At 42.5% G+C, this 144179-nt stretch overlaps 1 protein-coding gene across 1 annotated transcript; it reads left to right on the top strand.

The window, feature by feature from the left end:
* The first annotated feature begins 43142 nt into the window (after positions 1–43142).
* Positions 43143–94410, top strand: PTCHD1 (patched domain containing 1). The gene is made up of 3 exons (XM_027607444.1): positions 43143–43493; positions 80504–81164; positions 92756–94410. The coding sequence occupies exons 1-3, from the start codon at positions 43143–43145 to the stop codon at positions 94408–94410; spliced, it is 2667 nt and encodes an 888-aa protein (XP_027463245.1).
* Positions 94411–144179: the final 49769 nt, after the last annotated feature.

The following is a 144179-nucleotide window of genomic DNA, read 5'->3' as shown; positions in this document are numbered from 1 at the left end:
GAGGCAGCCAGGAACGAAGGAATGAGGTCTTTCTGTAAACTTTCAGGTCCCTTTAACAAAGGGTTCCGAGCTAATCTCTCAAGCAGTGTGGCTACTCTTTTGGAGTTCTTACATGTTAAAGAGCTTCCAGATTTCTCTCTTATAGGCATCTAAGTATAAATCTGGTAAAATTTTGCAATCTGTTCAACCACAAGAATGTTACTGATTGCAACTTAAGAACAAGCAGTTATTCTTAAAGCTAATAGTTGCTTCCACCAAGACAAACCCACACCCCTGCTTATAAGCGAGGGACCTCCAAACTATTCGGATCAAGCAAGCATCCTACCCAAATAAGAGATTTCTGCATACCCCTGAATATATGTACATTTGCTTATAAAGCACATGCATGTTCTATTACACTACTATGTTATCACACTACAAAACATGCTCCCAAAATTGAAATATTAAAAACATTAAAAATGAAAATGCAATATTTTTGAAATTATGCTTAATTTTGTTTCATTTATTAGAGGTACAAAAGTTACTCTTGCTCTCACTGGCAAAATATGAAATTTTTGAGAGCAGTGTGATCAAACATTTCTTCTTTTCTTAATTTAGTTTAGTTCAAAAGTTGGGCTAAGTTCCATTAATGCTGATTCTTGGTTTTCCAAGTTATGTCAGCTCACAGAGAGAGAGAGAGCCTACAGAAATACATAGATCCAAATGGAAGAAGTAAGGGTCATTTAAGAACCCAGTAATACCTGCTGTAAAAATCTAATCTTTAAAACTTAATATCTATCATGATACTATGTTTTAAAAATAGACAATATTTATAACTCCTTAACAAGGTACATGTAAACTTTAGTAAGTGGCAACTCCCTGAAAACCCATACATGAGCTATGGGACCACTGTCAATACCTCTTCTCCCTCAGGATGTATGATAGGAGACCAAGTAACATAGAGACTGAGGGTGGGCATTGGTGTCCATCTGGATATTAAATACTAGCAGAGTCACCATATTGTGAAAATAAAAGTACTGGATGCCTAATTAAATTTGAATTTCAAATACATGACAAATACTACGTTATGCCAATGGGGCATACTTATACTTCAAAACTGTTGTTTATGTGAAACTCAAATTTAAGTATGTATCCTGTATTTTATCTGGCGACACTAAATATTAGAAAAGCTTAATTTGTTTCTTCTCTTTTTTCCTTTTTTTAAAACCAAAAGTAAATATAGATTGAAGTTCTAATATTTCCTTCCTGCATGCTCAGCAGTGGAGACCCCTTCTAGAAAGCTATCACCAGCGTCCCTGGACAAACCAGTACCCTTCTCAAATAGCTAACACAGCCAATGCTGATTAAAAACACACCCCCTATCACTTCAATTCCTTAAACTATCCCCCCCCCAAACCTCTCACTATGCTTTAGTGGCATCCCAAGTCAATGCTATGAATGACTGATACCAAACCTTTCTTTTTCTGGCCAAGAAGTGTATTCAGGGGCAGAGGGAAACTTACAAGTAAAGCAGAAAGAGGTTTGGGCCACAGGTATGGGTGTGGGTGTGAACTCACCCATCCCTGCTCCACCTCTGGTTTCCAGGGATAGCAGTGGGCACACTTTACGCTTCCCACCACCACCAATGACACCCAGTACGCCGCTGATCGACATTCAGAAATGCAGTGATTATGGCCTAAGGAGTTCAAGAGGACACATGGTTGGAAGACGTGTCTTTGTGCATGAACACTATAAAATTCTGAGAGGTAAATTTAACAGGACCCCTAAAATGACTTATCATTCACACTCTCCTGCATACTTTGTCCAGCATCAACAAAGCACGGGAAACAAGCTCTGGGAAAATCCGTGGCAGCCCGTCTTCGTGGCAGCGTGACGGCTGAGGCAGTATCACGGGTAATGAAATAGCCAGCATTAAATACAGGGTTCCAGGGAAATGTAGGGCAAGAAGATCTAGGTTGTTCCAATATAAACAGGTTCCAGAGTCATGGCATTGTGAGTCTATCTCTCTCTCCTGAAGGAAGCAAGGGGTGCTAGGTGACATTAGCCAGGAATGGTGCACTTGACAATAAAGAACACTAATTAAGTGGTACCCGGATCTGAACGAGAAGAGATGATGGCTAGACACAACAAAGAACCTTCACGTGTAGTGACCTGACAATAAACAAATACATAAACGGCACATCTCTGCTCATCCACTACCGTAAATCTTCATCAGTAAAATGCTATACCTCACATGCATCCATGAATTTTTATAATACATTTTTTTATTGAACTGCTTACATAGAGGCCACACACAAAATATTTGTCAGGTGCCCCCACACATTTTAGGGGCAATCCCAAAGTTCTCCCGTGCAGCTGTAATATGCAATTTCAAAATGGTGCATAGCCTCAGGATATTTTCACGCTCAAGGTCATTCTCTACATTATAAGGGACAACAATTACTGAGTTCCAGCTCTGTGCCTGATACCGTGTGCGGGGCTATGCACACATTATCTCATTTTATACTCACAGTAGGCCATGAGAAATAGTAAGCTGCTTTGTTTTAAGCCACCGCATCTGAGGATACTGTGTTAAGCACCAATATATCATTGAAAGAGGTTAATCTGAGCTTTCTGTTTTATTCATTTGCCCCGAGCTGCTGTGGAACAAGCAGATCTCAAATCTTTTCATCTCCCGTTTACAATGGCAGAACTTAAGTCCCAGGAAGGAACAGGAAAGACACTGGCAAGAGAAGGCCGGCAGATTTCCCATAAGAAGGGATGAAGACTGTAGAGCCAGAACAAGAGGCCTTGGACCCCAGACTAGATCCAGACCCTGCCTTTGGATGACCATCTTGTCTCACTAACAAACAGGGGAAGTTCTGCAGTGACCTGACTGCCCAGGGCCCCGCAGCCCCTTAAATGTGCCCTTAAATGTGCCCAGACCAGGAAAGCAGGTCTTCCTTGCCCTACAGCTGGACATGTAATGTCCCGGCCAGGATCATCTGTCAACTCTATGATGCCCCCTGTATCATCGAGCAAACGTTCATTCTTGTTTTTTCATGCCATATAGAGGCAAGAAAATAACAGAGTGAGTCTGGGCACTGCAAAAGCATCTAGGCCAACTAACATGGAACCGGGTGCAGGTGACGTGAACAGCGAGATCCTTGCAAGCTTCTTCGTGCATTCCCCCCAAGATCTCAATGCTACTTACTGCCAGCTCCCTGTGGCTAAGAATGCTGCATGGAGCCTTTCTCCCCTCTCATGTGACCTCAACTGAGACAATCCGAGAAGGTCATCATTGGTGCCTGGTGCCGGAAAATGGGGACTGCTTCCCAACAAGTTCACATCACACAAAAAGCTCCAGCATGACAAGAGACAGGAGAATATTAGGAGCTTTGTTCTTTCTCCTCCTTGCCAATAAGTGTTTGACCTTTATTTCTAAGGTGTGTTTTTGATTCAGTAAGACACAGGCCAAAGAGAATGGAAGCCAACTTATATATAACAATGTACATGTATAGTGTGTGTGTGTGTGTGTGTGTGTGTGTGTGTGTGTGAGAGAGAGAGAGAGAGAGAGAGAGAGAATGAATATAGGCTAAAGGAGGAAAAGAAGTATCAGTCACTATTGGTTTCCCTGTTCATTTTCTACAAACTGAATTGTTTAGGAGGAATCAGAAGATCAGAGGATACAGCAGGGAATGAAACAGACAAAAATCCTCACAGAGCTTACCTTAGAATTGTGGGGAGAAGTGCAGGAGATACACAACAGATAAAACACAGAAATCATATGGTATGTTAGACACGGATAAGTGACTTGGAGAAAAATAAAGCAGGAAGCGAGGAGTGAGGACTACAGGTGGGGGATGTATTTTTAAATAGGGCGGTTAAGGAAGGACTTAGTGAGGACAGAGCATGCAGCATGTACCCAAGTTCTTTGCCCAAGGAAACTGGCGCAGAGTAGCTCACAGAAATTAGGAGACGCCCCTTTGAAAAGTAGTTTCAGCTGGGGAGAAGTGTACCAATTAGAAATTGTATTTGGCTGCTAGAAAGTAAAATATCAGTGGTTTCAATAAGACAAGAGCTTTTTCTTTCGCATAGAAGAAGCATGAGGATAGGCACCTCAGAGACATGGGATGTCTCCATGTTGTCATACGGGACTTGGGTCCTTGTACCTTTCTGCCTCACCCTCCTGAGTTCCTGGCTGCCATTTCTTTCTTTCTTTCTTTAGATTTTATTTATTTATTTGAGAGAGAGAGAGAGCTAGTGCACAACGGGGAGCAGCAGGCAGAGGGAGAGGGAGAAGCAGGCTCCCCGATGATGAGCAGGGAGCCTGACAAGGTGCTCGAACCCAGGACCCCGGGATCATGACCTGAGCCGAAGGCAGACGCTTAGCTGACTGAGCCACCCAGGGGCCCCTGGCTGCCCTTTTCAAGCAGGCTTCAGGCCAAATCAGTTGCTTTATCACCAACCATCACACCTGTGTTCCAAGCAGACCTGAGTCTCTTACACTGTCTTCCCGTAAGTCCCATCCAGCATGTTTGGCCTACGTGTCACTGGCCACCCCAAGTTAGAAGGGAAGCTGAGAATGTATTTTAGCCAGAATGTAACTTCTCATAATAAGATTAAGCTTTTTTTTTAACTAAGGAAAAAGAATGGCTGTTAGCCTTATGACTCAGGAAAGGAGGGTAGGGTGGAAGGAGTGTTACAATCTACAAAACAACGGCTTTCTAGTCTAACACAGCGGATAGCACCACCTCCCAAAGACCAGGCCTGTAGCTGCAGAGCCCACGGTACCTGCGGGAGCCTGTGCTTAAGGCTTCGTGGCACAAAGCCTCCAGGAACAAAATCACCACACCCCCATCCCCTGGGCCGGCGCCCCACCCAGCTCCTGTTTTGTCCCGCATCAAATCACTGGCCTTTAAGTTTTAAAGAACTGGAAAGCTCACCTGGATCAACCCCCCACACTTAAATCTTCCCTCAGCATTCCACAAACACTTACTCCCAGCAGTTCATACCAAAAACCTAGGAGTAATCGGGATTCCTCTTCTCTAACAACACCCTCCTAGGGTACCCAATCTCCATCAAAGATCCATCACCCTTTTTGACCGTCTTACCCCAGCCAGTTTCTATAAGCAGCAGCATCCTTCCCCTGGTGGCCAGCAGCCCAGCCCTGGTCTCTCTGGCTCCACCCTTGCATCCCTACATTCCATGCCCCACACAGCGGCCAGGATGCCATTTTAATCATGGTAACCTGGCCATGTCATTTTCCTCCTTAAAACTCTCTACGGGCTTCTCACGACTCTGAGAGCAAAATCCAAACACCATGACCTGGACGCTCCCTATCTCTTCCCCTCTTTGCCAACACCCACCCCAACCCCTGCTCTGCTCAGGTGCTTAAGCCACACTGGCCTTCTTGTTACTTGAACACACCAAAGTCCTTCCCATCTTGGGGTTTTTACTGGAATGTTCTTCCCCACAAGGCTGGATCCTTCTCACCATTCAGATCTCCACTAAAACATCCCACCTCCTCAGAAAGACCTTCCCTGACTTACTCTAATGACATTCCATCCCTACTAGACACTCCCTAGCACTTCACTTTATTTTCTTCAAGAATATACACTAGTTAAACTTAACATGCTCATACATTTGTTTTCTTGTTCATTATCACCATTACTAAGTTCCATGAAGGCAGAAACACTGGTTCTTTTGTTCTCCTCCTATCTCTAGCACCATAGTGAATGGCTCATGGTAGGCCCTCAACAGTGCTGAAGGAATAATGTCATTTAAAATGCCCTCACTCTCCTAGTCACTCTTCCCTGGACACTCCGCAGTTTACCATAAGCCCTCAAACAGGCTCCAAGAAATACAGCTCAATTCTTAGAATTGTACCAGGAGTGAAGAACAGCAAAGCACTTTTGGGCATTACATAATGTCCCCTGCCCTGGTTCACTGGTTGATTTAGAAAATGAGTTTTTGATGAGGTGCCTGGGTGGCTCAGTCGGTTAAGTGTCTGCCTTTGGCTCAGGTCATGATTTTGGGGTCCTGGGATCGAGCCCCATGTTGGGGTCCCTGCTCAGTGGGGAACCTGATTCTCCCTCTCCCTCTGCCCCTCCCCCTGGCTCGTTCTCTCTCTCTCTCAAATAAGTAAATAAAATCTTTAAAAAAAATGAATTTTTTCATATGGATTCATGGATCCATTTTGAGAATTTTCAGGGGTCAGAAACCCAGGTCAGGTATCACTGCCCCATATCCTGTCCTTTAATGATATCTGATTATGGGTCAAATCTCCAACAGCACAGCAACTGAGAGAGTCTCCCTAAACCCAGCTTGAGATACACAGGTGTATACTGGGGGGATACCTCAAAGCCAAAATTCTTACCATATAACCATTCTTCTGATTTTAATGTTGACTTTTTATTTTTAGAAGTAATCTAGATTTTAGACTTTTTATTGCATATTATTACAATTTTTTGAGGTGCTACAAAGACTTCTATGCATTCACAATACATCATTTCTCTTCTTCCTAGGCATATAGCTAGATTACAGACAGGAGGGGCCCTGTCATTGAGTTCTAGCTAACAAAATGTGGGTGGAAGTGATCTATACCACATGATGGAAGGGGACTGGGTCCCTGAATGATTGCATGGAACAGAGTCACCCACATCCCCTACCTAAGTTGGAATGTGACATCAGTGAAAAATAAACTCTCATTGTACTAAACCACAGAGATTTTTTGAATAGTTTGTTATGACACTTATCCTACCCTGATTTACACAGAGGAATAAAATAAAGACCCTGTGATAATAACCATGTTAAATTTTCAAAGAGAAAACAATTCAGCATTTTACAATCTCAGCCATTGGGATTGTTAGAAATAATGTAGTTTTTACATCAATGGGTGATGAGCAGAAAGCTTGTGGCTTCTCAGATGACATAAACATAGTGTATTTGCTTTTCAGGTGCCGGAAATGTGTCTGACTAACACATGAAAGAAATATTTTAAAAGAGTGACTTGGGAAAATGCTCAACATGGAGAGAACAAATTTTTTCCAAAAAGGGAAACAACTCAATCCAGTCCCAAAGCCTTCCCCAGGCTCTCACAGAGGGACATCAAAAGTGAAATAAAATGCCTGCACTTGGGGCACCTGGGTGGCTCAGTCATTAAGCGTCTGCCTTCGGCTCAGGTCATGATCCCAGGGTCCTGGGATCGAGTCCCACATCGGGCTCCCTGCTCCTCAGGAAGCCTGCTTCTCCCTCTCCCCCTTTCCCCCTGCTTGTGTTCCCTCTCTCGCTGTGTCTCTCTCTGTCAAATAAATAAATAAAATCTTCAAAAAAAAAAATGCCTGCATTTATTCTGAAGTTTAAGGAAAATTTTCTCATAAAGGTAGGATGCTATGTAGTTATCATTTAATTTAATTTATTTTTCTAAAGTGATGTTTTTTTGGGGGGAGGAAGGGCAGAGGAAGAGGGAGAGAGATAGAGAATCTCAAGCAGGCTCAACGCCCAGTGCAGAGCCTGATGCAGGGCTCAATCCCACGACCCTGAGATCATGACCTGAGCAGAAATCAAGAGTCAGAACCTTAACCAACTGAGCCACCCAGGCACCCCAAGTGATTTTCTTTAATCAAGGAAACTGTCTGAAGTCTTTATCCTGAACTCTTTGGGGTTCATAGGATCCAACTGAATCACTCTTCTGTATGACCATCACCCTTCAAATATTATTGCTGTCTAACACTATATATTCAAGCCATTAGATCTTCCTGCGAATCAGGAAATATTATGCAATTTCAGTTTTTCCTACAGACTTCTTACCTCTCCTTATATTTAGTAAGAATAATAGCAATGAACAGTAATAATACCAGCATCTGCACTGCACATCAGAGTTGACAAAAAGCTTTCAAGTCCATTATCAAGTTATAATACTTGGTAATATTCTACATAATCCATTTCTTTCTGTTTTCCATGTGTGGCATTTGTAAAATTGTAATTTCCTAACTTTGTAATGTTTCCTGGACTACCACAGCCCTACTCAGTAATTATATGCAGTAGTTAGTATGCATTATAATTTTATTCATAAAATATGGATGTATTTTACCAGAAGAGCAAAAGCATCAATTATCTCCATCAAAAATTTAACTTGCAATGTTTTTCTAAAAATATACTCACTGCATTTCTACAGTTTCCTTCTTCAAAGACTTTGTTTCTCTTATCATTTTCAATATGCCCCATTCTCTTGTCCAGTAGTATCAAGTTTCCAGGTTTCTGGCCTCTGTTGTGAAGTCCATGGCCTGCAAATGTTTTAAGTAAAGCAGAACTATAGAAAAAATGATTACATGAATACAGACAAGAGGGCTATCTTTGGGTGGTGTGATTGCTTTCTGACTTATGTTCATTTGGGTTTTCCAAGGTTTTTTTTTTTTTTTTTTTTGCATTGAGCATAAAACTCATTTTGTAAGTAGAGAAAAAGTAAAAAATAATTAACCATAAAGCACTTCTTTGAGCCATTTAGCTTTACTACATCATTACATATCAGAACTGGTTTGGGTTCATTCTGGTCTTAGTTGTTTCTTGTCCTAAACTTCATACCGGAAAGAACTGATACACCAAAATGCACTGTCTCCAGCAGAATTCTCTCCCCTCCAAAGAAGACTGTTTGGAAATGAAAATTTTTTGAGGCACCTGCTTCCTTTCAATGGGGATGACAGATAAAGATTGATTGAGAGAAATGCCAATCGTGTCATGAGGCAGATGAATTAACTTTCTAATATTTCTTTCCTGACAGTAAATCTCAAGTTTTACTCTTATGCTTAGAAAAATATTTTTAGAAATATTGTTTGTTCAATAGAGATGATGCATTTACTACTTTTTAGAGCAAACCATTGATCCCTATCACCGTGGCATTAGGTAGCCTCACAAATCATCCCAGCATCTGCCCTCAGCCTCAAATAAATCACTGACAGAGTGGGAAAGCAAAGGGAAATGCCAATCAGAACTAAGGAGCCAAGAGGAAAAGATTGTGCAGTATCTCTATTTATGAAATTTCCTTTCTCTTAAAGTCTTTGGGTATTCTAATTTCTTTTGCAATTTCCTCTTGAGAACTTCTCTCATGAAATATATTTTAGCATAGTACAAATTTTCCCAGCAGGTATTTTTGGGTTCTTTAAAAATTCTATACGGACTCACACTAACTAACACCCAGAGTGAATCTTTACATAATAGGTCAAGCAACAATCAACAGAATGTATGGACCTCACATATATGTGTGTGTACACATACACACATCATTATTTAGTGGCTCAATTTTAAAGTTCCTATCTTTAAAAATTATCCATTCTCCAACTGAAAAATTCTCATCTACTTTGTTTACATTCATTTTATTATCAGGGAGGTCTGGATGAAAATCTTTAAACACAGATGAACTCCCTTCAAGCTCCTTAAGATTATCGCTCAATTGCTGGAGACTTCCTTCCTGAGCAAAGTAACTTTCTCCCCATTTTCTCCCACTTTATTCCACAAAGGTTTTCTCTCCTGAGACCAGGGGAACATACTTCCAGGGCTTTCTTAGCACAAAAAGAAAGAACAGGGAGAGGGGCTGGCCCTCAAACCCAGGACCCATGATTAGACAGCCCTGTCAGGGTCAGTCTCGGTTCTACAGTGGTCTCTGTTCCTAATCATAGAGATTTCTAGCTACCAATAACAATATCTTGCCTTGAGAAAGTCTGGCTAGAGCAAAAAAGGATTAGAACCCAATTCTAATAATTTCACTCAAATACAATTATTTTCTGTTATATTTCCACAGAATCCCACAGTAACTTTATTCCCAGCCACAAAAAGAAAGGTGGAAAAGAGAAAAAGAAATCAACACAAGTGTGATCCACAAATCAAAAAAGAAACAAAATTCTGATTAGTAAAGGGAAAAGTCCTATTGCAGTGGTATTTGAACTAGGGTAGGATAAACTGCTGTCATAAATAGTCCCCCAGACACATCATGGTTCAAACACAATAGAAGTTTACTTCTTCCTCACAGAATAGTCCCAACTATGTTTCCTGGTCAGTTGGTGGCTTCTCCCTCACAAGGAAATTCAGAAATTCAGACTCCTTTTATCTGTGGCTCTGGAATCCCCAGGGCTTTGCAGTTATCTGCATCCAGCTGACAAGGAAAGAGAGTATGTTGGAGTTGCCTAAGGGCGGAAGTAACAAGTATCTTCTACTCACACTCCATGGGTGAGAACTAGTCATATGACCAAACTTAACTGCAAGGGAAGCTGGGAAATGTAATCGAGCTGTGTGCTCTAGAAGAAATGGAAATATAATTTGGTAAACAGCCAGCCATCTCTGATATAACTGGTCCTCATCCACCTGTTTTATTCATTTATTTCTATTTTTCATTATTCATTTATTCATTCTGGAATCCCTAACATTTTTGCTCAATACATAACAGGGCAGACATTTGATAAAATGCTTGATGAATGTTGCAAGTCAGGAAATAAATCACTGTGATAGTTCGTTCTATTATTTATATTTTAAATATAGTATGTTATGTTTTCTTTTTATATAATTTTATATATTTAATATTTAATATTAATCTACTATTAAGACAGTCTAAAACTTAGCCTTCCCTATTTTAAAATTCCAATCTCATATTTGATTCAGTCTTCTTCCCAACCAAGCCGATTAGTGGCTCCGGAGACTTGGATTGGGGGGGGTGGTTCAGACCAAAGTGAGGGGAACTGCTCTCTCACACACTGCCTTCTTCCCTCCTGAGGGATGAGGTAGTGGGGTGGAGGGAGAAGAGAAAGAAGAATTCTTTTCATGCCTTCCCTCTGCCTTGTCGGTTATAATTACAGTTCCCTTTTGTGGTGAGGTGAGGTCACCGTCACTTTTCTATTGGTGTCACTATTATGCTGTATAACCCTGACTACCCTGAGTTCCCTCTGTGAGGCAGGAATTTAAAATGCTGGCTCTCTGAAGAGAGAAAGCACATTGGTTCTTCAGAGGACCCCATGGGAGGTCTCCCCTGAACAGTGCCCTAGAGTGGAAGATCCAACTGAGGTTGGCCTCTTTCTCACCCGTGCTGGGGCCCTCCCCATAGTGACTTGTTTATGGGACCCCTTCACTGAGGTGACAGCCCTCTGGAGGGGGTGGGGGCACACAAACAAGAGAGTTGATGTTCTCGCCACCTTCCATGGCATCCACCCAGGCACATCCAAGTCCCACACTCTTGCCATGCCAAAGGGGAAAGGCTGGCTGTGCCTGGCACTCTGCCTCTTAGTTCTGACTTCTCCTCCCTGCCATTACCCTGTGCCCCAGAATCATCATCCCAGGAGGATGGGATGCAGCAAGCCCTCTGCTGGCTTGGGGGCTCAGACATCTTGATAGAGAAGATGATCTTACTCTCAGAATTGGAATGGGGAGGTTGTGGCAGTTATGCTACCCTCAGTCTTGTAGAAGGAACAGACAAATTAAATGCTCCATGGCAGGGTGGGGGGCAGTGGTTGCCACTGCATGAATCTCTATTTGCCCCCCAAAAAGATGGCCTCCCATCCTATAGCCACATTTTGCCTGATGGAGGGCAAGTAAGCAAAGAGAGGCAGGCATCGGTGCCTGCTCTGCTGCAATGGAGCCTCTCAGCAGGCAGACTCTGGAGGAGGTGGCTGCTCATATGGATTGGTAATTCTGTGAACTTAAAATTCAGAGGACTCGGTGCCTTTTGTTCTCAGATGTGAGTTCTAGTCAAAATTCCAGGAAAAAGCCTGCTTTGCACTTCACACCATGACTCTGAAATGATTTCTTTGTCAACTGAAGCTTTGACATTTTGGAGCATTGAATGTGATTTCTGGCTGTCTAATCTGTGGGGTACCTCCAAGCAAAAGATAGCAGTCCCTTGTCGAAAAACGTAACTATTCTGTACAGATCATTCCTGCCATCCATCCAGAAAAATTGCTGACCTTTGGACATACAGCCCTGCAGAAAGCAAAATCTAGAGCATTTCCACTCATGATGCTTTATCTAGGATAAACATAGAAACGTCTATGTGTAATCCACCTAGCACATGCTTAGAAAATATCACTGAATTGGCCCAAATTATTAGGAAGAAATGAAGCTTTTAATTGCTGCATGTAATTTGACTATGAACGCTCTTCCCTTTAATCCCTTGGGAAGACACTTGCTAAAAAAAAAAAAAAAAAAAAAAAGTGTTAAAACTTTGCTCCAAAATCAGTTCTGGGAAACCCCAAATGAGAGCCACAATTTGAGAATCTAATCAGAAATTGCTTTGGGAAATAACCATTTTGTAGAGCAACATAGAATGGGCTAGACAAACACACCCCTCACAGACATACATACACATACACACTATATATATATAGTTAGAATAGTTCTAGACAAACACATCCCTCCCATACACACACACACACACACTATATATAGTTCTGTAAGTATGGAGTTCTATTTCAAATTTTTCTTTGTACTGCTGCATATCTTAACAAATTTCTACAATGAATATATATTAATAATAAGATTAATGATAACATTAATTAAAATCTTACATCTGTCAGTCACTATGATACATTTCCTTACATATACCTCATTTAAACCTCAAAACAGGACAATAAAGTAGGAACTAGGATTAACCCCATTCTATCGATGGGAAAACTACAACTTGGAGATTTTTCATTGCACAGCTGGTAAAGTGGAACAGCTCACACATGGCAAAGCCAATATAGGAGTACACATCTATCTGACTCTGCGTTTGTATTCTTTTCACTCTGCCATGTGACATAACCCATGTGGGAGAACTTTAGTTGGAGCGCAGATCAGAAATGGCTCAACCAGGATCAATATGTCCAGGTTTATCCTCATGAGATGAAATGAAAAATAGTGCTCTCCACCTGAAGGCAGAATAGGAGATAAGCAGAGAGGATGCAAACTAGGTGTCTGCAAAGTTGGCTCTCTTTCCACTACAAACCATATAAAGCAACGTGGAGTGAAGGGAGATGAGTGATTTGGGTCCACGCTCAAGACTACACTAAAGCACAGCTGTTGATGGGAAGCCAACAATTCAGGAAAACCTCACCTAACCAGAGGTCCAACTTGCAGCAGCCTCAACCAGTTGTAACCAATGGGACCCCCAAGTTAAGGGACTTTTGTGCAGCAAAGATGCACCCAAAAGCTATTAACTTAATAATATTATAAATATGTGGAGAGACTGCTGGTCTCCTCCAGATGACCATGTGTGTGAAAGACAGTGCTGGATTAGATACAGAACACATCCACCTTAGCTAAAGAATGTCTACCGGGGTGAGGAACACAAGACCAACACTGCAGGGGGAAGCGTTCAGGCAAAGCAGCTGGGTGTGGGGGGACATTCTGTGAATGGATCCTGTGAGTCCTCCAACTTTCCATAGCAGCTAAAGACATCGCTTCATGGCAGCACAATAAAGGACCAATATGCGAAGCAGAAAGGATACTGGAGGTGACCGGAGGTCAGCTTGACTCCTCCTTACCTTACAGTTGAGTTGATGAAGTAACAAACTATTGCTGCTCGTAATGACAGTCCTGAGTCTTTAAGAGGCAGTAATGATTCTATCAAAAACCTATGTTGATAAAGGGACGCCTGGGTGGCTCAGTTGGTTAAGTGTCTGCTTTCAGCTCGGATCATGATCCCAGGGTCCTGGGATCGAGTCCCACATCAGGATCCTTGCTCAGCGGGGAGCCTGCTTCTCCCTCTGTCTGCCACTCCCCTTGCTTGTACTCTCATGCTCTCTCTCTCGCTTTCTCTCTCCCTCCCTGGCAAATAAATAAAAAAAAAAATCTTAGGAACTACAGAACACTCATGAAAGAAATTGAAGAAGACACAAAAAGATGGAAAAACACTCCATGCTCATGGATCGGAAGAATAAACATTGTTAAAATGTCTATGCTACTCAGAACAAACTATACCTTGAATGCCAACCTGATCAAAATTCCAATGGCATTTTTCAAAGTGCTGGAACAAACAATCCTAAAATTTGTATGGAATCAGAAAAGACCCCGAATTGCCAAGGAAATGTTGAAAAAGAAAAACAAAGCTGGGGGCATCATGTTGCCCCATTTCAAGCTATATTACAAAGCAGTGATCACCAAGACAGCATGGTACTGGCACAAAAACAGACATATAGACCAATGGAACAGAATAGAGAGCCCAGATATGGACCCTCAACTCTATGGTCAAATAATCTTCCACAAAGCAGGAAAAAATATGCAACGGAAAAAGACAGGCTCTTCAATAAATGGTGCTGGGAAAATTGGACAGCCACATGCAGAAGAATGAAACTGGACCATTCTCTAACACCATACACAAAGATAAACTCAAAATGGATGAAAGACCTCAATGTGAGACAGGAATCCATCAAAATCCTTGAGTAGAACATAGGCAATAACCTCTTTGACACTGACCACAGTAACTTCTTTCAAGATACATCTCCAAAAGCTAGTGAAACAAAAGCAAAAATGAACTTTTGGGATTTCATCAAGATAAAAAGCTTCTGCACAGCAAAGGAAACAGTCAACAAAACCAAAAGACAACCGACAGAATGGGAGAAGATATTTGCAAATGACATATCAGATAAAGGGCTAGTATCCAAAATCTATAAAGAACTTATCAAACTCACCCAAAGAACAAATAATCCAATCAAGAAATGGGCAGAAGACATGAACAGACATTTTTCCAAAGAAGACATCCAAATGGCCTACAGACACATGAAAAGGTGCTCAACATCGCTCAGCATCAGGGAAATCCAAATCAAAACATCAGTGAGATACCACCTCACACCAGTCAGAATGGCTAAAATGAACAAGTCAGGAAATGACAGATGTTCTCTGGGATGTGGAGAAAGGGGAACCCTCTTACACTTTTGGTGGGAATGCAAGTTGGTACAGCCACTTTGGAAAACAGTGTGGAGGTTCCTCAAAAAATTAAAAATAGAGCTACCCTATGACCCAGCAATTGCACTACTGAGTATTTACCCCAAAGACACAGATGTAGTGAAAAGAAGGGGCACATGCACCGCAATGTTCATAGGAGCAATGTCCACAATAGCCAAACTGTGGAAAGAGCCAAGATGCCCTTCAACAGACGAATGGATAAAGAAGATGTGATCCATATATACAATGGAATATTACTCAGCCATCAGAAAGGATGAATACCCAACTTTTACACCAACATGGATGGGACTGGAGGAGATTATGCTAAGTGAAATAAGTCAAGCAGAGAAAGTCAGTTATCATATGGTTTCACTTATTTGTGGAACATAAGGAATAGCAAGGAGGACACTAGGAGAAGGGAAAAATGAAGGGGGGAATCGGAGGGGGAGACGAACCATGAGAGACTATGGTCTCTGAAAAACAAACTGAGGGTTCTAGAGGGGAGGGGGGTGGGGGATGGGTTAGCCTGGTGATGGGTATTGAAGAGGGTATGTATTGAATGGAGCCCTGGGTGTTATACGCAAACAATGAATCATGGAACACCACATCAAAAACTAATGATGTAATGTATGGTGATTAACATAACATAATAAAATAAAATTAAAAAAAAACTATATTGATGAATGCTACAGAAAGGTAAAAATAAATATAATGACATTTACACACAGAAACTGAGATGTCCTGAAAAAAATAGGCTTTTGTGAAATATCGCATTGTCTGATGAGGTCAGATCTATTGGTCATTATAGTAGAACCTGATAATAATGTTAGCAGAGGACATTGAGCTTTTGAAAAGTCCACCAGCGCTTTTCATCTTCACACCCTTCCTGTGAAATTACCAGGATATGTATTTGGTACAATGATCCTCACTTTATAGATCTGTCTCACTGAAGCCACTGAAGTTTGACAGAGCCACTGTTAAAACCTCAGTCTCCTAAGGGCTCCAGGTATCTTCTTCCAGGTTTCCTTGCCTGATAGCTTCTTCAGAAAAGTGATGCCAGAAAAAGAAAAAGGTACCTAAGAACAGTTGGCCATGCGATGCCGTTTATGCCTTCATTCTTTCGCAAGTAATCATTAAGCATCTGAATCAGTTAGTCGTTGCCACAAAAATACTACAAAAACCACGTCAAATTAAATGGCTTTAAACAACCGTGGCTATGCTCTCCCAAATCTATGTGTTAGTTGAAGGGCAGATGACTCAGGCTGGGTCCCAGGGGCACCTCCACGGGTCTCCACTGCAGGCTGACTTATTTGGCCAGGGCTTAGCTGTGGGGGGTACAGCTCTGCTCCATATGTCTCTCATCCTCTTCCTGGGGCTGGAGAGGGAGCCTAGGCAGGTACTTCTCATGGCAATAGCAGAGGTATAAGATAAGCCTCATTTTCAAGTGCTTTCCAAGCTTCTGGTCTGCCCTCCAAGCCTTTGGCCACTTAATATTCCATTGACCAAAGCAAGCCATATAGCCAAACTCAAAGCCAAGGGGCAGAAAAATAGATTCTGCCTCTTTAATGGGACAATCTGCAAAGTCAGATGGCAAAGGATGTGGATACAGGAAGAATGGAGATTGGGCCCATTAATGCAGTCTACAACAGCACCTACCATATTCCAGGCACTGTGCCACGCACTGGGGATCCTGTGCTGATATCACACAAGCTGGCCTCCTGGAGCTTACACTCAAAACCTGAAGATTAAACTCCCACCCCCATGAACTCCCCTGCAGCCTGTTACAACTGTAACCAAAATTTAATAATGAAGGTGAGTCCGCTACCCCTTGTGGCATTTTGCATTTCTGGGAGGAATAAGTGCTTTGAGGGATTATCTATTATTCTGAATTCCTTTCACCACTGCTTCCCGTGTTTTGCCATGCATTATCAAGATGGTCTCCACTGATAGCTACATTCAAGTGAATAACTAAATTTATTTAGAGAACCAGTCCAATAGCCCTTCTCGGCTCTTTTGGCAATGGGTCCGTGTGGTGAATCCTTGGGTAGGAGGGAAAAAGCCTGCCTTTAAGAAGCTGAAGATCTACATTCCAGGGCTCCACCCTTTAAGCGTCCTGTTTGCATCACAAAGTTGTTACTTAATTCAAAGACATTTCCTGAGGCAGAGCCCTCTTTGTACCAGGCTCAGCGATCAGGGTTTTTCCATCTAAAGATTCTTCTAATTCTCCTGATAACGTTGTGAGTAAAACTAGTGCAAGATTTATCGCATATTCAACAAATGGTTATTAAAGCACTAATTATATGCCGGGCACTGGGCCTGCCAGATGAGAAATATATATATTTCTGGCCATCCAGGAGCTCACTTTCTATTAAGAGTGACAGACCTGTGAACAATACAATTAAAATATAATGAGGTAAGAGTCTTTTTAGGAGACAATGCACTTTAGAACATTATGCAAATATAAGGTATTATAATTAAGCATAGCTGTAGGTCTCAAAGACCTCATCCTGTTTTCAGAAGTGCCTAATTTATCTACAAAGAAATCTGTGGTACTGAGACAATTTAAAGCCGATGGAGAAATAACCTGACCCAAAACCATATGCCACCACTGTTTCCATCTTTCTGAGAAAATATAATCAAAAGGAAAAAAAAAATAGCATGATGCTTGCCAGCTCAGCGGATAAGTGACAATCTTTGGGGAGTCAAGAGAAGACTGAAGAAACGTATGTACACAGGACAGGGAATAAGAAAAGAGGAGGAGAAATTTCAGAAATCCCATAGATTGAGGGAACTCAGGGCATAAACCTAACAAATGAAAGTAAAGCATGGATTGATGTCATCTAGCTGTTGGTTCTAATTGCTTGATATGAAATCAAAGTCTGTGAGCTGCAGACACAGAAAAGTGTGTGTTTATCAGCTCCAGCACTTCACAAACAACCATTTAAACAAATAACCAACCCAAATATTTCTCCTTCTCCCTATAAACTTTCTCTCGACTTCTTTCATTCCTTCCCCAAGTACTTCCTAAAGTAAAGCATGCTAATTGCTGCAAGGTACAGGAGGACATCAGCCACTGACTCAGCTGATCTTATCAAAAACTGTTACTGAAAAATAGGAAATGTTTTTAATAAAGCACATACCCTTAGACATAAACGGAGTTATTTATCACAGACTTAAAACCCCTATAAAGCGCAATCACTGGTGGTTAGAGATGTTACTTAGAATATCAGTGCTACCATCTCAGTACTGCTTTTTATTAAATGACTTTGCCAAAGTTATGAAACCTTCATAACTCCACGAAAAATGGGCGTCTCTAACAATACCATGTATAATTAAGCATATATTGCTGTGCGGTTGGAAAATTCCATTGTCACCTGCATCAGCCTCGAAGATCAATTTGCATACACTGATCAAAGGGAACCTTACAGCTTGCTGGTTCATTTAAAAGTGAACAAGGATGATTTTAAGACCTTATTAAATCCCTCAAATTCATCAGAATAAGAGTGTTTTGACTTGTAAACAGCCAAGTATTTTCGAAGGATTATGAGGGAGACGCATTCATCCACTGCTTCGGTTGAACTCTTCTGATGTGTTCATTTTTAATTCCTTGTCTCTCTCAGGCCTCAATATCCTTGGATCTTGTTCAAATTAATGATATATTTTCAAGTCAAATCAAAAGTCTATTGTTCCGTTCAGTCTAACATGCGTGGCTGCAGGAGGTCCTGTAGACGGGCCAGAGCGGAGAAAATACTGAGGCTGTGCAGTAGGGACCAAGCCTCCTTAACTTCATTTCGTGCAACATCCTTCCGGGAGGCCAAGCAAGGGCCCGGCCAGGCTGGGGAGTTCTTCACGGAGAAGATAGAAGGATGGAAGGCAAAGCACGGAGCAGAGGAAAGGACAAAGGCCCACTCCTGTTGGTGACAGACGATCACCGTGACTGGCCTATACCTACTACCGACCTACCTCCCCACCTTGCCGTGAGCCTGGAGCAGGGACTCTGCAAGCCGCGATGCCCCAGTGCCCGTGCTGGCCGGCCTCCTGTCCAGTTCCACCAGTGGGACACTGGACACGGAGGGTCTCCCAGAGGAAAGTGGAATGTGGGAAAGGAGGAGAGGGACTTCACCCTTCTTTCCCAGTTGCTGTCAGCATCATTCTGTCAGCAGCCTCCCCTTGCACCATCAGAGGTGCCAGAGGATCAGTCAGAGGACCAGCCATCGGCACTCTCTCACTCACGGGGCCATGTCACCTAGGCCTTCACAGGATCCACCGCACCGCCTCCTTATTGGCCCCCGGGCCCTGCAGCGGGGCACCTGTGCCACAGAGGTCCAAGCACCAACCCCCACACACTCCTTCCTGCTTTTGTCCTCCCAGTCGAGGGTGGGAACTGCTTCCGGCTACTACTCCTCTCGGGCTTCCCAAGACTTGCCCCATTTGCTCTCGGGCCTTGTGCCACCTGTGTGACAAGTTCCTGTAATGTCTCCCTTCCACTTACATTCCTAGTGTGGTTTTTCTTTTCCTAAGTAGACCCTCGCTGATATGCTCACCAAGGCAGCGACGGTCAATGAAGGAAGAAAGTGGATTTTTCCATTGCAGATGAGGGATTTGGGAAAGATCAATCCCTTATTTTTAGAAGCTGTAGAGGTGATTTGGATGGCATCACCATCCCCACCATGATTCTCTCTGCCTTTCTTCCTCCTTCAACTGTAATGTAGTTTCCAGGCCATTTTACTGTGGACATCTAAAGGTGGCTCCAATGGAAGAGATATAGGGGAGTCTTCAAGGAGTCCCTTTACCCAACAAGCCCCTCGGTCAATCCACCCAGCGCACACATGTCGACAGTAGAGATTTGTAATGACATTAGACCATGTACGACCATACGTCCCTCACTGGTCCTCTCAAAGGCTGTCCGCACCTGCCAGTCATGGCAGGGGCATAGGAGGTACTAACCCTCCCAGAAACCAGAGACCACACATGTAATCAAGCCTATACTCGGCCACGAGGACACAGTCGACCCCACAGAGAAGAACACGAAACAGAACCTTAGCACAGGGCTTAGGAAAAGGTTCCCAGCCCTGATAGTTGACAACCCCATCCGTAAATGCACTTTCAAAAAATGGACAGAACACCTTCCACACTGGCATAGAACAGAGCCCAGAAATGAATTCAAGCTGAAAGAATCATTTAGAAAACTGAAGACTCTTTAGTATTGGTTTTTACACATGAATGCCATAATTATGTTGTATCTGTAGCATATCTTTATTTCTCTAGTGTTTTGGTCATGTTGTACTTTGAATATTAACCAACAAATATGTCAAGAAATGTAGGAAGATGATTCCCTAAATAAATAACTTTGGTTTTAAAAAAGATCCCATCTAAAAATTATTAATGCAGTGAATCGAGGTGAGCAATTCAAAACTAAGCTCAGGCAGATGTTGACTGCAGCATTTAGCTTCCCTTTCCGAGCGTCACTGAGCCCCTCATGCCCAGAGCTAATATGACCTCAACAAAATGAAGCCAGTCTTTGGCTCAGTGATTTAGAGCAGTGGGGGGAGTTGGGAATAAAGGCTAATGGTTTTCAGTCAAAACCAAAGCACGATACAAGCCAGCCAAAGTCAATATTTTTTTTTTTGTATGCCACATATTTGTGGCAGGATAAGGCCTTACTGGGATAAATAATTTTTTGAATTAACGGCCCCTGCTTTGGCTTACCTTTTCATAGGGGGAAAACATATAAAGGAAAGAGAATAGAAGACAAATGTTTCATAGTGGTTCTATCTTATTTACCAGTTGCTTAAGCTAGCTGCTGGTTCATCTTCAGTTCTTGTCTTTACCTCAACCTGCCTCCAACATACACACACCCGGAGCTCTGCACATCAACCTTTCCTCCATTATTTACCACTCTTCTTCTCAACTCTTCTTCATTATATGTCTTTCAAGGAGAGCTAGTACTATAAACCTGAATCTGTAGGACAACATTAGGTGTAACAGCTCTTTGACTTGTACGAAGCAGGAAGAAAAAATATTTTTGATAAGTTTATCAGTTTAAATGCACTCATATTGTCCCTAACAATTGGTGGAAAGTTGTACCGAAAGTATATAAATGTAAGGATGCATATTTTTCTGACAACTGTTTTGTAATGTCTTTGAGATTTCTTAAATCTGCCCCGCACCCCCGAACCCTGCAAGTTTATGTGCAGAATGAGAACAGAGCTAGGGTCGACCGGTGTAACATACCAGTTTGTATTCAGGGTACATTCCTTCTCCATTTGTCTACGGGTTTGTACTTGCTGAAGATGTGCATATGTCCTGAACATTTACTATATATTATATGTCCTGTATATCTGTTGGAGTCATCATCTCTCTGAACTCATAAGCCTCCAGCAAAATGGTTAACTTTTTCGCCCCCCCCCCCCAGCAATGTGGTACACACGCAGAGATGCTCAGTATCGCAGACACAGCAGAAGCTGCTGGTACCCCGTCCCTGTCCTCTTGCCGTTCATTATTCTCCTACACGCCCATGGCTTTCCCGACAAGCCCCTGGGGCAGCCTACCTAAAAGCCTGTTTTAGCCACAGGAGCATGCTCTGTCCACACGTGGGGCAGGCCGGAAGGGCCTGGAGCTAACACCTCCCAGAGGCTGTCAACCAATGAAGGATGGGAGTGGGTGTATACACAGCCCTGCTTCCTCCTGGCTCAGGTAGAACAACTCTGAGCCAGGCTGCACACGGTCTCCCAGAGGCCCACAGGACTGAGGGGCAGCAACCCACAACTGCGCCCTAACGCCATCATTAACTTGTGTCTGTACAGGCTCCCTTCTCTCCCTGGTCTCACTCTGCCCCTCCCCTACCGGTGCTTCCTGGGACCACTCCCAAAGAGACTACTTGCATCCATAGCTCACCTCAAGGTCTCCTTATGAGGGACCCCATACTAAAACCACTCGACAAATGCTTTCAGTGAGATGCATGGCCTTTCTGCCCTACAAACACAAAAGATGAAAGGTTTCATATTTAGGATTGGGGGGATAAAAATGACCTTGGAGCTTTGTTTTCTAAATATGCCACTCATTCCTCCACAGGAAGTGTAGCCAGGTACCAAAATCATACTATGTATAACTACTAATATAATCATGCTTCTGACCCATAGGCCACTATGAAACACCTCAACTAAATGGGGGCTTGGGCCAGTGGAGTGGAGTCAAGCCCCTAGCACAGACATTGGTAATACTGCCTGGACAAATTGTCCCAGCCCTTCAGCCCTTGTATCAATTCAGAGCCAGGAATTTACACGGAAGCTATACAGAGTCTCTTAGAAAGAGCAGTCCAACATTCCAACCCTTTCTGTGTCAGGTTCAACATTATTAAAACCACTTGGTGGTCTCGGCCAAGGCCAGATAACAGAAAAGTGCACTGAAGTCACGAGGGGGGCTGAGAGTCACCAACTGACTGGATCAGGCACCAAGGGCCCAGTTTGGAAGACGACAGTCTCGGAGTCCTTTGGGAAGCTGGCACTGGAATGTCTCTACCCACAGTGTGCTCCTGATTGAGTCTAACACTGAGGGAAGAAGTGTTCACCACTGCACTTACTCAACATATATTGTCGTACTGGGCTGGGCACTGAGGACTCAATGGAGAACAAAACAGACCTATCCCTGCTTTTGTGAACTTACGGTAGAGTATGGAAGACAGATATTCAACAAGCAGGCAAATAGGTAGATAGATACCTACAAAAGGAATACCAAAACAATATCAGGAGTCAGAGTTTCAGGGCAAAGGGGATGTGAAGGGGGCTGGTTGGAGGAAGTAACATGTGTGAAGGCCCTGAGGGGGCAGAGAAGGTGGGATCTTTCAGGGAATAGAAAAAAAAGCCAATGTAGCTAAGGTGAGAGTGAGACAGAAACAGAGATGGAAAGAGAGAGAGGGCCCTTGTTCAAGTTTGTGCTCTTCAAGCTAAGTGCTATAGGAAGCCACTTGAACAGGTCTTCAGTCTGGGACTTCCATGTAGAGGGATGCAGGACCCAGGAAGAAGTCCTCGCCAAGGCCAGCCACAGGACTGAAGCACGCAGATGAGTCTGAATCACAATTCCATGGATTTTCCAAATTTTAGGGGATGATACACACCAATATAGAGAGAGAAGAATATGGGGGGGATGGAGAGAGAGAGAGAAAGAGAGAGAATTTTGAACACTGTCTGACACATTGACACAGAAGTATGCAACAAATATTAGCTATCGAGGGACTCTTAATAGAAAAGCCCTTGTTTCCTCAAATAGAAACACCAGCTTGGGGTACATCTTTACAACCCCTACCATTTTTCTAGAAACACTAGTGGCTACTTGATGATCATTAATTAAATTATAACTGTCCATCAATTTAACAGGAGTTCTCAAACATAACTGCTTCCTAGAAACACCTAGGGAGCTTTTAAAAATAATGATCCTTTGACACCCCCAACCAATCAAATCAGAAACCCTAAGGAGGTGGGGTATGGGTTTGAGTATTTTTTTGAACTTGTCAGTTGCTTTTATGTGGGGCCAGCTTGGAGAACCAGGGCAATATCTCCACATGATTTGGTTTATTAGTGAACATCTAGCCAGGCTGTCACCAAGCCAGGACCCAAATAGAATATGAGAGAGGTAAATTGAAATTGAAGTCGGGACAAGTTAGCTCGGAGCCTGCTCTGGGCTGGGCGCTTTTCATTCATTGTGTTATTCAGTCTTCAAAGAACTCTAAGAGGTTAACTCTTTTCATCCCATTTCATAGATGACAAACAACTGATATTCAGAAGCAAGTTGCCCAGGTGACACAACAAGTCAATGAGGGGGCCAGGATTCAAGCTCTAGTCCTTTTATGTTCCAGACCCTACCCTCTCTCTACAACCCTTAAGCTTTGTACTGCTTTCTAAGAAAGAGATATACGCTTACAACCCTTGAGAAGCCAAAAAAGAAAATGGAGACCTAGAAGGTAGTGGTATTGAAAAGGGTCATGGAGGGGAAGTCCCAGAAGACACAAGACGAACCCTACAGAACTCACCATTTTTCCCATGGACACTGCTGCCAGTTATGGCCGACCTCTCGGTAGCCTTCCCTTGCTCAGAAACTTCTCCCCACGTTTCTGAGGAGTCATCCCTGATACCACTCTTCCTCTCATACGTCAAATCTAATTTGACGCTATGTCTTATTGTCTATGCCTCTAAAAATATCTCCAGAATCTGGGCACTTCTCACTGTCTGCACAGCTACAACGCTAGTCCAAGGGGCCCCGACTCCCCATCAGGAGACTGTGGTCTGCCTCGTTCACACTCTTGACTTTGACAGCCTGGGTGAGGACCCACTGGCCAGAGCTACGGTGAGAATCAGAAGTCAGAGTGTGCTGATCAAGCAGGCTGCTCTGCTTAAAAACCCTCCAGAGGCTTCCCATTTCAAGCTGGACACAATCCCTACTCTTCACGGTGACCTCCGGAGCCCTCCCAGCTCTGCACCTGCCTATCCCTCTGGCTGCAACTCCTGCAATGCTCCCTCTCACTCACAGTGGCCTTCCACCTGTCCCTGTCTGCCAGCATGGGCTATGCTCTTAGGGCACTGCTACAGGCCATTCCCTGTGTTTGGAGCACTTTTACCCTGATCTTTGTATGGCTGCTGCTTTTCCTCACTGGGCTTTCAACGACAATGTCACCTCCTCAGAGAGGCCATGCCTGACCATCACAGCTGAAGAGGACTCCATCCCCACCTTGCTGGTCATGTGCCATGCATTCAATAATTACTTGCTTACTGGTGGACATGCTTTTAAAAGTGTAACTAACTGCATCCATGGCCAGAAGGATTGTGATTCTTTGGTTGGAAATTCTATTCATCACACTCTGTTTGTCATGCTCCTCAGCCTTGAACTCATCGCCAGTCCTCATTCTCAGTTTGCAAAATGAGAATAATGATTAACATGAGTCTTGAGGTGACCTTCTGACTGAGGACTCGATGCGTATTAGCAATTAGACTCCTAGTGCCATATTCAGAAAGAGGGACAACCCAAAGCCAAATCTTTTTCTTGCACCTTTCCCTTTGTGTTTGATGTTGGCTTTTCATTTGCATTTAGCACATTCAGGGAGGAGGCAAATAAACATTACATGGGCTGACACTGTGAACGCTTCAGATCCAGTCAAGGCAGGAAGCCTGAGAGCAAACCTTCACCAGAAGCCCTCCCAGGCTTGGAGCAGATGTTAAGTCCATTAATCTCCCGCAAGATAACCAAGTACACTGCCAATAAAAAATGAGCAGCGCCATTTCCTGGACTTGGCATGATCTGCGCGTCCAAACAGACCCAGAAAATGGAGTCCAGCTTCTACTCCAGGCCATTCATGGAAGGATGGATAGCGCCCCCGTGGCTTCAGTGTGGTCTTCTGCACTGCCTCCTTAATTGTAGCATTAACCTGCCACTGTGTCATCTCCTCTTCCCTCCTCTCTGTAGCTGGGAGTTCTAAACCTGTGCACCCCCATGAGGTCTATGGGTAGAATTCAGGAGGCCCATGAGTTGGATGGGAAATTTTTACCTTTTGGGTTTCAACCCCTAACCAAAATTTGGCACTTCCTTCCATCCAACATAGGCAGGAAACCTCAGAAGTCCTAACAGTGCCTGTGACTTCGTCCCCAATAAAGCTCACAGTTGTTCTCACATTTCACGTCTTAGTTGTTGCAGACATCTCAAAACACTGTTAACACTCATCACCGTTTCAAAATTACAGCAGTTGTTAGAACTGTTGCTCGATCTTGCCATTTAACATGTGAATAAAGAAGCACATGTATCTGTCTATCACAGACCTGGGTATTTTTTTTAAATTTTGATATCCGTATTTCAATATAGTTGATTTTTTTGTTGTTGTCCTACATATTTTATTTTACACACGTAATATCAATTTTTGAGATGGACTTCAGAGGCTTCACCAGACTTCCAAAGCCTAGTTCCCCCAGTAGGTCACACATTAAAGCAGCCAAATCCTCTCACCGATACTCCAGGGAAGTTTTCGTCTAAGGCAACTTTGCATCGACGATCAGGTCTGTCTTGTCTCCATGTGATTCCCTGCTCTGTGTCACTGTCCCTAGCAGTGTTTCTTGGCCTTTGTGGGCCATGCTACCTTTTCATAAACATTCATGCCCACCTTTAATATTCTCTAAAATGCAAAATAAACAATGTGATTAAAAACTACTCCAGGGGGCAAAGTGCTGCTTGGTTTTAACCATCACATGCCAACTTCGCCAGAAATTCTGATTCCCTCATCTCGCCAGTGACCCTGGTTGAGAGTCCCTCCTAAAGGAATGCCCTTATGAGAGGACAGTAGAAACCACCCTTGTCCCTGGCTACATCCTCCATGGTATTAACCTAACTAACCACCTTATTCTTACCCGAATCTCAGGCTAGGACACATTGGCCTCTCTCATTCCTGGCCGGGGAGGTAAGGAAGTGGGTCTCCTTGATGTGATGTGGGCAATTCCTTTTTTCTTTTCATTCTGAGATGATAAGGATGGGGTTTCTGGAAAAGTATGCCAAGAAACTAACAGGAAAGGCAGAAACCATGAAGAAAATGCCTAAGTCCAGAATCAAACTTGTCTTCAGAGAACAGATTTCTTATCCCAGGTGACGACAGTCTGGCTTCCCACTGACTGGCCTGGCACTGATCATTGGGCATTCGAACCCCTGTTATTTTCCTCCTCTCTGGCTGGCTGGGATTCGAGGCTTGGCAAATCCAAACCTTACCCAGAGGGAGCTCATGGTTGGCACAGCTTCTAGGCCTGGCAGGAGTCTCAGGCCCTGCTAATGTCGGTTTCCTGACTTCTCTCCAGGTGTGTGCAGAGTGAGAAGAGAAAGAGGCCAATGACAGCATCGAAGTAAAAGCCAACATCTGAGAGAAAGGGCGAGGATCTGGATTCAGGGCAGAGGTAAAGAAGCAATGATGGTGGAGAGGAGAGACCCAAAAAGTCAGGAAATGAGCATTGTGTGGGGGCCCAGCCGCGTGTCCTTCCCTTTGGTTCCCCCTTGAGGCCTCTACTGGTACTGCACCTGGTCCCTGTACCCCAGCTCAGGCCACAAGTAGCCCTAGCAACTCCCCATGCATCCCCAGCCCCCCAACACACATATCCTAGTTCTTGCTTGGTCCTCCCAACACTCATTTACAATCTCCTTCTCCCCTTTCTGACAAGCTAAAAATCCTAAACTCTTTCTCAACCTCTCCTGATTTTAGGAGTGGCCATGTGCTAGAGGTCTAGCCATGAAGACATAAGGGGAAATCTCCTGGGGTGCTTCTGAAGAAAATATTACTTTCCTTATTAAAGGAACAGATATAACTTCCCCCCTTTTTCCTGTCCGAAGTGCATATCTGATGTCTAGAATTGTGAATGTTCTATTTCAAGCATGAGGCAACAAACTTGAAGGGAAGGCTGAGAGAACGGGAGAGATGCCATGTCTGACATTCTTGAACCACTAAATCAATGCCCCAGTGGCTAACTCCAGATTCTGAATTATGCAGGAAAAAAATCAGTCCTTTTCTTGTTAAAGTCATTCTTAGTTAGGTTTTGTCACTTGCAGACAAAAGCATTCCTAACTCATAGACCACAATAAATAGCCCCCTTCTTCCAATATCCATCCATTACTCCAGGTAACCACCCTGTTCTATTCCCAAACCCATCTGCTGTGAGGCCTACCCTTCCCCAACCAACCCTTGAACCTACACAAATACTGATGACACCGGTGATAGCTCATGGCTAGCACTGCTAGCTGGGCTCAGATTCAATGTCAAATCCATCTCTTCTAGCTCTAACCTGTACAGCATCCCAGGCTTGTCTTATCACCCAACTCCCCACACAGACTTTCCACAATGCACAGTTGCGGAGTGGCCAGATATGTACAGTTCTTGGCCTTAACCTAGACAGTTTATCTCAAAAACCCCACTCCATGAAGTCACCCCTTGTCACCCCAGCATGATGTGAGCTCCCCAGCTTTGAATGCCACTTACACCTGCACCACCAATTGAGTGTAGAACACTGATGGAACATTGGTCTTAGTTATGTTCCACCTCCAGGAAGCCTGCCTGACCCTCTCAGTCTGAGTTAAACACCTCTAACACCAAGTCTTGCCAATGCTCTCTTTGTTCCTCTATTAAAGTCTCCACCAGACTTTTGTCACCTTCTGTCAACCTCTCTACACCCTCCAATAAGCTGTGATCTTTCACATAGGATGATATCTTACAACCTATGCCAGTTCTCAAATTGGACCTACACATTTGATGTTTAAAATTTTTTTCCTGAATGAATGAATAATCATATCTCCCCACTAAGATATCAAGCTCGTTGAGAATAGGTATCTGGATTTTTGCCTCCTAGCAATCCCCCACCAGTAATGCATACAGTGGGCTTATAATATATATTTTGTCACTAATCTGTATAGAGAGACATCCAGATTTTACTTCAATAACTTCTACTTGACAACTAAGCAGCATGATCTTGTTTGTACATGCACATATATAAACATCTAATCATGAACTATGTAGGTATAAACATATACAACACTTAGCCTAAAGGTGCCAAATGAAAGCTTGGCCTGATGATTCTTTCCCACCAAACTGCCCAGTGGTTTAACTCAACCCTCCAGCTGGTCCTACAGCATGCATACATAGCTGCTATTATTGTCTTACTAAAAGCTTTGCAACAAAAATCATCAACAATTAAGAGGAGCTCCTTCTGAAGAAGTTTTCAGATGAAGCAGAGCAAGATAAGACGGTTTGTCACAGCTAAGAGAAAGGTGCCTTCGAAGGCCAGTTTAACACCGACATAAACATCCTCTGACGTTACTCACCGAAAGTCCAAGGCACTGCTGGAGATGTTCTCAGGAAAGAGAGAGCTTTGCAAACCACAACCCATCACTACGCCAAGGGCTGACCTCTCAGACATGATGGTTCTAACCAAGGTGTTTAGGATATTTAAGAGGATGCTCACCATACCCTTTCTTCCAGGTGGAAAACGCTAGCCAAGTAATTCTCTGAAATTCAAGGAGAAAGCCCCACAATGGTGAAGATGGGGTGGAGCCGGCCATGGTGTTGGCTGGTGGAGGGGATGGGGCAGGGAAACTGGGGCACCTGTTTTCAAATACAGTAGAAGGAAGGACTCTGAGAGCCCCTGTTAGGTTAAGAATATTAAAATTCTTGGGGAGAATACCTCCTGTGGGAGAGAGTAATTTTATAAAAAGTAAAAAAAGAAAATACCCATGAATCTTCAAAACTTCAAGCTAGCCTGTAAAACATAAGAAACACGCTAAGGAAGAATATTGGATTATGATCTTCAAGCCAAGGGGAGACCTGAAGTACCCTCAGAAAATGTGAGAGATTCACCAAGTTCAAGCTTCTCTTGGACCTCAAATCTTAAAGCAACTTTTAGTCCCAGTCCTCTCAAATGTGGAGAGGAAGTATAGAAGGGCATTAAGTGGGGGGAAAAAAAAAAAGGATTAAATGATCCTAGCATCCAGTTGACAGTAGATTTCTACTTTGCCCTTATCTTTACCCAAAAGCATCCAATCAGAGATGACCCTTGCCAGAGCTTACAGAGACCCCTGGGCCTCTGTGGAGGTGCTATTAATCGCTTACCAGATGTTCTGGCCTGAATTGTATCCCCCCCTCCAAAATTCATATGTTGGAAGTCCTAACCCCGAGGACCTTCTTTAGAAGTAGGGTCATTGCAGATGTAATTAGTTAAGATGAGGTCATACTGGAGAAGAGTGGGCCACTAACTAAACGAATATAACTGATGTCCTCATAAAAGAGGAGAAATTTAGAGACAGACAGAAATTTAGAGACAGACAAACAGGAGAACACCACGTGAACCTGATGAGTCTCCACTAAGGAAAGCCAGATGTTGACAGCAAATGACCAGAAGCTAGAAGAGAGGCCTGGAACATATTCCCCCTCACAGCCCTCAAAAGGAATCAACCCCGCTGACATGTTGATCTTGGACTTCTAGCCTCCCAAACTATGAGACCATAAATTTCCATTGTTTAAGCCCCCCAGTCTTGGGAATTTCGTTAAGGAAACCCTTGGAAACTAATACACCAGATTAATCCTTGCAGCCTCCAATGTTCAAATTGCCGAGTGTCATCTCCTCCACAGATGACCTTACCACCGCTAAAGAATTACCACTGTCTCGGTTTTCAGAGTTATCTTTAGGTTGCCTTCTGCCTCTGGCCCCTTCTTACGTGTTTACTTCTTTCTACAGTTAGAAAAATCTGTGTTTACTAATTTCTAAGATGGGATTGATGCAAAGCCATCTGCTTAATGAGAAAAATTCCTGTATATATGAGATAATCAACAAATATGGCTCCAATTAATGATTTTTCAAATTGCTATTTAAATATTGACTTGGACTGTGCCCATATGATGTCAAAATAACTGATTTGCATGTGAATATTTCAGTCAAACCACTAGCTGTTTTGTCTACATAGCTCCGAATAATGTGGTTGATTGTTGTTCTATTACCAAATTGGATTGACCGGTGATTTTTGGCATCATAAAGCATAGCCTAGATTCCTTTATGAGTACCAGGAGATCAAGCCAGAGAAATAAAAAGGTATTTCTTTTCTTTAAACTTCCAAGGACTGTTAATAATGAAATATTACAGTGGAGGGAATTTTCACTAAGAAGTATCACCTAATAACATTAGTTAATAGTCCTTCCTGTGGGATTTTGTCACCACCTTATTTCACCTTTATTGTTCTATAGGGTAGTTCATTACCACGGCTTAGGTGATTCTACTGCTTTATAGAGATCAAAGTGTTAGTGCTTCAGGTGCGGCAAATTAAACAGAACACCTACCAGACTGATAATAAATAGGGAGGTGAAGAAGTGGGGGAAGTGTCATGAACACATATGTTCTCACTTTTCTTTTTCCCATTCCCCAATTTTCCTCACTACCCAATGGCCAGAGTGATGGGGAATGGATGGATAAATGTAGGGTGGAACTGGAAGGAGTAAACTGGGGAGAGTGGTCTGAACTGGAGAAGGGGAAGAAGTGAAATGAGCAAGCTTCCAAGGTCCAAACAAGACCCACTATTGTACCTTGGGCGCTGGCCCTCTGCTAAGGTCAAAGCTGTAACGATAGCACATTACATCTTCATGGCCTTACCCAATTCCCTCTCAGTCTTTCACCTACTTTTGGCCCTCCTTCCTTTCTTTCTTCTTTTCAGTGTAAAATAAGAGACCATCATAGTGGTCCCCATATTCCATCTTTGCTGTTCCACAGGTTAAATGAATCTGCCTTTGGAGTGGGGGGAGGCGGTGCCTGGGTGGCTCAGTTGGTTAAGCATCTGACTCTTGATCTCAGCTCAGGTCCTGATCTCAGGGTCATGACTTCAAGCCCCATGTTGGGCTCCACATTGGGTGTGGAGCCTACTTAAAAAAGAAAAAAATCCCCCCAAGCTGGAGACTCTATGGAAGATTTGGGTTTCCACAGCAAGATGTGGACATCACAATCTGAAATTCAGAATCCCCAAACAATGAGCTAAGTAATACACTGGTCCAATCTAGTATAATTTCTAGATAATCTCATTATCCTAATTCTTACTAAGTTAATATGGGGATTTTCAAGCAACATTCTAAGATATTTTTTTAAAAAAGTGCTTTCACCAAGAAGAATTTAAAAGGAAGACAAATCAGAAAGAGGGGTGCCTGGGTGGCTCAGTCGTTGAGCATCTGCTTCAGGTCATAATCCCAGGGTCCTGGGATCGAGCCCCACATCGGGCTCCCTGCTCAGCAGGAAGCCTGCTTCTCCCTCTCCCACTCCCCCTGCTTGCGCTCTCTCTCTCTCGCTGTGTCTCTGTCAAATAAATAAATAAATTCTTTTAAAAAAAAACAAGAAAGAGGTTGTAAAGGCTTTGTGAAACTAACATCTAACAATAAGTAGAGAAAAAACGATTACATATAATGATTAAAACAAACAAGCAAACAAACAGAAAACACTGCTGGTAAGAATGTAAAATGGGTGAGGCCCTTTGTAAAACAGTTCAGCAGTTCCTCAAACGTGAAGCATAGAGTTACCATGGGACCCAGCTCTTCCAGCGGTAGTTACATAGCCAAGAGAAACAAAAACATATATCCACACAAAAACTTGTGATAAATGTTAATAGCAGCATAATTTATAATAGGACTAAAAATATTTCACTAAAATGGTCTCCCATTTACAGTGCCCCACACAGGTGTCAAAGAATGAGTGTCTAATACTGTAAAATATCGGTGCCTATTTTCTTCAATGTGATTGCTAATTGTGTCAGTTAAAGCACACAAATGTGAAATGTGTGTGTGTGACCTAACAATGTATAAGCTGCCACCAGAAATGGGGCCTTATGTATAGAGTATGTTCTTCGGTCACCTTCAGGGATGGGTCCTAGAGAGTCAGCAGAGGGGAAATCACAGGTATGCATTATAAAGATGAAGCGAATTGAGATGAAACAAAGAGGGAGGTTTCTGGGGACTCTCACCCATGAAAGCCACCATTTCATTTTCCCAACCCCCGTTTCTCATTGATCTCCTTTCCTTCTCCTCTAGATGAAACTGCCTTATGTAAGCAAAAGCCCTAAGGTATAACTCAATTCCCTTTGAAGAAGGACATTCATCAATCCATGTGAATCACCATATTATGAATTTGACCTGATCAGTTTTCACCTCCACCTTGTAAACTCCTCCAGGCCACTGACCTCTCTTGTCCAGCTCTCATGTCCAAACGTTTACATTCAACCCCCATTTGTTGTAGCTTAGAGCTTGACACAGTCTCCCCATTCCTTCTCCCTCACCCTGACAAGAGGCTCCGATCTCCAGTGGAATTTGGTAAAAATGCGCTAATACCTCTAGGGTGGCGTATGGTTTAGCGTAGCTCTTTGGAACAACACTGTGTCTTCAGAAATCTTGAGGCAGTATCTTAGCTCCATTCTGCAGTCATCTAAGTCCTGCCAGTTCTATCTTCCGAAAAACCTACCAACCCTTCCCTTTCCATCACACTGGCCTCTACCTTGCTTCAGGCCCTAATCTCTTCTCATCCTAATTGTTATCATGACCTCCTAATTGGTCTCTTTGTCTCTAGTCTTGCCCTTCCTTTATCCACCTTCCATGTGGCCATTGGAGTAACTTTATAGAACATAAGCCTGGCCATAACCCGCCCCCCACCCCGATTCAAAGCCCTGAAATGGCTTCCCATCACCTTCAGAATGAACACCCAGCTCCTTATCTAGGCTTGTAAGTCCCTTTTTAACCCAGTTCCTGTCTTCTTTTCCCAACTATTGCCTATCCATCCTGAACTATTCATAGTTCCCAAAACAAGCTAAGCTCTCTATCTATCCCATCCTTAGAATTTCAAATGATATTTCCTTTGCCTTGAATACTCCAAGTAGCCTTGAATATTCTTTCCCTCCATGGGGGTTAGCTAATTCTCTTCTTTTTCAAACAGCTTTACTGATGCATAATTTACACACCATTAAATTCACTAGGCTAGACTAACTACTAACCTTTGAGACTCCATTTGGATGTCATCTCTTGTTTTTGATTGGACTCCCTCAAAAACAGATCTTGAAACAAAGGTGTGGGTGCAAGTGGTTTACGTAGGAAGGGATTCCCAAAGAGCAAAGTGAGGGCATAGAGATGGGAGATGGAGAGGAGAGAAAAGCCAACAAAGGGTGTGTTCAAGAGTGGGTTACTGCTGTGGGCAACTAGGGCAGTCAACTCTGCTGGGAAGTCTTTGAGAGCCTGCGTGAAACACATCTCTGAGTTGTCCCACAGAGAGGCAAAGAAATTTGGGTACTTATTTTCCTGTTCCTCATTAATTGAGAGTCACTCCCAGAGCTGCTAGCCCACTGGCACTTCCAGCCTACCCCACGGCCAAAGAATTATCTCAAACAGAGAAAGGCAGGAAGCCGTTAGTGTATATAGGAACAACCTAGAGTGAACTTCTAAGCCAAGACGGTGAGGATGGAGCACCAGACAGCATCTCTACGCATTCTCTCCAAAGCTTTTCCAAATCCTACCTCTACTTTTCAGGTTGGGTTAGGGAAACATTCTCACTGGTCCCATTGCACCAATGTCCTTGCCACACTCCGCAATTTTGTGGTTTCATCTCTTGGCCTCAGTCCACTACACTGTGGACTCCTCAAAGGCAAGGACTTTATATGCCTTCATGCACCACATTTAACAAAGTGCCTTGGACCTTCTACCTAGCCCAATAACGTGTGAGGTTGTTTCAAAGCACTTTATATTCATTGTTGTCTTTCATATCTGAAAATCCCCTTACCAGGGAGATAGCATCATCATCTTTAATCATTCTGATTTTATGGACAGAAAGCTAAAATACAGTGATGAGACAGAGCTAGATGAAGGACCACATTTGCTGATGGCTAGGCCAGTGGCCAAACTAGTTTCTGCTCCTTGGCGCACTACAGGAGGTAATAGCATTCACCTGAGGCTAAATCTTTCAACCCATGGCAGAACAGACTATTCCATATCTAGAATAATCTGCTTTACAATATTCAGAAGATGCCTGAAGGTGGAAGCAAAGCAGGCCTAGAAATGCCAAGTCCTATGCTATATCTGAAAAAGGAAACTTTGATTTTTTTTTTCTCCTCTCACTTAACCTCTCCAAGGAACTGCCTCCCAATGTAATTTTTCTACAATTCTAATATCTGTGAATATGTAAATCAGATTTTACTATTAATTAACTCACCAACATAACGCCATTCACTGGAAGGAAGTGATCAGCCATGGGGAACACAATGCCTTGTAGCTCTGTCATTTTTAAAAGTCAAAGCAAGAAGTACACAGTTCTAATAACAGAAGGGATGAAGTGCTTTGTTCTTAGGTTATGCTCTGGAGTACAATTTTTAAAGGGATTAAATATATAAACATCAAAGAAAGACTGCCCTGAAGCTAAGAGTTGTATCAGCAAACCCCCTGCTTTTTTATGTCCCCTATGTTCAAACATAAGACAATGGATCTGGTGATTATAATGGTCTCTACTCACTTTACACAGGAAAGTAAAGGAAAAGAATTAAAGAATTTTTCCCTCTGCAGTATAATGACTGTTGGTGAACCACTAAAAAATGGAAGAATTTCAACAGGCATAAGGTCAGTCTATTTGGTAGCTTTTTTCATTATGTATTTTTGAACCACTTGACAGTTTTCCATTTTAACATTCTGAGGGATTTTTCTTGGTAGAAAAATCTAGACAAGTACTGCAGAAGTTTTACCATCTGCAAAAAGAGTGGGTTGTATTAGATCAGCAAACACTGTGGGCTCCATAACAATATTTTGTTGGTCCACAGAACTCCTCTGAGGAATACCAACATCAGAAATGAATCCAAACACTGAAAAACTGATTAATGGACAGGAGGTCACAAAATTGCCACTTTACAACACTATTATATGAACAGCAAATACAGAAATAGCATTAAATTGTTTATAATATTCATAGCATATTATGTTATCTGATTAAGATGTTTTTGATGTATTATGATACCCAGTCAAGGCATTTTATTTTATTTTATTTTATTTTATTTTATTTTATTTTATTTTATTTTATTTTTAAAGATTTTATTTATTTGAGAGAGAGAGAATGAGAGACAGAGAGCACGAGAGGGAAGAGGGTCAGAGGGAGAAGCAGACTCCCTGCTGAGCAGGGAGCCCAATGCGGGACTCGATCCCGGGACTCCAGGATCATGACCTGAGCCGAAGGCAGTCGCTTAACCAACTGAGCCACCCAGGCGCCCCAGTCAAGGCATTTTAGAAAAGGAATTAAGTGAATTGTGCTGAGAAGAAGAATGAGTGAACAGAAAAACATAGATTTTGATATCAGATAGGCCTAGATTCTATTTATACTTCCATTGCAGTGTAACCCTGCACAAGATATTTAATCTCCTTAATCCTCAGTCTCCTCTTTCTTTAAAATGGGTATCACAATTCTTAATAGCCCATGGTAATTTTGCAAATTACAAAGGTAAGATATGGGAAAGTGCCTAGGGCTAAACTTAGCACATAAAATGCTATAAATGTTCTTTCCCCCATGTTCTATTATTTCTGTAAGTTGTCTGCACAATTAGTCCTAAAATTCAAGAGATTATTTTTTAGAGTCAGTTCTAATGTATCCCTGTAAATGTCCCCCTGCCCATACAAACACATCACAAAGGCATACAAGTATTGGGCACAATTTTAAGTATGATTCTATTGGATTTAGTGTTCCACCAATTTAAATATATTTCCATTTTAATTGGCCTGGCTTAGAAAAAAACTGTCGATCCCCTGGATTATATTATTCTAAAGAATCTCTTTAGCTCTAATTTTTCTCTAAAAACGGTTTAGAAGAGATGGGGGCTGGAAGGGGGAGGAGCACCTAGGTTTAAGTGGATCTGTCCCTGGTGCTGAAAGTGAAAAATGTACCTAAACGCTCCTCATTTAGGTGCGGTGGACGGAAAGCTAGTTTAACTAAATGAAAAAACCTGAGCTGCACTTAGTTTGATATCAAGAAAGTGGCATTACTCAGGACGTCCCAAAACTTTAAGATGATCCCAAGGGAAGAGAGAAGGGATCCTCTAGCAGCTCAGCCAAGTGATCAAAGGGCTATAAAAAAAACTGACACATAATATCATTAACATGTAGATATCCATAACATTAGATAACAAAGACACTCAAATCAGCAAGATGCTAATTCTAGACTAAAGGCCTTCTAAAACTAGAGACTAACCAGATATCATCTATGCCTTTTTTTGAGACCCACACCATTGTTGTGACCTCTCCTCTGACATTTCCCTTACTCAGGTTCATATTTTAATCTTCGGTACATGTATCAGTAACTCTATTAAACTAAAAATTTGTTGAGAGCAGGGAATCCCTTGCTCTATTTCTCCTAGTTGTTGAATACAGTAGAAACTTACTGCTAATTGGAATAAAATTACCCAATCGAGTTAAAATAATCAATGTTGGTGTGCCAAAGAAAGCTTATTAGACATGTGAGCTAGGATTTTAAGAGAACCTTGAAGTATGGAAAGGTTTTGGAACGCGATGAGAAGGTAAGGTCATGCTTTATGTTAGGAGAAAAAAGTAAAGCACAGATTTGGACCTGGGTGAGCACAGACACCCAGCTAGTGTGTTCCAAAATGTCTCTTCCTGAGAGGGAACTAAGCCGTAAGAGATAGAGAACAAACTGAGGGTTGCTGGAGGGGAGGTGGGTGGGGGATGGGCTAGATGGGTGATGGGTATTAAGGAGGGCACTTGTTGTGATGAGCACTGGGTGTTGTATGTAAGTCATGAGTCACTGAATTCTACTCCTGAAACCAATATTGCACTGTATTTTAACTACCTAAAATTTAAACAAATAAAATAAAAAGAAAGAAAGAAAGAAGAGAAAGAAAGAAAGAAATTTTTTAAATCCCATTTACAAAAAAACAAAAACAAAACAAAAACCCAAAAATGTCTCTCCCTGAGTCAGTGCATGAAATATCCGTCTCTCTTAGCCCTGAGTCCTATGTTTATTCAGGAAAATGATTCTGCATGACTTTTTTCCTTATGTCATGATAGATCACTTTTTTAAAAGACTCATGATGATACTGACTGAGTTGGCAGAATACCCTGAAAAACACAAGATATCCAATTAGCACACTTTCCTTTAGGATAGCAGAAACACCCAACACTTAAAAAATATAAGTGTTACTGAGATTGGAATAGTATAAAGGAGTGATAAGCACACTATCCTAAGTGCTACACTAAACTGTAGCTGCCCAAATATCCTTTGCATGATCCTGCTATGCATAGTGACTTCATGGTTGACATTGAACTGTTTAGATTTGACATATATACATGAAAATATTTTGTTGTTTCTCTGGCAGAAAATGGTGGTGTGATTATTGAAAGCTAGTGAGTGACACACTTGTTACACAAGAGTAGACCCGTTTCTAACCTTATCAAACCAAATACGCTTTTCTTTTGAGTCCCCACTCCCTCCACACCATGATTAATCCCTCTGGCATCTCTGAGCAAGACTGAGCCAAGAGACTTACTCCAAATGTAACAGATGATAGGAATCCCCTCCCAAGTGAGAATACTTCATTAGTTTTATCAACAAATTTAATTCCCATGAAGTAATGCCCTTGTCCCTTCCAATTTAACAATAATTAGAAAGTCATCTCTAAGGAGCAGTCTACTTAAAGAGTAGTGATGGATATTTGACCCTAATAGAGATGTAGTCACAGATTTATGTAAAGGATGTTCATCTCAGTGTTATTTATAACAGTAAAAATTTATTTATTTGTTTGTTTGTTTGTTTGTTTTTAGAGGGGCAGAGGGGCAGATAGAAAGAGAGAATCTTAGGCAGGTTCCTTGTCCAGCACACAGCCCAGATGCGGGGCTAGACCTCACAACCCTGAGATCATAACCTGAGCCAAAATCAGCAGTCAGATGCTTAACCAACTGAGCTACCCAGGCACCCCAACAGTAAAAATTAAAAAAAGAAAACCTAAATGCCCCAAAATAGAATATAAGTTAAATAAATCCAGTTTTAGCCATTTGATGGAATCCTATGCAGCCATTAAAATGTTTTATAACAATATTAATCAACATGAGAAAAAGCTTACGATCTATTTAACAGGAAAAAAATGTTTACCAAACAGAACCTTTACCCTGACTTTCAATTTCAGAAAAAGTGTATAAACATTTCATATACATTGCCTAAGCCCTCCTGCCAAAGACCACCAGGAACACACCAGTAGTTGAATGAGCTGGGTTTATTTTTTGTTGCAGTGAAGGAGAACATGCACCATGGGGAACTGAGGGGCATCTCAATAAGAAGGGTTTGTGTTTGTGTTAAGTAATTTGGGGGAAAGTTTAAGGCAGCGGGGCTTGCTGTAGATTGGGTGCCATCAGGAAGTAGGGGTAGTTTTATGATTGGGTGTTTTAACAAATCTTTATCTAAAAGAGCAGACTAGACCAAAGCTAGAGCTGGAATTTGTTTAAAAATAAAAAACACAATAATCACTCCTATTAGCCAGGATAGGGACTTGTTTGGTCATTTTTGGGATTTGGACAACGCTCATGCTTCTTCATCTGTGTTCAGACATGATTATGGAGTGATCCTAATTTTGTCTGGATCCATCACAGTTACCAAATGACCTTATCTGACATTAGTGTTCTGGAGAATAGTTTTTATTCAAAAGGAGAACACGGAAGCTTAGTTGTGAGTACCAGGGCAGCTCCTAGCAATACCAAGTCCCAAATGATAATACCAGGCCAGCCCCTGGATGGCAGGGACTGATTTTCTTTTCCACACACACACATATTTAAGAAAGACTAGAATTATGACAGATAATCATTAACTAGGTGTTTGTGATATTCCAGGCACTGTTTTAAGTGCCTTATATCTTTTAACCAATTTATCCCTGCAGCGACTCTATGAGATAGGTACTATTAATTATTCCCATTTTCCAGAACAGGAAAGTATGGCATAAGGAGGTGAAGTTACTCACCCAACTTATCATAGTAAGTAGTGGAGCATGGATTCAACTCAGTGGCTATGGAACCAGCAGCCCAAACCTCTGCATTATATTGTCTATGTGTACAATAAATTATCACCGGTGGCTACCTTTGAAAGGCAGTGAGAGTAACAGGGCTACAGAGTCGTTCTGTTTCCTTCTTTTTCTAGTTCTTATTTTCTAAATTTTCTACGATTAAAGTGTATCAATTTTTAATCAGACAAAGGAATAATTTACAAATGTACTGATGGAAGCTCTATTCCCAAGGTCATTGTCCCAAATGCAAACCCAGGTCTTTGGTGGTGGTAACGCTCCCCTGAACATCTGAATCAAGAGAAGAAAAATCAAATCGGGAGGAGGCAACACCCCACCCTCTTGCTCCAACTCAATTTAGGTAATACTAACGGAATTTCCCGCAATATAAAGTGGCAGCAAGATCCACTCTGAGGCCATTCAGTGTCTTTGAACTAAAGGAGGCAGGGTGGAAGCTGTCCCAAATATACATCGAGACGATTAGGAATAGAGTTGGAAGAACTAGAAGCAAAATGCCTGGGTCTCAAAGGAAAGGCCTTTCCGTGTAGGAGGACAACAGTCCCACCCGGGCCAGCTGACCAACGCTGGGTGTCTCCAGCTCTCAGATTCAGCCCAGGCGCTGAGAAAGGGGATGCCTACTCTTCAGCCTGCGTGAGGGCTCACATTAAGAGGCCGGAAATTCTCAGGTCGCGAGTGAACCAAGGTTAGGAGGGAACCATTTGGAGGGACAAAGACTTCAGAATGAAAAGAGCTTCGCCAAAATGTTAAAGGCTCCCAAGGAGACCTGTCGGTTGGTTTCCCTTCTCTTACTTTTGTCGCTGAGCTGGCGTCAGGGCATACAAAACATCTCTGTTCGCTCCGCGCGCAAAGAACGACTTTAGTTAGGCCTCCTGAGAGGTGCCCACCCACCAGCTGCCGCCAGCTCAGCGGCAAAGAACTGGGCTCACAGTATTTCCCACTGCCACCGCACACACACACACACACACACACACACACACACACACACACACACACACACACACACACACACCGCCCTTTCCGCCTTTCCTTCTGTCCCGGCTGAGAGCCACGCAGGGCATCCACCCTGCCATTTAGCACCTCGGCTGCACAGTGGTGGGTGGTTTCCCAAAGCGTGTGCCCTCGCAGCCACTTGCGCTTGCCTCGCCAGTTGCAGGGGCACAAGTCAAAGAGGCTTTTCCCTCCGCGATCATCGTGAATCAGCAAAGCGCTGCAGAGCAGCGGCGTCTCCTCGAGCAGAAATTACGATGCTGGGGGAAGGGCACAAGTGGAGTGTTGCAGGGGAATTTCTAGCCCCTCCCAACGTGACCCTCCCGGGGACGACGATACTGGGGTGGGGGTGGGGGAGGTGTTGGCTGGAAGCTCCTGTTTGAACCTAGGCACCCCGGGGGAGCCTTTGGAAACAGAGATCGGTGTGGGGGAATAGCAAGGGTGAGCCGGGAAAGTGGACTAGAGTGGATGGGTAGAAGGGGCTAGGGAGCAGGCAGAGGAGAGCGGGTGCGCCCCCGGGGTGGGCAGCGCAGCAGTTGCAGGTACTGCTGAGGGACTGTAGGAAGGAGGGTCTGGTGTGGGGGAAGGGAAGAGAGAAACCAAAAAAGGAGGATTTCCCAGCCCAGGACTTCCTGTTTCTAATGTGCAAGTTCCCAAGTTCAGTTTGAGAAGTGAAGGGCCGTTTGGCATTGGGGAGTCTGGAATGGGAACGTTAGGGGAATACCTCCCTAAATCGCATTCTCCCACCCATTTCTCTCTCCCTCTCCTCTTGTCCTCTCCTCCTCCTCCCCTCAGTCCTCCTCCTCTTCCTCTCCCTATTCCGTCTTCCTTCAGCTTCAGTATGCTTGTCCATGCTCTGTAGTACGGACTACACTCCAGCGACCGCGCCTCCAGTCGTCACAGCCTCTCCTTTGACCTGGGCACTGGGAGGCCAAGCGGGAGCGATAGGAGGCGTGCAACGGAAAAACCGAGCGCTCGGAGCGCAAAACCTTGCGACCCCTCACCGCGCACCAGTCCCCACCCCCTTAGCCGGACCGAGCGCCTCAGTGGCCCAGACTCCGAGATCTGGTTCGGTTTGAGTTGCAATGGATGGACCCCGGGGCTTAGAGCGCACAACGAAACGCGCTAAATTGTACCTGTGCGTGGCCGTTCCCGCCGCCGCCGCAGGTCTATCCCGGGCCGGAAGCCGGCGCCCGCCTTCTCGGGAAATTCTCTGGAGGGGGAGTGCGAGGGGAACCACAGTGACTGCCTGGTAGCTCAAGGCTGGCGCGCACACGCACACGCCCAACTTTGCAGAGACGTCGGCGCCCCCCGGGCTCCCCCGCGCCCCCTGCGGCTCGGCATGCTCGGAGACCAGTATCTCTCCAGGTCTGAGAAAATGTGTCCCCCACTCCCACACTTGCGTCTTTGAGAATGAGAGGGCGGGTGTTGGAGAGAAGGGGAGTAACGCTCCGGATTCCCGGTTCACAAACACTCTACGCCCGCCCGCAGGGGCGCCCGCTCCAGCCCCGCCGCACCAGGTCCCCCAGACCCGCCTGTGACGACAGAGGGAGGAGGAGGAGGCAGGGCGGAGAGCCGGGAGTCCGGGCGGAGAGCCGGGAGTCCGGGAGCTCCACCGACTGACCATCAGTACCAGCACTTTTGCTACTGGGCGACGGGGTGGGCGCGCAGGTTGAGGGGCGCGCAGCAGAACTGCCCAACCCCAATACACTCTGGAGCGACCCTAAATAAGGGCGAGAAGAAAGATTCTCCACAGACGCCTTTTGCGTGGACGTGCCCCAGACGCACACTCGGACCCCGTGGTCCCGCGGCAGCTGCAGTGTTGGGGATAATTTAAATGGCTCTTACTTGAGAGGAGGCGTGATTTCCACGTTCGAGCGTCTTCGCTCCCCACCCCCTCTCCGCACCAGCCAGTGCGCGCCACCACCTGAGCCTGGCGAGAGCCGGGGCGCACGCAGTCTTCAGCCTCCTCCTTTCCGCCTCTGGGGGTACTTGGCTCTGAGCGGGTCCACCCGACGCCCCCCGGGAGAACTCTTTACTTTCTGTTTGGAAAATAGGGGCCATTTCTTTATTCATCTCTGGGTCTCCCCGGAGGAGGACAGGGGAGGGGACGGCGTTCGAGGCGGGCCGGGCCGGGGGAGGGGAGCGCGGGGAGGGGAGGGGACTGGGTGTAGCCTGGAATTCTCCGTCCTCGTGTTCCTAGGCTGGCGCGCAGAGTCTCCCCGAGATAGCGCCGCCGCCGCTCCCCGCGCCACCCCGTCGTTGGCCTTGGGGGTCGGGTGAGTGGGGTCATGACGCGCCGCGGGGGCTGCTCCGGGCCCCTCCCGCGCTGAGCCGGGACGCGGCCCCGCCGCGCGGAGCCCCTCGGGCTGGGAGGCGGCGGGGGGTGGGGAGGGCGCACGGGGTAGGGCGGGGTGGGGGCGGCGCGGAGGCCGCCAGGCTGGGGGGCTCTCTGGGCCGGCGCGGCCGCGGGCAGGAGGGCGTGTCTCCGGCCCGAGGGGACCCTCCCGAGGCGCGGCGCGGGACTCCCCGATGGTGGTGCCGCGGCTCCGGGAGAGCTCCGGGTCTCGCCTCCGCCGCCGCCGCCGCCGCCGCCGTCGCCGCCGCGGGCGCCACCACCGCCGCCGCCGCCGCCGCCGCCGCCCGAGCCCGCGCCGAGCGTGCGCCTCGCCCTCCTCCCGCGCCCGCTCTGCTCTAGGATGCTGCGGCAGGTTCTGCACAGGGGCTTGAGGACGTGTTTCTCCCGGCTCGGCCACTTCATTGCCAGTCACCCGGTCTTCTTCGCCTCGGCGCCCGTGCTCATCTCCATCCTGCTCGGCGCCAGCTTCAGCCGCTACCAGGTCGAGGAGAGCGTGGAGCACCTGCTGGCGCCCCAGCACAGCCTCGCCAAGATCGAGCGCAACCTCGTCAACAGCCTCTTCCCAGTCAACCGCTCCAAGCACCGACTCTACTCGGACCTGCAGACCCCCGGGCGCTACGGTCGGGTCATCGTCACCTCCTTCCAGAAAGCAAACATGCTGGACCAGCATCACACCGACCTGATCTTAAAGGTGAGAGGGGGGCGGGCGCGGGCAGCCTCCGCCGGCGCCGCTGCCGCGGCTGGGCTGGCTCTGCGCGGGGGTCCGGGCTGAGAGCGCCGCCTCTCCCATCCCAGGCGGCTGCCGCAGGGGCTCCCCTGCACCGCGTGCCCCTCGGAGGCCGCCCGGAGCCTCCTAGCCTCCTGGGCGGGGAGCGTCCGGGTCCGGGCCCGGCCCTGCCCTCGCCGCTGTCGCCGCCACCCCGGCAGCTGCTGCAACAGTTGGGGCGGCGGCAGCCACGGTGCTGTGGTCCGTGCGCTTGTTTTGGTCGCAGTGGTCTTGGGGGTGGGGAGGCTTGGGGGTAACTGGGCCAAGAAGGAGCAGAACAAGAGAAGTCATTGTAGAAAGTCCTGGTACTTGAAAACAAAATACTACGCTTGGGGGGCGGGGAAGGATTCAGAGACCCCTCTTCCCTGTCCCCATTCTTTACCCCCGTCCTCTGACCTTTGGAGTGATTTCAGAAAGGCTGCTCGGAGGGGCCGGGGCCGTGAGGGGGCAAAGGAATGTGAGGCGGGATGGTGAGGAAAATGTCTCCTACCCACCCAGAAAGAAGTGTGGTCCCTGGCTAAGACGCGGGGCTGCCCTGCTGCCCTCTTCCCAGAGCGAGGTGGCCATCTCTGTCTTTCGGGGTAGGAAATGGTGTCTGTCGTTCGCAGTTATTTTGTGTTGCACAAGTAGCTCCCTTCTTCCGAAATGCAAAAACTTCTTTGGGAAAACAGGGATTCGACTAATCCACTTTTGTTTGGGTTCATTTGGGCGTGAGGCTGAGGGGCAGAGCCAGAAGGGTAAGGACAGAAGCCCAGCTGTGTGGCCCTAAGAAAAGCACAGGAAACCAAGCAGCTGGTTAGAGGGGGACGTTCGTGGAAACAGGTTGTGCCGTCAGCCTGAGGTGGAAATTTGATGTGAAAAGTGAGGTTAATGGTGATAACTTTCAGGAAGTTCCTAAGAAAAGCAGAGGAGTGAGGACTAGAGATGGAAAAGTGGAGACCTTCAGAGAGAAAAGCAAAAACAGGTGAGAATGTTCCATCCAAGTCCCTGGTGGGAATTGTAGGGCTTGTTTACTTAAGGTGCCCCTCTGCGGAGGGCAGGGGACAACCAGTCCCAGCTGGAGCCCTGGGGCGGAGGCATAAAAGGGGCTGGTTTTGTGAGGGTCTCCAGTCCAGATCTGCGATTAGAGTTTGGTTAGATTTCTAGTCCACTTATGCCATGGGGAGTCAGCCAGTGAACCTGGGGAACTCTCTCCTCTTTCCCTCTACAGGTACCCTCTATATCCCGGGAGACCAGCTAATTTTCCTGTGTTATTTCCCTCCCTCTCTCTGTGGATGTGTTACCTATGGGCAATTAGTAATGAGGGGAACCCGACTAGGGACTCAGTGGAATTAGGACCTTCCCACGTTGAGTGGCTTGTGATATTTTAAATGGCACACACATCATCATAGAACCTTAGTAACAGTGGTCTGGAAATACTTGCTTTTCTCATGATTATGCTTCCAACATCGAAGTGAGGGGGGTTTTTTTGTTGTTGTTGTTTTTATTTTTTTTGTCTCAATACTCCAGTGAACATATTCTGACACAGAAAAATACTGCCCCAAATGCTTCCCCAAGAAAACACATAGTAGTTTCATCACAGGCTTAAGGAAACTATAATTTAGCCAGTCCTGACAGCTGGAAAGCTGCCCCACGTTTTGATAGATGATCTACTAAATGATGTTTCTCTTTGTATTTTTTTTTCCAAGGTGATGTTTCTACTGGCTTTTTCCCCCCCTAACAAACCGTCACGCCACTGTGACGGGCACTCACCAGTTACATTCACTCTCAAGGTTAATGAGACATCAACAGGCACATCAGACCTCTTTTCAACAGGATTGTTTCTCTTCTATTTGATTTTGATCTGTTCAGGACACAAAACCATATTATCAGAGAAAGTTGGGACTGGAGAGAAAGGGAGGCTGTCTTTGCCTCCATGGCTAAAGGGCAACTTTAAAGGACAGCTGTCTTGTCAGTAAATTGTTTTCAGATTCAAGATGGTTTTTCATGTGCTAGGTGTCTGGGGAAAATCAAAACCAAGTCAAATAGTGGTCAGAAGCCATTTCAAGCTGATGGCTCTCTGGCCAAATGAATTCATACAATTTATAAAAACTCAGACCTAGGAAACTGAGGGAATTGCCTCAATTTTATATATCTATTTTTTTCTTTCTACATCTAACTCTTATATCTGGACGGTTCAGAGCTGGGGGACAGAAAAATGGACCTCCAGTAGTCATGGTAATGTGAAGTGGGGAAATGAGCACTTATCATCATTTGTCTTTCTTCCCATGAGATGAAGATGTGTCCTTTACGAAAGGTGTCAGGGGTTAGAGTCACTGTTTCTGCCCGTACTTGTGTTATTCTGATACTTTGCTGCTGGAATCTAGGATAGCCCTGACAGCTAACATTGCACACAGCACCATCCAGCTCCTGTCTATTTGATGGCATCACATTTGAAACGAAGTGGACAAAACATAAGCAGAGATTATGAAGGCTTTCTCAGGCCCCGTTACAAAACCAGAGGAAGTACCTTGCAGGGCTGTGTCATTTACTCCTCATGGTGCTCTGCGGTTGTACCCATTTTATGAAGGAGATCTTTCTTGGGATATTAGTCCAGCTATTTTCTCAGCAAAAATAGACTGGGAAGGGATGACAACAGAATATACAAACCCAGGTTGATTTTTTTTTTTTTTTAATACAATTGAGAGTAACACCAAGGAAAAAAATCTACACTGGTCTCATTCGGAGAAGCTTTCTCAAATTTGTGCAGGTGACATGGTTGCCATACTCAGAGTGTGCAGTGTAGATTTCCACCGCAAACTATGAGGGGTGACTGTCCCTAGCAATGGTTTCCTCTGAGGTCTGTGGGGCAAAGAGGTAATTTGGGGTGAAGGGGGTGGGACCTGATGGTGCTGATAAAGGATCAACCATTAATTTCTGGACATCTTTAAAAGTCTTCGTTTCACTAGAAGATTAAATTTAGCTCATTATTATATTTTAACAGAAAATCCATGATGTTCATCTTGGAGCAAATTTCAGAGTAGCCCCTCATGAGCTTGTATAAACCTGTTTCTTCTTGATCACCAAAAATGAAGTGTAAGGAGGTCTTGTTGGTAATTGATCCGGGCGGTGACCAGAACACTACTTGATTTATCCCAGAATCATCCCTAGAATGAAGAACCAGTTTAGCCCAGTCCTTACAAGAATACCACACACAGTACGTTTAAACACAGCAAATGCCTCAGGGTAAAAGTGCTGTGATCCCATTTTACGGAGGGGAAATCTGCTCCTTAAACATTCACTGACTTGTCCGTGGCAAGAAGATGAGGACAGGGACAGAACAGGGTTTTGACTTCCCATCCAGCACCCTACACTCGAATTTACTGCCTCGCATATGATAAACTACTCGAATGACTTAAATGTACATTTTTTAAATCCAAACGAAGTATATTTGACTAAAGTCTCATTCTCATCTCACAGTGTTGTCTTGACAGTGGTAGCTGGATGGTGAGGACATTTTCTTGACTGATTCTGTCCGTGAAAATCCCCAGAGAGAAACTCTAAATGCCCAAAGTAAAGCATAAGATGTGTGGAATTAGCAATACACAAAGATAGAAAGATAAAATGTTTTACTGGAAAAATCTCTGGATGATTGTGTGAAGTTACTTCCTACTTGAGCAGTGTTCACCGTCCAGGTGGAGTCAACCCCGGTGCCTCACACAGTCGCTGGCACACTGTAAACCCTCACTAACTACTTGTAACATGGACCTGCCCTAGTTTATTCAGACATTTATGTGAGGGGTAAAGAAAACTCCATAGAAACTACCTTGAAACGTATTTTCAAAATGACATGTTTTTATTTTTGCAGTTTCTAGGTTTCTCTTTTTTCCATGATACCATTCTTCCTTCCTTGATAACCTCTGTAGTCCTATTAAAACATATTTCAGTTTTCAAATTGTGTGGGGGCATTTACTTTGTACAACTTCTTCTTCTTTGAAGGAAGCTCCTAGGATATTTTATTCCAAACCAATGGAAAGACACATCCTCACTATGCAGACATTCTTCCAATTAGGGGGAATCTCATTTTGTTCAAATACTGAGTTTCAATTTAAAAAAAAAAACTTTTTACACTTAAATACGTTAAATAGAACTCAGTTGCAAAACAAGAGTAACAGCATTTAACTTGGGAGTTCATTAATTCGGGCTTTCCAAGAAGGGCGGCCGAACTGCTGGCTCCGGGTCACGAAGACCTCGTAGCTGGATCCAGATGCCAGTTGTTTCCAAATACTGTCCCAGCACTTGTAACCACTGTGCGAAGAGCCATCGTTCCTCTCTCTGCAGTCTAAGGGTGGGCCAATTCCAGCCGACTTTGGAGCTCAGAAGGTGTTTTTATATTTTTAAAATATTGTAACAAAACAAAAACAAAGAATAGGAGGCAGAGATGGCATGTGGCTCTCAGAGCCTAAATCTATTTACCCTTTGGTCCTTTACATCAAGAAGTTCCCGTACTGTCTTCCAAACCCCTTTACTGGAGCAATTTCCAGAAGTGAGCACTGTTAAGTCAAGTGGAAGGCAGTGGTTCTCGCCAAGGGGTGGTTTTGCCCCCAAGGCGACACTTGGTGACGGCTGGACACATTTTTCACTGTCAGTACTGGGGGGGGGGGGGCGGCTGCTGGCATCTGGTGGGTGGAGGTCATGGATGCTGTTAAACATCCTGCAGGCACAGGACAGCGCCCCATAGCAGAGAATTATCTGGCCCCAAACCCTGCTTCAAGGGTTTGTGTTTTGTGTTTCTCTGGCTTTGTTAGGGCTTTTTTTTTTTTTTTTTTTTCAGCTGCACTGATTACGTAAAATGAAAAAATGCCAAAGAGAAGTTCACATCTTACAGAACTTTGGCTGGAGACAAATACTATGACCTCTTGAGGAGATGCTTTTTGAGGGCAGTTGGGCAGAGATCAGATTCTCCAGTGTAATCTTCCCCAAGATACAGTTCTCTTGCTCTCCCTCCCACCTCTGTCCTTTATAGTCTAAACCCTGCTGTAGAGGAACCCAAGAAACCCAAAGCAGTGTAGCTGCCTGAATGGCAAAGCTGCTCCATTGACGCTGGCCTTCAGACCTGTTGGGATGGCTGTAGCCGGCAGGCCGGACCCACAGCTCTAACAGTCGTCTGCTAGGCCAGGCGCCTCCCGACAGCGTGTAAGGCCCCACTGGGAGCCGTGACCTGCTGAGGAGGCGGGAAGCTGTGCTTTGTTGCCTGGTCCAACTGCTTGGCTTTTCAGAACACAAAACGAAAAAAGAGCTTGCATCCAAGGAACAGTGGGCCAAAGACCCCTGGGTTTGGAGGCCACCTTAAAGGTCATCTTTGCAGATGCTGACACTGGAATCTGCTCTTAGCATCTCAGGGTGCTTTTTCTGGTGACAGGTGCCATGGCCACTGGAGCAGCCCAGTCCCTTCGGTGAGCTACATGAGTGGCAGGTACTCTTAGAAAAGATGGAGCCTGAGCCTGAAAGGGCAGCATTTGTTCATCTCCTGGGCCAGCCACGGGCCTTTTGCATTTTATCCGTGCACTAGGGGAAAATTAAGGAGAGACCGAGATCACTATTCATTCTCCTTATATTTCATAGATGGTGCATCCCAGTAATCCAAGCACGATATCATGCTAGGGTTGTCTGCCTTCACTGTACATTTCAGTGGTGTGAGTGGTATCCTCGAATGGCCACCCTGCTTGTCTCCTTTAGACTTGGGGAGCAATCTCTTACTTCCCCATGCAGATGACCACTGGGGGCAAATTTGGATAAACTGTTCATTTAAACTGAAATGTAAAAATAAAGCCATAGCGGGATAGGAAGCCCACCTTTTTAATGATGCATAGTATCTTGATAGATGCTCTATTAGAGTAAGAGAAGCCTGATCTTAAAAAATTAACACAAAAACTGAACCTCTCACGACTCACCAGACTTACAAACCTCGCAAAAAGAACAGATGAGCATTTAACGGGTGACTCCTTGCACTAAGAGAAGGAGAAGGAAGCTAAAAGAAGTTCTTTGATTCCTGCCTGAGAGGGCGCAGCATCCCTTGGCACGGGAGCTAGGGAGGTGCAAGGTGCTGGGGAATCTGATCAACTTTGACTTTGTGAGATGCACCATCTGGTAGCCCCAAATGATACTTGAGATAGGCTTGAAGCAGACCTTTGAAGTCACCTGCTTGGTAGCACATCACAGCAAGCAGGCCTGTCTGCGGGGCTGCCTGTGCCGCCGCCACATGCCCGGAAGGCCGCAGAACTTCCGAGGACTCCTGCCAGACTGATTTAATGACCAGCAGGGGAGGTGAGTAATAGCTAACCTTTAGAAGACAAAAAAAAAAAAAAAAAAAAAGGAAATCAACACTAGTTGTTATTTCATACGGGAAGCCCTGAATAATATGTCGTGCCTTCAACTTCAGAATTCATATTTTGAACAAAAGGAGGCAATGAGGGAAGAGGGAAGCTATTTTTATCTTCTTGCTCTCTAAGAAATCCTCCTGAGAATATTGTTTCTGATATTTTGAAAGATCCCCATTGTTAGGTCTTCCACTTTAAGTTTAGTTTAACTTGTGGGTTCCAAGTAGAGTCGAGATGAGGATTTTCATGCAAGCAGATACCTTGGGAGGTGATATACAAAAATCCCGGTAAGAATGTGGGGACATGAAACGGGGTGGCGGGCAGCCAGTCAGGGGAGCCAGGTGTCCACTATGGGCACCCGGGGCTCAGTGTGGCTGGGGAGCTCTGAGACACACTGGGGCACACACGTCCAAGTTTCCCACCTGTGGGTGAAGACGCCAGCTATTTATTCCCCAACTCTCCAGCCACCATCAGTCGATCGAGCTGCATCTGGGGCACTAAATAAGCCTCTGACAATTCCAGATGCTCTATGTGCCCCCTAGAATCAGAACTGTCCTTGTTGCATTATGAAAGCCTCAGGCGAAGAGCTGCAGGTGTTTCTAGTAAGAGGACTTGTAATGCGGAGGGGAGGGGGCCCTGAGAGCGTCCGCCCCACAGGTCTGACCCCCATCTAGGGTTACATGTCTCGGAGCTTAGGGCTCACATTCCTAGGCCATGTTCCTCCCTTCACTCAACAAAATGGCCATGACTGCATCTCCATGAAGCTACAGCCAAGAATGATCCAGCAGAGCTGTTTCGTTACTCTTGAATTCGAAAACCCGTTCTCATTTTCAGGTCCGCCACTGGATGTTGGTAAAGATGATTCCCAACAGGGCTTGGACACCACCAGGACTGGGGGTTTTCTATGCCAAACCCCCAGGTCTGAGGGGCCCCGATCCAGCCCCTCTTCATGAATACAAGTCCGCAGGCTGCTTCTCATAGCTCCATCTGCACACAGGGACTCTTGTTGCTCTCCTCCCTAGAAATGCATTCACTCCTTACTTCGGGTCCAACTCACATGCTTCCTACTTTGTGAGGCCTTCCCACATTCATGGATCCCCCCTCCCTTAAATCTATCTGGCTTTCAGTCATGTCCACATTCCTTAATACTTAACTATACATTATTATATAATCCACTGTATTGTCACCTGATATATTCTCTTAAATAAGACCATAAACTCTTCAAGAGCAGGAACAATGTCTCATATTCCCAAATTTCTCCCAGAACCTAGCATAATGTGGAGTGTGCAGCAGGTAGTTAATAAATTATTGCCAGTTGATGGTTTATAGGATGGAAAATGTGCTCTCCCTTCCCTATTGATTTATTTTGGTCACACTAGAACTAATTTCTCAGCATTAAAGGTGAGATTCCTTTGCCCATTTTTCCATGGGCACCACGACTTTGCCAAATACCACAGCTGTGCCAAATCCTAATTGTCTCAAGGGAAAAAAATGCATCTTGGCTATAGGATGATCACTATAAGCACTCAAAAAAAATATTTGTGATAATACCTTACTTTTGTGAGGTTCACCTTATCGCCTCATTTTTGTTCTTGTTTCGGTTTGGCATCTAGGCGAGTGGTCATACTGAGTAAAAGAGGAATTGCTCTTGGACTCTTTAAGAGTCCAGTCACCTGGACACCTTGTGAAAATATAGGTCCTGCTTCAGCCCGGGGTGGGGCCGGCAAGTCTGGATTTCTAACAAGCTCTCAGGCAACGCTGCTGGGCAGTAGAGCACATGCTGAGTAGCAAGGCTCGGACTTAGCTGTTGTGAACAGAACGCTGGATTTGGAGTCAGGGAAATCAAGCTCAAGTCCCAATTTCCAGAACTCCGTGACTTGAGTAAGTTGCCGACCCTCCCGGAGAAGCAGGTTCCTCACCCACACTGAGTGTAATCGCGTCCTCTGCACCCACTTATGGTAAGGACACACTGAGATAAGGTACCTGACGGCTCTGTGTAACCACAGCCTTCTGTAGGGGATGTGATCATTATTGCTCTTGGCCTTGAAAATGACTGTCATTCCTTCCTAAGTGCCAACTCCCCCAGAGCCATTGTCGCCTGTTGAGTAAATAACACATCTAAACTTTTTTTCCCCCTTTGATCCAGCAGGCCATAATGGGTGCTCAATCTCCATTCTTAATACTCAGATTGGCAATTTGTTGGTTTTTAATGACTCCATTTGGGTTGTAACAGATGACTGGATTCATCCTACTGCTGAACATGCAGCTCCTAAGTTCTTAGGCAGGCAGAGCTGTCGATTGGGTGGACTGCATTTTGCCTCCTCGAGGTGGTTTCTCGGGGTTCAGAACCTCATCTTCATGCTTGACAGGGCTTCACACACAAAGGAAGCCTTCACTTCCCACCCAGGGAAGTGTCTTTGGAATTATAAGCTCTGGGAGGCTGTGGGCTCCCGCTTCAAGTTTCCCTTCACCACTCCTCACAGCATGCCAGACAGGGATTCTCCAGCTATTTAGGTGAGAGAGTTGATAACTCTCCTCTCTCACTTAATTTACATCACTACAGTGTTTCCCTGAGAAATCTTGCCCACATAAGTAGATCTACAAGCCCTTCAAAGGGAAAGTGCCCTCAGAATTGCCAGAGATCAGGAGAACCAGGCAAAGTGATAATTGTAAAGCCCTTTGAAACTGTGAAATGTAAAATTTTGCTGACTGGGGGTTTTAATCATTTAGGTCAGTGCACTTCCCCACCTTCCCCTTTCTAAAATTTCTTTTTATGGGGTTATAAAAGAAATCTATAATTATTTAGGATCAAAATCAAATCCACCAAAGAAAATCCCCCCTGCCTACCTGGTTCTCTTTGCCAGAACTCTTCAAATGGAACTAACCTCAGTGTAAGTGAGGATTAGCACTTCTTCTTAAATTTGAATATGCTTTCAAATTCCCTGGGAATTTTGTTAACATGCATGTTCTGATTCAGAGTAGGTCTGAGACAGCAGGCCTAAGATCCTACACTTCTAACAAGCTCCCAGGGCTGCTGCTGCTGGTTTGAGAACCATGCTGACTACAGCAGTGGCTTAGTGGACCGGAGGAACCTTTCTGTATCCTGACTAATTTCTCAGTGCCATTGAATTGCTTCCATACTGTAAGGGAGTGGCTCTCCAGTTTGAGCGGGTATCCCCTGGAGGGCTTGTTCCAACACAGATTCTGGGTCTCACCCGAGTTTCTGATTCTGTAGGTTGAGGTGGGGCCTGAGAATTTGCATTTCTAACAAGTTCCCAAGGTGATGCTGTTCCCATTGGCCCAGGGAACACACTCCGAGAGCCACTTCTATAAAGCATCTTGGTAATTAGCTGCCAGGTCTAATTCCAAAAATACAGTCTCCCTCTCTGTAGAACCCGGCCAACAGGTATAAGCAGGGTGCAAGATATATTTGCTCAGCAGTTAATTCTGAATGATGCTGCAGCAGCTATTGTGCAAATGCTACTTCGTAAGTGTGAACCTTTTAAGTTTGCAATTTAAGGCAAGCGTATTGGACAGAGAGACCAGCTCTGCTGCCTGTCTGGGGTTTTTGGAAAAGGGCTGAGAAGAAGAAAGGACAGTCTGAGATGGAGTGGGGGCAGGGGAGACATAAGCCCCATACCTGCACATACGCTGTTGATGTTGTTGCTACCATCACCGTGTGATTGCTGAAGTTTCCTTTTTCCAGAGACTTCCCACACAGGGTCACCTGCCATTTGCTTTTGCAGAAACTTTCTTTTACATCAAACCAGAAGGCACAGTGGGTACAAACAGGAGCTGCATGTTGTGTTTTTGAGGCAAGGACCCAGCTCTGTAGTTGCCAGAGGCGAGGTGTCCCCAGGGAGGGCCCGACAGCTACTATTCAGTTTCAGCTACTGTCTGATGTCAGTGCTGTTAAAGAGATGTAAAGTAGAGCTGGAGTGAACTTCAGTAAGTACTGGTTTGGGCACAGTGGAATAAGCACTGCAGAGCCCCCAGGTTCTGTGTTTGAGGCTGTGAACCATTAATGTGTCCTTGATCAAATCACTTAACCTCTCTGGGGTCTCAATTTTCTCACTCATGAAATGGGATCAGCAACATCATCATCACAGGATTGGAAGATAAAAGGAGACAGGTGTATGAACAAAATTCATCAAGTGAAATATGCCTAAGGCCACACTAATCTCACAATTCCTGCACTGAATACACATGTTTGTCCAGGGCAAGAGAACAAGCCTCTGGGGATTCCTAAGGGAAAAGAGTAAGTACCTTAGTTGGTTGACATGTTTCATATGACCATTTCCTTTTGTAAAAAGTACCTGTAGAGTCAGTGACTACCTTTTATGAAGCAGAAGCTTTGCTGACATGGCCTCATACTCTTAGATAGTGTAATACTGCATTGGTCTATATTTTTACTTTGAAAGACCCAAGGAGAATAAAAAATAGCCTGTCTGTTCCTCCACTGTTGACGCTTCTAAAGCCTTAGACCTGCACTGTCCAATTCAGAAGCTACTGGCCACATGTGGCTACTTGACTTAAATTTAAGTTAATATAATTAGAAATTCATTCCCTTAGTTGCAGTAGCCATTTTCCAAATGCCCCAGAGCCACATGTGCCTGTAATGGACAGAACAGGTAAAGAACATTTTCACCATCAGAGAAACTTCTATCCAATACTGCTGCTTTTCACAGATAAAATAACTGATACATCCTATGGCTTAACTAATAAGCAGGGGAATCAGGATTCAAACACAGGACTGGCTTGTAAAACATCATTTAAAAACAACTATACCAGATTGCCTCCATGAAATACAGAAATAGATGAGTGAGGCATGACCTCGGTGTCTGATGGCCTTGAGGCAGTATTTCAAACAGTAACAGAGTAAGGGGGAGAACCTTCAGTTTCCGCTTCAACATGTTAAGAGTTTGGAAGTTGTCACTCCCATCTATACACTAAGAAAAACATAGACAAACTGAAAATCAATGACTTCTCTTAGACACATCAGAGAACTAAGGTCACAGGGAAACTGTCATCCCACAATCTGTACAGGCAGGCACATCCATACAGACATAGACATAATCTGCTTACCTGAAGCAGAAGGCTCCAGTAGAAACACTTAAATGGTAATTTTGATAAATTGATGGAGCCTGAGTGTGGACTAGCATGAGAGTGAGAGACTCCTGGGAACTGCAGTCACTGTCTTTATAGGGGAAGGAATCAGGAGGCTCACATCTTCTTGGGCTTCATCTCCAGAAACCCCACCAGATTCCCAAGGTGAAGATCTGGCAGGGAGAGGTGGAAGAATAATCACTGTGAAATCCACCCAGTCTTCTCCATAACAAAGACCTACTCTCTAAAGAAGAGGATGTTGCTAGAGTGCAATTCTGAAACTTTGTCCTAGGTTCCTCCCCACTGAAGCCCCCTTCAGCCTTCCTGTCTCACCTAAGTGGGGGGAAAAGAGTCCACAGATGTCAAGACTTCAAGGAAACAGACTAGAAGTGCTACATCCAGGGAAGGAAGTGGGGGGGGGGGAGCTATACCACTGGAGAAATATTTGTGGAAGTCATAGCCCCAAAGCATAGGCCCACTTAAAGACTGAGATTTCATCAGGAGATTATTATATAGCATTTCGCCTCCCTAAATCTTACCACCATATCCATAAGGTTCCAGTATAATAATAGTGGATTACAGCTGCAAGATATAAACTCTCTCTGAGAAGGAGTACTTAGGGAAGCCCAAAGTCAAGAGGATAAACAAAAACAATGACAGTGGAGGAATTTGAAGCTTCTGGTACATATAGCCCCAACAAACATTAAATACACCCCAACTCCTAGAGTAACGTAAGTCCTCATTGTAAAGGCCCATTCACCTCAGTTAGTATTAACTGATAAAACATCCCCAGCTTTGGAAAAGAAAATTACAAGGATGCCAAAAGAAAATAAATACAGTCTGAAGAGACAAAGGAGCACTGGTACCATACTCAGATATGACACAGATGTTAGAATTATCAGACAGGAAATTTAAAATAGCTATAATTAATGTGTTATGGGCTTTAATGGAAAAAGGAGACATTAAGAACAAATAGATGATAGAAGTAGAGAGATAGAAACCCTCAGGATGAATCAAAAGGAAATGCTAGAAACTGAAACTGTAGCAGAAATGAAGAATGGTTTTGATGGAATTATCAGTAGATTCAATCCAGTCCAGGAAGGAATCAGTGAGCTTGAGTATAAAGTAATAGAAACTTCACAAACTGAAGGACAGAGATACAAGAGTGAAAACACCCCAGAACATACAATACTTGTAGGATAATATCAAAAGGTATAATATACACACAATTAGACTGTCAAAAGGAGAAGAGAGAATGCAGCAGAAAAAATATTTGAAGTAATAATGACCAAGAACTTCCCAAAATTAATGGACACTAAATTACAGATCCAAGTAGCTCAGAGAACACTAAGGAGGATAAGTACCCATAAAACCACTCTTAGGCATATCATATTCAAACTAGAAAAGAACAAAAACAAAGAGGAAATCTTGAGAGAAGCCTGGTGTGGGGGGCAGGGGAGGAGACACTGTATATACAGAGAAACAAAAATAAGAATTATATTAGACTTCTCATCAGAGACCACACAAGCAGGAACACAGTGGGGTGAAATATTTATAAAGAGTTGAAAGAAAAAAATCTCACCAACCTAAAATTCTATATCCAGCAAAACTATGCTTCAAAGTGCAGGAGATACAAAAAAATTCTCAGATAAACAAAAACTGAAAGAATTCACTGCCTGCAGACCTGTCCTGCAAGAAATGTTCTTTAGGCAGAAGAAAAATTACATGGGTCCAAAACTCCTATCTACTAAAGAAGAGTGTTAGAGAAGGAATAAAAGGTGAAATAAAGTCTTTTTAGTTTTCTTTTTCTTAATCTAAAAGATGACTATTTAAAGCAATAATAGTAATAACATATTACGTGATTATAACATAGAGATTAAGTGGAATGAATGTCAGCCATGTCACCAGGGACAGGAGGGAGGAATTGGAAATACTCTATTATAACCCAACTGTACTACACATAAAGCATTACAGTATTATTTGAAGATGAGCTTAGATTAGGTATAAATACATAGTGTTAAGTACTAGAGCAACCACTAACATTTTTTTGAAAGAAGTAAAGTTGATATACCAAGGGAGGAGACAATACAGAATAACTTAAAATTCTCAATTAAAACCAGATAAGGCAGAAAAAGAAGAGGAAAAATAAACAAAGAACAAATGCAACAAAGAGAAAACAGCTACAACCACGGTATATATTAATCCAATTATATCAGTAGTTACTTTAAATGTGAATGGTGTTAAATATGCCAATTAAAAGACAGTGACTCAGAGGGGACCAAGAAAAAACAAGACCCAACTCTATCTTGCCTATAAGAAACCCACTTTAAATATAAAGACTGAGACAGGTTAAGAATAAATGGATAGAGGAAGCTATACCATGTTAACGCTAATCAAAACAAAGCTGGAATAGCTATATTAATTTCAGATGTGGCTGACTTTGGAGCAAGGAAAATTATCAGGAATAAAGAGGGCATTACATAATGATAAAGGGATCAATTCTCCAAGAAGATATTAAATCCTAAACATGTATGCACCTAACAACAGAGCATTAAAATACATGAGGCAAGAACTGATAGAACTGAAAGGAGAAAGAGACCCACTCTTATAGTTGGAGCCTTCAGCGTTCCTGTCAGTAACTGACAGGGCAAACAGGCAGAAAGTCAGTAAGTATACAGATGACTTGGACAGAAGGAAGCGGCAGGATGTTTAATAATCTGGGGAGAGTCATGATTTAATTTTTATAAGGATAGCTCTTATAGAATTGTAGGGGTTAAGTTGGAGAAGCAAGATATTGGAGATAGGGAGATCCCCTCCTCCACCCAGAGAATTTTCACTTCAAGTCTGTAAGCAAGAGGCTTTGAATAGGATAGCTATAGGAGAAAAAAGGAGCTAGATTAGACCACCATTTTCCAAAATGTGTTTTAGGAAAGTTTCCTTTGATGTTGCAAAAAAAAATTTGGGTTCTGTGACAAAATAACATTGGGAAACAATGTTTATGGTATCTACATATCAGAACCCCCATAGTGAGTGCACATTAACATATCAAAGGCTTTCAAAGGAAATCTATTTAACTCTGTCCAGCTCAGCATCTCTCAAGTTTATTTGGTCATGGATACTTTTTACTTTTTTGGTGACCCCTATTAACATCCCAAGGAACTAATATGCTTCAAAACACATGGAAAATACTATCCCTAAAATAGGGAGGTGGAATTAATAGGACTTGAGGTTCACTGGATGTGTGAGTAAACAAAGGGAAAAAGGTGACAGTGGCCTAGAGGTTCCCCACCTGGGTGAGTAGAAAGAGGACGCTGTAAACCATAATAAGAAGCAGGTGGGGGAAAAATCTGGAAGAAAAGCTTCTCCTGTTGGATATATACCAGTTGGAGAGGTGAGGCACTGATGTGAACCAGTGATTGGACAGCATAAATGTGACAAGCCAAACCATGGCAGTGGAATTCATTGCCTAAGAAGAGTGCATTCGAATGTGAAAAAAATCAGAAGTGCCAGAGACAGAACCTTGAGTAATATCAGATGTACAAGGTAGGCAAAGGTAGAGGAGTCAGACCAACGCTGGATAGCCAGGTTAAGAGGCAGGAGGAGAGGAGAAAGTCGTGTCATGGAATTCATCATGGCAGAGAGGTAGAGTTTAGGTCAAACCACACATATTTATTGAGCACCTTCGTTTGCCAGGCATATAGTACAGGATGCAGCAGGGAAGAAAGCACACCCATGCTTTAATGGAGCCGACTGGATTCCCCTTGAAAATCTCAACATGCTTAATCATCTTAGATATTTTTAAAGTATTACTTTGACCCCACATTATTGCCTTAACTGTATCTGCTGGGAGTTTAGGTAAGTGAGGACTGAAAAGTAGCCATTGGATGTACATGCTTAGAAGTCATTGTTGAGTTTTGGTTGAGTGCTGGGCTAGAGTCTAGTCTGGAGTGGTTTGAGAAGTGAGTGGGAGGTGAGGAAATGAAGTTAGCAAGCATGAATCACTCTCTGAAGTGTAGTTGGAGACAAAAAATGTAAAGAGCTCTTTACAGAAGGGGAGATGTGGCAGAAGCTGGAAGTGAAGTGGGGTCACCGAGGCCTTGTTGTTTTTTTTTTTAACATGGGAAAGACATGAGTGTATCTCAAAGCTCATGCGAAGGAACTAGTAGAAACAGAGGGCATGGGGCGCCTGGGTGGCCCAGTCGTTAAGCGTCTGCCTTCGGCTCAGGTCATGATCCCAGGGTCCTGGGATCGAGCCCCACATCGGGCTCCCTGCTCGGCAGGAGGCCTGCTTCTCCCTCTCCCACTCCCCCTGCTTGTGTTCCTTCTCTCGCTGTGTCTCTCTCTGTCAAATAAACAAATAAAATCTTAAAAAAAAAAGAAAAGAAACAGAGGGCATGTTAGAGGAGATTAATAAGACTGGGAAGAAGGAGAGGAAAGCCAGAACCCAGTGGAAGAAATGGATCTTAGAGGGAGGATCATGGGCCTTGATTTCCACAGGGTGAGAGAATAGAAACAGATAGATGTGGATATTTGTATGTGGTGATAGCAAGGTGAAGGCAATTTCTAAATGATGGCTTGGGGTTTTCTCAGCAAGATGGAAAACAAGGTCGGTAGCCGAAAGTGCATCTTGTCAAGTGCTAAAGAAAGTGAGCATTTGTCTATTATCTATGGGCGTGGAGGGCAATTGACAAGGCAATGAGGTAGTAACTGGTAGTAAATTGGAAGCCATCTCTTTAGCAGAATTTGGGTTTGAAAACGGAAGAGTCTCACCTTCCCTTTTGTCTCAAGATGGGCAAAGTATAGAGAAGAAATTGAAGTGAAAGGCAAGTTGAGAGAGTTCACACTGGATACTTCTAAATTTCAGAAAAACAATGTGGGTTATGTAGAAAGAAGGGTTTCTTTTTTTAAAAAAGTTTTTTATTTATTTGAGAGAGAGATTGAGAGAATGAGTGGGAGGAGGGGCAGAGGGAGAAGCAGACACGCTGCAGAGCAGGGAGCCCAATGCACGACTCAATCCCAGGACCCTGGGATCATGACCTGAGCCGAAGGCAGACGCCTAACTGACCAAGCCATCCAAGTGCCTGAAAGAAGGATTTCTTAACTCCAAAAGTTGGTTGGCATTTGGATGACTCATCAGAGGAGACTGACATGACCTAGAATGGTTCGAATACGGGTTGGGACTGTGAACTCCAAGGGTGACATAGTCTTCAAATTCCATCGCATACCTAAGTGGTTGTCAAGCCTGACTCCATGGTAGAATCACTGGAGGGATTCACATATACCATGCCTCGGTCTCACTCCCATAGATTCTCATTCTTTGTGTCTGGAAACAGGGTAGCCTCCTCCACATGTGGTCCACAGACTGGCAGCAACAGCAGCTGCATCGCCTGGCAGAATCCCAGGCTCCACCGAGACCTACTAGATCAGGGTCTGCATTTTTACAACATCCCCATTTGATTTGTGTACACGTGAAAATCTGATAAATGCCGAACTAAAGCATGGTCTAGAGTGGGGCCAGACATGGGCACTTTTTTAAAGGTCCCCCAGGAACTTCTGTGCAACCACAGTTAAGAACTGCTGCTACATAGAAAAAGAGATATTTTTAAACTGTATTTAACCCATGTGATAAACGTCATCACATTCTATGTGCGTGCCCACACATACAAACCTGGAGAAATCGAAATAAGACCTGTAGTTAATAGTATTGTACCAAAGCCAGTTTCATGGTTTTGATCATGTGCTATAGTTATTTAAGAAATTATCATTAGGGGAAGCTGGGTGATGGATACATGGGAACTCTGATCTATATTGGCATCTTCTTGCGAGTCTTAAATTATTTTAAAATATAAAGTTAAAAAGAAAGCATTTTAAGCTAAGAGAGAGCCTGCCTAGGATGAGGAACAGCTGTTTTCCATCATCATCTAAGAAATAAACAGGCTCCGTCATTCACTCGGAAGGGAGCCATTGGAGGATTTAAAGCAGAGATGACAGGTTTGAATTTGTGTTTTGGAAAAATAAATCTGGTGGCAGTTTGGAGGACTGACTAAAAGCAAAAAAAAAAAAAAAAAAAGAGTTAGGAAGCCATGTCTGTTGTCCAGATAGATTATCAGGGCCAGAACCAAATCAGGAGCAATATAAATGGAACACAAGAGGATGGATCTGCGAGTTTGGGGAGGTGAAATCAACAGGATTTGTTGAGCGACTCAAGAATTGTCAACATTGGCTGCCTGTATAGGCCCCTGGGAAGCTCTTTACAATACAGATGCCTGAGACCTGGCCAAGAGAGTCGGATTCCAAGGGGTGAGGCTGGGCCCAGGCTTCTGAGTTCCTAGCGCTCCACAGGTGGTCCCCAGTGAGCAGGGTTGAGAGCAGCCAGCTCCGGCTGAGGAGGCGGCGGGAAGCGCAGGGGAAACCTCACAGGTTTTCTATCCAGTCGTGCCGCTCACCAGCAGAGAGGGGGAGGAGGCAGCCAAGAGACAGCAGGATAAATCAGGGAGGTAGCCCTTCCTCTTCCACTTGCTGTATGTTGAGTAAAATTGTAAAACTTTCGAGTTAAAGTGTATAAATCCATAATCCTTGCAACCTAGCTATCTTCTCGTCTCGTGGCTTATCTAAACAAATCTATTTTTAAATGAAAATAAAACCTTAGTTCAGTTGTTTGTGTCATCTAAACATCACGTCAGCTTATTAAAAACAACTTTCTGTTAACACCAAATTTTGAAACATTTATATAAGTAAAGAAATCTTCCGGAGGCTGGGGCTAAATGCTTTGGAAACAAGGTGAAATTCCTTGTTTTTACTGCTCCTGGTCCCTCTGCAGATTCTGGAAAGCCCCTCCCAACCTCTCTCCTTCATCCACCCAGATACTTTTTCCATCTTCCTCCACCCAAGTCTTTGATATTGGGTTGGTTGGTTTTTGCTCCTGGGACGCCGTGTTTTGGAATCCATCCAAACTCTGCAACAGGTGCGGAGTGTGGTCCTTGGCCCCACTGTCCTGGGGCAGCAGGCACACGGGGCCTCTGAAGTCAGCACTCTCTGCTAGTAAAGCCCCAGATGGCATGGAAGGTGTTCTGGGAGCCTGCACCATGCTTTCAGAGCCACAAGTGGGAAGCAGCCGATGGCTAATGGATTGTCTTTTACAGGGTGACCTGCCAAAGCCACCAGTCTCCGCTCATAAAAACAATCTGGGGTTTCCCTACTGAGAGTTGCTTGCTGCCTATTGGGAGCTGTCTTTATAAAGTTGTGTGCAAAGCACCGTGAAAATGCTTCCATTTCAAAATGGTCTGCTCTTTAGCATTTCAATTTTCCCCTTTAAGTGCAGTTTTGCCCATTTTTTAACTTAAAAAGAGAAGTTACAAAACCTGATCATAACCATTATAAAATCACATAAGCACATCGCAGACTTTGATTCTTTTAAATGGTTAATGTGAAAAAAATGTTAAGGTGGGGGCACCTGGGTGGCCCAGTAGTTAAGGGTCTGCCTTCGGCTCAGGTCATGATCCCAGGGTCCTAGGATCGAGCCCCGCATCGGGCTCCCTGCTCAGCAGGAAGCCTGCTTCTCCCTCTCCCACTCCCCCTGCTTGTGTTCCCTCTCTCGTTGTGTCTCTGTCTTTCAAATAAATAAATAAAATCTTTTAAAAAAATGTTAAGGTGGCATTTACAAGGATACTTCTCTGTTCCAGGTTCTTCTATTCCACCTCAGCTTCTACTAGCTATGTTATTTACAAGGTAACAGAGTAACACCTAAGCTCATCCACTTCTTAAATGAATCTAAACTTAGTTTGCAATCTGCAGGCTTGTTTTTATAGATTCTGATAAAGCTACTAAAGCTTGGAAAAGGAGAGTGGAAATGACAGACTGAGAGTTTAAAAATCTCTTTATTCCTAATTCTAATGTCTTGTTCTTTCAGGAGCTACATATATTAATATCAGCCTGTGTATTCCCCTGAAGGCTGGGCTGGAAAAGCATTGCTATGCTATTTGGTTTTGTGTGTAAATTGCCACAACATCTTTAACTTTTGACATAAAAGTACATATATACTCATTGTAACGGTCATCTTTTTCAACCTGTTCCAGTTCGCCCTTGTTTGTCTGCCTTTTTGTTTGGGTTGCTTTTTTTCCCCCAAGTCTTCACAAACTAGCTAGTACTGCTGCTCAGTCCAGTCAGTCACAGTCTTTAAGCAGGTTTCAGGACACAGATGCATGCCGGTGATGGCAAGGTGACTGGAAGAGAGTTTGTTGGCTTGTCCAGAACTCTGTCTTGAGTACTGTGTGCTACACGGTGCTGGGAGGAGGGAATGTAACAAAGAATAAGGCTCAAAGAGCTGAAAGAAGACGTCCTTATAACGTGGCTTGTGATGACAGATGTGTCCCCATACAGGGGACCAGGGAGGACCTCATCTGCTTTTCCAGGGCAGGCTTCCTGGAGAAGGTGATGCGTGAGCCAGGCCCATCACTCCTCACAAGTCCTAACTCCTGAAAGGGAGGGCTGGGGACCGAGACTGGACTGCTCATTTGGCAGCCCTTCCCAACACAGCCCGCTTCTTAGGGCTGCTGGCCTGCAGCCGCTTCTCCTCAAATAGAAGATGGGCCTCTAAAAAGTGCCCTGCAGATCCTCCCTGCCTCACATCAAATAAGGCATGACAGAATGTCGTGATAGCAAACCTTGCTGTTGCACCTCCCACAAAAAGACACATGCTGCTTCTCACAAAGAATGAAACCCTCACATCAAGAGACAGGCAGTTGCTCTATGACAAGAACACCACTAGTCAGCCAGGAAGAATATGGGCTTTCCAGGCATTAAATGAAAACCATCGTGTGTCTCATGAATAGCAACCCATGGGCGAAAGTGCCAGCTACACTTTCCGACTGAGGTGGGGAGAGGTTCCACCATTTACTAAGAACCTGTCATGTGCTCTTCTGCCAGGCGCGCTCTCTCCATTGTCTCATTCAGAACTCACGGACTCTTCTAGGTAGTAATGCCATTTTGTTGAGGAGGAAACAGGCTCAAGAAGGGGAATCTGGGGGCGCCTGGGTGGCTCAGTTGTTAAGTGGCTGCCTTCGGTTCAGGTCATGATCCCGGGGTCCTGGGATCAAGCCCCGCATCGGGCTCCCTGCTCCGCGAGAAGCCTGCTTCTCCCACTCCCACTCCCCCTGCTTGTGTTCCCTCTCTCGCTGTGTCTCTGTCAAATAAAATCTTAAAAAAAAAGGGGGGGGGGAATCTGCTCAAGGTTACCAGGTGGTCACTGACTTAGTTCTCTATGAACACAAGTCTGTATGACCCCAGTGTCAGGTTCTTTCTAGCATGCCAGACTGCCTCTGGAGCGCTTCTTTCTGGAAGTCCTTCCAGTCAGTCTCAATTGTCTTGATTTAGATCTTCTTCTACAAATCAACAAGGAAAAGACAAAACAAACCCACCATCCGAAGGGGCAGAAGGCTGGAAAAGAGGATAGCCACAGGGCTCATGTGCTTGTGCAAAGGAGCTTCGCTTCAGGCATCGTGGAAACACAAATCAAAACCAAAATGAGATACCGGTACACACTGTCCAGAATGGTGAAAATTTCAAAGACAAAGTGTTGCTGAGGATATGGGGCAACTAGGACTTTCACCCATTGCTGGTGGGAATGTAAAATGGTACAATCACTTTGGAAAACTTTAAATATATGCTTACTCTCTGATCCCCAAATTCCACTCCTGGTCCTGTCTACCCACCCAGTGGTATCCTGAGGCTGGCGCCCCCTACTGGCTCCTGGCATATCTCTTCCTAACTCACGTCCCCTAGGGAGCTTGAAATCGGCCATCAGAGCTGTTTTTGTTAGGTTAGAGAATTTACTGTTAAACACGTAGCAACGCGACTATATATATACCTGAAAGAAACGACCGTGTATGTCCACCAAAGGATTTGCACAAGAATGTTCACAGCAGTTTTATTTATAAAAACCCCAAACTGGAAACCACCCAAAAGGTCCTCCAACAGGAAAGAACAATAAATTCTGGTATCCTTCATGCAATGAAATACTATACAGCAAAAAGAAAAAAACTACTGATAAACACGACATGGATGAATCTCACGAGCTGTGGGTTGAGTAAAAGGCAGAAGACACAAAACAGTACCTACGGCATGGTTGCATTGATCAGAAGCTCAGGAATAAGCAAAGCTAATCGGCGTTGTTAGAAATCAAAATAATTTTGCCCTGGGGGTGGTGGGGGTATTGACTGTGAAAGGAAATGAGGGAGCATTCAGGGGGTCAGGGGGCTGGTTGTCCCGTCTTGATCCGAGCAATACTTATAGAGGTATGTGCACATAAAATTCATTGAGCTGTACGCTTAAGATTTGTATACTTTATAAATGTTATACCTCAATAATGAAGAGTATACTCACATACATTCTATTTAGTGATCCTGCGAATAAGGTGGAAGAGTTAGGCTACCATCCTAGCAGTGCAGAGCAGCCAGCGGTGGTAAGGAACGACAAGAAAGACAGCCTGAATCTTGGCAGACAAGTCAGCTCAGTTTTCCTGACATCGGACACACTGCCATCATAGAACCTTTCCACACCTGTACCGGCAGCAGGGCTGACACATGAAGAATCTGCCTCCATCAGCACATACTCCCCAGGCACATCACTGCCTGGGAAGGAATCCAGTGAACACATCAGCTGTCTCTCCCACACACCAACCGCCATAACAGCAGAAACCCAGAAATGTAAAGATAGGGACTCTCATCCAACTTGGGCAATATTCCAGGATTTGCTGTCAACAGAAAACACCGAAGCCTGAGACCTTACCTGCTGACATACTCCAGAAGGATGCAAAGAGGCTGCTGTGTCTCTGGGTGGTTTTTTTTTCCAAATAAAGTAAAAGCCAAAGAAATGCCTGCTTCATCATCATCAAGAAGAAAGATGAGAGATCATGTCATCTCACAGTTCCCTGTTCCCGGCAGCATGCAGGCCTAAGCCCTTCTTGAGGAGTTATGGTGCCTTCTTGTCGTCAGTGTACCTTGGACCCAACATGTGATTAGCTTTAAACTTGAATGAAAAGACTGGACTATATCCCAAATGAGGGAGAAGTGCTGCTGATAGCATCAGCCATCTGTATTCATGAACTTTTCAGAGCCACTTGAGAAATATTTGTTACGTACCTACTGTATGCAAGTGGGCACCATCCCCAAACATGTGTCCACCATCAAAAGATTGAGTATAAAGAGGAGCTCGAAAGATCCTAACTTTGCTCCCTATGGGTTGTTTTATTTTGACAGAACCATATTTAGGTTTTGAGGGGTTTTTGGCGTGGGGGGCTCTAAATACTTACTTTTTTTCTAATTTAAATTCCAGTTAGTTAACATACAGTGTAATATGCGTTTCAGGTGTACAATATAGTGATTCAACACTTCCATACATCATCCGGTGCTCATCACAACACGTGCCCTCCTTAATCCCCTTCACCTGTTTCACCCAATCCGCCCACCCACCTCCCCTCCAGCAACCATCAGTTTGTTCTCTAGAGTTAAGAGTCTGTTTCTTTTGACATAAACATATTTGAATACACAGGAAACTAGCAGTTGGTTTTAGAATGCTTTAGTGTTTTGAGAACAGTAGGAAACTCCAATTCCAGAGGCTTTGACCATGGTTACACATTTTCTTAGTTTGGGTTCCCACAGAAACTGTACTTGAAACAAGAAACCAAGTAAAGGTAGTTTGTTTGGGAGGTGAAGGGCAACCAGAAGTGGGGTGGGAACAAGGTAGCAAGACAGAAAGGGGAAGGAGCCTAAAAGGGTGAGTGATCAGGCAGGCCATGGCTGGAAACAAATGGAGCACACCCCCACTGGGGAAGCTCTGGGAACCAATTTAAAACACACTCCCCCATGAATAGTCCCACCCATGGGGAGGGAAACTGGGTATTTCCATGCCAACTCCCATCTGTCATTGGTTGAAGTCTGTTCCCAGGGGGTGTTAATGCCCCAGAACTTATGGTCTGCCAAGCAGATGGCAAAGTGGGCTCTCTGACAAAGAAGCATGGGTGCTGGCATTTGCAGTGGGGCAGGTGTGCTCTCAAGAGGTAAGCACTAGAGGATACGAGCAGGATGCCAAGTGCATCTGCTACAGAGGAACTTAAAGCAATTGGCCAAGAACTTCTGTACTTGTGTGATCTATGACTGTACTTTAGAAGCGGACATATAGAAAAGTGCGAGGCCGCACATGAGTTAGATCTGCACAATAATAAATCCACAATTGATAGATGACACATTAAGACCCAAACCTAGGAAATGCAGCTCAAATGTTAAATCGGTACCATGGATCTAAACATTGTCATCAAATTTGAGTACGTGGCTTACTCCCTGGGCTAAGGCCATCCCGATCTCTAAAAAGGTAGAGACATCAGTGTTCTGCCTCCTTCCTGCCAATATGTACACTGTGGTTCAGACCTTCTTTTCCATCTCCCTGCCTCTGCTCTCCAGCCTTCCCAGGCTGTCTACCACATGGCAGAGAGAGTAATCTGCCCACAGTTCTGATCATCTTATCCCCTGCTTGAAACTCTTCATTGGCTCCCAGTTACCAGCAGGACAAAGTCTTTCTCTCAAGTTTAGGAGACAAGGCCCTGTGTGATTTGGACTTTGTTTGCCTCTGGCTCCCCCGTGTTCTCCCACCAGCCCGAACCACTTCTGCTTCCCCTGACATCCATTTTGTGCCTCTCAGACTTTGCCCAAATTGTCACCACTGGTTCCATACCCCCATGCCAAGCTTCTGCCTGTGGTTAATTTCTCTTCATTCTTCAGGTGCCAATTTTTAAGTCACTTCCTCCAAGAAGTCTTCCCTGGTGCCAGCAAGGTTGCCAGAGATGCCCTTTCCCACTTCTCCCATCTTAGAACTTCATGCAAATCTTGTAATTGCCTTGTTGGTGTATCTCTCAGAGTTTGAATGCTCTGTGAAGGCAGAGCCCTATCTGTCTTGTTCACACAGCTTGATGTAAGATTTACTAATAGCTACTAAGAAATATTCCTCAAATGGGTGAATGGGAAGATCTTCCCTCATCTGGCCCCATTTCGGCTCCAACTTTGCATTTCACCGTGCCCCTCCCACTGCTACACACATGCTGTGTGCGTGCACTTGTACTCACACACATGCCAACATACTAGTCTCCCCGTAGCCCCATTACACCCTTTAGCTACTTCTATCATGGAACTGTAACACTTTACTTCATTTTGTGGTTTGCATGTGCTAATCAATTCTGAGACTCTGCCTGAAGTCCTTCTGCTAGATTCTTAAGTTTCTTGAGGGTAAAACTCTCTTGATGTTCTTTATCTTCCCAGGGCTTCTTAATAACCAACATAGTGTAGACATTTAATAAATGTTGAGTAAATGGTTCATTGCTATAACTGGCGAGGAAATGGAGAAGACTTTCTCGCAACAAAGCAAAAATGCTCTGGCCTTCCACCTGCTGCCTCTCTCAGACCAATCAAAGACTTTACATGTGCGAGCCTTGAAAACCTTAATCAGCCAAATCTGTGAGCCATTGCCAGCCCTAAAGCAAGACAGAATCACCCAGAGTGACATCTTTGGACATGAAAGCAATCTTTGCTCCTGGCTGGGTGAAGCCACGTCACTGAGACAACTAAGTGGAAGCCATCTGTCAATTCCAGCAGGGCTGGTGTGCTTAGGGGCAAGTAGATGGAATGTTCTGAGGATGCTATAGATGCACTCCACCTCCGCATTAAAGAGCAGAACTGGGCTACATGAGAGCTGAATTCTGCAAAACATCAGAGCCTTACCATGGAAGGCAGTTGCAATGGCGGGAGAGTAGGAAGTAGTTAGAGACAGAAGTAGTTTTCCCAGATTCCTTTCCCAGAGGACTGTCTGATGACAGGTTAGTGTCACCTGTAGTAAAAGTCTAGGTTCCATCAGCAGCGATGGGTCTGCAAACCAAAGGACTGCCATCTCATGCCCACTGTGAGACATAAATGGATGAAGTCACATCAGTGCTCACATCCTCTGAGACATTCATAGATAAGGACAGTATCGTGCTTTGCTTGTGACAGTCCCACATTATGCCTGGTGTTTCTGTGAAATTAACAGTGCCCTCCTGGGGGCGCCTGGGTGGCTCAGTCATTAAGCAGCTGCCTTCAACTCAGGGTATGATCCCAGGGTCCTGGGATCAAGCCCCGCATCAGGCTCCCTGCTCAGCGGGAAGCCTGCTTCTCCCTCTCCCACTCCCCCTGCTTGTGTTCCCTCTCTCACTGTGTCTCTCTCTGTCAAATAAATAAATTCTTTAAAAAAAAAAAAAAACAGTGCCTTCCTGCACTCTAAAAAGTATTCCAGTCTGGATGATAAATTATATGATCAACCTACCCACCGACAGCATTAACATGGGGGGGTGGGCAGAATCTTCAAATAGAATGACACTAGATGTAGGTACTTGAGCATTTTTATATTAGTCTCTAAACATTTCTGTATTTAAAAAGAATTCCCCTCAAAAACAGAAATCAAACAAATACACAATAAAACTTCAAACTACTCTATAATGAAGTATAATACATAATTATTCCAGTTACCAATCTCCTACCTAAAGTGCTTCTCTGCTCTTATATTTTTTAGATTATAGTCTAACCATATCCATTTATCTAATGAGATCAGCCATTTGTCTGCAGTGTGTAAGTGACAGGACTAAATTCAATGTCATCTGTTTATTTAAGATGGAAATGATATGCATGTAGCACAGTAGCCTTTGGGTACAAATGAAGTATCATTCAGTGTCACCAGAGAAAATGTAAATCAGCAAGAAGGAACAAACACAGAAAGTTCAGTCAGTACATCTTTGTTGGGCTTCCCGTCTGTGTCAGGGATATGGGATGGAGTGAAAGAGAGTCCTTGCCCTCATGGAACATATATATTCTGGTGTTAAACAGCCTTGGGGGAGGGATGATACCTGCATCCTATAGCATCCCCAACTTCAGCCTAGTGTTTTGCAATAAATTCCGAAGTTGCTAGCCCTTTCCACTAGTATGTTCTGTAAAGCACTTTTTTCCCTTTTTCCTTCGGCGTGTGCATGGGATGGGAGGCGGGTAGTCACACAGGAAACATGCAAGACAGAAAGGATGTTATTTGGATTGATGAAAGTCTCATCTCTTTACACATCTGTCTTCTTCATCTCCAGTGGGTCGTACATGCCTGTCATTGGTAACAGGGTTGTGGCTTCTCCCTGAGGTTTCTGTTGTAAATATCCGGCATTGGTTGGGCCTCAGTGTTCAGTACTTGAATCTTGCTGCTTCTGCTAGGCTGCTTTGTCATGTTCGGCCCCTTGACTTTGCTACATCACCACTCCTTTCAATTCATAACTGATGCTAAACATCTCTCGTTGTGGCTGGACTGGGCTGAAGCCCAGTACCCAAATACAGGTTCATCACTATCCCAGTGGCCAAGGCACAGAGATCAGAGTGTGAAGTCTTTACTCTGCCAAAGGAACTCCCATGAGGGAACAATGTTCCAAGCCCAGGATTTAAATGTAGACTGATCTACATCCTCAATCTGTGACCAGGGGCAAGTTATTTAAGCTCCTTGTGGCTCAGTTTCCCCACCTGCCAATGTGAATGTACCATATACCTCCCTGAGTTGTCACAAGGATAAATGAGGTAACAGATGCAGCATTCTCTGCACAAAACCCAGCATGCAGTAGGCACTTCAAACCTTTTAGTTTCCTCCTTTTGCCCCCCACCCCACAGTTCCCTGCAGCTCACCTGGAAAAGGTGGGATGGTGTCAGGCCGTAGCTGATCCTGGAATGAGGGAGCGCCAGTTTTTACACACATACAACGCAGCTGTTCTCTTCAAATCTGTGTACTGAGGCAGGCATCTACCCCTTAGTCCCTCAGGGAAGATGCGAACACAAATAGGTCACTTTTACATCCCACTGAATATGCTTTTCAAGAACAACTGAGAAACAGTTGTTCAGTTAAAGGAAAAAGACATTATGGGGGACAAGGCAAAGGAGAGGATAGAAATGGGGCATTTTGTTTTTGCTAACAAACCTATACAGGGTACCACTCGTGTGTCAGAGACAGTATCGAGCAGTTCACACGCAGTTTCTCACTTACCCTCCAGCAGTCCTACTACGTAGGTCCTCCTCATAGTCCCCTCTAGGCCCCACTTTACACATGAGGAAAGTGAGGCACAAAGAGCTGCTACAGCTTTGTGGCCAGGATCACACAATTCCCAAGTGCCCGAGCCAGCATTCAACGTCCGCCAAGCCAAAGTAGGCCACCAGCAGTAGCACTTCCAGAAGGGTCAAGGCCCCGGGCACGTTGAATCACAGACACCATCACACCCTTGGCTATTTGCTCCATAGGCCTCTGCAGATCTGGAAAAGGAGGGCACTGGCGGGATCACTCTGTGATTCTTAAGGGCAGTAGTTTTGTTAGAGAAGCTTGATAACAAAACCAAAAACAATATTATTTCCAGTGGAAAAAATGCAGCATCAGGTAACACACTCGTTTATGAACTGCATCACATGCTCAGCCTCAGAAAGCTCACGGTCCATCGTTCAGGATGGCCATTACCACGTCATCAGGTGGAACTTTTTTTCTTGTTTCTTCTTTTATCAGCCATATAATTTACACTGTGCTCAAACTCAGTGCTCATGAGAAACTTAGTAAATTGTTAAAAGGAAAAAAAAATTGCCAGAGTTCATCTGATGGTGACACTTTTTCATAATTTTGTAGATTTAACATTATTATTAATTATTGCAGTTTCAAGTATTTCAGGGATGTGGGTTATATGATGTTTTACATTTTTTTTCTTAAGCCGAAACTGCTACACGTGTGAATTCCAGCTGCATGCAGGGGCTCATTGTGCAGTCTTGTTTGTGGATGTGTGAGACATTTGTCAGCCCAGAACTCTTGTCTTTTTCCTAAAAGCCGGTCCTGGTACCACCAAACTATACCTTGGAAACCAAATAAGATTGTCTGGTGCTCCAACGAGGGTAGCCCCGGTTCTGTCAGGACTCTTGGAAAGGAAGAGGGGCCAAGAGGGGGGAAAGAACAGACCCTCACTGAAGGTCAGTTTGGTGAACTACATAAAATTGCCAACACCGAACCACTTTGTTCCCTACACAAATGGCGATTCCATATGGCTTACTGCATAATAAATGCCAGGGCAGACACCTTTTCTATCTTCTCACACTCGATCCTCCTAATGACCCTATGACCCCACTTCACAGACAATGAAATGGAATTAAATGCCTAGTCATTGTTTTAGTTTGGGTTCCTCCAAAGGTTGACCCAGAGTCAAGGACTCCATACGAGCAGTCTATCTGGAAGACAATCCCAGGAAACACTGGTCAGAGAGTGGCAACATGCAACAGGGAAAGCAAGCGGTCAGTTACAAGGTCCTTGTCAAGCTAGTTTACCCCCTCCTCCCCCCCCGGGGAACGGCAGCCTAATCCTGCCGGGGAACTCTGGGAAATGGTGAGGAACACGTGCCCCGGAGTCATCCCACCTTGGGGACCGGGAGCTGGGGTATTTATACACGAACTGTTTTTAGTCATAGCTCCAGGCTGCTAGGGACTAAGAGAGTATAGTATGTTAATGCCCCTGTATTCCTGCATCAGGCTGGAAGGAAGGCCAGTTTGCACCGAAGTCGTGAGAGGACAAGGGCAGGGCCCAGCCGTGTCTGCTGTGGTCCCATAGGTAGCACCAACAGAGGCAGGATTTGAACTTGCGGCATCTGACCTCATAACCCATGTCCCTCCCACTAAAGCACAAGATATTGTCAAAACCCAGGAAAGATCAGGGCCTGCAGGATGATCAGGAATCAACTCTAGGTCATATGTGGACAGCTGTAAGACACTTTTCCCACAAGAAATACCACCCCGTGCTTCCCTGCTGTAGAATAACTGCAGTCACCTTTGCATAGCCCTCTAAAGTTTACAAAACGCACACACTCTATCATTTCATTTGGCCCGCCTCTTGCACATGACACAGACTAAAATCCATTCATGCACAAGATTATTATATTCATATGTCTACTCCGTAACTACTGAGCATATGTGGTAGGAACTGTTCTAGGTAGCGAAGATCTACATAGAAGTAGACCCAATAGACAGACACACCGGCGTGGCTTAACTCGTGTTCTAGCGGGGGCAGCAGAATAAAGAAACAAAAAGAGATGCATAATATAACATCATATCACAGCTAGTGCCATGAAAAACTTTAAGTGAGAAAAAATGATGGTGATGACGAGGGATACTGTTTTTTAAAATGGGGGGTGGGGTCAGGGAAGCCAATTACATCTGAGCAGGGAAGTGAAGGAAGCAAGGCTGTGTGGAGGCAGGACATTCCTGGCAGAACTAAGAGAGGGATGGGCCATGTGACTAGCGGATGGTGAGACGTGAGTCCCCAGATGTCAGCAAGGACAGTGTACCATCTTGTTGGTTACAGTCAGGACTTAGGTGTTGGCTCTCGGTGCTGGGAGGAACCACTGCAGGATTTAGAACACGGAAGTGGCATGATATATGTTCTTAAAGGCCCATTTTTTTAAAATTTCTCTCTAACTCATGTGATCAGCAAGACATAAAACCAGGATTTAAATTCCAGTCTTCTGACCCCTGATCCAGTGCTTTTCCCACTCAGGTTCATGGTCATTTTCAGACTTGGATGTCCTTGGTACTCTGTTTTTCTGGTCCCTTGAAGAGTTATTTGTGTTCTCCTGACCAAATCTTAAAACTGCTGTTGCATATTCCCCAGGCATGTGGCTCTTTGGGACTTTTCTTTGCCTCTTGGCCAATCAGCTTTAACATTCTCCCATTTCTGAGGGCATCCTGTCCTCTTAGAGATATTCAGCAAAACTCATGACCCACGAACTTGCTCTACCAGAGCTTACTCCTGACCGTGCAAGTCAAGTGAGGACAATGGGATTAAAAGATAACCACTCTAATCAGAAAGTTTAACATAACACATTTCCAGGGGTCTTCATGATATCAAGGAATTTTTTAAATTAAGACCACATGAAAATTTCCCCCAGACTATGCAAATAGAGGTTACGGGACCTCTGCCTCACCACATAGTCTTTCTCCTCCAGACCAATGTGGAATTGGGCCAAAGTTGCAAGGAGATATTATACTTGCCTTTTCCTCCATCATTACTGTTTTTTGTTTCTAAAATCTCAGATTTATTCGCTTCAGATCGAAAGCTGCATTGCTTTTTCAGCCAAGGCTGCAAAGACAAACAGCCTGTTTGGGGAATTACAATGTGGGGCTCTCTTGGCTGCTTTTTAGTGTCAACATCAGCAGCAAGAGTGTTTACCCCCTGGCGGGAAAGCAAGGAGAACAACAGACACATGCCACTCTCCCAGAGCTCCACTACACAACAGTATTGACAGAGGCACCCATTTGTCTTGTGACACTAGAGCGGGTCAGGCCAACACTGGGCACACATGTACAGAAGAAGCGTGTAGACAGATAGTCACTTGTTTGGCTATATCCACAGCTTAAATTTGGTGTCCTCCAAACATGTAATGTTTCAAAGGCAGAATGATATTTCTGTTCACTTATTAAGGGATGACTAACTTGCTTTTGGCTGCACTACAAATGAATCACGGTAACAATCCCCAACTTGCGACTTCTGGTGTTCTGATGTAATGCATTTCTATTAAAAGAAGAGGAAAGAGAGTGGGTGAGAGTGAGATCATGCAAAGACAGAACATAACACCAAGGGAGCTAGTGTAATTGATGAACTGCCGAGACCAGGTCCATCCACTTCAAGGTGTTTTCTCGTGTCCCGGGTGAGGATCCCTTGCCAGTCGGTTCCTACCCATTTACAGCTGCAGAATATAGACCCAGATTAAGACGTGGAATTTGGAGGGATTCAACGAAGAAAAGATTTCATTTGGGGGTGAAAACCAGATATTCCTTGAAAGCATTTTTAAAGCAATTTTGATTTAGTGTCACTTTGAAGGTAATTACTTGGGGGCAAATGATGTAAGTTAGAAAGGCTAACTAACGACCTCCCTTTTTAAAGTGTTTTAATGGGGGTGCCCGGCTGGCTGGCTCAGCAGGCAGAGCAAGCAACTCTTGATCTCAGGGTTGTAAGTTCAAGCTCCAGGTTAGGTGTAGAGATTACTTCAAAATAAAATCTTTAAAAAATGTTTTAACGAGTGCAACTTATTTGTGACAGTCAGAAGGAGGGGGTAGGAAGGCGAGGCAAGGAAAGGAAGGCAGCTGATAAAGACTGACTCCCCCTAGGGAGCTGGGGACCCTCACCTCCTGCTGCTCTCTCCTCACAGGCGAGGTTGCTGGGGAAAGCTTGATGCTGCTCCCAGAGCCAGTTAATTGCCCTGCCTGGCAGAGTGGCCGTCTGGCCTTGACTCTACCCTTTGTCAATAAAAAACAAATACAAAGAGGAGCTGAAAGGTTTTGTAGAAGATCCTGTGAACCCACAGGTATTTTTCCTATGTTAATCATCACTCAGGAGCAGACACTTCCTTCCTCCCAGATCCCTTCTGTACTCTCTACAAGGTGCCCCTGCTGTCTTCTGAGGAAGATCTGAGTGTGCCAAGGAGAGGCAGAGAGGAAATTAGACTCTGGCCTGTCGTGACCGGCAGCCTACACTGGCTTTGTCCCAGGCTCTGGCAGAAGGGGATTAGAAGAGCCAGTGCCTCCCCAGTAACGGGAAATCACTCAGAGAAGGGAGTCTTTTTTTTTTTTCAGTAAACCTATTTTCCCTACCCTGTGGTTTTCTTTCTGGGTTTCATCTACTATCAGATCTGTCATTGACCTAAAAAGAACTTCAGTGTGTTGGAAAAGCATACTTCAAGCTGCTATAATAAATCTCAAATTGATATTTATGAAGTTAACTTTCTCTCACCTTGCATCTGATCGTATAGTATGTGGATGTCACTCATCTTAGAATTATGTCGTGTTAGAACCAAAAGGGTCTGTCCGTAAAGATTAGCTAAACCAACCTCCTGTTTTTTACTGATAAATCTGAGACCTGAAGGAATGACATTCCTAGGGTCTCTGACATTCCCACGGAAGCAGTGGAAGCAGCGGAAGCCAGACTTGAAGCCAGAAGTTCTTATTACTGGATTCCATTGTGTCCCACAGCCTTTCTTCTTGGTAAGCCTGTCTGTGAAAAGTTTTATCTGGCAACTACAGAGGCTGGACAGAGAATAAGAAAAGTCAGGAAGCTCCAAGCCCATCCCCTTTGCTACCTATTAGTATTGCCACGTAATGCTGCCATCTACAGATGAGGTTCGGCTGTTTGGATTACGTGTGGTCTCTCTTAATGGACCCCAGATCCCCAAGTATGGCCATCCCACAGCTCAATCACAGCCATGGCCAGTCATGTGAACCTGGTGAGCTGACAGCGCTTCACCCCTCCCCAAATCCTCTTAGTCCTCATTCAAAGTTGTGCTGGGCTAGGGCCATGCATCCCGCTACCCCCAAGATCCTACCTCTGCCCTTTACTCACTGGGTCAGTGTAGGTGACCTATTGACATCCTTGAGGCCTCAACTGCTCCGGCTATAAAATGAGGATAATCCTTTAATCATTTCCATTGAGTCTTATATTGAATAAATTGTTAAAACTGTAAAGAGTACTTAGTAGTACTAGTACTGCTAGTGCTTAGCAGAGTAGTACTATTACTGTTATCATTCTTAACCTGAGGGGTGATGAGAGCAAAGAAGCTAACAACTGAAATGGTATGTTCAGAGCCTGGGAATGAATCTCAATTTAACATTCAGTTCTGGCCTCTTTGGCAGCAAATACAGAATAGAAAATATTGTGATCAGGATCGACATTGGATTGGGCTTTACTAGTACAAAGTGTTTGGCATTGTCCACTGTTAGAATATTCCCTTTGTTTCGAATGCTGTATCTTTCCTGTGATTTTCCATGTGTGAGCATGAGCACACTAAATTCAGGGAAATTATCCTATTATTGACAACACGGTAGATTTGATGAGTATTTATTGAATGTGTGTTGAGTGAATAATCTAGAATCTATACATAGTTATGGAAACATGGATTATGTGTTGATTCACATGACAGATTCAGACTGTATTAAGGGTCAGGACTATTGCTTTGTGTCACTTTCCCTTGTTTTTTCTGAGGGTCTCTTACCAAGCTCAATAATAAGCTTGTGTGGGGGCGCCTGGGTGGCTCACTCAGTTAAGCGGCTGCCTTCGGCTCAGGTCATGATCCCAGAGTCCTGGGATCGAGCCCCACATCAGGCTCCCTACTCAGTGGGGAGCCTGCTTCTCCCTCTCCCTCTGCCTACCTCTCTGCCTACTTGTGCTCTCTCTCCAACTCTCTGTCAAATAAATAAAATCTTTAAAAAAAAACAAGCTTGTGTGGCTGGAGGTTGTCCGTTTCGTAGACAGAGGTGTCTTAGTCACCATTTCACTATCATGCTTTCATGTTTTCCTGGCTTGCTTTCCCCTTTCTGGCCCCAAGAGAAAACATTAATTTAAAGACAAAGATGAAGTCACCATAAATTAACCTGTCATCATTTTCATCTTCCTTTCCCAGTGCAGAAATTTAAAGTAAGTATACAGAAAAAAAAGAGAGAGAGAGAGCATAGCTTCAATCTCTGGCTTCCCTTTTTCCCTGGGAATATATCTAAGAATGCCTACTAATGTGTCTGCTGTCCTAAGTGGGGATCCCTTAGGAAAGTAAATCAGGGCATTCTAAAACCCTAACAGGGTGATATCCAGGTAGCATGTGCAGCATACCTGCCGAAGGCTATGCAGGCGGCCAAGAATACATCGTGTGCGTGCTTGATACGCAGTCATAAGAACCAAAGATCAGAACTGAGGAGTTCCGGTTCTTCTGCATGCCTCTTATTATCCTCTCATCTCTTATCCCACAGTAGAATCCCACAGATGCCTCCTGCCAGGTGGGTGGCCACAGCCAACACTCCCTCTATGGATGCTTCTGCCACTCAGAAGCAAGAGTGACACACGCTCTACCCACCTCTCCATTGGCAATTCAAAGCAGCTGCGTCTCACGGCAGCTGTGGTGCTGAGAATTAAGAAACGTTCCTTCTCAAACTTTACTAAGGTCTGCTTTCCCAAGTCTCCCTCCTATGATCTGGTGGTACAGGAGTTAACAGGGTGTCTGCTTTCTTTGGTCTGTGGTCCCAAGGATCGGAGCAGCAGATCTGCAGAGTTGGCAGATCACTAAATAGTTTATAACTCCCCACCCAGCAGGGCATGGTCGCTTTAGAGAATGGATGGAAAATATCCCCTTGCTATAACTGGGTTTGGCCCTGTGGCTTAACACCATCTTATTTGGCAATCTTTCTCTTGACATATTTAGTAATCACTCTAAGGGAGATTTATTAGACTGTTCATAGGAACAAACAATGCACTAAATATTACACATATGCATGCTTTCAATACCACTCCTTTTCTAGCCTATTCTGAATCTTTCCCCAAAGTCTTTCTTTCAACACTTAATCAAAACTCTCTCTTGTCTTTAAATTCCTCTCGTTTCTTCTCTCCCCTAAAATAACTTTATATTTGGGATTTTTTTTTTTTTGTAGTTAGAAGTTCTTTTAATCAAAATTCACTGGGCCATACTTAGAGAAGAATGGATAAAAAGACACAGAGTTTAAAATCATTGAAGACATTTTGTTCATCATTAATCCCAAAGCACCAAAGCAAAAATTAAGCAGATGGTAAGAGTTTTGTGAAAATAATCTCTTCGGTATCTCTGGGAGATCAAGAGTGTGTGTGTGTGTGTGTGTGTGTGTGTGTGTGTGTGTGTGTGTGTGTGTGTGTGTGTGTGTGTGAGTGAAGGAAAGAACTCAAAATTATTTCAGCCAAACATAATATGGTGAAGTGTTTCCTGAACCTGACGGTTGGTGCCCATGAGGAGATGTGGGGGAGGGTGCGCTGAGAATTAGGATTAACAACTCATGCTCTATGCTAACTAAAGGACTTTGCCAGCTGGTACCCCTCCGACATTTTCAAAAAGCATAATAAATATCCCACTCACCCTGGCACATGCACAGCAAAATGTCTTCACAAATAATCCATCTAGAGCAGATGTAAGAGAAAATATATCAGGGTCATGGAGACGCTCAGAAGGTTATGAGTTATAATGGCACAGTCACGGTGTAGAACTGGATGTTAAACTTCCTTCCCTTTGCATATGAAATGTTTTTCTTCATTAGATACACAGTGGCTATCTCTGCTCCTGCGAGAGCCCACTCAGTGGGAGGCACAGGCACACTCATTTACTGAACACTCAATTACATGTCTACCGCTGGCCTCATGTTGCAGACTGGACTCATTTTACAGAGAAAAGGGCTTATTTTCTCACCTTAGACTGTAGAGTACATATACTCCTACATATCTGAACTTGAGCACTTGTGATTTTTTAGGCCACCTTAGCACTTGGGCAGGGCAAGCCCCAATTTAACCATTAGTTGCTAGCAAGAACTTTGACTCAACTCCCGGCATTGTTAGCCTAGAGGTCTGTGGTCAGGGGTTAGGAGCACAGGTGTTGGAGCCAGGCTGCCTGGGATAGCCTAGCTCTCTCTTTCTCTTACAATGTGTGCGACCTTGGGCAAGCAACCGTCTGTTTCCTCATCTGTAAAATGAGCCTAGTACTTGTACCCACATCGTAGTTTCTTGTAAGGGTGAAATGGGTTAATCTGCATAAAAGGCCTAGAATTGTGCCTGGCATATGGTAGGAGTTGTTAAATGAGCGCTTGTATTCCTAGTGTCCGCTTTGATCACAGGTGTATGGAGCCTGAACATGGCGAATCTGACTTGGGGTGAGGTGTATAGAATAAATCCCACTGTGCTCCTTTAGCGTGACCGCCATATAGCCCAGCCAGACTCTTGCAGTTACGTCTCCCCTCCAATATAAGCAGACAAGGAAAGCCAGAGAATATGAGGTCCCTCAAGGTGAGCCTCTTTTCTTTTATGGCACCAAGTGACTGAATTGGATGGGGAAGTCATTTAGGGGCCCTAGAAATTGGCAGCAGAGGATGGGCTTCCACAAGAAGTCGTACCTTAGTTCACCTGGTACATTACATCTTCAAGACGGTGGTCGTATGTGAGATTTTCAGACATTTATAGACCAACTGAGTCACAAATAAAGAAGAGAACATGTGGAAATAATGCTGGTGCTTTGACCCAGCTCGTCTCAAACTGTACCTTTATCAGAATCCTCTGGAGAGCTTGTGAAAACCCAGATTCCCGGGCCCCACCCCAGAGATTTCTGATTTACCAGGTCTGAGGTAGAGTCTGACAGTTTTCATCTCTGACAAGTTCCCAAGTTGTGCTGATGCTGGTTTTGCATCCTTACTACCTATTTCTATCATAAGGTTATAACATTTCATTTGAACTCTTCAACTTGGAGATGACCCAAGTGACTCCACCACCCCAAATAGAGATATTTGAATCCACAGAGCTAATATCATGCATTGATGTCTTATTTTTAATAATAAATTGACTTTCATTTTTTTTCTCCCATAGTTGCATGCTGCTGTGACCAGGATCCAGGTTCCAAGGCCTGGTTTTAATTACACGTTCGCCCACATATGTATCCTGAATAATGATAAGACTTGCATCGTGGATGACATAGTGCATGTTCTGGAGGAGCTAAAGAATGCTCGGGCCACCAACCGGACCAATTTTGCTATCACATACCCGATCACTCACTTAAAGGATGGGAGGGCAGTGTACAACGGACACCAGCTTGGAGGCGTCACTGTGCACAGCAAGGACCGGGTAAAATCCGCAGAGGCCGTCCAGCTCACCTACTACCTGCAGTCAATCAACAGTCTCAATGACATGGTGGCTGAGAGGTGGGAGTCCAGCTTCTGCGACACTGTCCGACTGTTCCAGAAATCCAATAGCAAAGTCAAAATGTACCCTTACACGTCCTCCTCACTGAGGGAAGATTTCCAGAAGACCAGCCGTGTATCGGAACGTTACCTGGTCACCAGCCTGATCCTGGTGGTCACCATGGCCATCCTGTGCTGCTCAATGCAGGACTGCGTCCGCAGCAAACCCTGGCTGGGCCTGCTCGGGTTGGTGACCATAACCCTGGCCACTCTCACCGCGGCCGGAATCATCAATCTTACTGGTGGGAAATACAATTCCACCTTCCTGGGAGTCCCTTTCGTCATGCTAGGTAATTACTGCCCTTCGTTTTGTTTTTATTTCCTCCTGCTGCTGGTGGTGACTGGTTCCCTAAAAGGCAAGGAGTAGCCATCTCACGACTTTGTTTTGTCTATCATGTCTTCTTTTTGCCCAAAAGTCCTGGGACCAATTCTATAATGTGCTGGCCATTGGCAAGGGGCAACCTCACTTGGTAAATATGCCCTAAGTCCCAAGCCCTGGGTCCCAGCCCTGGTTCTCCAGTAAGGAGTGGTATGGCATTTAGCACATATTAATCTTCTCTGGTTCCCCAGTGTCTTAGGTGGGGCTTCCCCTGAAGCAGACCCTGAGACAAGGATTTAGATGTAAGTCGTTAATTTAGGAGGTAAGCCCAGGAAGCCCCTGCGTGGGAGTGAGAATGTGAGTCAGGGAAGGAAGACAATTCAGGCTATGTTAATGGGCAGGTTACTGCTTTAGGCTCTGGTGGCTCAATCCCACTGGGGACCTTTGGGAGACTTAACAGAACACACCTCAGAGAGGTCCTCCTTGAGGGGTGAGGAAGCTGCAAGCTGGGCCATGTACCCAGAAACCCTGTGTATGAGTCATTGACGGCTCTCCCCGGGGAAGACTGAACACATTCCTGCAGCTGCAAAAATCCCCCAGGTGGATGGTGTTTGTCGTGAGAAGCCTTCCCTGAGCTCCAGAATAGTGACTAGGAGGGCACACAGGTTGGGCACTGACAGGGTCTGCTACCCTCCATTTCCCCACCCTATGGATGGAATGGATGTGAATATCACAAAAAAGGGACATGATAAATGTACAAAAACCTTGAAAGCAACAAGTGAGAAATAAATAAGAAGGTATCTTTTTTCCTGTCCTTGCTATAAACTCAGGGGAATGTTTTAAAATGACGGTGTGAGAATCCCAGTATATTCTCTCTTAGGGGCTGCAAGAATTTCCTATTAGAGATAACGGTGAAAACAAAGCCAGTGTGGTTATAATACAGTGTCAGTTGCTCTGTTCATCTGGTATTGAAGATGGCATACGCAGCAAGCCTGATGGCAGGCTTCCTGTGGGCCAAGGGTTCCAGGGGCTCGCTTGTCCCTTTTCTGTGGCCACTTCTCATCAATTCCTTTAGCAAAATTAAAATGTCATTTGGAATCAGATACTGACATGACAAATGAAGTTGTATTTTTCATTGAATGAGATAAGAACTATGGTTGAGTTCATTAGAATGCCTAATGCCCTGTTTAGGGGTAGCAGAAAGAAAGAAAAGAATATACTCAGATCTCAGCTGCCTTTCAGTTAAATGATAAGCAGAGTGGCAGGGCTGCAAGGTCGCAGAATGACATGCTGCCCTCCAGGCTCTGAGGCCTGTGGGAATGCAGACCTGGGCAATAAAAACATATATGGTAGCTCCTGGGAAAGGGGGCGCTGTGGAGATGGAGCAAGTCCTACATTCACCAGGTCACTTTGCTCATCGCTGCCAAACACAACAGAGAAGGGGGCTGCCATACTTCCTCCTGAAGTCAGTCCCTTAAGAAGGAAGCATAAGAAGCCTCCTGAACCCCAAGACGATGTGCACTGATGGTGGGCTCCACGGCAGTTCCTTGAAGACTCAGTGCAACTGGGTAGTAGCTTCCATGGAGGCTTGAGTCAAGGTTTCTTTAAATGAAGATGTTTTGCCCATGATTAGTCCCACGCTTGGGTTTTATTTTTTAGCTTTTCATTTTAAAAATGCAGTGGTTTTTGTTGTGACTGTTTTTGCGGGAGGAAGAAAAAACAGGAATAAGGAAGGAGTGGGGGACTGAAGGGAGGCAGTGGGTTTCTAAGATCAAGAAGAAAGAATGTCAAATCTAGAAAAAGGACTATTGGCCCAGGTTTGATGACACTCCCAAGTTGTGACCAGTGAGCCCCAAGTATGATACAGTATTTAAAACTTCCTAAAAACTAACTGCGTTAATTAAAATAAAACTTCAATATTTAGAGCTTCTTAAAATTATTTTCAAGTAAAACAACATAGCAATAGTCAAAACTTCTTAACATTAACCTCACAAAAAAATCAATTTCACCAAATAAAATGAAATAGCATATTCGAAACTTCTCTAAATTAATTTTATTAAGTAAACTAAGTTATGATATTTAAGATTTCTTAAAACTTCTTTTTGTACTTCCTAAAGAAGTTTTAAACATCGTAAATCAAAGTCAGCACAAAAAGGAATATACCAGCTAGGACTGGTGCAAGGAAGGATGTAAGAGATTGGACGATGTTAGCTGAGAATTGGCTTTAGAAAACAAATCCAGAAATAGTAGCGCCGCAACTCCCCAGACACCGAGGATCACTGAACTTGACGTCAAAGTTCAATTCAGAAAAATCTGGCGTTCATGGTGAAAGAGACCAAGTGCCGCAGGTACCCAATACTCCCTTGTTTGCAATTTGTGAGGAAAGTTATATGCATTGATTTGATGGCAGTTTTCCCTGCTGACAATCAGTATGCAAACTTTCTGCACATTTTAGCCCAAAGAGATCTATTACTTAGTCACAACATGAAAGGAAGCTATGCATTTTAGTAGCTAGGGCCCATCTGCAATAAATACTTTGCACCATGTAATGGGTGCTTACTATGCTCAGAAAGCCAACAGTGCCTGGATTTAGGATGGTCACCCTTCTGTGTTTCACAGATAAACTCTTTGTTCTCAGAATTTGATTATAAAATGAAATATAGGCAAGAGCATGTTCATAAATGTTGCGTTTAGGGCCCATGTTTAATTCTGGATTTTTGATGACCAGTCCCAAAATACCAATAAATATTTCAAACGACAAAGAAGAAATGCAGTGCTAAGGGTTTTGCACTATGAGTCAATAAACTGTCCAGTTTTAAAATTTGTCTATGACATAAAATGGCTATGCCTAAACTAAGATTTAAGCAAAATGTCTTGATTTTCCATGTTATATAAATACAATATCAAATAAAAATTTAAAACTATATGGCCTCATTTAAAAGGAAAAGTATCTCAGAAAAAAGGCTCTAATACAGAGATTTCTTTGGCCAACAACAGGTCCATAATGTGATAAACATTATATTTAAAATTCAGCAAACTAAACATTCTCAGTGTGATGCCGGTCACATAAGGCCAGATCCAGCCAAATGCCAAAATGGCAGTAGATTTAGAATGGAAAATTTTAAGACCACGTGTGTCAAGCAGTATTAACCTGACAAAATTCCAGAATAGGAAAGAATTTGGAAAAACTCTGAGAGTACGCCATAATGGGATGTGACTATGTGTTTCTAGCCAAGACGATACGTGACATCTCTGGCAATAAGAATATATCCTACACAGATGAATCATTTTGGCAATGATGTAAGCATAGATACATCATGATTTAGAATGTTTTTAATCAGTGTCATGCATATTAGACAATCCCACTTCTGCCAAAACCCCGTCCATATGAGTCAGATCAGTTTATTTAGAGCTGAAATCCTTAAAGGTCTACCGCATTATAAATGCCCATTGACATTTTTTAGTTACTATAAACTTGGAGAAGAGCTTCTATCATCCCGTTATGCATAAAGTACTATCCTTTTTTTCCAAACTGTATTAATATCAGGTACTGAAGTACTTGAGCTGCCATTTGTAAACACAGGACACTCATCATTTTAATCCATTATGGAACTTCCTTTAAAGGATGAGGATTTACACCATTGTCCTCCAGTTGGCTATGATTTAAGAAATTGGCAAAGATTTTGTGCATGCAAGCTCTCCTTAGAGGCTTACTATTTCCACAGCATTCCTGGTCAGACACAAATCAGGAAGGGAATGGAATGTTGAAGAATATAGAAGGGAACAGAAGGAAGAGTTCTTCCTTTTTCATCTGGAAGGTTTGTGGCTTCATGTACATTCTGACCAGCTGAAAGGGGAGAACCGAAGTTGTGGTGAAAGAGTTTCGATATTAGTTTGTAAGTGGTAATCTAATTTATAAGGGTTGCTTTGCATTTATCAAGATAAAAGAGCCATGGAGATCGGATGAGATGAAAAAATATTCTTCAAGAAAAATATTCTTCAAGCCCTTTCACAACACAGAGTGCTAACCACTATACGATCACAGTGAGCTACTGGGGATTTACAGCCCTTTCAAATGTTTGGGACTTTTGAGAGGGTCAAATACCACATCCAGGGTACCCTCTTCCTTCTGAATTATCAAGCCAGGCCACTCAAATTCAAGGATGGGAAAGGAAGAAAGGATGTAATTAAGTGCTAGGAGAATAATAGCAGGGGCATTTGGTACCTTTCAGGTATATTCTAAGATTATCTGTATTTACCAGAAACCAGAAGATCAGGTTCAGTTTTCCAAGAATTTGTTCTCATTTGATGCCACCTGGAATATAATGCAGAATATGGAGCTCAGGCTTTGAAGAGGTGAAAGTTCTTGTGCAGGAAATTTAGTTCTGAGAAATCAGAACTCTTATTTTTGTTCTAAACTCAAGCAAACCTGAAAGGTTTTGTTTTCAGGTTGAGCTGGTATATTTCTTTTTTTTTTTTAAGTAATCCCTATGCCCATTGTGGGGCTCAAAACTCAGGACCCCCAAATTCAAGAGTCACATGCTCTACTGACTGAGCCAGCCAGGCACCCCATTCTGGCATATTTCTAAAATTATGAGACACATAGGGCAGGGAAATCAGCCAGATAATAATAAAGTTCAAACCATAAGAAATTGCCAATATTCAACTATTTTTGACCTACAAAATTAGTACCAATATCTAGCCCTTTTTGAACTACAAAGCAGTAATTTCTTATGGGTCAACCTAATATGTTATTGTACAAGTCCGTTATTTGCAACAATATGACAGTCTACATAATGGAGCAGAATGCTGTGGAAATACTCTGCTTGGATATAAATCACTAATTGGTTCGGTAATTTCTGGAGAAAAAAACCATGGTTGATAAGGGTTTTATTGTTCTCAGTTTTGTTTACATCTGATTTAAAATAAGACAGTAATTCCATACAATATTTTCAAAGTTTTTTCCCTGGATATCTTTTTTGTAATGTCTGACGGTCATTTGGGGACTGATTTACAAGGAGATTGTGCAATCTAGTTTTGTGGGTAGTTTTCACCCTTTTATTATGCTCCACCAATCATATTCCAGTACGGGGTGGGTGGGGAGAAATAGGTCTGGGGAGATGGAGCAAAACGTGTTTTATTGTTCTATTCTTCACCATAAAGGAGGACAAGAATAGGACTGAGGGGGCAGGTCCATGTGGAGCTCAGTAAGGCAGAGGAATGCAGTGACACTTCCTCCTTGACCCTGATCTCCGGGTATACTCTGGGTGGTCTAGCCCCACCTAGTCTAGGGACTGGTGGACCGGCAGATGTTACAAAGGTCAGGCAGCAAGAGGCAACGTCAGGACACTGAGCTGGTAAAAATAGACCATGAAGAAAAATACCTAGTTTGGTGTTGCATTTGGACCAGCATCTGAGAAAGTCACTGCTGGGACCAGGTAGTAGTGACCAGATGGGTCTATAGGAGCTCACAATGCAAGCAGATATACAGTCATCCTCAAGGAAATCCTGCATTTCACCTAAGCTACTTCAGCAGCCAAGAACCAAAATGCAGATGGAACCTAAGCGAGGGATTCTAGCCTCTCCTCTGCACTGATAGTGTAGTAGCACTCGCATTTCTCTTCCTTACCAGTAAAATAACTTTCAAATCGGCCTACTATTCATTGTATGTGTGTGTGTGTGTGTGTGCGCGCGCATGGTATATATGTAATATGTATTATGCAATAAGTTCATGTACATATATATGTATTTCATGTGTTTATAACATTATGTAACATATATTGTTTGCATATTTGAGTATAAATACTATATATTTCCCTATTATATAGTATATATTCACACATTTTATATGTAAATATATAAAATATGTTTGAATAGGATGACATATATGTATATATTTATATATTACATATGTCTCTTATATGTAAAGATATTGCACAGTGACCATAGCATATACTGTGGGCCCCATTTACAGACACTGATTTTATATAGTGCCCACACACACTCAGTATCTAAATACCTTTCTTTCAACAAGGAAGAGCTATTAGCATATTCATTTCTTGGACTCTTATTTGCAGCTCTCTGATGAGGGAAAAGCATTTCTCAGATTAAAATCCAATGCTATGATTAGAATTGCCAAACTGTGACAAGTCTCTGGTAGAAAGCATAAGATGTGTGTATTTGCCCTGATGTGTGCATCCTTCTTAAATTAAGCAGAGTACACCTTCCTTTACTCTCACTCTTAACTGTGACACAAAACAGGCTGTGATAAACCAAACAATTCAGCATAGAAAATAAATGTTTATAACTAGCAAAGTGTAAATGTAACCCAATTAATGAACTTCTCCCTGAAAATAGATGTTACTCAACCCAGACATTCATACACTTCAAATTTCTTCCCAAAAAAACCAAAAATCATGAATTTATGGGGATGTCACTGAAAGTAAAGCATTTTAAGAACATGAGCTACTTAGTGAAGCTCATCTAAGAGTAAAATATGTTTTAGCAGATTTTGCTCATGCATTCATTATACTATGGATCTTCTAGAAGAATGTAGTAATTTTATTTCCACATAAGAAATTTGGCACTGCCCAGGCATTCTATAAATGGCTTCATTGTCTCCTGATATTAAATGTTTTTGCACTGAAACTAAAAGATCATCCATTAGCAAGCCATCCCTTTTCACCTTCTCATCTTCTCAGCTACTCCTTATGTTCTGGAACTCCAGATGAGGAAATCCTGCTAGTATGGAAAGGATGAAAATGTGAGTAGTGCCCAAAGGCATCAGCCTCTGTGCTATGTCACTGTGTGTTGGGGAAGGCAGGAGAATATGGGCCTGGAGAAAAATCTGCCTTACAGAATCCAGATGCACAAAATAGATCAATTTGCTTGTGATTATTCATTGACAAAAAAAATAAACAAATCACCCAGACTGCCTCTGATAGCAAAACCATTAAATACATTGAAAATATGATTCGTTTCATGAACAGCTTTCCAGAAGCACATCTACTGGGAAAAGTTGGGTTAACTCTCAACTATTCGTTGGTGGATTCCTGCATTAGTGGATTATAAACAACCCTGAAGGCTTTGGTCAGGCCCCAGAAAAGGGTCTGGGTGAGGATGAGATTTAATCTGCGAGTGTTCTTGAGCCTCACCCTAAGTGACTGGAGGATAGCCAGTTGAGGTTTTTCTACCATTAGTGTTATTTATCACTTGTGTTGCTTTTTCTCTTCATGGCTCCAAAGCCTGAAATTCATGTGCACATACAGATATAAAATCACTTGGAAAAGAAGGAAAACTATTAGCCTAAATTCTCTAGTATCTGATTTTACTAAATGACAGTCCCAAAGCCTACTGCTAATAAAACATTAATTGCACTCCTGGTACAAACTGTATCTGAACATTGGTGAAGAGCTCTACAGTCCTTATCCCAGGACCTGGCTAAAAGCCCCCACCGCTTCAAAGTGTTCACTCATGATTAATTAGAACTTGGGCCTGTACATGTATCCTGACACATACTGACACCCATGGAACTATACAGACACGCAGTGTGCCAAAATAGAAACAAACATCTTGCATGTGCTTTTAAAAGACAAGTGAATACTTTAAAAGCTTCTTTATCTTAAGAATTTGATAGAATCAATATGTGGTGTTTAACAGTTCCCTTTGGCAACTCTTCAGCCTTGAACACTTTAACTGTAAGACAGGGAAGCTGTGGGATATTGATCAGTTCCTGGCGTGCTCAGGATAGTCTTTACTTCCAGGTCTTGAGCTATGGACCTGCCATTGGGATGTGGAGCCCTGGCTCCTATAACCACCACAGGGCCTCTGGTCACCAAAGGCTAAGTCTGTTTGGAACTTCAGGTTTGGGTAGCTCCCTATGTGAGTGCTGCTACGAGGGAGTGCTCGTGAACAGTCTTGCAACATTGGAGATGGATAATGGTCCCTTGCTGAAATAATGCTTTGCGCCAATGACATACGCCCCTTGGTCAGATTTAATAGAGAGGCTTACGGAGTTCCGACTTCGTAGAGAAAAATTTAAAAACTGAAGTGCAAAGAAGACAGCAATATTTCTGCTTTTAAAGCATCTTTTAAAAATAGGGGAAATGATAGCCAAACCTCTGAAAAGTATCTTCCATCCACATGCAGTATCTGTTTGCCTACATCTGTGAGATTTGGCCTCAGAGTCCTGTTTACTGGACCTCAGCCCCAAAACTAAGAGGTGATGGATGATGGTGACACTAAAGAAGGGAGGCACCTGCTGAGAGAGGAAAGTGGAGAGGAACGGAACCTACCAAAACCTTTCTCCCCTGCCTTTTCTTGATTTCACTGGCCCATTTCTGAAGTGGCTACAAGAGATAAGGCCAGGGCTGGCTGAAGGAAAAACTGCAAAGGATTTAGTCTCTGTGAAATCCACCTACCTATAATTTCCTCTTCACTGCCTCCCCATCTCCAGCCTCTGTCCCACCCCCCACCCCCAGACTGAAGGGAAGCTGCTTCAGTACACCACTGTCATGGAGGGGTCTGCATTTATAAGAACACCCTCGAAGGCCAAAACCAAAGGTAATTTGGCTATAATTATGGGCAGAGTAGGCATTCTGGGGAGTTGTGGGAGCAGGCAGGGTATTCGTCATGTCCTAGGACTCCCAGAATATGACTCCCCTTGAGTCCAGGCCAGGAAACAGAGACCCCGTCGTTCAGCTTTCCTTTAGGGTAACAGACTGACCTCTTCAACATAATTACCCAGCTGTGAATCAGGTCTAGCTGCAGTGAGGCGCCCCAGGCTGTTAATCCCCAGGAGGCACCTCCAGCTCTGTTGGCAATCGTCCTTCTCTTGACTGACTGAACTGCAGGAAGGAGGCCCAGTTATGGTGTCCGCAGTTGTCCCTGAAATCCAAAGAGCTCTTCAAAGACACTGCACACCTCCAGTTTGGAATTTAGGGTATAGGCATCTATCTGCCAGAAAGGTGTGGCTTGAGAAACAAGAATTTGGCCTTATATCAGGAAGGATAGTGGGGGCCTTTGGAGGCAAGACCAACAATGACTAGCAACAAATTCTGAATGATCTGGTAGAATGTATTCTTTCTTGGGGCCTCCTCTTCTTGCCTCTACGAATGTCCACATGTACACCCCTGTAGGGAGAGGAGAGAAGGAAAGGCGTAGTTTCCAACAGCCCCTAAGAATGAAATAAAAATTCTCTCTGGAGCTGCCCCCAGAACCAAGAGCATATGCAAAGAGAGTCAGGACTCAATAAAAATGATCAAACTGTAGAAGGACAAGGCATTTAAGATGCAGCAACAGAACTCAGGAGATAAGCTCAAAGCCTATTTCCATCTTTCCTTGAGTTTGATTATTTTCATTCTGGACCCTCAAGCCTCACTCTCTTCACCTAATAGCTCTGTTAATTCCAATTCTTTTCATCACTTAGCCTCTAAGACTACTCAACAGCATGGTAAGAAATGGATTCTTAGGGTATTTTCCAACAAGAGTCAGGGTCAGATAATGTCGTAAAACATCCCACCCAGCCCCCAACACCTTTTCTGGTGCCCCTCTAATGCACTGCACGACTAATTCTAATCCTGCTATATGCCTTCTTATGTTCTTACCATATTTAATGACTCAGTACTAAAGCCCTGTTTTAAAACATTTTTCTTGTTTCTAGCATGTAAATACTATTAAAAAAATCTTCATTTGCCATTTTCAGGGAAACTTTAGTGTGTTTTATCCAAGAGAATTTAGTCTACTTGGCCCCAGATGAAATGGTCAGTATTGTTTGCCCAGGGTGCAGACACCTTGGAGATATTAATCCTCCTTTTATGCTCATTGTCCTGGAATTGGTTACTTTTAATAAAAGGTCTGTCAATCCTTCCTGAGAACAATGTGGAAACAAACTTAACAAATAGTCTTCCCTTCTGAGACTAGATGTTAACTTTCTAAAACATAATTAAGCAGATGCCAGTCAATGAGTGCACTTTTGACTTCAGGTCTGGGGAGTTTAGGTGCCTCCAATTTAGTAGGGGTCACAGTGCTAGTTATCTAATTGACAGTCTCTACCTGCCCTCTCAAGAGGCTGCAGAACGATGCTCAGTAAATTAAGATAAATGCCAAATCCTTCTGAGGAAACAGGTCTATATCACGACTATGGAATGGGCATTCAGGTTTGAGACTGAGCAAGACTTCACAATAAGGATATAAATACCAGCCTGGGCACAAGGGAAGATGTTCACCCAGTTATTGTACACACAAAATAACAGTGACTCACTTCACTCAGCATTACGCTTGGCCAGAGATTTTTAATTCCTTTTTAAAAACAAGACTATTGTACCACCGGGTAGAGATTTTATTATCCTCAATAATGGGATTGAATATGCCAAGGCATAGAAGGAGAAAATTAGATCTGCTGATCCCAGTGCCAAGATAGGGGTTACTGAAAGCCACAACAGGTCACTTCCGGTGGGCTTTTCAATGTCACAGTGGCCTGGAAACCCAGGAGAGCCAGGCAGAGTGTCTGCCTCCAAGCAGGAGAGGTGGGGGAAGTCTAGCTAGATCCAGCCTCAAGCACTAGAATGGAGTGAAAACATGGGCACTTAGTGTACCTCTGCTATTCCAGTGCTTCTGGAATACTAACCAAGGAGGCCAAGGCACTAAGTAGTTAAGGAAAAAGGTTATTGATCTGGCTCTCCTCGTCAGACGCCATTGCCAAATAGTGCAGAGAAACCAGCAGAGTCAGCCCCTGCTTGATACATCATCTACGAACAAGCAAAATTGGTCAAACAGATCCCTGAAGACAAAATGCAAGCTATACACCTACAAGTGGAATTTTGATTTTTATCAGTTGCAGGGAGAGTTTGTGTGAATCGTGTTCCATCTTCCACATTTCCTATTCACTCAAACTCAGTGCTACTTATTGTGCTTCCCTCTATGTCTCAGATTTCTTGCTCCCTGGACTGATACTTGGTGGGGGCGGGGGGCATGGGGAAGAGGCTGTGATTTAGGTTCCCGTCAAGATTCAAATTAAATACAGTGCCTCCTTCTCCCTAAAGCCTTCCACTTGGCCAAACTTAGAGGAGATGATGAGACATTAACTCAGAACCCTCTGCCCACTACCTTCCTCTGTGCTGACTTCCAGCCAGACTTGTGGGGATGACAAGCCAAGCGGTGAGTGGCCAGGAACCTTCTCTGGAGTGTTCCACCAACCAGGGGAAACACAAACTCTGCAAGCTGCATCCACAGCCCTAACCTCTCGCTGTATATAATCCCCAAGGGACAGACGCCAGTCTACTCGGCTTCCATAGGCAAAAGTCCACCCCGCATTCTTAAGCCAGAAGGGAGCATGAAGATCTTAGCCCCTTGATCTTCTCTTTCACTTGCCATTACCATTTAGGATTCACTAAAATACAGGGCTCTCTCCCACAGGAGAAATTCTTGGCATTTACAAACTGTCACCACCAAGGCTGGTTGTATTTCCCTTGACCCAGTAGTTGCCCATGACCAAGTTAGTTCCTCTCTTTCAAGAGGTTACTCCTTTCAAATTTTTGATCTGGTCTTTTTCTGCCCCCTCAGGTCATGGATTATATGGGACTTTTGAAATGTTATCCTCCTGGAGGAAAACTAGAGAAGACCAACATGTTAAAGAGAGAACTGCAGCAGTCTATGCAGACTCCATGCTCTCCTTTTCTCTCACCACTGCCATGTACCTGGTCACCTTTGGCATAGGGGCCAGCCCTTTCACGAACATTGAGGCAGCCAGGATTTTCTGCTGCAATTCCTGTATTGCAATCTTCTTCAACTACCTCTATGTACTCTCGTTTTATGGTTCCAGCCTGGTATTCACTGGCTACATAGAAAACAATTACCAGCATAGTATCTTCTGTAGAAAAGTCCCAAAGCCCGAGGCATTGCAGGAGAAGCCGGCATGGTACAGGTTTCTCCTGACAGCCAGATTCAGCGAGGACACAACCGACGGCGAGGAAGCGAATACTTACGAGAGTCACCTATTGGTATGTTTCCTCAAACGCTATTACTGTGACTGGATAACCAACACCTATGTCAAGCCTTTTGTAGTTCTCTTTTACCTTATTTATATTTCCTTTGCCTTAATGGGCTATCTGCAGGTCAGTGAAGGGTCAGACCTTAGTAACATCGTAGCAACTGCGACGCAAACCATTGAGTACACTACTGCCCAGCAAAAGTACTTTAGTAACTACAGTCCGGTGATTGGGTTTTATATATACGAGTCCATAGAATACTGGAACACTAGTGTCCAAGAAGATGTGCTAGAATACACCAAGGGGTTCGTGCGGATATCCTGGTTTGAGAGCTATTTAAATTACCTTCGGAAACTCAATGTGTCTACTGGCTTACCTAAGAAAAACTTCACAGACATGTTGAGGAATTCCTTCCTGAAAGCTCCCCAGTTTTCACATTTTCAAGAGGACATCATCTTCTCTAAAAAGTACAATGATGAGGTTGATGTAGTGGCCTCCAGAATGTTTCTGGTGGCCAAGACCATGGAAACTAACAGAGAAGAACTCTATGATCTCCTGGAGACCCTCAGGAGACTTTCTGTCACCTCCAAGGTGAAGTTCATTGTCTTCAACCCATCCTTCGTGTATATGGATCGATATGCCTCCTCTCTGGGAGCCCCCCTGCACAACTCCTGCATCAGTGCTTTGTTCCTGCTCTTCTTCTCGGCATTTCTGGTTGCAGATTCTCTGATTAATGTATGGCTCACTCTAACGGTTGTGTCCGTGGAGTTTGGAGTTATAGGTTTCATGACATTATGGAAAGTAGAACTGGACTGCATCTCTGTGCTATGCTTAATTTATGGAATTAACTACACAATTGACAATTGTGCTCCACTGTTATCCACATTCGTTCTGGGCAAGGATTTCACAAGAACTAAATGGGTAAAGAATGCCCTGGAAGTGCACGGGGTAGCTATTTTACAGAGCTACCTCTGCTATATCGTTGGTCTGATTCCTCTCGCAGCTGTGCCTTCAAATCTGACCTGTACACTGTTCAGGTGCTTGTTTTTAATAGCATTTGTCACCTTCTTTCACTGCTTTGCCATTTTACCTGTGATACTGACTTTCCTGCCACCCTCTAAGAAAAAAAGGAAAGAGAAGAAAAATCCTGAAAACCGGGAGGAAATTGAATGTGTGGAAATGGTGGATATTGACAGTACCCGAGTGGTTGACCAAATTACAACAGTGTGATAGAGTCTGCTTGTATATTTTCACCCTAGGTCTTATTGAGAGCAAAGAGATTATGTTAATGAAACAAATTCAAAGTTGTTCTTTCTTTTTTAAGATACAGACATTGCCAAAGTAAATGACAAGGGGGGAAATGGGCATTGCATATTTTCAGTCTTTAAAACAAAAGGATTGCTACCAGAAATAATTTACACACACACACACACACACACACACACACACACACACACACACACACACGTCTCTTAAACTAAGATCAAATAGAAGAAAGCTTATTAGCAAGCAGAATCCTATTTTATTCACACTGCAGATGTTGCTGATATTGTGACAAAAACCTACTGATTGAAAGGTCAGCTGCCAAGGCAGAAATAGCTTTAAGCATTGTTCAAACAATAAAGCTTCCAGAACTTCTGCAGAGCAGTAGCTCCAGGCAGAGTCTGTGGTTTGAGATCTTAGCTGTCTCATCTAGCTCCCCAGCACCCCAAGGAGATGCTTTCAAAAATTCTGGCCAGGAAAAGCAAGCCACAGCCTTGGAAGTGACCCATGGTAGAGTGGCCATCACCTGTGGAATGAAATTGAGTGATCCCTAAATTCACCCAGGTGAGGCAGTTTTGTTGTCTAGAATGAATCCATCATAGCCCCCCATCAGTATACTTTGAGCATTTGTATGATTTGGTGAATACACCTTTAAACCAATGACAGCCCCAGCACTGCAGAGTTGTAGCAATTCTATTTTGGAATATCTTGTTGCTTGTCACCAAACGGATCTGCTTTATTAGTTACAGCTCTTGGCAGGAGGCTCTGAGTACCCCAAACTGCAGAGCCAAACCCAAATACCTGGCAGGATTGAGGAAAAGCTGGTGTCAACTTGAACCCAGAGGCAGTGTCTCCATTTTAACAAAAAATACAGCCAGCTGGTACAGCTGTTTGTGGTTTGACCCTACATGCAGTTTTTGCGTGGATGCCCAGAAACAACATCTGCCTGTGCATAGCTGAGGAAGGAGAAATGAACACTGAAATGGTTATCTGCCATAGCTTTCAACTGGTAGAGCCTGTCTGCCTTCACTATGAGACATGGCTGCTCAGAGACACAGAGGAGAAAAGGAAGTTCTTTGGTGAGTGTTAAGTCCCAAAACTGAGAAACTTCGTAGAAGTGCCCGCAGGGAGATGAAGGACGGAAGTGGAGATAGATGGAAATGACTGGAAGATGTAATCACAAATACACAATTATCAATGATGGCAGTCAAACATTCCTGCTAAGCTGGCTGCACTTTCATCTTCCTGGTACCCCCCCAACCCCCAACACTTTTGCTGGTGCCCGTCTAATGCGCTGCATGGCCCTTCTGTACATTAACGAGCCTAGATGTTTATACTGTTGATTGCAGTATTTACAGGCTCTAAACGGAAACACTTTGATTGGAAGTGGCTGTGTATGCTGCCCTAGACCCCTGCATTTCTTTATGTCTATAAAAATGAAGCTAATTCCTGGTCACATTTGAGGCAAATGTCTACAGTATTTTTCCCTTTTAGAGATGTAGCTTATTCAGACATCTATAGTGGTAAGCATTTCCCCAAAGCACCTTTGCTCTCTGGACCTTAGCGAATGTACTGTGCAACTCCCCCATCCTCCGCACAGGAGGAAACTGAGACCTAGGAGAATAAAGCGACTCAGCCAGGGTCACACCACTAGAGTGTTTCCATCATTTTAGCATGCCTAAGACAGGGCAGGCCACTTTAAGATTTTCCCTTAAGAGGGCTATTACTCCCTTCAAAGTACATTTCCAAGGAAAGAACATAGGACTTTATTGGCCACAAGGCAGACTTTTTTTTTTAATGTCTGGGTAATGTTTGGGATTTAGGTTTGCCATTGTCTTTCCAAACAGCAAAAATGCCCAAATGATTCAGATGTAACTGCACCAAGTGCAAACCTGTGCTTTCTATTTCCTGTACTGTTGTTCACACAGTTCTCAATACATAGCTAGTGCATTACACACTTGTTCAGTCTCTCCTGCAGACACACTAAGCGATCATACCAACGTGTTATGCACTCAACTAGAAGATAATGAGCTTTAATCTGAGGACAAGTACAGTCCTCGAAAAAGGGCAAGTTCGCATAATAGACCTGCAATCAATTCTCTCTCCAAGGGGCCTGCAACTAGGCTATTATTTATAAAACACAGCCGAAGAGGGGATTGGTTTTATTCTTAAATCATATGTTGCTAAATCATTTTCTGAACAGTGTGTTCTAAATCAGCCATTGATTTAGTGTCGGCCACGTGGAGCACCTCGGGTTAAAGCGACTCCACAACACTGATACAACACACACACCAATTAAATGGATTTTGTTGAGAATTTAATCATTCAATTTGGTCAACCAGAATGACTTGCTGTGGAACTTTGTTTTATGACAGATAGTAGTTTTCCAACTTGATTGAGTCTCTGTATACCTTGGAATATTGTATTTTTAAATGAAGGGCATTTTCAACCTTGTCAACTTCCCTTTTCAGCACTTGAAATCAAGGCTTATGGAATTCTGACTGTGGAATGATTTTTTTTTTTTTTAACTAGGGGACTCTGCATGCCAAGATTTATTATTTATTGTTAGATCATTATTATTTACTTGTTAATGATTATTGCTCTGACAGCATCAGTTTAGCCCCACCATGGAGAAGACACTTCAGAAGCAACTCCAAATCACATTCCCATAAAATTTAAGTCTTTACTTCATGAAGTTTTACTTTTTCAATTGTTATAAAGAGGGAAGGAACAAGCCTAGCAAACACTTGCAAAAGTTTTATCTTTCAATTAATTCCAACCAAGACATTGATGTTCACTTTACCAAAGAAACTTATTTGGTTGGTTTTGAGTTGGTGTTTGTTTACCAAAGAAAACATTCCATTCATCAAAAATATTTCTCCTGGTCAACTAAAAAACTGTGACACTTGGGCGTTTTTGGCCAGTCATTGTGAAAAAAAGAAAAGTCAGGGTCAGGGTGATATTCTTTCACTGAACAGAACTCCGCAGAAAATGTAAATTCGCAAGAAACTTGGGGTTTGCAAGAAAGAAAATGATACCGGAACAGGGCATTATTGTTTAGCCCTATACCAATGGTACAACAAGTACCATGAGGGCTCTTCGGGCTAAAAGGAGGACATTTTCTCCACAGAAAAAAATAAGACTAACCCTCATGAAGCTCCCTCTTCATTGTTCCAGCTCCTAAGTTTTGTTTTGGTTTGATTTTGGGTTTGGGGGTTTTGTTCTGCTTTGGTTTGGTTTGTAGTGTTTGTTTGTGTTTGCTTGTTCTGCTCCCGTCTTTCCTACCATTTTTACCCCCTCAATTTTCACTCAGAAAGGAGGTAATCAGATGCCATCCTCCATGGCTATGGCTATTTATGCAATATGCTGCTCTAAATGAGGCCCTTAATAACCCTGTTATTTTAACTAACCACCACCCAGTTGTTCTAAGTGGCACTCCAGGACCACGGCACCACTTTCCTCCAGCCCCCCGCAGTGGAGCGTGGCTGGGTCTATCTCAAGAACAGGTGGGTGGGGCAGCCACACTAGGGGTGTGGCAGAGGCAGAGCCTCTTGAACACAAATGGTATCCTCCTCAGAATGGCTTTATTCCTTTGGATCCTATTAAAGTAGCCCTGCAGCTTGTAGTAGTGTTTGAACTCTGTGACTCTCTGTTTTCTCATCTGCAAAATGGGAATGATAACAGTAACTATCTCTAAATTCAGCAAATACATACTGAGTGCCTAATATCACCCAGATATTGTTCTAGAGACTGGGGACAGAGCAGTGAACAGATCAAATATACCAGCCCTGGGAGAGTCTACATTTGAGTGATGTTGCAGATTTACTGTGAGGGGCAAGGGAGATGATATCCAGAAAGCGCTCATGGCAAGGGCTGGTGTAGAGAAGAAATTCAAGATATTATTTGTAATTTCTCTATCCCACACAGCAGCACTAGGGCCCATGATGTAAAGCTATAGAGAAGTACATTTTTTGCAGATTTGGGCACAGAATTAGGGCTATATGAATATGCAATGAGTTCTCCTGTTCATTTCAGGACATTCAAAATTCAGCTGGATCACCATTCGGTGATAGGCCCTTGGAGATGAGAGTCGGGAGGGAAGGGCACTTGCTATTTAATTACTATGCCTGACTTGATTGAAGATATTCGAACACTCTTGCTGGGTAGTTTGGTTTTAAGTTTGTGCTACACAAAAAGCACCAGGTATTTGAAGACAAAGTTCCCACTTTTTAAAAGCATGGTAAAGCTGTGACATGGAGGAAAATAATAAATTAGTACTAGTGGATTCTCTGGCAAAGACCTGAGGATGGCTGCAGCCAGCACATGGCAGAGTTCCTCCCCGTGGTGGTTACAACTGTTTATTTCTGTTTCATGCCAGTCCAGGAGAAAGCAAAGAGGAAAGTGAATGAGCTAGAATCCGTTCACCCAAATAGGCAGTGTCATGATGTCTTCCCCAGCCTTGCCTCTCCCCTGCCCCCCTTCTGCCTAGGTGATCTGTTTGAAGTCCTCTTTGATATCTACTAGGGTACCATACAAGGAAGAAGAAGTGAGGCAACCAGAGAGCTATGATCTCTGTGCAGATTTTCAAGTTAGATTAAAATTAGCACCACAAGTGTTCAGAGGAGCCTACCTGGAAGGGAAAGAAGGCTTTTTTCAAAGTACAAAGAAAGCAATGTATACCAAGGAGGCAGCCCACAGAGGAACCTTGGTGGAAGGAATACTGTTCCTGTGGAATGTACCGGCCTCTTCTCCCTCCAGAATGTTCACACCAGTTGACTCTTTGGATAGAATTAAGCTTACTCCCTCATTTTTCACGTGAGAAAACTGAAACCCGGAGAAGTGAAGTTACGTGCACAGAGCTAGTTAGAAGCAGATACAGGACTATAATTCAAGTCTCCTAGCCTCAGTCCTTTCTCCATTCTGCCACTTTACTGCCAAATTCTATGTATCTAAATTATGGGGTCTTAACCTGGGGGCCATGAATAAGTTGGTGGGAGGGCAGGACTCTGAACTCCCCAAAATTAAATTATATGCAAAAATGTGTGTATATGTTTAATATGTGCATTTTCCTAAAAAGAGAGTTCATAGTTGTCATCAAATTCCAAAAGAGGTCTGTGACCCAAAAAGGGTGAAGAACCACTGTCCTAAATTAATAAAGACCTCACTGGGAGTGTGACTCTGGTGTCCTCATTTTGGCTACTAGGCAATCAAGAGTTCCTCAACCACCTTTTCTCCAAGAAACTAAAACTGCTTCTAAATATTGGTCCCTTCATGCTCAGCCAAGTGCCTACTTCCATTCATTTATTCCTCATTCATTCATCTGTTTATTTATTTTGCACATTTATGTCCTAGCACCAGCTGAACATACTCTCCAGGGCAAAACTGGGGAAAGGACCCCTCTGCACTGTGCTCTTCTTGGCAGGAAGAATACCAGGTTGCTACCACATTCTCACTGTTGCAGCAAAGTATATGTAGCCTCAAAATTACAGTAAGCACACCCCACACACATACATACACAGGGCATCCAACAAAGCCAACATATGAAAGAGGGTCCTGTTAAAGAACCAGGATCAGAACAGCCTACTTCCAAGTTATATAGGTACAAGCTGTGGGGCAGCAATATACCATGTGCTTGGAAGGGCTGTTCCCAGGCTATCCTGAGATGTCTACACAAGGCATGCATGCACACACTTGCAGCAGCTGACTCACCAACAAACGGGGAAAGGATGTGTCCCATTCATCATGATCATAATTGTAGTAGGCAAATAGGAAATCACGGCCATGGACATATGGTTACATTTAAGGACAGGTGTGTCTTGGACACAGATATGCAAATAGAAGCCCAGTTTTCTTGACTCCTAGCCATAAGCTAGATATAGTGTACACTGATGGAGGAAGTTGGAAAAGAAATGACTCTATTTGTACCTGTTGGTTGTGCTTTTTCTAGTATAACTTTAGGCACAAAGGCATGTACCTGGGTTGTCTTAATGGCATGGCTCAGGGAATCACTGCCTGGTCTTCCCTGAAGCACAAAGAAGGCAGTGGCAGCTGAACAGTGCCATTTATATGACACTCTGCCCAGGCATGATAAGGGAAGCCTTCTAGTGAGATGGAAGAATATTAATTCCATATTGTAGCATCTGATGTGAAGTGAGAAGACTTTGTTCATTGAGATCTATAAAGTGTTTTGTTTACTTTCTACAAAATGGCGAAGACTTGGCCCATTTCCATTACCCATTCCAGGCTCATCATTGGGAAAACCCAGGATTCTCTTTGGCTAAACAATGTACTTAATTTCCAGGATGAACCCTGAACATGTTTAACTCAGACTTTCAGATCTTTATTTTTTAAATTAACATCCTGCCAAAACTGACTTTGCCCCCTGTCCAGAATCACCAAGTCAGATCCCATGATGCCTCCCAGGACCATAGATGACTAGTCAAAACTGGTAATGACCCGTTGGCTCTGCTTTATACACACACACACACACATACACACACACACACACACACAGTGTATGTACACTTGACACACCCATAATACATGTACAACACATAAACACACATACATCCATGCACACACATAACACATGCACACTGCCTTTTACAACATACCTGACACATCTTAAGGCACATTAAAAAGCTTTAGCAGCCCCAGCCCTATGGTTCTGTGGGGTCTGGCAGACCAAGGTCTTCAGCTATCTGCAGGGAACCATAAAAAATACTATCTTTCCATTCTAGTTGTTTCCTGTGCAGGAGTATGTTTGAGACCAGCCACACAGTACACTCAAAAAAAAAGAAAACCAGGGAAGTGAATGTTTCTTGGAATTTACAAATTGCTATCAGTTCTATGGCAGGAAACTGCTGATGGAATTCCCTAAGTCATAGGTGAGAACAGCAGAGACCCAAAACCACAGAGATCACTCCCAAGGTCTGGAGTTATGGAAATTTATCTAAAATTTTTCTTTGTGATCAAAACAAGGGGAAAAGGACTGGAGAGGAAAGAGGAAGGGCATACCAGGTGGTCACCCCATCTTACCAATTCCCACTCTTAAGAAGGACTGGGCATTTTCTATTTATCCTTGGTTTGATAGGAAAGCCAGTACCTTTCACCCACCTCAAGGAAAGAAGGTGCCATCCAGGGAAACCTGGTAATAGGAAACATCAGTTTGGGAGAAAAGTCACCCAAGTAACAGAAAGAATTATTCAAGACCAGAAACTTACAGTGCACGTGCACACACGCAAACACTTGGGGAGTGGACATTAAGAGGAGTTGGGGAGAGGAACCCTAGCAGAATTCCTAAAATTTAGACAGAGTGTAGAAGGAAAAAAGTAGTGATTGGGAAGATGAAACAAATCAGATTTGTGCAGAAGGACTAAAAATATAAGCTGCAAATAGTGGAGTTGTTCAGGAATCTCTGCAAGACAAAAATACGGAGCCTGAATCTGTACTTTTTGAATAAAGTCAAAGGACTTCACATTTTCTTTTGCATTCTCAACCCATAATTCCTCTTTAGTAACTTGGTGAGGACACATTCACCAGGTTCTATTTCTATTGTCTATGATCCCATGTTCAACCACCCACTCCTGCTTGTGTATTCACACTCCAGTATAGAGCCTGTGAGCAGAATTATTGAATGCCAGGTCCAAACAAGGAAAGTTGCACAGCTTGGGTTTAATAACTCCTTGGTCAAATCTCTCTCATTTCTCTGAGTGTGCAAATGTTTCAAAGCTGTAAAAAGTGTGTCTAGATAGCCAATGCATTTAACATTTTTAACATCAAAGATATCTCCTGCCAATAATTATTAACAATGACATAGTCCTAACAGTTAAATGTTCCTTTAGCCCAATTTTAGTGAGTGACTAAAAGGAAGAGAGCCCCTATCAAGTATTTAGTAATGTTAGAAAAGGTACTCATCTTAGACATAAAATAGTTTAAATAGCAAAATGTGGTCCCTCTCTTATTGTCATCACTGATGAAAGAAGCTCCTGAAATTGCATATTATTTTGTACAGTTTTAAGCTAAATTGCAATGAATTTCTAAGTTGTATCCATGGCGATTAGTCATAAGATCACATCTTGTCAATCAGCGTAATCACTAATACAGCATTTGGTAATCTGATCTTTTTCTCCAAAAGCCACCCCCCAGCATTATGTTATGTTTCCCAGTTTTCTAGTTGTGTTTCTTCACACAGGGCAAGTAGGTGATTTTGGGAGTAACAACCTGTTTTTTAAAAGATTTTATTTATTTATTTGAAAGAGAGTGTGAGAGAGAGTACAAGAGTGGGATGAGGGGCAGAGGGAGAAGCCGACTTCCCGCTGAGCAGGGAGCCCGATGCGGGGCTCGATCCCAGGACCCTGGGACCATGACCTGAGCCGAAGGCAGATGCTTAACTGACTGAGCCACCCAGGTGCCCCTAGTAATAACCTGTTTTTAAACTAAGAATATCCAACTCCTAGAGTACATAATTAGTTCCGGTTGGCCAGTTTTGAGACAGGTAAGCATTAAAATCTATTGGGAAAAATAGCACAGTTGCATCCCCACCTTGACAAAGCATGCTGTCACACCACCTTTGATCTGTGACAGGCAGCACCTGCTTGGGTGGAATCAAATGAAAATTGCCTAGAAAAATTTCCCACAAAGAGTTAAAACACTTGTCTAACAAGGAACATTAATAAACTATACTTTTACTTAAAGTCAAGACATTTTAAAGATGTTTAAGGAAAGTCAATGTAACAAGTGACCAACTCTTTCAGGAAAAAAAAAATGCCCTGTATTTTGTACCACTTGAGTTTTTCTGACGCCTAAAATATGTATTTACATCATCCCACAGCTACACAAAAACAAAATCAGCAGGGAAAACTGTCCCTTGGCAATCCCACAGCTCCTCTCCATCTGACCAGCTTTCACCAGAGGGCAATATTTCAGGCTTGCACATGGAAATTATAGACTGCCGAAGCCCCTAAGCCACTTAGCATATTAAACCTTGAAAATGGCTCATGACAAATACATTGGCATTCTTAGTTGACTTTCCTTTCATATTAAAATCCCATCTTCCAATGAAGCATCCTGTTTGCAATCTTGACATCCAATTCCAAGTGTAAAGAAGATTCCACATTTATTGCTTTTACTTTTTCATACATGTTTCTAATTCTCTGATAGACACACACCAAAGGGTGAAATGGCAATGAGCCAGGGGAATATCTTCACTTTTACTTTTTTCCTTTTCTTTCTTTTTCTCTTTTCTGGAAATAATCCAGATTATTTCAATATTCTTTAATAGCAAGTAGTATGTGTTCTTTCTTGTTGTATTATTTTTTCCAAATGAAGAGTCAAAAAGTTTGTGTGACTTAATGTCTTACAGATAAAGGTTTGGGTTTTTGTTTGTTTAGCCAGCAGATGTCTTTTTATACAACTTTGCATATTGGCTTAAAGATCACAATATTACACCTCTGTCTCTAGAGAAAGAAAAAGTCCATTTCCTGGTCTTAGTTTAATATATGATCACAAACAGGGCACAAAACTTATAGCAGGAAGCACCCTATATACCTACATGCCTGAGCTTAAAGGATGGCAATAGAGGCCTAAGAAAATATGTTCAGCCTTTCTCTTCTGTAGCATTCTGGTCTTCTACAGGAATTTGGGGTTGAGGAGAGAAGAAATGCTGTATGTAATAGTCATATGTCAACACTGGTGCAGAGAGGGAAGAGAAAAGCCTGAGACAGGGGTAACAAAGCAGTATATATGAATGGGGTGTCCAATCAATTATTGGCGAGAGTAGCGGGTGGGTTTTCATTTTTACTTTCTTTCATAGGGCTAACTAGATGGATGCATGATTATCACTGTGACAAAGAAAGTTGGAATCCAAAATTACATGTCACAGGTACCAAATTATGCTATTGACTTCGTAATGTAAAGGATTGGAATGATTTCAGACTTTGTCTCAATAGTTCTGAGCTGGGAATAGCAAAGAAGTTGCACTCATACAACTGTCTGTTAAAATCCTTATTTAGCCCATTTCCATGGAAACTGAAATCACATCTCTCTCCCTTTCTCTCTCTCTCTCTCTCCCTTTCTCTCTCTCTCTCTCTCTCCCTTTCTCTCTCTCTCTCTCTCACATACGCACACACACACACAGAAAAAAAAAACCTGTAGAGAGTTTGGTGTGTGCACACATGTGTTTGTGTCTGTGTGTGTGTGTGAGCACATGTAAACATCCACAGGAGAATTTCTGTGGGGACACATTGTCATCAGTGGTAACTCTTCCACAAATGGAAGAAATGCCAGCAGTGGAAGAAAGGCCAGACTGACTTCCTTTTTCAGAAGTCAGTCTGAAATGTAGATAAAAATCCCAGGTCAGAAAAATAAGCATATCACACCCAGGCCTTTGCTACCAATTCCTTGGAGAATTCCATTTCATAACTGCATGTTCATTTAATTTAGTTAACTTGGAAATATTTTATGGTAGAAAGTCATCCGCAGTAACTAAATTTAATCCCTTGGACTTTTGCCCACTTTGCTTTACTCTCAAGCATTTGACATTTCCCTAAATAGCCCAGAAAAATAAGGGCCAAGGGAAAAGAGAAAATGAATGAGTTCATTTTAATATTTCAACATATACTTGGTTAAGTTTCCATCCTAATGGCAATATGTGCACATTCCAGTTTTATGGGGATATTTAGTCAATTATTCCATCGTTGTCCACAACTCCCTTGAAGATAGACCAACATTCAAATTACTGCCTATTAAAGGGCACTGCTAAAACCTATAGTAAGGTCTGAAAAAGAATGAATACTGCCCCTCTCCGTATTTCTTGAATGATGTCATCAGGCAACCTTCCTTCCTTCTATACATGGACAATTTTTGATGGGGGGAAATATTTTACTTTCTATTTCTGTTCCTTTTTTCCATAAGAAAAAACAGGATTCTTTTTAAAAGAAATTCATTTTAAAATGAATTGTAGATGATGATTTTGGATCTTAAATTAGATTCTCTTACCATACCCTTCTTCAGCAATGTTGGTGAGTTTTGCAACTCATGAGGTATTTAGCTTTTGCTAGAATCCAAAACAGAATGAAGAGCTATACATTTCAGCTGGCAAAGATCAACAGGGCAACAGGACAAAACTCATGTTTGATCTTAAACATGAGATTTTTGTTTTAAACATCACTGCAGCATATTCTCATTTGTGCTTACATAGGAATGAGAGTACAGACAATCTGTATTCAACCCCTGGGGAAGGGCAATGACTTTACTTTATAAAATGGAAAAGTCATTTCTTAGCATTGAAAAAAAAATCAAGCATGAAAAGTAATGGGTGGAAAAACTAAAATTTCTTTTATTTAAATAAAATTAGCCAACATATACTACATCATTAGTTTCAGATGTAGAGTTCAATGATTCATCAGTTGCATACAACACCCAGAGCTCATCACATCACGTGCCCTCCTTAATGCCCATCTCCAGCAACCCTCAGTTTGCTTCCTATAGTTAAGAGTCCATCATGGTTTGTCTCCCTCTCTGATGACTTCCCATTCAGTTTTCCCTCCCTTCCCCTATGATCCTCTGCGCTGTTTCTTATATTCCACATATGAGTGAAACCATATAATTATCTTTCTCTGATTGACTTATTTCACTCAGCATAGTACCCTCCAGTTCCATCCACGTTGACATAAATGGTAAGTATTCATCCTTTCTGTGGCTCAGTAATATTCCATTGTATATATATATACCACATCTTCTTTATCCATTCCTCTGTTGATGGACATCTCAGCTCTTTCCACAGTTTGGCTACTGTGGACAATGCCGCTATAAACATTGGGGTGCAGGTGCCCCTTCAGATCACCACAATTGTATCTTTGGGATAAATACCTTGCAGTGCAATTGCTGGGTGGTAGGATAGCTCTTTTTAACGTCTTGAGGAACCTCCATACTGTTTTCCAGAGTAACTGCACCAGTTTGCATTCCCGCCAACAGGGTAAGAGGATTCCCCTTTCTCTGCATCCTCGCCAACATCTGTCATTTCCTCACTTGTTCATTTTAGCCATTCTGACTGGTGTGAGGTGGTACCTCATTGAGGTTTTGACTTGTATTTCCCTGATGCCAAGTGATGTGGAGCATTTTTTCATGTGTCTGTTGGCCATTTGTATGTCTTCTTTGGAGAAATGTTCTGTTTATGTCTTCTGCCCATTTATTGATTGGATTATTTGGTTTTTGGGTGTTCAGTTTGAGAAGTTCTTTATAGATCTTGACTACTATCCCTTTATCTGATAAGTCATGTACAAATATCTTCTCCCATTCTGTGGGTTGCCTTTTAGTTTTGTTGACTGTGTCCTTTGCTGTGCAGAAGGTTGCTTTTTATCTTGATGAAATCCCAATAGTTCCTTTTTGCCCTTGCTTCCCTTGCCTTTGGAGACGTGTCTAGCAAGAAGTTGCTGTGGCCGAGGTCAGAGGTTGCTGCCTGTGTTCTCCTCTAGGATTTTGATGGACTCCTGTCTCACATTTAGGTCTTTCATCCATTTTGAGTTTATCTTTGTGTATGGTGTAAGAAAATGGTCCAGTTTCATTCTTCTACATGTGGCTGTCCAATTTTCCCAGCACCACTTATTGAAGACACTGTCCTTTTTCCATTGGATATTCTTTCCTGCCTTGTCAAAGATGAGTTGACCATAGAATTGAGGGTCATTTCTAGGCTCTCTATTCTGTTCCACTGATCGATGTGTCTGTTTTTGTGCCAGTACCATACTGTCTTGATGATGACAGCTTTGTAATACAGCTTGAAGTCTGGCATTGTGATGCCACCACCTTTGGTTTTCTTTTTTAACATTCCCCTGGCTATTTGGAGTATTTTCTGGTTCCATACAAATTTCAGGGTTATTTGTTCCAGCTCTGTGAAAAATGTTGATGGTACTTTGATAGGGATTGCACTGAATGTGTAGATTGCTCTGGGTAACATACACATTTTAACAATATTCATTCTTCCAATCCATGAGCATAGAATATTTTTCCATTTCTTTATGTCTTCCTCAGTTTCTTTCATAAGTGTTCTGTAGTTTTTAGAGTACAGATCCTTTACCTCTTTGGTTAGGTTTATTCCTAGGAATCTTATGGTTTTTGGTGCAATTGTAAATGGGATCAATGCCTTAATTTCTCCTTCTTCTGTTTCACTGTTAGTGTATAGAAATGCAACTGATTTCTGTGCATGGATTTTATATCCTGCCACATGGCTGAATTCCTGTATGAGTTCTAGCAATTTTGGGGTGCGATCTTTCAGGTTTTCCACATAGAGTATCATGTCATCTGCAAAGAGTGAGAGTTTGACTTCTTTGCCAATTTGAATGCCCTTTATTTCTTTTTGTTGTCTGATTGCTGAGGCTAGGACTTCTAGTACTATGTTGAACAACAGTGGTGAGAGTGGGCATCCCTGTTGTGTTCCTGACCTTAGGGGAAAAGCTTTCAGTTATTCCCCACTGAGAATGATATTCACTGTGGGCTTTTCAAAACTAAAATTTCTTATCACCAAGGCATGGCTCAAGATGCCCAGGCTTCTCCCTCTCAGGTGCAAGTGTTATTTTATCTTCCCAAGCGTATTATACCGAGATGACATTTCATCATCTACATGAAAATCCTCATTTCTGCAGGGAGCATCACTGGTTCATAAGAACATAAAAAACAGAAATTCCCTTGAGTCATAGGGCTTAAGTCACCAAACTGAAAACATCATTTAGGAGAGGGAGCCCTAAAATGTGTAACAAATACCCATCACAACAGCTTCAACATATATAGGAATACAGATATTGAATCTGTAAGAATGTTGAGTGTCATGAACTGGAGGCCATCAAACAAAAGATCCCATCCTGTCTGCATTTATATGAATTAAAAAATGTAAGGTTGTTAGCAAAAGGGCACACTTCTTTTCACTTCAGTTGACCTTGTGTTGTAGAAAATGATAAAAAAAAAACACCCCAAAACCCTGGAAGTAGTACTGAATGTTGTCAGGCCATGGCAACTGACCTTCCATGGTTAAAAAGTAAATTTTAGAATCAGTGCTACTGAATAATTTTTATAAATATACATACTGAGTCCAATGCTTAAACTTGAAATAACTATAGTTATGGTATTCTGAGATTTGTATCCCTGCATGCCTTTTATGAATGTGAAAAAGAAAATCCTCTTCATCCCTTATACTTTTACTGTTTTAGATGTTTCAAAAATATCCCTAGACTTCAGCCAGAGTGGCTCAGAAGCTCTCCAAACAAACTTTTGCAAGTGTAAGCATGCAGGGGTTCCTCAAAAGGGTGGCTGATATAGCTTCCTGATGAACTGTATCTTAAAAGGTATAGAATTATGTACCAACAACTAAAGGACACAATTACAAGCTGAAATACTGTGACACATTGTGTAATGTCATAGAGTCGATTGCAATGTTTAGTAAACATAAATTTTTTGTCATTTTGTATTTGTTTATACAGAATTAAAAATAAAGCACAGGACTAAAAACATATATGTGTCCTTTTTGCATTCTTTTATGATGGTAAAGGGAAAACACAACAAGCACCACTGAAAAAATAAAGTAGATGTCAAGCTGAACGCTTATTAGTATGTGATCTGCCAACCAAGAATCTTCTTATTTGGGTTTTAGAACTCAAGTGTTTTTCAGAATGTGGTTCATGTCTTCCAGTTTGTCACTGGCATAAAAATGACAGTGATTAATATCTTAGGTTGGGTCTTCCCCAGAATCAGACCCAGAGACAAGGATTACATGTGCAAGTAGTTTATTTAGGAGGTGATCCCAGGAGCACCTGCAGGGGACAGGAAAAGTGAACATGGACAGGAAGGAAGACAAGGGGGGTGGGTGTTGATAAACAGGTTACTTCTGGACAACCAGGGTCCAGTCCCACTAGGGACTTCTGGGAGATGACTGTGGGAAATGTATCAAAGTTGGTCCACATGAGGAATGAGGAATCTGGGGTATTTAATTTCCAACTTCATCAGACAATGGATAAGGGCTTATTTTTATGGGGCATCAACTTCCTAGCCCCTCCATCCTGCTCCATCTGTGACCTGAAGAACAAACAGCCTTCAGGGAGTGAAGTGCAGGTATTCTGTAGGTGCTGTTGGCATATGCTAAAATGGTGAGTGCCAAAGGATATGGACAGAGCACCAGCAGTGTCTAATGCAATTAAAAATATTCAAGATATATACAGATAATGAACACAGAATCTTATTTAATTCTCTGAGAGATCATGGGTGTTGGAGCTTCAGGACCATGCCAGGACTGAAGGCAATTAAGGTGAAGGTCTCTGGTAGAGGAACACCAAGGGAAAACTAAAAACCAATTAAGGATACAGAAGAACTAAGGCAAGTGGTGTGCTCAGCACAGATAAGGATGATGGCTCATCAGGTACTCTGGAAGCTAGGTCATTCTGAGGTATGAACAGGATTAAGAAACTGAATGATTCCAGAAAAATCAGGTCTAGTGTTAGAACCAAGAAGAGTCCCAATTCTAGGTTTATCTTTGTGGGTTTTTTTTTTTTTTAGATTTTATTTATTTATTTTATTTTAGAGAAAGAGAGAGCAAACAGGGGAGGGGGCATAGGGAGAGGGAGAGAGAGAATCTCAAGCAGACTCTGCGCCGAGTGTGGAGCCTGACACAGGGCTCGATATCACGACCCTGAGATCATGATCTGAGCTGAAACCAAGAGTCAGACACTTAATCAACTGAGCCACTCAGGTGCCCCTAGGTTTATTTTTGTATATACAAGAAGCTTTGTATCCGGTGGTGTGCTTATAAACTTTAACAATTGGCTTTCTGGGGAAGTAGGGGCATGGCCAATTCCAAACCAGTCACAGTTTAATAACTGGCTCACAGAATTCCTAAAAAATTAACAATTGTCTCTCACAAACTGGCATGAGCTGGCTCTGGCACACCACTGCCGGTAGCTCTCCACCCAACATCCAGCCACATGTTTGAGGTTTGAAGGGCTAATGGCTAACTACTCAAATATATTCAGTTCCTGATGTCAGAGGTTATGCCTGTAATGACTTCAGTACCTGTATGGGTGGATGATACTGTTGATTTGGGTCTTGGGGATACTCAGTAGAGGCTGTGGCCTCTTGATATCCTCTGATTCTCCTTCATTGTCATCTACCTTAGAGCCTTTGCAGCCCTTTGTGTCTGGACTGGAGATTCTGGCAGAAGTGCCTCTGGGTAAGACTCGGTCAGTCCTTTACTTGCACTTGCACGTTGGCAGACATCTATAATGTGTCTATTCCATTCCATGTCTTTTCCAACTAATACTCGCATCATGTGCATACAAGTAAAATCAAACTATACTCGTACCCAAAAGAAGAACCTGGAACTGTCATGAGTACTTAAGTTAATGAACATTCATTGTACCAAAGCCCTGTGGCTCAATCTTCTGGATATTATAGTTAATGCAGATTTTGTCTGCCCCAACCATGAACAAAAAGTTACACATGCAATTCAATAGAGAGGCATGTTCAGTTCATACAATATCTAGCTTCCTTCCCACCCAGAGTTCAGGGATCCCTTTCTCTCCCCATCACATCCTAAAAGAAGTCACTGTCAACTATACCTGTCAGAAGCCACCTCTTTTCTGCAAGAAATGGCTCAAATAGCTGCATACCACCAACTGGCATTCACCATAACCTTCCTATTTTTTAAATAATTATGGCCTTTCAAGTGATTTATATCACCTAAACCCTGTGTGTCTTTAACTATTAAATTCTATATTTTTATAAACTCTGGATTCATGCTGAATTGTATCCCAATTTCTTGGTTGTTTCTTCTGTGTTCAGAAAGAAATACAGATCTATTTTCAAAGTAAATATTCCCCTTCCCTGTCTTTCTCTGGTCTTACATAAGTTCAAATTTACTAAGACATCTCCCATGTACTTTTTAGATTTCTTTGCACCTCAGTAAATTCTCCCTACACCTCTTTGCTACTAAGGTGGCAAACTGGAGTTGAATTCTTTTGTTCCCATGTTTTATGGCAAAAAAAAAAAAAAAAACCTCTTAATTATGTCCATTGGAGTATCAGAGGATAAAAGACTACAAAGTTCCAATTATTTGTACCTGGCTGCTCTGCATGTGCTAGTGTCCAGAAGGCATCTAAAGGAAGGAACTAACCAGGAGCTCACAATTCTTTATCTTTCTAGGGTTTCTTTTCATGGTAGCTGCCCCTAGGGTCTAATCAAGGCTATGATTTTAAAGTCCCTTGTATATACTTTTCTGCTCCCATCTGATGCCTAGTTGCAGAAAATAGCAATGTGAGTAACAAAAACTTTTCAATATAGTTCCAGTATTTCCAATACTCTATTCAAATCCAAGCATTTCTTTACTATTCTCTGGCAGATTTTCCTTCAGAGAAATTGTGATCTACAAAATATTTCATTTTCTGCCACATCTCTCCCATCCTTCTATCCACAGCAGCCAGATGGTATTTCTTATTAGTGGAAGAAATAATCAGACAAGAACAACTGGCCATTGAACAATTAGGAATACTGCCTGATACATGTTTTTCCAAGTACTCACTCTTGGTTTCTGGTAGCAAGAATGTGCTAGCTTTAACATTTACCAGCATCTTAAGTCCCAAGGCAACATTTCTAAACTCTCGGCCATCTCAAAACTAAACTGAGCTCCAGGGACAGTGACAGCATACAAGATGGCAGGCTGTCACTTAGGAAGCACCACTAGCTTAAAGACCTAGATGGGCAAGGTACTACGACATACAGGGTGGGAGTAGGAAGAGGGAGAGTGGAGAGCCTCATCTGTATTTAAATAAAATTCATTTCCTTAACACAGTATTTTTTATAGTATTTCTTCTTATCAGGTGCTTGGCCGTTTGGAGTTGTCATTTCTTGCTATCCTAGAACTGGTCAATGCTGGAAGCATACCTATTTTTTAAAAAAATCATAATATTATAAAAAGTTCTAGAGGAGAGGGGTGTAGGGGGATGGGTTAGCCTGGTGATGGGTATTAAAGAGGGCATGTATTGAATGGAGCACTGGGTGTTAGACACCAACAATGAATCACGGAACACTGCATCAAAACCTAATGATGTGGGCACCTGGGTGGCTCAGTCGTTAAGCGTCTGCCTTCGGCTCAGGTCATGATCCCAACATCCTGGGATCGAGTCTCACATCAGGCTCCCTGCTCGGCGGGAAGCCTGCTTCTCTCTCTCCCACTCCCCCTGCTTGTGTTCCTGCTCTTACTCTCTCTCTCTCTCTCTCTCTCTCTGTCAAATAAATAAATAAATAAATAAATAAATAAATAAATCTTAAAAAAAGAATATCTATTTAAAAAAACTAATGATGTATTGTATGGTGACTAACATAACATAATAAAATTTAAAAAATGAAAAAAAAGATATCTAAATGGATTTTTTCTTTGGAAACCCTGCTGATTTATATTATCATTCCAGAAAATTTTTTCTTAATTTCAAATTAATTTTCAATTAAGTTACTTTTTGGGTTTAAATTGTTCTGCCTACCAGCCTTTCAAGTAATAATTGCCAAACAAATTCCTTAATGAACTAAGGAAACTGCTATATCAAAGAACCCCTTGGTTAAATGGAATCAATACATATCACCACAAAAGAGAGGTTCTATAAAGTAAGGTTATTTCCCCCCAACTGACCAGGAGCTTGATTGAGTAAATAAATAAATGCTTTATTGATCTGATTATAAGTTTTATATATTTAATTGGTCCATGTGAAAAATGACATCTCTGGCAAAGTGGTCCTCTGCTAGGAATGAAATTAGTTATTAGCTGTTGCACATGAATCATAATTTTCTACTACTATTAATTTAAAATTCTTCTTAAACTCCTTGCATCCACTCACCTATCAAATATTCCAAACTCCTATAAAACAGTCACCTAAATTTCCCTCAAATCACCTATCAAAGAAAACACAGAGCATACTCAGAATCTATGACACAGGTGGAGAAATGCAGTGGGAAATTGGGTGGGATTTAAATACTTCTGCCCGTACTGGCTTCTAATTCACTACTAAGATAATAAGTTACTTCAGATGATGAAAAGTGAGAAACGATTCTCTGAAATCAAAGAAATTTTGATATCTTATGAAAATGGATATTTGTAAATTTTTGCCACTGCTGGAAAACTCAAGATTTAGCTCATTTAATTGCAATAATGTTAGCTTTTGTGTCTGCCATCATTTTTAATACATTTGTATATAGCTATGAAGTTAACACAAGAAATCAAAATAAATTTTAGGGCAAAGGAATCGTTAACAGTTTTATTTAAATCCTGTCTAAAAGCTTTCTCTGTTGCATTTTGAAAATCATTTGTCTTATATAGAAATAAATTATTAAAAATTCAAACCACAAAGGGATTTTTTTGGATACCTATATAATTAAAGTCTTAAAATTATTGCTTACCTCTAACCTGGTGATTCCATAAAATAGATTACATTCATTGCAATGTTTAATTGGAGGCCTAATATAGTATCTGTTTTGGAAACGAATACTAAGTAGAGTTTTTGTTTTGTTTTGTTTTTAAAGATTTTATTTATTTATTTGACAAAGAGAGACACAGTGAGAGAGGGAACACAAGCAGGGGGAGTGGGAGAGGGAGAAGCAGGCTTCCTGCGGAGCAGGGAGCCCGATGCGGGGCTCAATCCCAGGACCCCGGGATCATGACCTGAGCCAAAGGCAGATGCCTAACCAACTGAGCCTCCCAGGCGCCCCTAAGTAAGAGTATTTTAAGGCAAGTCTACTTAGATCGACTGTTGGTCTTACGTTGTGATGGAAATGAATTCTGATGGGACCCATGCTGAGAACAAGAGGGTGTAAAGGGTAACATAGGACCCCCTTCCCCATGATAAACACATCTCAGTCACCTTCATGGCAGCAAGTATGTACTGCCAGCATCCTATAGGAGTGAACAGTGTGCCAGTGTTCTTGACTGGTTTTACAGAAAGTGAAAGTTCCCTGACACACACTCATTCAGGAATAATGAGTATATAGTACAAGTGACACTGAAAGATGCAGGGGTCAGTATAACTTAGAAAAGAATTAAAGAGGGCAAGAGAGTGACAAAACATTTTGGAGGCAACTGCAGCAAGAATGAAGGCTTAATTTGTGCTGCCTGCCCTTCCTCTGCTCTACGGCACTATCTGTTTTCTGTGTCCTGCAAGGGGTCATCACCCATAATCCCAAAGATGCACTCTTCACCAAAACGTCCAAATGACTCAGGATCTGATGGACTGTAGAAATATGACCTCCTTGTGACACTACTAAATTAACCAAGAAGCGAAGGGAGGAGGTGTACTTGTTTTCTCAGCAGCATAGCACTGCACTGGTTTCATTTCATTGTATCTGATTGTCATTGAGCATCTGCTCAATTATAGGCAGCTCTGGGAGAAGGTTAGCCTTCAGAGGAACCTATACCTAGACAGAAAAAGAAGATATGCACATCAAGTCTAACATCTAAGAGATTTATTCTTTTTTGACAGTGTCTTTCACCCACCTCTGAATGAATTCTACCACTCCTACTCTCCTCTGCTAATTTGGAAACATAGTGGAAATTTATCTTAATTTAACCACACCCCTCAAATACTATTTCCACTCACTGTGTCATTAGGATGAATTAGGCTGCAAGTAATTGAAAAGCCAACTCAAAATAGCTCAAACAACAAAAGGCTTATGTAATTTGAAAGTCCAGTGTCAGGGTATGCAGGTTTCAGGGCATGTTTGATTCAGCAGTTCAACAGTGAGATTGAAGTCCTAGATTTTTTCCTTTATGTATCAACATTATCCTCAGGCTGTGTCCCCTATGTGGTCTCAAAATAGCTCTAGTGACTTCCAGAGCTACATCCTCTTTAAGACAGGGAGATAGATAATCGTTCTAGCTCTAAAAACCTGGAAGCTTCTTTCCTAGGAATACATAGTACCATGTCACAAATCCATCCCTGAACCAGTATCTATGGCCAAGGAATGGAATTACTCTGAAGAGTCCAGGCCTAAGTGAGAGATCTCACCTCTAGTGCCATGGGTAGAGTCAGTTTCCCCAAAAGCAACTGAAGGAATAGAACCAAAATTCTCAAGGTCGAGGAAAAGCTATGCAGGAATGAACTTACTAGGTTACTAGGCTGGAGAAGACTGAAGAGAAGAAATCTTTCCCTACAAGGATAAGCCACCATCCATACTCTGTCCTTCCTCATCACTCTCGTCATACTCTAAGCATCAAGGAAGCCCAGACTAGGTGTTCTCTGTTTGGGAAGATAAGAAATATGTGAGGACATGGCACCTCTATGGGCCTGAGTTCAGAAATACTTTTCCTGTTTAACAAAATGAGCCACTTTTAAAGCTGGATCATTTTAGCCAACAGTGGGCCACAGACTAGACAGTGTCAGCAGGGACTGTAGCTACAACAGGAGTATGACTGACACATCCCACACACCAGACAATTCTACACACCAGTGATTTGGGGAGTATTGGCACACAGAAAGGAGCTGACCAATAGAATGGGCTGTCAAAGGACTCAAACATAGGACAGTTTGTTCTTTTTTTTTCTTATGTTCAGTTAGCCCACATACAGTAGTTCTATACAGCAGCCAAGGATAGAAAAGAACACCCTTAAGAATTAACTGGCAAAATGCATTGCTTGTCTAGGAACCCCACACTTTCCTCTGTGACCTTGATCCATTCTCCACTTTCCTGCCATTCTCACCTCTTCCTGCTCCTTAGGCTTTGCTCAGGAACAAGGAGGAAAAGAACACCCACATCAACCGAGTATGCATCTTCCTACTGCCCCTCTGCTCTCTCATCAGGCATGGCTCTACTTTAGATTTTGATTCCTAATACTCATTTTTCAAGCAAAAAGTGAAGGACCTCCAGGTGTCCTACTTTTTCGACAGATGAAGTGACTAAGGAGCAAGAAGCTGTAAAACAAATCATAGGACTATCTCATTAGCAAGAAGGTGAATCCAGCCCCTCTTGTGGTTTCTGCCCTGTCATTTCTCTAGGGCTCACAACGCATACCAGGCCTTGCTTCCGAAACACTTCCCTCTGAAAAGATTTAAGCCAGTTGGTAGTGAGTGTCTAAGCCATAATTTACACCTTTAACTCTATGCCCTAACACTGAAAACTCCTCAGATGGCCTGTCCTGGGGCACTGAGTGGATCACCAACAGTATCTGTCTATATGGAGGCCAACATGTTACAACGCCATAAAGGATTACTTCCTTTAGGGGATTTTTCCCCCTATGTTTTCTTGTCTGTGTCACTCCTAGCTCTCCTTTCAAGCTTGATAAATGGAGGGGCTCATGATCAAAATAGTTATTGCTATTAGCAAAATTTAATAGCATCCAGTTAATTTATAGGAAACAACAGGCTTCGTTAAATGCTGAAGTATGCCTGAAACACTGACCTCTGCAACAGAGGTGTGCTTGGCAGTTGATGTGTTGTTTTTGTTTTGGCTGCATTATGGCAGGCTGCCCTGACATTACATATTCTGCCAAAGGAGTAAAAGCTAATTCAAAAAGGATCTGCACCTTGGGGCGCCTGGGTGGCTCAGTTGGTTAAGCGACTGCCTTCGGCTCAGGTCATGATCCCGGAGTCCCGGGATGGAGTCCCGCACCGGGCTCCCTGCTCAGCAGGGAGTCTGCTTCTCCCTCTGACCCTCTCCCCTCTCATGCTCTCTCTCTCTCTCTCTCTCTCTCTCTCTCTCAAATAAATAAATAAATAAATAAAATCTTTAAAAAGGATCTGCACCTTGGAAGTCCAGCATGCTGTGTATTTATTTGGTCTCACTCGGACTTATTTATCATTTCCAGTATATGAGGAAACATATTTATATGAAGAACTATCACTTCCAGATTACAACTTAACATGGATTTAAAGAGAAAACAACAGCACAAGTCATGTTTATGAGTACAATTAGTGATATAATCATAAAATACACCTGGCCATTATTGAGGACAGTGATTCTCAGGCTTACAAAGTTATGGCATCCTTTTGTTTGTTTCTAATGACTCCATATTCTGCCTGAGAGTGGTTTTTTAAATTATATTAAAATTTATTTTGTTTTGAGGGTTTTATTTTCTTTAGAATCCCATGAGAACCTTCAAAGTCACTGAAAGATAGTTCCAGGATTGTAATAAACTCCCAAATAAAGAATCAGTTATCCAGGGTTTCAGGAATTAAACAATACAAAGTTAAACTAAGTCAACATTCTTCAAGTTTCCATGGCTAAAAACAGTGTTTTCCTTTTTCTTAAAGCTTTTGGTTTTTTTTTTAACAAGTCATCCTTTGACAAGATTCTGGAGGGTTGGGCCTCTCAGACTTTAGAATCACCTGGAGGGTTTGTTAAAACACAGATGAGTGGGCCTCACCCCCAAAGATTCTTTAGTAGGTCTGGGGTAGAAAGCAAGAATCTGCATTTCTAATGACCTCCCAGTTGGTGCTGATGCAGACAGCCCACAGATCAGAGGCTTTTATTAAAGAATTATTCACAAACCCGAGGTCTACATTAGGTGGCAAAGACAAATCTCTAAACTCCTTACCTTTCTTCATGGGGTATAATAAGGACTAAAAAAGCACCCTCGGTATTTGGATTCATTGTCATCATTACCATGAGAACTATCGGGATGCAGCTAGACACAACGACCATACCACACTGAAGATGAAAGAACCAAGGCAAAATTAAAACCAGGTTCCATAATCAGCCATTTAGGTTAATGCCCCAGCCCCAGGGAACAGCTGACCATTTAGTTCTGGTCAATTTTGACTACCTACTTTTCTGCCCCCAATTCACAAACACCTGTTCTTTTTAGTTTACTTTAAAGATTTGTTTATTTATTTTAGAGTGAGAGCACGAGCAGAGGGAGGGGCAGAGGGAGAGAGAGACACGCAGACTCCCCACTGGGCACGGAGCCTGGCATGGGGCTCAATCCCAGGACCCTGAGATCATGACCTGAGCCAAAATGAAGAGTTGGGACGCTCAACCAACTGAGCCACCCAGGCACCTCACAAACAACTATTCTTTAATTTAGAGCAGAAAATTCTGTAGACACCGGAATATTACCTGGGAATGTGAATGGGCCCTAGGAAGAAGTAAACAAATCTAGACAATAATGCAAGCAATGTGAACCCAGGTGGTTACAGCGTGAAAAATTCAACAGCTATGTGTTCACTCTCCAAGATACTGAATAGACAAGTTGATTAACTTTTTTTCTTTACCCAAGTTCCACTACATTAACTGATTAGCAAGAGTGAGAAAGTGATGAGGAAAGACGGCATTAACTTGATTAAAATAAGCAATAGCTGTTTTTTGCTGACAAGTTAAGGAGGAAGGAAACAAACATTTGTCAGCAACTCCATGCACCAGCCTTGCATTCCTTCCATAAGCAGTTCATTCTAGAAGTTGGTATATTTATTATTCCCCCCATTTATTATAAGGAAATTAAGGCTCAGAAAGCTTAAGCAACATGCCCAAGGTCATTATGCTACTAAATTACAGATCTGGGTTGCAACAAAATCATGTCTTTTCCTAAACACATACTAGTCCTGCTGACAAGGCTTATCTTACTACGAGTAACTAACATTTACTGAATGTTTTCTGAGCATTTGATATATATTGTGTTCCAGTACTCACAAAAAAACCTGTAAGGTAGGCACTAATATTATTCTCATTTTACAGATGAAAAAGCTGAGAACTGAGACACTGAGAAGTAACTCGCTCTGCCACACAGCTAATGAGTGGTAGAGCTGGGATTTGATCCTAAGCAGTCAGAATCCAGGCCCATGGATTATACTGCCACATTGGACAATAGAAAAGGCATGGCCTAGGAATTGTTAAAAATAACCATTTATCAATAATATGCCATCAACTAAAGATGTGAGACTTAGGAGGACTCTAGGTTTGGTAGTGATGGAAGAGAGAAGGGATTAATCCTGGGAGACTTTCTGAAGAGCTAAGTTTTTGGCCAGGTTGTGAGAGAACAGAAGGACATGACGGGATAGGACAAGGCCCAAAGGCAGAGGATGGAGTACATCATATTTGGAGGAATATTGACAGGGTAAGGAACCATGGTTATAGAGGGAAGACAATTCTGAAAGGCATCTTGGCTTCATCAGAAGGGTACAAAGTGAACTAAAATACATTACTGCAGCATCTAGGAAGGAAATATTTTAGGACTACCAATTCACCTGAGGAAAAAAACATATTTTGCATCCATCCCATTGAGGTATAGCCACTTTCTATACTGCAAAGTTACTTTTCAATATAAGCAATACTGGGAAAGATAAGACTCAACTTGTCTTTCTAGAGACTCTTTTTCTCTCTTTTCCTAAGGGGGCTTAGATGACTCTGCATATGTTAAGAATGTGCCACATTCTGTGTATGACTTGACAAAAGTGGACTCACACTAAATGTTCAAAGCTGCAAAGCAATTTGTCAGAAACAGCACCAGGTGTCATTGTCTATGTTTGGGACCTGTGTTTTGACTGTTGAGGAGCACAGATTTCTAATTTCCCTAAGTCATTTTATTCCAATTTGCCATCACTGTCCAATTTACACCTCAGGAAGGTGGTCTCTAATTTCATTTGAGTCCTCGTGGGACAATTATCTTTTCCCTTCACCTGCAATATTTGCATCCCTTCAACTGGAATGTCCGGCTTCAAGAAGCTAGAGACTTGATTACCATAGTCGTAAGTGGTTAAAGCAGAAAATCAACACTCAATATGGCAGAAGAAAGGATGGAAATATGATGCAATAAATACCCATGAAATAAAGATAGGGTGGGTAAGGCAGGTCAAACATGGAGGGAAGATACCTTGTTTAATGACAAGCCATTAACACTAGAATTCCACCTTTCCTCCAGTCTCACTCATGGTCCTTCCCCCATGCTAATTAATTCACCTGGTTTTCTCCTGCAGAACCTTATTTGCCTTGCCCTGAAACTGGCTTTTTCCCTTAAGAAAGCACATACAGACTTTTGGCCAGGGCAAAATTTGCCTTCATTTTATGATCTCCTTACCATAGTGTGAAGCTTCTGTCTTGACACCTTGCTTGCCTCCTTCTCTGGATCCTGTTCATTCCCCATTCCTTGATTGTCATTCCAAGTCACTTAAAATTTTCTTTACTTTTTTGGTAAGAACTATTTATAAAGTCCTGTGTTTCAATTATTTTGTCTTCATAGTCATAAGTTTTTGATTCTCTTCTTAAAGACCTCTTAAGTGGTTATTAATCTATCCATATTTTCTGTATTTTCTTCTCTTTAACCTTGTTCTGCTATTTTTCTAACCCAATTTTTATCATATTAAATAAGTAATTTTGAATTTAACTTTTTTCACTCAGAATTACAATGTAGGGGAGCCTGGGTGGCTCAGTTGGTTAAGCGTCCCTGCTCACCAGGAAGCCTGCTTCTCCCTCTCCCATTCCCCCTGCTTGTGTTCCCTCTCCCGCTGTGTCTCTCTGTCAAATAAATAAAATCTTTAAAAAAAAAAGAATTACAATGTAAGCATTTTGCCATAATGATGGTTTTAAAATATGTCCACAAATTCTTTGATACTATTCCATTCAAAGGGTACAGCCTACCATCCAACCCCCTAGGGTATAGGCTATACTTACAGACTTGCCTCCAAGGTATAGAATATGGCCCCCCCAAAAAAGGCATATGACTTCTGAGACTAGGTCATAAAAGGCATCGTGGCTTCCTCTTTGCTCATTCTTTTACAACACTTGCTCTGGAGAGAGTCAGCTGCCATGTCTTAAAGACACTGAAGTAGCGCAATAGAGAAGTCTACTGACAATAACCAGCACTAACTTATGACCTACAGCATGAGAGAAGATATTTGCAAATGATACATCCAATAAGAGGTTAATATCCAAAATATATAAAGAACTTACACAACTCAACATCAAAAAACTCCAAATAATCCAATTAAAAAATGGGAAGAAGACATGAATAGACTTTTTTCCAAAGAAGACATCCAGATGGCCCACAGACACATAAAAAGATACTCAAAATCACTAATCATCAGGGAAATGCATATCAAAACCACAGTGAGATGTCACCTCACACCTGTCAAAAAAGCTAAAGTAGGGACGCCTGGGTGGCTCAGTCATTAAGCATCTGCCTTTGGCTCAGGTCGTGATCCTGGGGTCCTGGGATCAAGCACCACATGGGGCTCCCTGCTCTGTGGGAGGCCTGCTTCCCCTCTCCCACTCCCCCTGCTTGTGTTCCCTCTCTCGCTGTCTCTGTCAGATAAATAAATAAATAAAAGTCTTAAAAAAAAAAAAGAAAAGCTAAAGTGAAAAACACAAGAAATAACAAGTGTTGGCAGGGATATGGAAAAAAAGGAACCCTCAGTGTACTACTGGTGGAAATGTAAATTAGTGAAGCCATTGCAGAAAACAGTATGGAGGTTTCTTAAAAGATTAAAAATAGAATTACCCCATGATCCAGCAATTCCACTACTGAGTATTTACCCAAAGAAAACAAGAGGCTCAGGTCATGGTCCTGGAGTCCCAGGATCGAGTCCCACATCGGGCTCCCTGCTCGGCGGGGGGTCTGCTTCTCCCTTTGGCCCTGTTCCCTTTCATGCTCTCTGTCTCTTTCTCTCTCTCTCAAATAAATAAATAAAATCTTAAAAAAAAAAGAAAACAAGAACACTATTTCAAAAAGATACATGCCCTTATATATTTTTTGCAGCATTAATTACAATAGCCAAGATATGGAAGCAACATAAGTGTCCATCAATAGATGAATGGATAAATAAGATGTGGCACGCATATATATACATATATATACACATATATATGCATATATATATATTATATATATATGCATATATATTATATACATGCACACACACAATGAAATATTACTCAGTCATAATTCAAGAATGAAATCTTGCCATTTGCTACAATATGCATGGACCTAGAGGGTATAATGCTAAGTAAAATAAGTCAGAGAAAGATAAATACCATATGATTTCACCTATATGTGAAATTTAAGAAATGGAATATTATGCAGTCATCAAAAGGAATGAGATCTTGCCATTTGCAACGATGTGGATGGAACTGGAGGGTGTTATGCTGAGTGAAATAAGTCAATCAGAGAAAGACATGTATCGTATGACCTCACTGATATGAGGAATTCTTAATCTCAGGAAACAAACTGAGGGTTGCTGGAGTGGTGCGGGGTGGGAGTGATGGGGTGGCTGGGTGATAGACATTGGGGAGGGTATGTGCTATGGTGAGTGCTGTGAATTGTGCAAGACTGTTGAATCACAGATCTGTACCTCTGAAACAAATAATGCAATATGTGTTAAGAAAAAAAAAAGAAGATAGCAGGAGGGGAAGAATGAAGGGGGTAAATTGGAGGGGGAGATGAACGATGAGAGATGATGGACTCTGAAAAACAAACTGAGGGTTCTAGAGGGGAGGGGTGTGGGGGGATGGGTTAGCCTGGTGATGGGTATTAAAGAGGGCACGTTCCACATAGAGCACTGGGTGTTATGCACAAACAATGAATCATGGAACACTACATCAAGAACTAATGATGTAATGTATGGTGATTAACATAACAATAAAAAATTTTGAAGAGAAAAAAACAAATGAGGAAGGAAAAAAAGACAAAAAAAAAGACTTAACAATAGAGAACAAACTGGTGGTTGTGGTGGGGGGGTGAAATAGGTGAACGGGAGTAAGAGTGTACTTATGACAAGCACTGAGTAATGTACAGAATTGTTGAATCACTATACTGTACACCTGCAATTAATATAACACGGTGTATTGATTATACTTGAATCAAATAAATTTTAAAAAGAAGACAGCCAGCACTAACTTGCTAGGCATGCAAGTGAACTATCTTGGAAATGCATCCTCTAACACCTTTCAGGTCTTCAGATGACTGTACCCCAGGCCAGTATATTGATTTCAACATCAAGACAGACCCTAAGTCAGAAGTACCCAGCTATACTGCTGCCAAGATTCTGGCCCACAGAAACTGGATCCAACAAAAAATGTGCACTGGTTTAAGCCACTAAGTTTTGGAGCTTTTTGTTATTCAGCAGTAGATAATGAACATAGCTATGTTATCAATTTTTCACAAACACTATTTTAATAACTGTGCCTTATATATGTTTTACATGTGCATGTAGGTATACATTATCAATCTGGACAAGAAGTTATCTATTTTGACAGGTGTAAGTAATGTCAACATGAAAAAGTTAAAGAAAGTCTCAGTTTTTTCCCTAATATGTTTTGTTTCTTCTTTAAATCAAAATACTGAAAAGGAATTAGATTTTAAAAACAAAGACTGTAATAAGAGATGAGGAAGGACACTATATCCTACTTAAAGGGTCTATCCAACAAGAAGATCTAACAATTGTAAATATCTATGCCCCTAACATGGGAGCAGCCAATTATATAAGGCAATTAATAACAAAAGCAAAGAAACACACTGACAGCAATACAATAATAGTCGGGGACTTTAACACCCGCCTGACTGAAATGGACAGATCATCTAAGCAAAAGATCAACAAGGAAGTAAAGACTTTAAATGACACACTGGACCAAATGGACTTCACAGACATATTCAGAATATTCCATCCCAAAGCAACGGAATACACATTCTTCTCTAGTGCCCATGGAACATTCTCCAGAATTGATCACATCTTAGGTCACAAATCAGGTCTCAACCGGTACCAAAAGATTGGGATTATTCCCTGCATATTTTCAGACCACAGTGCTTTGAAACTAGAACTCAATCCCAAGAGAAAAGTCGGAAAGAACTCAAATACATGGAGGCTACAGAGCATCCTACTAAAGAATGAATGGGTCAACCAGGAAATTAAAGAAGAATTTAAAAAATTCATGGAAACCAATGAAAATGGAAACACAACTGTTCAAAATCTTTGGGATGCAGTAAAGGCAGTCCTGAGAGGAAAGTATATAGCAATACAAGCCTTTCTCAAGAAACAAGAAAGGTCTCAAATACACAACCTAACCCTACACCTAAAGGAACTAGAGAAAAAACAGTAAATAAAGCCTAAACCCAGCAGGAGAAGAGAAATAGTAAAGATCTGAGCAGAAATCAATGAAATAGAAACCAAAAGAACGGTAGAACAGATCAACGAGACTAGGAGCTGGTTCTTTGAAAGAATTAACAAGATTGACAAACCCCTGGCCAGACTTATCAAAAAGAAAAGAGAAATGACCCAAATCAACAAAATCATGAATGAAAGAGGAGAGATCACAACCAACACCAAAGAAATACAAACAATTATAAGAACATATTATGAGCAACTACATGCCAGCATATTAAATAACCTGGAAGAAATGGATGCATTCCTAGAGATGTATCAACTCTCAAAATTGAACCAGGAAGAAATAGAAAACCTGAACAGACCTATAACCACTAAGGAAAATGAAGCAGTCATCAAAAATCTCCCAACAAACAAAAGCCCAAGGCCAGATGGCTTCCCAGGGGAATTCTACCAAACATTTAAAGAAGAATTAATACCTATTCTCCTGAAACTGTTCCCAAAAATAGAAATGGAAGGAAAACTTCCAAACTCATTTTATGAGGCCACCATTACCTTGATCCCAAAACCAGACAAAGACCCCATCAAAAAGGAGAATTACAGACCAATATCCTTGATGAATATGGACGCAAAAATTCTCACCAAAATACTAGCCAATAGGATCCAACAGTACATTAAAAGGATTATTCACCACGACCAAGTGGGATTTATCCCTGGGCTGCAAGGCTCGTTCAACATCCGCAAATCAATCAATCTGATACAATACATTAACAAAAGAAAGAGCAAGAATCATACGATCCTCTCAATAGATGAAGAAAAAGCATTTGACAAAGTACAGCATCCTTTCTTGATCAAAACTCTTCAGAGTATAGGGATAGAGGGTACATACCTCAATATCTTAAAAGCCATCTATGAAAAACCTACAGCGAATATCATTCTCAATGGGGAAAAGCTGAGAGCTTTCCCCCTAAGGTCAGGAACGTGGCAGGGATGTCCACTATCATCACTGCTATTCAACATAGTATTAGAAGGCCTAGCCACAGCAATCAGACAACAAAAAGAAATCTAAGGCATCCAAATCGGCAAAGAGGAAGTCAAACTCTCACCCTTTGCAGATGATATGATACTGTATGTGGAAAACCCAAAAGACGCCACCCCAAAACTGCTAGAACTCATACAGGAATTCAGTCAAGTGGCAGGCTATAAAATCAATGCACAGAAATCAGTGGCATTCCTATACACCAACAACAAGACAGAAGAGAGACAAATCAAGGAGTCGATCCCATTCACAACTGCACCCAAAATGATAAGATACCTAGGAATAAATTTAACCAAAGAGGCAAAGGATCTGTACTCAGAAAACTATAAAATACTCATGAAAGAAATTGAGGAAGACACAAAGAAATGGAAAAATGTTCCATGCTCATGGATTGGAAGTCAAACATTGTGAAGATGTCAATGCTACCTAGAGCAATCTACACATTGAATGCAATCCCCATCAAAATACCATCCACTTTTTTCAAAGAAATGGAACAAATAATCCTAAATTTGTATGGAAACAGAAGAGACCCCGAATAGCCAGAGGAATGTTGAAAAAGAAAAGCAAAGCTGGCGGCATCACAATTCCAGACTTCAAGCTCTATTACAAAGCTGTCATCATCAAGACAGTATGGTACTGGCACAAAAACAGACACATCGATCAATGGAACAGAATCGAGAGCCCAGAAATGGACCCTCAACTCTATGGTCAACTCATCTTTGACAAAGCAGGAAAGAATGTCCAATGGAAAAAAGACAGTCTCTTCAACAAATGGTGTTGGGAAAATTGGACAGCCACATGCAGAAGAATGAAACTGGACCATTTCCTTACACCACACACAAAAATAGACTCCAAATGGTTGAAAGACCTAAATGTGAGACAGGAGTCCATCAAAATCCTAAAGGAGAACACAGGCAGCAACCTCTTCGATGTCAGCCGCAGCAACTTCTTCCTAGAAACATCGCCAAAGGCAAGGGAAGCAAGGGCAAAAATGAACTCTTGGGATTTCATCAAGATAAAAAGCTTTTGCACAGCAAAAGAAACAGTCCACAAAACCAAAAGACAACTGACAGAATGGGAGAAAATATTTGCAAATGAGAAATAAAGGGCTAGTATCCAAAATCTATAAAGAACTTATCAAACTTAACACCCAAACAACAAATAATCCAATCGAGAAATGAGCAGAAGACATGAACAGACATTTTTCCAAAGAAGACATCCAAATGGCCAACAGACACATGAAAAAGTGCTCAACATTGCTCGGCATCAGGGAGATCCCAATCAAAACCTCAATGAGCTACCACCTCACACCAGTCAGAATGGCTAAAATTAACAAGTCAGGAAATGACAGATGTTGGCGGGGACGCGGAGAAACGGGAACCCTCCTACACCCTTGGTGGGAATGCAAGTTGGTGCAACCACTCTGGAAAACAGTATGGAGGTTCCTCAAACAGTTGAAAATAGAGCTACCATATGATCCAGCAATTGCACTACTGCGTATTTACCACAAAGATACAAATGTAGGGATCTGAAGAGGTATGTGCACCCCAATGTTTATAGCAGCAATGTCCACAATAGCCAAACTGTGGCAAGAGCCAAGATGTCCATCGACAGATGAATGGATAAAGAAGAGGTGGTATATATACACAATGGAATATTATGCAGCCATCAAAAGGAATGAGATCTTGCCATTTGCAATGACATAGATGGAACTGGAGGGTGTTATGCTGAGTGAAATAAGTGAATCAGAGAAAGACATGTATCATATGACCTCACTGATATGAGGAATTCTTAATCTCAGGAAACAAACTGAGGGTTGCTGGAGTGGTGGCAGGGTGGGAGGGATGGGGTGGCTGGGTGATAGACACTGGGGAGGGTATGTGCTATGGTGAGTGCTGTGAATTGTGCAAGACGTTGAATCACAGATCTGTACCTCTGAAACAAATAATGCAATATATATTAAGAAAAAAAAAGAAGAAGATAGCAGGAGGGGAAGAATGAAGGGGGGGAAATCGGAGAGGGAGACCAACCATGAGACGATGGACTCTGAAAAACAAACTAAGGGTTCTAGAGGGGAGGGGGGTGGGGGGATGGGTTAGCCTGGTGATGGGTATTAAAGAGGGCACGTTCTGTGTGGAGCACTGGGTGTTATGCACAAACAATGAATCATGGAACACTACATCCAAAACTAATGATGTAATGTATGGTGATTAACATAACAATAAAAATACTGAAAAGATACTTTCCAGCTATTATAAAATGCTGGCTTCATCTCTTCCCTCCCATGCTACACTTAAAATGCAAAGAAAATTGCAGTCTTCATATATGCAAGAAGGAAATATTAAAACAAAACAAGAAATAATTTCTTAAAATATTTCTTTTTTGTTATGATCAGAGAAATTATCTATTCTTTCTATTTTAAGAGCTGAGGATATATGGCTTTCTGACAATTGCATTGTAATTTTGATTCACTTAATTTATCCTGAAGTATAAAAAATAAAATCTATGTACATACATTACTTCTGGAATTGCTGCAGAAATATATCTGCCACACAAACTACTGGAATAAAACATTATTCATTCACACAATCATTAAGTATCTTTCAACACTTATTTATATGATAAGCATGGATACAGCTGTGAACATGGCAGACACGTTGCTGCTTACAACTCAGCATGATATGCAAACAAGTAAACAGATTTTTTAAAATACAGAGTGTTGAGTACTGTAATGTGGACGGAGCAGGATTCTATGAAAACACACAGAGGATGAACCTTATCCAGGAATAGCAATAAGGTAAGGCATTCTAGGTGAAATGACCTTCAAACTAAGGTAAATGTGTCGGTAAAATACCTTTCCAGGAAACAAACAAAACCTTGATTTGTAGTGTTTGCCAATTTTCATAGTATAAATACTCCCCACCATGGCCAATTTTAAGGTACTAATGTGACATCACTGATAACGGAGTTGGGAAGAGAAGTATAGAATCAGTTCTCACAAACTGGTACAAACCAGCTCCAGCAAACCACTGGAAATGCCTCATGAATTGTTTTATCTTCTCTTCCTTATCCCTCTACCAAAGGCTGTGTTTAGGCCTATACCATCTAGATTATTGCAATAAATCCCAATTGGCCAACCATGGCTGACTCCTGGCTCTTCTCCTAACATCCTGCCAGCTACACTTCCATCATGCCTGTTCTATGCATAAAATTTTGAGAGACTGTCTTAGTCTGTTTGGCTGGTCATAACAAAATGGCATAGACAGGGTGGCTTATAAGCAACAGAAATTTATTTTTCACAGTCCTAGAGGCTGGAAATCTGAGATCAAAGTGCCAGCATAGTTGGGTTCTAATGAAGGCCCTGTCCCAATTTGCTGACTTCTCACTGTCTCCTCAAGTTGTGGAAAGGGGCAAGGGATCTCTCTCGGGTCTCTTTTATAAAGGAACCAACCCCATTCATGACAGTTCTGCCTTCATGACCTAATCACCTCCCATAGACTCCACCTCCTAATACCACCACTTTGAGCATTAAGTTTTAAACATGAATTTTGGCAGGGACATAAACATTCAGACCATAGCATGCACCATTATATGTAAAATCAAAACTTCTCAGTATAGAATGTAAGACTCTTCATGGTCAGGACTTGTCTGCCTGTTGAACCTCAACTCCCACCACTTCCTCCCATGCCAGCTATACACTAACCATCACTGACCTGTAAGTCCCAGAACACACCACGTGTTCTCCCCAACTCCCTCAAGGACAAGAACATAAACAAATATTCATTGAGTGGTAACTAAATCCCAGGAAGGTGCTAGGCACTAGGAACACAAATATAAATAAGACACAATTCCTGAGCTCAGCAATAGTGGGCTGGGCAGACAGACATGTAAATTCCTTATTATAATGGTTTGAGATGAACACAGTACCTACAGGGATGAATACAACACATAATCAGAAACAGTAAATACTAGCCAAACCCTATAATAGAGTCTGGAATGCGGTAGGTGCTAAATAAGTATTTGTTAAATACATGAATTAGTGGCATAATGTCTGATTAGGGTTACCATTTGGGTAATGTAGTACATACGAGAATTTTAAGTATTCAGAGAAGGGAGAGCTCACTGCTCATAGGAGAGAAGACCAAAAACATATTTTTATAAGATAATTTACTAAAAAATGAGTTCTGAAAGTCATCTCTAAAGGCCTACGGAACCCCCAGGTCTTCAAAGATTTGCAGATTTACGCAATGAGCTATGGTTTCCAATGATTTCCAATGTTGGCTGACCATGAGAAACATGGAAGGAACGTATAAAAGGAAATAGATATTGGTTACCCAACCAGATCTGTTAGAGGTATTTCCCAGGCATTTTTATTTATAAAAATCTTCCCCAAGGTCTGATATACAGCCCTGATTTAGAACTGCACAGAACTTATATCTGCAAGCAAAAGCAGCTCTGTGATTACTTACTAAGAGAAGGGAAGAAAGACAGAGGGACTTGGCAAAGCCAACATTTCGGTGACCTCCTTTCTCTAATGGCAGCTATTCGCAGATCCTCCCTGCAGCTAACTTGCTAAAGGCCTCTGCCCACTAATATTTTGGGTGAGGCCTGCTATCATTAAAGCTGCCTTAAACTGAAGTTGGTGTGGGACATTAATTTGGGTTCTCTGAATACACAAAACAGGTATTGTCCAGAGGTCCTTGAGAGGAAGGTATCAAGTACCTGTTCTGGTTCTAATGCTACTGTTTAACAGGGTACAAAAAAAAGTGGAAAAATGGGGGGCTGGGGAGGGAGGAAGGAAGGAAGAATTAAATTACAACCCCTCCCCAAAAAAAAGACCACTGTCAAGATATTATGTACGACACTCCAATCTGATCTGGAGAAAAGCTATGAGTGTCCTTCAAAAGGGCTAAAATAAGACAGGTTTTTTTTATTCTCCCATTTTTATTCTCTGTGAAGACCCTTCAGGCCAAGGATTTCTTGTCTACCTTAGTTATTTGCAGTAATTTAAACAAATGCCAAGGGATCAGAGATGACTATATAAAATTCTGGTACTTTTTGGAAAAGTTACCCTTAATTTTCAATTTTATTCAAAATGCAAACCTTCAGTGTCTTTTCATAGTTCAAAGTAATAAAAATTCACTGTGGAAAAAAAAACTAAACACCACGAAGTATTTTTTAACAAATGAAAGCAAAGTCCCACCCACCTCCAAGAGAAACCTCTCTACTATTTATCTGGTGTTAGTCTTACTAACTTAAATATGCATGTAAATGAAATGTGCTTGCTCCATACATACCATTCTGTAGCCTTTTAAAAAAGTATTTAGATTGTGGTAGGATGCCCATGTCTACAAATATAGCCTGCCCTTTTTTAAAAGTTTTTATTTGAATTCCACTTATTTAACATACAGTGTAATTCTAGTTTCAGGTTTACATTATAATGATTCAATACTTCCATACAACTGTTTTTTAATCTTTATTTTTAAATAAAAACTGTATATATTTAAGGTGTACAATGTGATGGTTTGATATATACATACATAGTGAAATGATTACTACAGTCAAGCTAATTAACATATAATCTCCCCACACTGTTACCCTTTCTGTGTGGGTATGAGAGCACCTGAAACCTCTCTTAGCCACTAGTCTTCAATATAGTATTATCAGTTGTAGTCATCATCATCATCATACATCAGATCTCTAGACTTATTCATCCTATATAACTGCAACTTTGTAACCTTTAACCAACAACTCTCCATTTCCTCCATCTTCCCACCCCTGGTGACCACCATTCTACTTTCTAGTTCTATGTATTTCACTTTTTTTAGATTCCACATATCAGTGAGATCATGCAGTATTTTTCTATCTGCATCTGGTTTATTTCACTTAGCATGACGTCCTGCTGGCTCATCCATGTTGTCATAAATGGCAGGATTTCCTTTTTAAAGCCTGAATAATAATCCATTGTATGTATATACCACAATTTCTTTATGTACTCATCCATTGTTCGATATTTAGTCTGTCCTTTAAAAATAAATACCTGGGGTGCCCGGGTGGCTCAGTCGTTAAGCGTCTGACTTCGGCTCAGGTCATGATCCCAGGGTCCTGGGATCGAGCCCCGCATTGGGCTCCCTGCTCAGCAGGTAGCCTGCTTCTCCCTCTCCCTCTGCCCCTGTTCGTATTCTCTCTCTCTCTCTCTCTCTCTCTGTCAAATAAATAAATAAAATCTTTAAAAAAATAAAATAAAAAAATAAAAATACCTATTTTTTCTACTGTATGGATAGACTTTTGGGTTCATGCTAGTTTTGCCATTATATACGACACTGAAGTAAAACACCCTTCAGATACTTATATTATTATTTCTTTAGGCTAATTACCTAGAAGTGAATTCTTGGATCAAAAAATGGTAAACACATTTTAATCCGAACTTTGCTTTCCAGAAAGGTTAGTCAATTTAGACTGCAGAGGTCAATTTTTTTTAAGATTTTTTATTTATTTTTTAACAGAGAGAGAGAGACAGTGAGAGAGGGAACACAAGCAGGGAGAGTGGGAGAGGGAGAAGCAGGCTTCCCGCCAAGCAGGGAGCCTGATGTGGGACTCGATCCTAGTACCCTGGGATCATGACCTGAGCCGAAGGCAGATGCTTAACGACTGAGCCACCCAGGTGCCCGAGGTCAGTCAATTTAAATGGCGCAGGAGACTGCTTATTTCCTTGAATCTTCATCCACTCTGGCTATTAGCAATCTTTTTCATCCTTGACAGTATGGTAGCATATTGTCATTTTAATTTGTACTTCTCTAATAATTGTAAAATTATACACCTTCTCTTTTTTTTATTATTAGGTTATGTTAGTCACCATACAGTACATCATTAGTTTTTGATGTAGTGTTCCATGATTCATTGTTTGTGTATAACACCCAGTGCTCCATTCAGTACGTGCCCTCCTTAATACCCATCACTGGGCTAACCCATCCCACCACCCCCCTCCCCTCTAAAACCCTCAGTTTGTTTCTGGGACTCCATAGTCTTTCATGATTCATCTCCCCCTCTGATTCCCCCCCTTCATTTTTCCCCTTCTTCTCCTAATGTCCTCCATGCATCTTTTCTTGTTTACTGGACTTTATATGAATTTCCTCTTTTGAAAATTGCCTATTTAAATCTTCTGTCCATTTTTCTACTTAAGTGTTTATCTGTTTTATTAATTTGTAAAAAAATAACTTTACATAATAAGGATATGTTCCTACCCTGTGGCATCTTTATTTGTTGTGTTTTTAAAATTTGTTTTAGTATTGTCATGCCAATGATGATTTCAATGTGGTCAGACTGATCCAGTTTTTCTTTAATGTGATAAAAACTTAAGGCCAAGCTAAGAAAATCCTTTACCTTCTCTGAAAATTCAAAATGATTTTTCTACTTTTCCTTTAATAATTGTAATGATATTATTTTCACATTTAAATATTTAATCCTTCTGAAACTTACTTTTGTTAATGGTATGAGAAAGAAACCAACTTTTTCTTTCCAAATAAATATTCAAATGTACCAATATTATTTTATGAATTATCCTTTTAGTTTCAGATAGGTTCATATGTTTAGCGACATTCATCTTATAGGTAAGTATTCAACATTCAACATCAGCAGATTTAGTCTCAGATACTGCTTTTTTTTTTTCCCCTAGTTTTAAGCTTACATCCTCTGGGTTGTGGGAGGCCAGGAGTAAATTTAGTAGATCTAAATGAATTCCATGGCGTTCCACAGAATTCCACAGGTAAATGGTCTTATTATATAATCCATTTGTACCAGGTAATGCTCAGGAGAAAGAACACTTACATAGTCTATTCAATTGCTTTTCAAACTACTCTGAAAATATACCAGACACATAATACCGAGTAATGTAAAAGAAATTACATTGATACTAGATGCAATTGCAATGTTGAACTAGCTGAAAATCAGAGATTCTATCTTTAAGGGGGAAAAAACTAGTATTTTCCTTTACTTACTTTTCTAGAGAAGGCTTTCCATTCTCCAGTACAAGGCATTTTAAAGCAAGAGTTGATCAGAACAAGTGTCAAAGGCCAAATGATACTACAAGATTCTATAAGTACCTATCATATAGTCAGTGGTCAAGTAAGGGTATTTTACCTTACAAAATTCCTGAAAATGTACAAAAATGAAAATAATCACAGTACTAATTTTTGACTACCATGAAATATTCATATACATGAGATATTTATTTATTTATTCCATTGCCTAGATACCAATTTTTTTTTTTTTTAGAGAAGGGGAGAGGAATAAAGGGAAAGGGAGAGAGAGAGTCTTAAGCAGCCCCCACGCCCAGCGCAGAGCCCAACACAGGGCTCAATCTCACAACCCTGAGATCACTAACTAAGCTGAAATCAAGAATCAGACGCTTAACCAACTGAGCCACCCAAGTGCCCCTAGATACCAATCTTTTTGCCGTCCATTTATGAACTCAGACCTACACAGAAAATCTTTCAATGACAAATCATTAATGGGCTTCAGAGAGGTGTTCCACTAGCTCCTGAATCATATCAAATTTTTTTTAGATCTACTAATACAAGTAGATTAATTTGGTCTCTAAGAACAATGGGCCATAGATCTTTGGGGTTCCATGGAATAAGTATGAGTCTTCACAAATCTAAATACTTTCATATGTCTCATACATATAGATACTACTATTTTTCCAGATATATGTAGATGCTGTTTCCTTAATAAAAAATACATATTCATTTTAAACCTAACTGTGAAATTGTGGTAGTTTTGGAGATTAACATTTTTTAATGAATAGATTAAGATGGTTTTTTAATGTTGAAAGTGTTAGTAAATTTTACTTAAAAATGAGTTTCACTCATTGTGATTTTGATTTGCATTTCCCTGATGGTAACTGATGATGAGCATTTTTCATGTGTCTGTTGGCCATCTGGATGTCTTCTTTGAAGAAATGTCTGTTCAAACTAATGATGTAATGTATGGTGATTAACATAACATAATAAAAAAAAAGAAATGTCTCTTCATGTCTTCTGCCCATTTTTAATTGGATTATTTGGGTTATTTGGTTTTGAGTTGTGAAAATTCTTTATTTTGGATACTAACCCTTTATCAGATATGTCATTTGAAAATATCTTCTCCCATTCAGTAGGTTGTCTAATAGTTTTGGTCATTGTTTCCCTTGCTGTGCAGAAGCTTTTTATTTTGATGTAGTCCCAATAGTTTATTTTTAATTTTGTTTCCTTTGCCTCAGGAGACGTATCTTCATTCATATGTAGAATTTAAGAAACAAAACAAATGAACAAAGGGGAAAAAAGAGACAAACTGAAAAAACAGACTCTTAACTATAAAAAACAAATTGATGGTTACCTGAGGAGAGGTGCATGGGGGGATGGGTGAAATAGGTTATGGGCATTAAAAGTACACTTATCTTGATGAGCACTGTAATATATAGAACTTTTGAATCACTATATTATATACCTGAAACTAATATAGCACTGTATGTTAACTACACTGGAATTAAAATTTTAAAAAAAAGAGTTTCACCAAAGTCTGATACACACTATTTCAGTCCACCATTTGTGTTTTCTATCGCTATATGACAAATTACCTAAAATTTAGCTGTCTAAAACAGTAACTTCTTTTTCATGTCTCCGAATTTTGTGGGTCAGAAACTCAAGCCAGGGTTCACCTGGGTGAATCTTCTGCCACATTTGGTGTCAACTTAGGTCACCTGGTGATATTCAACGGCAAATGTGCTAGTCTAGAGAGTCCAAGGTACCTTTACTCATGTATATGGCACCTTGGCAGGGATGCCCTGAAGGCTGGGTTTAGTTAGAACTGTCAACCAGAGTGCCCACATGCAACCTTTCTAGCCTGGTGGTCACATGGTGGGTGGACTTCATACCTGGTGGCTCAGAGCTCCCAGGGAGAGTGTTCCAAAAGGCAGAAATTGGAAATTGCCAGGCTCCTAAAGCTTAGGACTGAAACCGGCACAATGTCATCACCACCATATTCTATCTGTCTATCAGTCATAGAAACTGCCCAGATTCAAGATTCACAGACCCCAACTCTTTATTGGAAAAGTTTCGAAGAATTTAGAGACAACTTTTATCTACCCACATGCACTAAATTCTGGATAAGAGCTGTCATGTCTCTTCATTTCAATAAGATGCTAAACTTATTAAATAATACCTTACCCACCCCATTCCTACCTTATCCACTTCCTCCCCAAGTTTAGGGAGCCATTCTGAAACAATAAAGTCTTAATCAGAAAAGCTACAGACCTACCCACTACTGATGGTCATACTCATTTGCAGAGGACCAAGCTTCCTGATTAAAAATTAGACTATAAACCTATGGTGATCAAAACAGTATGGGACATAAAAATAGACACATAAATCAGTGGAACAGAAAAGAGAGCCCAGAAATAAACCCATGTGTATACTGTCAACTGATTTTTGACAAGTGCACCAAGAATATACAATAGGAAAAGACTCTCTTCAATAAATGGTACTGGGAAAACTGGATATTTACATGCAAAAGAATGAAATGGAACACCTACCTTATGCCACTCACAAAAATTAATCCAAAACAGATTGAAAACTTAATGTAAGACTGAAAAGACGTTTTTCCAAAGAAGACATACAGATGGCCAATGGACACATGAAGAGATGATCAACCCCACTAATCATCAGGGAAATACAAACCAAAACTGCAATAAGATATCACCTTACACTTGTCAGAATGGCTAGTATCAAAGACACAAGAAATAATAAGTGTTGGTGAGGATGTGGAGAACAAGGAACCCTCATGCACTGTTGGTGGGAATGTAAATTGGTGCAGCCATTGTGGAAAACAGTATGAAGTTTCTTTTAAAAATTAAAATTAGAAATACCATATGATTTATTAATTCCACTACTGCGTATTTACCCAGAGAAAATAAAAACTCTAATTCAAAAAGATACATGCACCCCTAGGTTTATTATAGCACTATTTCCAAGAGCCAAGATATGGAAGCAATTCAAATGTCCATTGCTAGGACAAATGGATAAAAAGATGTGGTAAGGGGGGCGGAGCAGGATGGCGGAGGAGTAGGAGACCTAGATTTCGTCTGGTCTCAGGAATTCAGCTGAATAGGGATCAAACCACCTACGAACTCAACAGGAGATCGAAGAGGAGAGTAGCAACAACTCTCTGAACAGAGAAACGACCACTTACTGGAAGGTAGGACCTGCGGAGAAGTGAATCCGAAGCGATATTCGGGAGGATAGATGGCGGGGGAGGGGCCTCCGCCGGCCGCTTCTGGCAAGTGATAGAGCCGCGGAGAACAAAATCGAACTTTTAGAATTCGGCTCCGCTGAGGGACGTCGCTGCAGTGGCTAAGCAGGGGGTGGAATCCTCCCAGGACAGTGTGGTCTCAGGACCCTTGGGGTCACAGAAAGACCGGGGGTGCCTGAGTGCGCCAGAGCTCCCAGGGATCGGAGCGGGGAAGCCAGCTGCAGAGACGGAGCCGAGGCGCGGGCTCTCAGCTCGGGGTTGCCATAAACTGTGATCCGCGGCCCAGTCGGGCCACTGCTCCTCCAGCAGGGACCCAACAAGCGGCAGAGCCGGCGAGACTCCCGTTCCTTCCCAGGGAGGAGCGGCGCGGGAATGCACCGCAGGGATCGGCTGGGTTTGGAGACTCCACACGGGGTCGAGAGCCAGTGATAGCAACGCTCGGTCACAGGCCGGGTGAGTGCAGGGAGCGGCCGGAGACCGGGGACAAGGGAATGACTGCTTTTCTCTGTGGGCGCACTGAGGAGCGGGGCCCCGAGTTCTCAGCTCCTCCGGGTGGAGATTGGGAGGCCACCATTTTTGCCCTGGTCCTCCAAGACTGTACGGAGAGCTTGCAGGGAACAAAAGCTCCTGAGATCAAACCCGAGCAGCTTGCTGACCCGGACCGACAAGGGCGGGGCAATTCAGCCTCCGGCAAAGACAATTGGAAACCACAACAACAGGCCCCTCCCCCAGAAGATCTGCACGAACAGCCAGCAAGCCACAACCAAGTTTACCGATCAAGGAGAACGGGAGAACTCCAGCGCTAGGGGAATACTGCACATAGAATTCATGGCTTTTTTTTTTACCATGATTCATTAGTTCATCAAAGTTAATTTTTGTTAACTGTTTTTTTTTATTTTTCTTTTTCCCTTTTTCAACCAACATCTTATCAATCTCTTTTTTAAAAAAAAAACATTTTTTCTTTTTCATTTTTAGAGTCATATTTTATCCCTTCATAGGAGTTACCCTTATTTTTGGCATATATATATAAGTTGTTCTCTCTTTAAAATTTTGAGATACAGTTTCTTCTAACAGATCAAAATATACCCTAAATCACTAGTGTATGGCTCTGTTCTAGTCTCCTGCCTGATCACATTCTCTCCCTTTTTTCTTTTTTTTTTCTTAAATCTTCTTTCTTTTTTCAAACAAGTTCTTATCTTATCAAGTCCTTTTATAAAATCTTTTATAATTTTCATCTTTACAGTCATCTTCTATCCCTTCATTGTATCAACCCTTATTTTGTACATATGTCTTTCTTCCTTTAAAATTTTAGGAGGCACTTTTTTCTAACAGACCAAAATACGCCCAAAATTTAGTGTGTGGCACTGATCTATGCACTAGCCTGATCATATTTGATCATATTATGCTTTTTTGTATTGTTCTGTTTTTGTTTTTATCTTTCTTTTTTTTTTTCTCTTTCTTTTTTCTTTCTTTCCCTTTCTTTTCCCCTGATTTCAGGTCTTTTCTGATTTGTATACAGTATATTTGCTGGGGACGTTGTAAACCTGTTAGCATTTTCTTTTCTCATTCATCTATTCTCCTCTGGACAAAATGACAAGACAAAAAAATCACCTCAGCTAAAAGAACAAGAGGTAGTACCGTCAGCCAGGGACCTACTCAATACGGACATTAGTACGATGTCGGACCTAGAGTTCAGAATCATGACTTTAAAGATACTAGCTGGGCTTGAAAAAGGCGTGGAAGTTATTAGAGAAACCCTTTCTGGAGAAATAAAAGAACTAAAATCTAACCAAGTCGAAATCAAAAAGGCTATTGATGAGGTGCAATCAAAAATGGGGGCACTAACTGCTAGGATAAGTGAGGCAGAAGAGAGAATCAGTGATATAGAAGACCAAATGATGGAAAATAAAGAGGCTGAGAAAAAGAGGGAGAAACAACTACAGGATCACGAGGGCAGAATTCGAGAGATGAGTGATACGATAAGACGAAACAACATTAGAATAATTGGGATCCGAGAAGAAGAAGAAAGAGAGAGAGGGGCAGAAGGTATATTGGAGCAAATAATAGCAGAGAACTTCCCTAATGTGAGGAAGGAAACAGGCATCAAAATCCAAGAGGCACAGAGAACCCCTCTCAAAATCAATAATAAGAGGTCAACACCCCGACATCTAATAGTAAAACTTACGAGTCTCAGAGACAAAGAGAAAATCCTGAAAGCAGCTCGGGAGAAGAGATATGTAACCTACAATGGTAAAAATATGAGATTGGCAACAGACCTATCCACAGAGACCTGGCAGGCCAGAAAGGACTGGCAAGATATCTTCAGAGCACTAAACGAGAAAAATATGCAGCCAAGAATACTATATCCAGCTAGGCTGTCATTGAAAATAGAAGGAGAGATAAAAAGCTTCCAGAACAAACAAAAACTAAAGGAATTTGCAAACATGAAACCAGCCCTCCAAGAAATATTGAAAGGGGTCCTCTAAGCAAAGAGAGAGCCTAAAAGCAGCAAAGATCAGAAAGGAACACAGACAACATACAGTAACAGTCACCTTACAGGCAATACAATGGCACTAAATTCATACCTTTCAATAGTGACCTTGAATGTAAATGGGCTAAATGCCCCAATCAAAAGACACAGGGTATCAGATTGAATTAAAAAAACAAGACCCATCAATATGCTGTCTGCAAGAGACATTTTAGACCCAAAGACACCCCCAGATTGAAAGTGAGGGGGTGGAAAACCATTTACCATGATAATGGACACCAAAAGAAAGCTGAGGTGGCAATCCTTATATCAGACAAACTAGATTTTAAAAGAAAGGCTGTAATAAGAGATGAGGAAGGACACTATATCCTACTTAAAGGGTCTATCCAACAAGAAGATCTAACAATTGTAAATATCTATGCCCCGAACATGGGAGCAGCCAATTATATAAGGCAATTAATAACAAAATCAAAGAAATACATCGACAACAATACAATAATAGTGGGGGACTTTAACATGCCCCTGACTGAAATGGACAGATCATCTAAGCAAAAGATCAACAAGGAAATAAAGACTTTAATGACACACTGGACCAAATGGACTTCACAGACATATTCAGAACATTCCATCCCAAAGCAACAGAATACACATTCTTCTCTAGTGCCCATGGAAGATTCTCCAGAATTGATCACATCCTAGGTCACAAATCAGGTCTCAACCGGTACCAAAAGATTGGGATCATTCCCTGCATATTTTCAGACCACAGTGCTTTGAAACTAGAACTCAATCACAAGAGGAAAGTCAGAAAGAACTCAAATACATGGAGGCTAAAGAGTATCCTACTAAAGAATGAATGGGTCAACCAGGAAATTAAAGAAGAATTAAAAAAATTCATGGAAACCAATGAAAATGAAAACACAACTGTCCAAAATCTTTGGGATACAGCAAAGGCAGTCCTGAGAGGAAAGTATATAGCAATACAAGCCTTCTCAAGAAACAAGAAAGGTCTTAAATACACAACCTAACCCTACACCTAAAGGAGCTAGAGAAAAAACAGCAAATAAAGCCTAAACCCAGCAGGAGAAGAGAAATCATAAAGATCAGAGCAGAAATCAATGAAATAGAAACCAAAAGAACAGTAGAACAGATCAACGAAACTAGGAGCTGGTTCTTTGAAAGAATTAACAAGATTGATAAACCCCTGGCCAGACTTCTCAAAACAAAAAGAGAAATGACCCAAATCAACAAAATCATGAATGAAAGAGGAGAGATCACAACCAACACCAAAGAAATACAAACAATTATAAGAACATATGATGAGCAACTCTATGCCAGCAAATTAGATAACCTGGAAGAAATGGATGCATTCCTAGAGATGTATCAACTACCAAAACTGAACCAGGAAGAAATAGAAAACCTGAACAGACCTATAACCACTAAGGAAATTGAAGCAGTCATCAAAAATCTCCCAAGAAACAAAAGCCCAGGACCAGATGGCTTCCCAGGGGAATTCTATCAGACATTTAAGGAAGAATTAATACCTATTCTCCTGAAACTGTTCCAAAAAATACAAATGGAAGGAAAACTTCCAAACTCATTTTATGAGGCCACCATTACCTTGATCCCAAAACCAAAGACCCCATCAAAAAGGAGAATTACAGACCAATATCCTTGATGAACATGGATGCAAAAATTCTCACCAAAATACTAGCCAATAGGATCCAACAGTACATTAAAAGGATTATTCACTACGACCAAGTGGGATTTATCCCTGGGCTGCAAGGCTGGTTCAACATCCGCAAATCAATCAACGTGATACAATACATTAACAAAAGAAAGAACAAGAATCATACGATCCTCTCAATAGATGAAGAAAAAGCATTTGACAAAGTACAGCATCCTTTCTTGATCAAAACTCTTCAGAGTATAGGGATAGAGGGTACCTACCTCAATATCATAAAAGCCATCTACGAAAAACCTACAGCGAATATCATTCTCAATGGGGAAAAGCTGAGAGCTTTTCCCCTAAGGTCAGGAACGCGGCAGGGATGTCCACTCTCACCACTGCTATTCAACATAGTATTAGAAGGCCTAGCCACAGCAATCAGACAACAAAAAGAAATCAAAGGCATCCAAATCGGCAAAGAGGAAGTCAAACTCTCACTCTTTGCAGATGATATGATACTGTATGTGGAAAACCCAAAAGACGCCACCCCAAAACTGCTAGAACTCATACAGGAATTCAGTCAAGTGGCAGGCTATAAAATCAATGCACAGAAATCAGTGGCATTCCTATGCACCAACAACAAGACAGAAGAGAGACAAATCAAGGAGTCGATCCCATTCACAATTGCACCCAAAACCATAAGATACCTAGGAGTAAATTTAACCAAAGAGGCAAAGGATCTGTACTCAGAAAACTATAAAATACTCAGGAAAGAAATTGAAGAAGACACAAAGAAATGGAAAAATGTTCCATGCTCACGGATTGGGAGAACCAACATTGTGAAGATGTCAATGCTACCTAGAGCAATCTACACATTCAATGCAATCCCCATCAAAATACCATCCACTTTTTTCAAAGAAATGGAACAAATAATCCTAAAATTTGTATGGAACCAGAAGAGACCCCGAATAGCCAGAGGAATATTGAAAAAGAAAAGCAAAGCTGGCGGCATCACAATTCCGGACTTCCAGCTCTATTACAAAGCTGTCATCATCAAGACAGTATGGTACTGGCACAAAAACAGACACATCGATCAATGGAACAGAATCGAGAGCCCAGAAATGGACCCTCAACTCTATGGTCAACTTATCTTTGACAAAGCAGGAAAGAATGCCCAATGGAAAAAAGACAGTCTCTTCAACAAATGGTGTTGGGACAATTGGACAGCCACATGCAGAAGAATGAAACTGGACCATTTCCTTACACCACACACAAAAATAGACTCCAAATGGTTGAAAGACCTAAACGTGAGACAGGAGTCCATCAAAATCCTAAAGGAGAACACAGGTAGCAACCTCTTCGACGTCAGCCGCAGCAACTTCTTCCTAGACACATCGCCAAAGGCACGGGAAGCCAGGACAAAAATTAACTCTTGGGATTTCATCAAGATAAAAAGCTTTTGCACAGGAAAAGAAACAGTCCACAAAACCAAAAGACAACCGACAGAATGGGAGAAAATATTTGCAAATGACATATCAGATAAAGGGCTAGTATCCAAAATCTCTAAAGAACTTATCAAACTCAACACCCAAAGAACAAATAATCCAGTCAAGAAATGGGCAGAAGACATGAACAGACATTTTTCCAAAGAAGACATCCAAATGGCCAACAGGCACATGAAAAAGTGCTCCACATTGCTCGGCATCAGGGAAATCCAAATCAAAACCTCAATGAGATACCCCCTCACACCCGTCAGAATGGCTAAAATTAACAAGTCAGGGAACGACAGATGTTGGCGGGGATGCAGAGAAAGGGGAACCCTCCTACACTGTTGGTGGGAATGCAAGCTGGTGCAACCACTCTGGAAAACAGTATGGATGTTCCTCAAATAGTTGAAATTAGAGCTACCATTCGATCCAGCAATTGCACTACTGGGTATTTACCCCAAAGATACAAATGTAGGGACCCGAAGGGGTACGTGCACCCCAGTATTTATAGCAACAATGTCCACAATAGCCAAACTCTGGAAAGAGCCAAGATGTTCATCGACAGATGAATGGATAAAGAAGAGGTGGTATATATACACAATGGAATATTATGCAGCCATCAAAAGGAATGAGATCTTGCCATTTGCAACGACGTGGATGGAACTGGAGGGTGTTATGCTTAGTGAAATAAGTCAATCAGAGAAAGACATGTATCATATGACCTCACTGATAGGAGGAATTCTTAATCTCAGGAACAAACTGAGTGTTACTGGAGTGGTTGGGGGTGGGAGGAATGGGGTGGCTGGGTGATAGACATTGGGTAGGGTATGTGCTACGGTGAGCGCTGTGAATTGTGCAAGACTGTTGAATCACAGATCTGTACTTCTGAAACAAATAATGCAACATATTTTAAGAAAAAAGAAAAAAAAGATGTGGTAAATATTACAAAGGAGTATTATTCATCTATAAAAAAAGAATGAGATCTTGCCATTTGCAATGACATGTCTGGAGGTAGGGAGTATTAAGCTAAGTGAAATAAGTCAATCAGAGAAAGATAAATACCATATGATTTCATTCATTATGTGGAGTTTAAGAAACAAAACACATGAACTAACAAAGAAAAAATAGTGACAAATAAAAATACACACTCTTTTTTTTTTTTTTTTTTAAAGATTTTCTTTATTTATTCATGAGAGAGAGAGGGAGAGAGAGAGAGAGAAGCAGGCTCCCAAGGAGCAGGAGGCCCGATGCGGGACTCGATCCCAGGACCCTGGGATCATGACCTGAGCCGAAGGCAGATGCTTAACCATCTGAGCCACCCAGGCGCCCAAAAATACACACTCTTAAATGCAGAGAACAAAGTGGTGGTTGCCAGACAGCATGGGTGGTGGGAGGTGGGGAATAGATAAAGGGGATCAAAAGTATACTGTCTTCATGAGCAATGAGCAATGTATAGAATTGTTGAATCATTATATTGTACATGTGAAACTAATATAACACTGTATATTAATTATAATTCAACTAAAAAAAAGAAAAGGAAAAGTGGGCTCTCTATATGCCTCTATCTTAAATGTTGATTTTTTCTAAGAGTCCTATCCTTGAACATTGAGGAGACAGTTGTTATTCTTTATGGCTGAACTTTCTCTCCTATCATTTAAACATAGCCTGTTTTCCAGTATGCATTCTGAAAATGCCAGTGGCTTGCTTCCCCAGGTTATCTGGAAACCAA

The sequence above is a fragment of the Zalophus californianus genome, chromosome X (genome assembly GCF_009762305.2).
Source record: "Zalophus californianus isolate mZalCal1 chromosome X, mZalCal1.pri.v2, whole genome shotgun sequence".
NCBI lineage: Eukaryota > Metazoa > Chordata > Mammalia > Carnivora > Otariidae > Zalophus > Zalophus californianus.
The sequence above is the reverse complement of the archived record's forward strand: the minus strand, read 5'-3'. Positions and strand labels throughout refer to the sequence as shown.

Bases quoted from the DNA above. Each gene is read 5' to 3' on its own strand.
- PTCHD1 (XM_027607444.1), top strand. From the start codon at position 43,143: ATGCTGCGGCAGGTTCTGCACAGGGGCTTGAGGACGTGTTTCTCCCGG. The intron at 43,494-80,503 runs GTGAGAGGGGGG...TTTCTCCCATAG, and splicing joins ACACCGACCTGATCTTAAAG to TTGCATGCTGCTGTGACCAG. The intron at 81,165-92,755 runs GTAATTACTGCC...CTGCCCCCTCAG, and splicing joins AGTCCCTTTCGTCATGCTAG to GTCATGGATTATATGGGACT.